Source organism: Electrona antarctica (assembly GCF_951216825.1).
Source record: "Electrona antarctica genome assembly, chromosome: 5".
Lineage (NCBI taxonomy): Eukaryota > Metazoa > Chordata > Actinopteri > Myctophiformes > Myctophidae > Electrona > Electrona antarctica.
In genome coordinates this window covers 58,301,677-58,432,473 of record NC_136810.1, presented here as the reverse complement: position 1 = coordinate 58,432,473, position 130,797 = coordinate 58,301,677, and the positions used below count along the sequence as shown (strand labels likewise).

The 130,797-nt window shown below is 44.1% G+C and overlaps 5 protein-coding genes across 6 annotated transcripts in view; all 5 read left to right on the top strand.

The window, feature by feature from the left end:
- Positions 1-12,908: 12,908 nt before the first annotated feature.
- LOC306924066 (protein NLRC3-like) lies at positions 12,909-37,528 on the top strand (the record flags this gene model as incomplete). The annotated part of the gene is made up of 7 exons (XM_079502407.1): positions 12,909-14,486; positions 14,615-14,785; positions 17,090-17,239; positions 17,726-17,769; positions 20,845-21,023; positions 36,299-37,190; positions 37,518-37,528. The coding sequence occupies exons 1-7, from the start codon at positions 12,973-12,975 to the stop codon at positions 37,526-37,528; spliced, it is 2,961 nt and encodes a 986-aa protein (XP_079358533.1). The 5' UTR covers positions 12,909-12,972.
- Positions 37,529-37,588: 60 nt separating this feature from the next.
- LOC306923155 (small ribosomal subunit protein uS13-like) lies at positions 37,589-38,047 on the top strand (the record flags this gene model as incomplete). Its single annotated transcript, XM_079501183.1, has 1 exon — positions 37,589-38,047. The coding sequence occupies one exon, from the start codon at positions 37,589-37,591 to the stop codon at positions 38,045-38,047; it is 459 nt and encodes a 152-aa protein (XP_079357309.1).
- Positions 38,048-46,560: 8,513 nt separating this feature from the next.
- On the top strand, positions 46,561-50,680 carry LOC306923157 (uncharacterized protein). Its single transcript, XM_079501185.1, has 2 exons — positions 46,561-46,582; positions 49,538-50,680. Exon 2 carries the CDS (start codon positions 49,631-49,633, stop codon positions 50,642-50,644), a length of 1,014 nt encoding a protein of 337 aa, XP_079357311.1. The 5' UTR covers positions 46,561-46,582; positions 49,538-49,630; the 3' UTR covers positions 50,645-50,680.
- A 3,537-nt stretch (positions 50,681-54,217) lies between these two features.
- On the top strand, positions 54,218-116,888 carry ankrd27 (ankyrin repeat domain 27 (VPS9 domain)). The gene is made up of 28 exons (XM_079501708.1): positions 54,218-54,325; positions 61,701-61,825; positions 65,195-65,305; positions 70,140-70,469; positions 71,402-71,461; positions 71,596-71,649; positions 73,584-73,649; positions 74,663-74,739; positions 75,667-75,788; positions 80,654-80,732; positions 81,981-82,122; positions 83,705-83,800; positions 86,374-86,495; positions 88,751-88,833; positions 90,356-90,471; positions 91,377-91,469; positions 94,835-95,032; positions 98,856-98,915; positions 99,950-100,066; positions 100,882-100,926; positions 101,275-101,400; positions 102,234-102,428; positions 104,450-104,569; positions 106,415-106,588; positions 108,896-108,989; positions 111,036-111,111; positions 112,142-112,205; positions 113,526-116,888. Exons 2-28 carry the CDS (start codon positions 61,724-61,726, stop codon positions 114,813-114,815), a joined length of 4,212 nt encoding a protein of 1,403 aa, XP_079357834.1. The 5' UTR covers positions 54,218-54,325; positions 61,701-61,723; the 3' UTR covers positions 114,816-116,888.
- Positions 116,889-126,531: 9,643 nt separating this feature from the next.
- Positions 126,532-130,797, top strand: part of LOC306923549 (palmitoyltransferase ZDHHC7-like) — a gene marked incomplete at its 5' end in the record, with an annotated part of 7,355 nt that continues 3,089 nt past the window's right edge. For both annotated transcript variants that reach the window (XM_079501723.1, XM_079501722.1), the window contains 4 exons: positions 126,532-126,870; positions 127,606-127,730; positions 129,222-129,318; positions 130,093-130,174. In XM_079501723.1, coding sequence (XP_079357849.1) covers positions 126,532-126,870; positions 127,606-127,730; positions 129,222-129,318; positions 130,093-130,174 — 643 coding nt within the window. The remainder of the gene's footprint in view (positions 126,871-127,605; positions 127,731-129,221; positions 129,319-130,092; positions 130,175-130,797) is intronic.

The following is a 130,797-nucleotide window of genomic DNA, read 5'->3' as shown; positions in this document are numbered from 1 at the left end:
ACCATTGATGTGAATGAGAAGTACATTGTAAAGTGCTTCGGAGGAAGGTGCTATATAAATGCAGTCCCATTTAGATACATAGTATAGAGGTTGGGGCCTCTAAATCTAGTAAGACCTATGCCTGATATATCTTAGTGGAGCACCAAAAATAGTCGATTTACAAGCTTGTAGATCTGCTATATTCGGCATCAGTTTAAGGGTTTGAAATGACAAAATAATGTGATTGTTGGCATTTTGTCTTGCACTGATTGGTCAGCTACCTGGTCAGTTGTTAGGTATCATTCTAAAGGCTCAGCAGATCTCACCCTGTGATAAGCTTGTTCTGTATTGGTCGGTCTCTCTTTCACGCACACTCACACGCACGCTCACACCAGGGTTGGGATTCGGAACCGGGTCCGTTTCAGACCCGGTTCCGACAATCTGAATTAATTAATCTGAACATTAAAGACACAACATTTGTCACCACGACAATATCATTATTGCAATCTGTACTGTATATTTAATATACAGTACAAATTTCAATATACAGTACAAATTGCAACAATATTGTTGTGGTGGCTAGCTGCTGGTGGTGAAGTTTAAATAATAGTGCCACCTCATAATTTGTAAAGTGCAATTACAATAACTGAATTTGTGTTTATTATGTACTTGGTTAGGTTATTAGTTATAATATAAGCATAATGTATGTCAGAGAAATAGGGGGAAAAATATATTAGGAACCGTTAAGGGAACCGTTAGGAACCGGAACCGTTAAGAGGGATCCGGTAAGGAAGCGTTAACATCGAACAAATCCCAGCCCTAGCTCACACGCACGCACGCACGCACGCACGCACGCACGCACTCACGCACGCACGCACGCACACACACACACACACACACACACACACACACACACACACACACACACACACACACACACACACACACACACACACACACACACACACACACACACACACACACACACACACAGTTTCCTCAGTAATGACATGGACACCTCTTTCCACAGCAGTGTGAAGAGATGGAGTCCAGAGTGGATGAAGTTAATCCTGGAGAAACTGCAGGTTCCTCAGAGCAGGTAAAAATCTTCAATGTTTGTCCTCAGACAGCTTTCAGATGACCACACACATCATGACTGTAGCTTTACTGTCTGTGTTTTACACATACAGGTTTGGATATTATATTGGATATTCATAAATATTTCTGCATTAAAAATAGAAAAGCATAGTACAGCATATTGCAATGGGTCTGGTCCACAAGATTCGATACACCACCAAGATACACCTGTCTAAATACTTCTTTAATGTCAACATAGTCGACACCCACATCACCAGAGGGAGTTCAACAAACCATGTGCAACCCAGATTCTGCACAAACAAGGGACTAATTTCGCTCCTATGCCACCAACATGTGGAACGCCCTACCAACAGTCATTAAGACATGCAAATCCCTTGACTCCATCAAAACCGCTCTCAAAAGGCACCTATGGGTGGCTGCAATTAGAAACTGGACCCCGTAAAATCTGATTCCTCCACCCACCCCCGTTTCCCCTCACTGTATATGTTTTTTCCCCCTTTTTTCCCCTTTTTACCATTTTGAAAATGTTGGGCCCTAATACCCTAAGTGTAGTGCTTTATGGTGTCGTCCGCTCAGAGTTAACAGTATTGTGTTGTGCTTGAAATGTACTGTAATTCTGCAAACTGTTAATACATATTTCAATCAATCAATCAATCAATCAATCAATCAAAAACAACAAATGGGATATTACTAGTCTACAGGTATATAAAATATAGCACCAAAAATGCAGGTGGTTGGTTGTAGGTGTAAAACCACTAATGTAGTGAATACCATACAAGACATGATATTGTTTAATAGTGCTTCAGGGATGATATGATTGAAATAACATGACTTTGTACAACAGGATGCTGTTGTCAGCTTGACTTCAGACAAAAATAATGCAGAAAAAGGTGAGCTTTATACATAAAGATATACCAAATACACAGTTGTTACACTATGCATGTGAGGATGTAGAAATGCAGATAGCTTTATGTTTCTAAATACATATTGCCTGTGATACATTTAACTCTCTCTTTCTCTTGCAAACAGCCCATTTTGTGATCCAGCACAGGGCAGCGTTTATTCAAAAGGTTTCCATGGTCATGCCTATAGTAGACAGTCTAGGAAAAATGGTCCATCCTGAGCACTATGCCAGGATTAAAGCTGAGAAGACAACCATGGACCAAATGAGGGAACTGTACACAGGCGGGATAGATAAAGGTGGACCTCGTATCAGAGCAGCGTTTTACAGTGCCCTTGAACAACATGTGCCCCACCTGCTGGTGAGCCTTGGTAAGAACACATGTACAACTAAATTATTATTATTTTTTACAACCTCAATATTATTCATAGTAGCAGTCCCATAGAGTGGACACGTTTGGGCCAGAATGGCTTTCCTCAGCTACTATCAGGACCACCTGCTATCAACAAGGAGCAATTGGTTATGCATTATCATATTCAACAATATTGCATCAATATGTCTTAAAGATGGAGTGCCACAATTTTTGTATTTTTCCAGTTTTTCATGTGTCTATGAGGTGACAGTAGGGGAGAGCCGCCAAATGCATAAAATGTTACACCTGGAGTATATGTGGGCTACAATTATTTTCTTTGATGTTGGTGAATACAAATCCACATGGATGTCTTCATGCTTATGTTCTTCATTAGTTTGCATCGTGTTTATACGGAATGCACGTTCATTCTGGTCTGTAAGCAACGCCAAAGAACAACTTGCAAAAGTGGGTCAATTGTAACACACGCCATACCATTATATGTAATATTTACATATTTGACATATTGGCCACAATATTATGTTCAGTCAGCTGTCTTTCATTACAGAGTGTATTCTAAATTAGTTTAGGGTTGTACAACTCAATCAATCAAACGTTTTATCTTTGTTGTGTAATCAATGTATTTTCCCATTGAACTGACTCAAACGCCCAAACTGGTACACACGGTACTATTTAATAATTCCCTTATGTTTGATACATTTTCTTATCACATCCATGGTATGAAAACAATGTTAAGGAGTTGCTTCAATGAAATATAATTGCTTTAAGCTGAAAACGATATGTTTAATGATGTTTTTTTGGCGTTGTTACATTTATCGTGCATGCCGTTACAATTAATCTGCAAATGTAACACTGGAACAGTGTCCACGTTCGGTTTAATAACTCCCAACCTGTTTTATCAATTGAAAAACTTGAAGTGGTTTATGTTAGCAGACATGTGTAGGTCCGTTGCCTAAACATATTACATATGTAGATAAACGGATCTCTGAGTAAAAGAGTGAAATGTGCAAAGTGTTACAACCATGGCGGCTCTCCCCTACTTCATTAGACACCCTGGAGTCGTTTTTATGTGCAATGGTGTATTAACTTTGTATTTAGGGTTTCTTCTTGGAGGCTGAACCCTTGACAGTCAAACGGGCCAATGAAATAAACAGTAATATAGTGACATCACACTATCAGCTCCTCCCCTAACCCCTCCCCCTTTATCATACAACTACAGCTGTGGGTGCAGCTTCAGTTCAGGTGGATCACCACCCATCACCACCCACCAGGCAAACCAGGCATACTTAATGAACTAGTGTACAAATACTGTACACTTTTTGGGAAAAGTTCTTCCTCCTTATATTATAATAATACCTGATGATCATGTTTTGGGGTGGGAAAAATAATTGTGGCACTCCATCTTTAATGAAATCATACATATACATGGATGTTCATAATGAGAATAATGTAATGCAATGCATTGTCAAGAAAGGAAAACATTCAAAGAAACTTTACAGGCAACTTTACAGATTATTCACCCAGATCCTATTTTAATGAAGTCGAGGACATAATACACATGATGTTGGAGTGTGTTTTGTCACACACATCACAGTACAGAATGTCAGTTCTTCCTGGACTACAATGGACTACAGCCCTACAGACTATTATACTATAGAACTGGACTACAATGGACTACAGCCCTACAGACTATTATACTATAGAACTGGACTACAATGGACTACAGCCCTACAGACTATTATACTATAGAACTGGACTACAATGGACTACAGCCCTACAGACTATTATACTATAGAACTGGACTACATTGGACTACAGCCCTACAGACTATTATACTATAGAACTGGACTACAATGGACTACAGCCCTACAGACTATTATACTATAGAACTGGACTACATTGGACTACAGCCCTACAGACTATTATACTATAGAACTGGACTACAATGGACTACAGCCCTACAGACTATTATACTATAGAACTGGACTACAATGGACTACAGCCCTACAGACTATTATACTATAGAACTGGACTACAATGTACTACAGCCCTACAGACTATTATACTATAGAACTGGACTACAATGGACTACAGCCCTACAGACTATTATACTATAGAACTGGACTACAATGGACTACAGCCCTACAGACTATTATACTGGAACATTTGAAAACAATTCTAAGCAAATATATAGTTCAATAAACTACTTTGCAGCCAGATAACGGTTAGTCTTTATTAAATATTAAATAAATAAATAACTGCGATTTGATTTTAATATTGTGGCGATATATTGCGATATATCTTTTTTGCCCACCTCTACGTCACACCCCTCTCTCTTTCTTGACAACTTGGTACAGTCTGGCTAGGTATTTGACAGTCGAATGGTACGGTACGGCCACACAGTCACGACAGAATGCTGCATCTGATTGCAAGCCCATACATACGCCATCACACACGTGCACACATAGACATGAAAGGGGGCTTCAGCCCCTGCCCTTTTGGCCGTTGGTGAAAAGTGCCCTCTCCAAACCATGGATGCAGCATTTACTAAATTACTATGGTGACAAAAACCTAAATGCCCCCTTAACATGCCGTATGAGTTGCATTGGTGTGGTCTACCTTAAAAAACGTCTTTGTCCCATAGATTATGACAAGAATCCTATTACATGAATGTCATACTGTTATGTCAACTCCTCTTCTTATGCAGGAGCTGTACTTCCATCAGAAGACTCAGCTAACAGTGGTGAGTTATGAAACATTTGATTTAACTGCCAACATGCCAACATGCCAACATGATGGAGAAAGGAATCCGAGATAAAGTCATTTGAAAAAAGGCTAGAGTGCTATAGATTCTATAGCCTAATAACCCAGAGCTAATGTACAGTATATAGCACATGAGTGTGATCTATCATAAACCACTATTAAGACCAGACCAGGCAACATAGCTTTAGGTCATTGGTGCTTAACCGCTGGATTGGATGTGACGTACATTTACGCCAGTGGTGGTGAATGTGTTTTAATTTCAGTTAACATTTTCTATATCCCTGTGCCATTCAACATACATATTATGTTAGCGTATGAACCTATTGTGATTTGTTCATATGGGTTAATTATAGCATATTTGGAAATATATTTACTGGGGAAAAGGTTGACACATTCAATACTTATTTTTACCAGGAACATTAAGGTTCCACTGGCAATACATTCATGTCTTTGCCCCATAGATAATGACAAGAATCCTATTACATGAATGTTATGTCAACTCACTGAGCTCACTTCATTACTGCTCTTCTTATGCAGGAGCTGTACTTCCATCAGAAGACTCAGCTAACAGTGGTGAGTTATGAAACACCCTAGAGAGCAGTATGCCAGCTTTAACATGATGGAGAGGATGGATGATACACTTTATTTCACACACAACTAGTCCATATAAAACACAGATACAAAACAGACATTAACAACCCAGAGAGAGCCTGAGTACCAGCCTGTTTTCACTCTGGGTGAAGAGCAGATTTGTGGAAACTACAGAGGAATAAAGCTGATGAGCCATACAATGAAGTCATGGGAAAGAGTAGTGGAAGCTAGACTAAGGGAAGAGCATTTCTGAGCAGCAGTATGCTTTCATGCCAAGGAAGAGTACTGCAATATTTGCTTTGAGGATGTTGACAGAGAAGTTCAGAGACGGTCAGAGGGAGCTGCATTGTGTCTTTGTAGATCTGGAGAAAGCACATTATAGTGCAGACTGCAGAGAGAGGAACTGTGGTATTCTATGAGGAGGTCTGGAGTGACAGAGAAGTATGTTAGAATGGTGCAGGACATGTACAGTATGGAGTAAGACAGTGGTGACGTGTGCTATGGGTGTGACAGAGGAGCTCAAGGTGGAAGTGGGTCTGCATCACGGATCAGCACTGAGCCCCTTCTTGTTCGCCATGGGGATGGACAGGCTGACAGATGAGGTTAGACAGGAATCCCCATAGACCGTGATGTTTGCAGATGACATTGTGACCTGTAGTGAGAGCAGTGAGTAGGTAGAGTAAGGGAGTAGACGGGAAGAAGGTGGAGGACTTTTAGTACTTAGGGTCAACATTTCAGAGCAACTGAGAGTGCGGAAAAGAAACAAATGTAAGCAGGTTGGAATGGGTGGAGAAAAGTGTCAGGTGTGATGTGTGATAGGACTGTATCAGCAAAGAAAAGACAGGAAACAGAGCTGGAGGTAGCAGATACTAAAATGTTGAGGTTCTCTCTATGAGTAATAGTAGAGTCACAAACTAAGGTTCTGTGACCATCCTCTGGGAACAATGTTTTGATGATTGATTTGATCTCTGTGGACCCTTTATAAAAGATTTTGCCCCCAGGTCCCTCGCAAAAATCCTGGCATTTTTGCATTTTTTTGCTAGAGGGCCACATTCAAAATGTCGCCCGGCTTTTTCATACAAGTCAACCATGAGGATTCCACATCAGACACCATTTTAATCATAAGACCTTGTTTTGGACCCCGAAATTCAAGATGGCAGCCATCCAGCAGAGTGAAAACTGAATAGGAGAGTCATTTATTTGGGGTTTGTACATTTTACAGACACAAAACATGTGTCAGAGCATTCTGTGTCACTGGTTTCTGAATCATCAGATTTAGATGACTCCAGCCTCCTCCTCTGTGCATCATCCTCCTCATCCTCCTCGTCCTCTTCAACTGGCCCTGGTGCAGGTATCACAAAATGCATTCCATTTGCCTTTTTACTGGGAGATCATCTTGTGTACATCACTCTGCTCAAGGCAGAGGACGAAGACAAGTACCATGACATCGTGCCCTTTCTTGGTCCTTTCCATACACATGCAGTGTGTGATGATGAGTGCCATCAACAAGCGCTACAAGGGGAGTGAGCTAGGAGATATACTTGTCGCGGGAGGAGTCATTGCTGAGGGATGTGTTGATTGTGCGCTGAAAGACTGATCTTTGAGGCAATTATAAGTCAGCTGGCCAATGATATCCAACAGAGGAGACGAGAGAATCTTGATATTTCTCTCCCATAGTTGCTGTTCATGCAGCACTGGAGGATGATGCTGATCTCAAGAATCTCATCAGCAACCTTTTCTCCCAATTCAGTGGCAAGGCAGACTACTGGAGGGACTTCCTGTCCATGACAGATGCGCTAATGCAGAATGTGCATGCATCCCATATCTGCAACTGGGAAGAGTATATGTCTGCTCTCTGCGTGTTATATGCTGCCGTGGATGGTAGCATACGACAACAATAAGTATGGAAGGTGGCTGCCTGACTTCTGGGCGATGCTGACAGCTCTCCTTGCTGGTTGCAGGTTGCCTTCCTTCGTACTAACTTCACTCAGTCCATCACAGGTAACCACTATTCTAACATGGCCTGGACATGTGCATTGAATGTACATGAACAAGGGCAGCAAAATTAAGTCATGCTGGCTTCATCCTCCAAAATGAAAATCAGCTGCTGGTGCACTCCAGAAATGTTAACAATGTGGCCCGCATAAGAGCGGCTCACAACACTCTTGCCACCCGAAAAGTTGAACATCTTCTTGCAGGACCGGGTGTTTAGTGAGAATAAGTTTGAGCAAACATTTGACATTTTCCAAGCATGCATGCGTAGAGATGCCCGGCGAGGAACTGAAGGCAAGAGCTGCTGAAATGGAAAGAAGTACTCTCAAAGCAGTGATCAACCTGGTTAAGACCGTCAACTTGCCAAGCCCCCCCGAGTTGCTGGAACATGTTGTTGAGGAATGTGTGGCCTTATTCAACCCAAATGGCACATACAGGAAGACAAAGAAGAGCAAGCTCATCCAGAAGCTCTCTCTCCAAATTATATATATCAAAGAACCATATGTCACTCTCATCGACATGGGCATGATTTGGAGGATGGAAACTCCATCAGCGGAAGATCGGCAGACACAAGAAGGCAGCCCATGTCCACAAGCTGTCATCCATCATCCTTGCCTGCCTTTGTGATGCTCACCGTATCATCTTTGTGAATGACCCTATACGATGCAGCATACTCAAAGATGATGGGCGAGATGAAGGCACATGTACCCAACACGTATATGACATTGAATCACCCCTTCCCCTCTGCCAAGGCATTCAAAACACTACTGTGTAGTGTGGAGCAGTTGCTAAAAATAATAATAATATGCAGCTACTGTACCTCACAGACCTGGCACAGAATGTGAATCCAGAGATTGTCTACTCTGTTGGCCCACATTGCATCAACTTGTCAACACAACAACCGATGGAAGACTGCAGCATTGAGCAGTCTGAAGCTGACACCATCCTCTTCACTGTTTATGCAGGTCTGCGGCAGTCAGGCTATAGTGGCCCTATTGCTATTGATACAGCTAATACCAATGTCTATGTTGCAGCATTGGTCATCTCATGGCAGCTCCCTGGCATGCATCAAGAGAAACAAAGAGACAGTCCTCTGTTGTGGCCTGCTGACAAAAGAGATGGCAGACTGCATTGTGCAGCTACACTGTTTTACAGGCTGTGATGCCAACTCAGGTTTTACTGTAGCCTTGACCTTGAGAAGGAGGTAGAACAAGAGCTCTTTGCATTCATGATACAGGTCATCTAGACAAGAAGAGTAGCACCATGGCTGAAGCCTGTGCTGCCAAGTGGAAGACAATGAAGACAAAATAATGTATCCGTCTCCCTTCAGATGCAGATGCCTGTGCCAACTACTTGTCATATCTAGTGCTCCACCCCACACTGAAGCACCACCCCTCGCCCCTCGGACATGGTTGGGAGTTGGTGGGTGGTCGCTGTCGTCCTTCTCTCCCAACACACCTACCTGCACCAGGGCCAGTTGAAGAGGACGAATAAGTTGAGAGTGAGGAGGATGAGGAGGAGAATGATGATGCTGCATAGAGGAGGAGGGTGGAGTCATCTGAATCTGCTGATTCAGAAACCAGTGAATTACAAACCCCAAATAAATTACTTTCATATTCAAAAGTTTTCACTGTTGGATGGCGGCCATCTTGAAGTTCAGGGCCAAAACGAGGTTTTATGATTAAAATCTTAAAGATTTGGAATCCTCATGGTTGACTTGTATGAAAAAGTGTCTTCATACATGATTCTAGGTCATCTGGATCAAAAGTTCATGTTTGGCTATGGCGCTGGGCGCCATTTTGAATTTGGCCCTCTTTTTGCGAGGGACCTGGGGGTAAATCTTTTATAAAGGGTCCACAGAGGTCATCAATCATCACAACATTGTTCCCAGAGGATGGTCACAGAACATTAGTTTGTGACTCTACTATAATAAGGATGGATAGGATCAGAGGAGAGATAGTGAGTATATTGGTAGAAGGATATATGTTGAGGTTGGAACTGCCAGGCAGGAGTCCTAGAGGAAGACCAAAGAGACAATTTATGGATGTAGTGAAAGAGGGCATGAAGTTAGTTGGTGTGAGAGAAGAGGAGGCAGAGGACGGGGTGAGATGGAGGCAGATGATTCGCTGTGGCGACCCCCGAAGGGAAAAGCCCAAAGGAAAAGAAGAATGCCCAGATCAATTAGATTGTGTGTAGAGAGTTTCACACACATTGCTAAAAAATCCTTGGCAGAAAATCAGGTTTAAGCTTTTTTCCAAACCGACTGCACAGTTAATCCAGAACTACAATTTTTGGTGGAAGAAGAAGAAGAAGAAGAAGACAATGAGGGACCATAAGCCGTTCTGCCCCTTAACACAATCAGCCGGGATTTCTTTCAAAATAGCAGCTCGGGGTGCCGCGCAGATATGGGCCAACCCCCCACAAAAAATATATATATATCAGAATATTTTTCTCTCGTTTGATATCAATGAAAATGCGCTAGGACGTGTGTACACAACCTACGGTCTTAAACTCTAAATGGGTTAATACATGTAAACATAAAATGCCTCAATACAGCATGAAAGGTGTGTACATTACTTCACTTGCACTAGTCCTTATTTTAGAAATATTTGAAAAGCCACTTTTTCATTAACCACATGAACCAGCTAAAATTACTTTTACAAGCTCACAATACATTATGTCACAATGCCTTGTAACTTGCAAGCTTTTTCATTGGCTAGTTTCAGAAAAGAGATTTGTTGTAGAGGGAAAAGGGGAGGGGAACAGGTGTGACAGGTAGTGTTATGTGGCCCTATATTACACCTGACACAAATATGGTCAATAATGAATCTGTTCTCAAGTGAAAGAATGGTACAACATGTTACCACAGTTAAATGGCTACAACAGCAGACAAACAATTGCACTTTTAACTTCAGATTTAACGAGTCCTGTCATTGGAGGACACTTCATTATTTCTTTCCCATGTCCGTATATATACGGACCCCGACGCTAGGGGGCGTCATATCCCAGGTCTGTATATATATACGGACCCCAACGCTAGGGGACGTCATATCCCAGGTCTGTATATATATACGGACCCCGGCGCTAGGGGGCGTCATATCCCAGGTCCGTATATATATACGGACCCCGACGCTAGGGGACGTCATATCCCAGGTCTGTATATATATACGGACCCCGACGCTAGGGGACGTCATATCCCAGGTCCGTATATATATACGGACCCCGACGCTAGGGGACGTCATATCCCAGGTCTGTATATATATACGGACCCCGACGCTAGGGGACGTCATATCCCAGGTCTGTATATATATACGGACCCCGACGCTAGGGGACGTCATATCCCAGGTCTGTATATATATACGGACCCCGACGCTAGGGGACGTCATATCCCAGGTCTGTATATATATATACGGACCCCGTCGATAGGGGACATCATATCCCAGGTCTGTATATATATACGGACCCCAATGTCCCACGGCAGCTTTTAACATTGATCCGGTTGCTATGGCAACGCCCCACCGCTCCAGCTATGGGATTGAAAATATAATCAACCGTGTAAAGCAGTTGAAAGGATGATTTTCAAATGTCCATAAATCGGAATCCAGGAGAGCTGTACTTATTGAGTGAGAACAGTATCAAAAGTGTCACGGTAAATCTTACATATTTGTAACTCACAAGTTCAGATTTGCAACTCACGTGAGTGAACTCACAGGTTCACAGTTGTGTCATTGGAGGACACTTAATGCCCTGCAATCTAATGGACCAGCCATAGGGCGTTAGAGCTATGGACCAGCGTGCCCCCCGCCATAGGGCGTTAGGGCTATGGACCAGCGTGCCCCCCGCCATAGGGCGTTAGGGCTATGGACCAGCATGCCCCCCACCATAGGGCGTAGGGCTATGGACCAGCGTGCCCCCCGCCATAGGGCGTTAGGGCTATGGACCAGCGTGCCCCCCGCCATAGGGCGTTAGGGCTATGGACCAGCATGCCCCCCGGGCATTAGAGCTATGGAACAGCGTGCCCCCCACCATAGGGCATTAGAGCTATGGACCAGCGTGCCCCCAGGGCATTAGAGCCATAGGATTGGCTGAAGGCGGACCGATCTGATTGGCCGAGGAATCTGTCAATCAGAATGATTGACAGATTCCCTCAGCCAATGATGACGTTCGTTAACGCCCAATGTCAGAAGAGTCTCAATAGTAGAGCAGCAGAGTTTTAGCACAGTCTCAAAGGTCTCACAGATTTGTAACTCACAAGTTCAGATTTGCAACTCACAGGTTCACATTTGTGTTTTGTATCCACAAATTCAGATTTGTGTTTTGTGTTTTGTATCCGTGTTTCGCATCTGTGTTTTGTATTTGTGTTTTGTATTTGTGTTTTGTATCTGTAATTTGCATCTGTGTTTTGTATCTGTGTTTCACAACTGTGTTTTGTATTTGTGTTTCAAACACAGATGCGAAACACGGATACAAAACACAGATGCAAATTACAGATACAAAACACAAATACAAAACACAAATACAAAACACAGATGCGAAACACGGATACAAAACACAGATGCGAAATACAGATACAAAACACAAATCTGAACTTGTGGATACAAAACACAAATGTGAACCTGTGAGTTCACTCACGTGAGTTGCAAATCTGAACTTGTGAGTTACAAATATGTAAGATTTACCGTGACACTTTTGATACTGTTCTTACTCCATATATGTACTTGGTGGATCTTCTGCCATCCAAATTTCGGATTAAATTTTTGCCTTTTTACCGCGACGCTCCCGCCATGTAAAAGCTTCTAACGAAAGGTAAACAGTGAGTGCTTGTGCTAATGATATTCGAGTGTGTGTAGCGAGTGTGTGTGTGGGGGGTGGCGGGGTGGGCAAACTCCGACTTTTAAAGTGAACGCGTATGGTGGCACCTGGAACTGGGATTTATGCTAACAGCTAGCCGCAATAAATGAGTTAATGATGCTGTCTGTTTTATCTTTTATTTTTTTATTTTCTTTGTCATTTAGAAACTCAACAACTCAAGTCTTATCTTAAGGAGGAGTTGAAGTGTTTGGAAGAGTGGACAGACATCGGTCAAACTCCAAACAAGCCTCTTAATCAGGTCTTAAGAGAGGTCTACATCACAAAGGTAGACAGTGGAAAGGCCAGTAATGAACATGAGGTCAGTCAGATTGAAACAGCGTTTAGGGAAGCATTCAGACCAGAAGCACGAATCCCATTTGAAGACATTCTTGAAGCTTTACCGGGAGAAGATCCAATCAGAACAGTGATGATGAAGGGAGTGGCTGGCACTGGTAAAACAGTCTCAGCTCAGAAGTATGCTCTGGACTGGGCAGAAGATAAAACCAACCAGAATATCGACTTTGTGTTTCCATTCACTTTCCGATGCTTGAATTTGGTGAAGGACGAAAACTACAGTTTGATGGAACTTCTTCAACATTTTTTTGGTGAAATCAACACAGCAAGAATCTGCAACAAAGAGACCCAAACTGTGTTCATCTTTGATGGTCTAGATGAGTGTAGGTTTCCGTTACATTTCTTGAAGAATGCCATTTTGAAAAGTGTCACAAAGCGAACCTCATTGGATGTCCTACTGACAAACCTCATCAATGGGAACCTGCTTCCCTCTGCCCGCATCTGGATAACCACGCGACCTGCAGCCGCCAATCTGATCCCTAATAAGTATGTTCACAGGATGACAGAGCTGACAGGATTCACTGACCCCCAGAAGGAAGAGTACTTCCAAAAGAGATTTATTGATGATGAGCACAAGGCCAGAACAATCTCCTCACACATCAAACAATCACAAAGCCTCCACATCATGTGTTACCTTCCAGTCTTCTGTTGGATCGCTGCTACAGTTCTTGAACATATCTTGAGAATGGGCAAGACTTTTGCACTGCCGAAGACCATGACTGTGATGTACATCCACTTTGTAGTGGTTCAATTCATACATCAGAATGTCAAGATGGACGGAGATGAGAGAAATTCAGACTTGAATCCAGAGAATATTCAGGTTATTCTGTCTCTGGGGAAACTGGCTTTTGAACAGCTGAAAAAAGGCAAGTTCATCTTCTATGAATCCGACCTGAAAGAGTGTGGCATTAATATGAGAGACGCCTCAGTGTACTCAGGTCTGTTCACACAGATGTTTAAAGTGGAGTATGGGTTGCACAAAGTCAAGGTGTTCAGCTTTGTTCATCTGAGTGTTCAGGAGTTTCTGGCAGCTCTTTATGTCTTTCTCTCATTCAAGAATGATGGTCTCAACCTAATGTCACAACCAAAAACCTCCACATTTTCTAAGCTATTTGGAACCAAATCTAAGAAGAACCTCTACCAGAGTGCAGTAGATGAGGCCTTAAAGAGTCCAAATGGACATCTGGACTTGTTCCTACGTTTCCTGCTGGGCCTCTCATTGGAAACCAATCAAACCCTCTTAAACATTCTGTTCAAACAGCCAGAAAATAGTTCACATACCAGCCATGAAACAGTCAAGTACATAAAGACCAAGATCAGGAAGAATATCTCTCAAGAGAGAAAAATCAATCTGCTCCACTGTCTGAATGAGCTGAATGATCATTCTCTAGAGGAAGAAATCCAACAGTACCTGACCACGGGAAGTCTTTCTGCAAACAAACTATCTCCTGCTCAGTGGTCAGCTTTGGCCTTCATGTTGCTGTCATCAGGAAAGGAGCTGGACGTGTTTGACCTGAAGAAATACGGTGCTTCAGAAGAGGCTCTTCTAAGACTGCTGCCAGTGGTCAAAGCCTCCAAAAGAGTTCTGTAGGTGAACTAACAACAATATATATATATATATATATATATATATATATATATAATCTTTCTTAAATTATTTTATACGAAATTAAATAAAAATAAAATCTAATTTTAGCACTATTTGTTTTCTTTAGGCTGAGTGGCTGCAACCTCTCCGAGAGATGCTGTGAGGATTTATCGTCGGTTCTCACCTCCAGCTCTAGTCTTCTAGAATTGGACTTGAGTAATAACGATTTGCAGGATTTAGGAATAAAGAAGCTTTGTGTTGGACTGGCGAGTCCAAACTGTACACTGGAGACACTCAGGTTAGTATTCCTTAACCTTTTATGTAAATTACATGTATCCATAATTCCCTAATAGGCATATTTTGATTACTTCCTGTCAAATGCAAACGTACTTCCTTGTACTTGATATATATCATTCTTGAATTCATTCACCTGTGTGATTCTCATAGCTGCATGTTCCTCCAACCACACCTAATTTGAATTACAGGGCTACTCCTTTTAGTTAGAGAAAAGTAGTGAAATGTGTGGCAAATCTGCACAAAAATGCTTACCACTAGCTTTCTTCACAAATGTGTTCATAAAGGTGTCTACTATAAGGTTGACTATAACCTATACATTTATTCCAACGCAACTCCCTTGGGAAACTTTGTGACAGCTGCAGAAAGTTGGGGTACCATTAACAACCAATATAAGGCAAAATTCCCAAAATTTCATTATGCTTTAAGTAGCATGTGACAATGCTTGACAGCATGTTCAAACTAGGGGGTTTTCATGATGTTGAATCATTCCAACCATTAGTTTTGCACGAAAACACTCCTAAATTCGGCCATAGCCACTTGCCCAAATGTGCCGCTGACCTCATCACATTTGTGATGTTTTCTGTGCAAAACTAATGCTTGCAATGGATTCAGAATCATGAAAACCTGTCACATGCTACTTAAAGTATAATGAAATTAGGAAATGGTTGCCTTATATTGGTTGTTAATGGTACCCCAACTGTCAGCAGCCGTCACAAAGTTTCCAAAGGGAGTTGGATTGGAACAAATGTATATGTGATTGTAGACACCTTTATGAACACAAATGTGAAGAAAGCTAGTGGTAAGCAGATTTGCCACACATTTAGCTAATTTTCCCTTATTATTTGTATATGATAACATGTTAGGTTAGAAATAAGCAATGCAGTGACACAAACATGTTTCAAAAAGTCCCAAGGTCGAATTAACCCGGAAGCCAACTTTTTGGATGTGTAGAACAAAGAACATGAATTAATCTTAAAATCTATATGTTGTTGATGATGTGGGGGATATCATAGCCTACTATAGCAGCCTATAGGGCATAGCAGTGGGTGTTCTGGTTCCACATTCATTTTTCCCATAGAGATTTACAAAAACAATATTTATATCAATTATTTTAAGCCTATAATCAAGCCACCCAGAATCCTGGCGAGTCATGCCCATAAAACCATTGATTCTGTAAAAAAAAAAGAAGCTAAACAATGGGTATTAATTAAATGTAGTACAACATATAATTAAATATTCAATGTTTTTTTTTGTCTCATGCTTATTGCATGAGAGTTGACAGCTCTGTCTCAACATTTAAAAACATAACCATACTGTATCTTCACCTGCTGTGAATTAATGTATCCCCTAGCTAGATTCAGGGGTTATGCAGGGGTTTTCCTCCTGTCCCGTCCCGCCACAGGAGCCAGCCCGCACCAACCTGCCCCGCAAAAATATATTAATCAATGACCCGCCCGCCCCGCGGCCTGCAAAAACAAAAAGTAGCCTAACGACTGGCTTTTCAACACCCAGCAAGTTCAGTCCATTCAATTTCAATTGCTTTCGAGAGAGAGAGAGAGAGAGAGGGGAGGGGGCAAGGACGTGCAGAGGGAATTTGTAGTGCAGGATCTGGAATTTGAAAAGGCACCTTTATTTTTCATTTTCATTTCTACCCAGATTTAGAGGAATATCTAATTTGAAACACTAGGAAATGACCCAACCAGTCTGCCCTGCAGCCCAAATTACTGGTTATCAAAGTAAAATGAGCATTTGCATGCTTTACTGTTATTAATATTAGCCTAAGTATGGCATAATCACATTTGCTTGATTGCCTAGGGTAGAGAGAGAGAGAGAGAGAGAGAGAGAGAGAGAGGTCATGGTCCCTCGTTCCTGCGTGAGTCGTAACAAATTATTTGAATGAACATATAAAACTTATACACATACGTGACATGACATACTGTCTCGACATGCCCCGCCCACCACGCGATAATTGTGCTGAAAACCTGCGGGACAATCACTAATATATATATATATATATATATATATATATATATAAGCGGTCGTCAGTCTTGAGACGTGCACTTGCATTAGATCAGGTGGTGCTGAGGGAGCAGTGCTTTGTGTGGCTGTGCAGTCCAATTTGTGAGTGACAGTCTCTCTGGCAGCGAGTGCACTTGAATGCGTCGCCTGCTGACGCTGATTGAGGTGCTTTCCTCATTATGTTAAACTGACTGAAGATGAAATATCCCTTTAATCCTAGGCCCCTGTGTGTGTGCGTGCATGTGTGTGTGTGCGTGTGTGCGTGCGTGCACGTGCGTGCGTGTAGGTTGTCAGGCTGCATGCTCTCAAAGGAAGGTTGTTCTTCTCTGGTCTCAGCTCTGAGATCCAACTCCCACCTAAAGGTGTTGGACTTGAGCTACAATCACCCAGGAGACCAAGAGACGCTGCCCTCTGCTGGACAACTGCAGACTCTCAGGTATGGACAGACTTGATGCCAGTCAGTGTAAATGTGCCTAGTTGTTGTTTAACCCATTTAGACCTGACACTAGATTCTAGTTTTCATAGTATTCAGAAAACCCTGTTTCTATGTCAGTGGTTCTCAAACTATTGGACCCCAAAAATGATATGTATTTGGCCGCCGACCCCCATCTGAAAATAGGTTGTTCCAGGGGACCCCCCCAGAAGCAAATATTTGAACTTTCGTTCTGAAACAAAATATATTCCAAATTTGCACCACATTTTCACAATTTTCGAAAATAGCAGATCTACAAGCTTGTCTGCTATTTTTCAACAGCTAATGCTTAAAACACCAAAAGGGTGCTGTATAGTAGCATGTACTGTAATTCTGCAAACTGTTAATACATTCTTCAATCAATCAATCAATTTAATGTTTAATGACATAAATGCATTATCTATCATTATTGTTTCTATTATCTTATCTTTATCTCTCCTTCACCCACAGAGACCACAGTGGAGAGTGCAGGCTGAGACCAGGTGTGAGGAAGTGTAAGTGTTTATTCTGTTGTATTCATCCTACTATAAATGTGCCACGTCTCTAGGTGCTGCCACACTATCTCGGCTCACACGTTCTCGGCTGTGCGCAGCTTATTTTCCGAGTTTTTAGACAGCTGGTGGATGGAAATTAAGCTCCACCTCTGCGGAAGACTTGCGCGACGGCCAGATTCCCGGAGACGCTCTCCTCCGCGCAAGTCTTCCGCGGAGGTGGAGCTTAATTTCCATCCACCAGCTGTCTAAAAACTCGGAAAATAAGCTGCGCAGAGCTTAAGACGTGCACAGCTGTTTTGCGCTTAGGTGTGGAAACAGTGACAGTCTGTCTGCGCGTGTGTGTGTGTGTGTGTGTGTGTGTGTGTGTGTGTGTGTGTGTGTGTGTGTGTGTGTGTGTGTGTGTGTGTGTGTGTGTGTGTGTGTGTAATGCATGTAACTCGAGAACCGCTTGTCCCACCGACTTCACATTCGACACACGCGTTCCACACCCCCACAGGGAGTGCAGTGCCCGGTATCGAGTCGGTCAGACCCACGGTTCTCCAGAAGCACCACAAAAGGCTCTGTTCAGGCTCTGCCAATGGGCCTGATCAGCCTAAATCCCCTCACCTGTGCAATTTCCAGCCTCTGCATCAGCCAATTGATTGCACTCTTCAGACCACAGGCAGACAGACCAATACAGAGATCTCCATCCATGTGGGACACAGACAGACAGTTAAAACGGGTGCTATGACAAGTTGATAGCGGGTATTATTAGGTTCCCAAGTTGCATCGTTCCCAAGTAGGCCGGTAGCTGACGGGCATGTACAGGTCTAGTGAAATCAAAGCAGCACAACATCCTGCTATGTATGAACAGCTCATAATATGCACAGCAGCAATTTCACTTAACATAACTGTAATGTGTTTATATTAACCAAAACATGCATTATATTACTAAACACAATGTAGATTTGGGTGAACTCTGCCTACCTATGGTGTCCACATAGGATTCTATAAATATACACTAAGTACCTACTGTGCGTCTCAAAGCTTTCAGCACTTCCTCTCTGAATGTAAACTCTCTGGCCTGTAAGAGCACACCAAACAGAAGTGATTTAGTTAAAGACAGCCTCTTTCTAATTAAACAACTGTTGATGTGGGATTAAATAGTTAAAGGAACATTAACTATTAGTGAGACATTTATTTAAGAGTCTCAACCACTTAAGAGGACCATATAAAATTAGCTCAATTTACAAGCTCGCAACGTGTTGCATCATGACGTGTTGAGAGCTTGTATATCAGCTTTCACCGGACTTTTTATGAATACAGTTTATCAGTACAACCACTGGTTTGTTTACCTTAGGAGGTACAATACTCTTAAAGAGATCTAAACATAATATAAGAAATCAAATACTGAGTGAATTACTATAATTTCAATTATGGTACATCTATTGATTTAAAACAAACAGCCTCATCCTGAGTTCCACATGAACCCGTTTAGACCTGAGGATGATTCTACAAATGTCTTCTAAATCCTGACAGTTTTCTGAAAAACCCATGTTTCTGTCAGTCGTTCTCAAACATCTTCATGTCAAGGACCCCCAGAAATATATGTATTTGGCCACCAACCCCCAGCTGGAAATATGTTGTTCCAGGGACCCCCCAGAAGCAAAGATACATATGAGTTAAAAATGTTCTGAAAGAATATATAGTCAAAGATTTGCACCACATTTTCACGATATATAATTTCAAAAAGTATAACATAATGCATAAAACACCAAAAGGGGTTCCCGTCCTGAACGGGTTAAAACACAGACTATAGAGGCTTTTATTTTGACTATGTCCATCAATAGCTTCCTGTCGGGGCACTGATAGCCGAGTGGTAAAGACACGTACCACATGGGCTCTGATTCCTGACAGGTCTGGGGTTCAATTCCTAATCCTGGTGACGGCTTCACTGCATGTCACTCCCCAACTCACCCCCTGTTTCCTGTCTCTGTCAGTTGTACTATCGAATAAAGGCAGAAAAGTCCCCAGAAATATAGACAAACTATTACAAATTCACTATTATTAAATGTTTTTATAGATGTATCTGTGTGTGTGTGTGTGTGTGCGTGCGTGCTTGCGTGCGTGCGTGAGTGTGTGTGTTTGTTGAAATCTTTTGTTTCTAAGTCCACCTTCTGGGAATATTGTTTATAGCTATCTAGCTATTGTATCTCGATCGTGTTTGTTTATAGCAGACTGAGGAGTCTGCTATAAACACAACACTTGCACTTGCAGTTTGGGAAACTCCAAAGCAAACTCCACATGCCCCAACATTTTATTTACCTACCATAGTGTCAACCCTTACCCCTGTGTCGGATCTGTGGTGACACACTGTGTGTGTGTGTGTGTGTGTGTGTGTGTGTGTGTGTGTGTGTGTGTGTGTGTGTGTGTGTGTGTGTGTGGACGTGTGTTTGTGCGCACGCACGCACGCACAATGTGTGTGCGAGCGTCCTGCATGGTGATGTGTTGTGAACTTGTAGATCTTATTTATTATATGCAATATATTTATTATTAATATATTTCCATTCTGGACACGTCGTTATAGGTGAACATTTTACTGAAAATAGCAGATCTACAAGCTCACACTCCATAGATCTGATATTTTTTAAATAGTGGTTTCTGAACAATTTGAACCACAATGTGTTGCGATCTGAGCTTGTAGATCGAGTGCCTTCATTATTATTGATATGTTTGTACTGTGCGTGCGTGCGTGCGTGCGTGCGTGCGTGCGTGCGTGCGTGCGGTATTGTATGTGCGTACATAGTGAGTGTACATCCATCACCATGTGCTGTGAACGTGTAGATCTTATTATTATTGTTGTTGTTGTTGTTGTTATTAACCAGATTAACTATATTCAAGGTAATTATACAGCAGCTGAACATCATACAGAAAATGGTAGATCTACAAGCTCACAACGCACCGCGATGCATTGTGAGCTTGTAGATCTGCCATACTATTTGAAGCAGTGCTCATAGTGGTTATTAAGTTCCATTTTGTATATTATTATGAAGTTGTATGTGATTGTAAAGTGGTGTTGTGTTGTTCTCTCATCAGATGTGTGTGAACTCACACTGGATCCAAACACAGCAAACAGAAAGCTCTCTCTGTCTGAGAACTACAGGAAGGTGACATCTGTGGAAGAGGATCAGCACTATCCAGATCACCCAGACAGATTTACCGTCTTGGACCAGGTTCTGTGTAGAGAGACTCTGACTGGACAGTGTTACTCTGAGGTAGAGTGGATTGGAGTGGTTGGTATATCAGGGACAAACAGACAAATCAACAGGAGAGGATACGGTGCTGACTGTAGGTTAGGATACAATAATATGTCCTGGAGTCTGGAATGTGATGATGATGACAACAGTTACTATGTCGTTCACAATGGGGGGAGGACTAAACTCTCTGTCCGTCCCTCTGACTCTGTCCTCGGTCTCCGTCGCTCCAACAGAGTAGCAGTGTACGTGGACTGCTCTGCTGGCACTCTGTCCTTCTACAAAGTGTCCTCTAACACACTGACACACCTTCACACCTTCCAGACCACTTCCACTGAACCTCTCTGTGTTGGGTTCAGGTGCTGGTGGGGGCATGGTTCCTCAGTGTCTCTGTGTCAGATCTAGAAGGAACAGTAACACCATGTGACCTCGATGCACGCACGCACGCACGCACGCACGCACGCACGCACGCACGCACGCACGCAAGCACGCACGGGTGTGTGTGTGTTCTTGTGTGTGTGTGTGTGTGTGTGTGTGTGTGTGTGTGTGTGTGTGTGTGTGTGTGTGTGTGTGTGTGTGTCACATCACACAGCCCTGAATGACCATAACAGGTCTGTAACTCTGAGAGTGATCTGACCTCATCAAACCCTGTACACTCAAGACACACTCCATATGTGGCCAGTACAGAATTCACTCCATATGTTGATCTGACCCCCACCATGCCAAAGCGCCAGCTCTCGCCCAGCAGTCTGCTGTCACCCAGGAGGATGCATTATTATTAATATTATAACTCAACCTTAATTGAATTCACACTTCCAGCATGATCAGATGATCCTGATCAGAAGCAAGACCATCAGTTCAACACAGACAAATGGATGATAGTGATTCATCAAAGTCCTTTAGTTTATCAGACAGTGGATGGATTTGTTTTTACACCCTGATACCCCGACCAGGACAGGCTTCAGACGCCCCTCCATAGGAGACCAGTGTTGTTTTTGATTTTAGTTTTAGTCACCCGGAATGTTTTAGTGTTAGTCTCGTTTTAGTCGACTAAATATCATAAGATTTTAGTCGGCTAAATCTACAGTTGATTTAGTCAACTAAAATGTATTTTGGCGGGCCTTGATGCCGTCATTTTTACACTTTCTGAAAATAGACGATCTACAAGCTCACAACGCGTGAGCTTGTAGATCTGCTATTTTCAGCATGCAACCTAGTGTAAAATGACTTATACTGGATCTCTTGTCCACTAGTCCCTTCCTCACATTTTAGTCTAGTTTTTATTTGTCGACGAAATTGTCAGTACATTTAGTCTTAGTTTTAGTCATAGCTTCGTTTTCATTTAGTTTTCATCAGTGGAAAAAAGGTAGTCGACGAACATTTTTCGTCTTAAGTTTTAGTCGAGGAAATCAACAGTGGATCTGAAGTCATTTGATTTGGCGTTAGGAACCCGTTGCTGTCCACCACAGGGCAGTGTTTATGCATAACCTCCCGCATTAAAGGCATATATCTCTGCTGTCTGAAGGAAACCCCAGAACTCCATCTTTGAGGTTTTTGATTTTTTTCTCCATAAATCAGTGCTATTGAACACCCTTTACGTCTGTGTGTTGTTTCGAAAATATTGAACCAATGGAAAGTAGTAAAAAACGCATTGGACCCTCAAAATGTCTGCTAAAGCAACTAACTCCACCACCTCTCATGGAAGTAATTGACAATATATAAAGTTACAACACCAACTTTGATGACGCTTTATTGCTTTGTTTTAAAAAAAAATCACACCCGTGTGAACTGAGTGGTGTAAGGTATTATATAGCCTGATCAGCTCTGATCTGACGTAATGTCTGACGTAATGAAATCACACCCGGGTGAACTGGGTGACCGTAGCGACCATGCTCATTTTTTGGTACGAACAGACAGACAGACAGACAGACAGACAGACACGTAAACTAACAAAGTTTACACCACTCAAATATAAGGTTTTCTTAATTTCCTGAAAAATGTATATTTTTCATTTCCTGAAAAATAAACATTTTGGAGTTATGAGGTTTCCTCCCGACAGCAGAGATATGCTCTAACGCTAACCACTACACTAGGACGGCCCGACCGTAGGTCACATTTACTGTGAAAACCTGCATCTCTGTGTGTTAGTCACGCCTCCATACATGGTCACGCCTCGTGACATCACGCCTCCATACATGGTCACGCCTCGTGACATCACACCTCCATACATGGTCATGCCTCGTGACATCACACCTCCATACATGGTCACGCCTCGTGACATCACACCTCCATACATGGTCATGCCTCGTGACATCACACCTCCATACATGGTCACGCCTCGTGACATATCATGCCACCATATATGGCCATCTCTGAAGATCACAACCTCATCTAACCCTGGATAACCATACATGGAGAAGACTTCACCTAGATCTGCATATGGAGCCGGCCAGCAACTCTACATCTGACCTCAAACCTCAAACCCTTAGATCTCCATATATGGAGCTGACCTGTTCTGACATTCCATATGTTGATCTGACCTCATCAAACCCTGTACACTCAAGACACGCTCCATATATGGCCAGTACATAATTCATTCCATATCTTGATCCGACCCCCCCCCCCCCCCCCCCCCCCCCCCCCCATGCCAAAGCGCCTTTTTTAGGGCGAGGTCGCTTCTCGCCCTCAGTGTAATTGAGTATATTTACTATGCAAATATTCTCATCACATATCAATTGATATGTAATGTTGTATTTTTGAGTGGTGTAAACCACTCCTACAACTGGCTTTTGTGTGCAGAAAAAAATGAGCATGGTTGCTATGTTCAAAATAATTTCTGACGTAATTAAATCACACCCGGGTGAACTGGATGACCGTAGCAACCATGGTCATTTTTTCTGCACAAAAAGAGCCAGTTGTGAAATCACATCCGGGTGTGATTTAATTACGTCAGATCAGAGCTGATCAGGCTATATAATAGCCTTACACCACTCAGTTCACACGGGTGTGATTTTTTAATTATGATACAATGTAGTCGTGAAAAATATGTTGCGTTGAAGTGTCCAATCCGAACTGCTGTCTGCTGCAGATAATTGATTTTATTTATGTTACTCAATGGAAGAGATTTCTTTCTTTCTTCCTTCCAGACAGTACTGTATCATACTGTGTAACCTTTTCAATGAAAAGTTATTTTTGCTATAAATATTTCACTGCATGTTTCCAATAACCATTCTATGTGGGGGTTTTTTGTTTGTTTTTTGGAACTTCTCTAAACTCTATTTTGAACCAGACTGTCTGCCTGACACACCAGAATTATATTAAATTAAATTCAGATTGTTGACATCCCTATTTCCTTGTCTTTATTCTAAGCCATATTGGCGCACAGCTCCACTATTCCTAACGATAGTTGAAGCCCAGTGGCCATACATTTCACACAAGCGTCTTAAGTTTCTTCTTCTCAGATATTTGGGCTTGCAGCTGCGGTCACACTTGTTGACCGCACTTGTTGTGAACATTTTGTAGTGGCTCTCTGAAGTCTATAGGCTCTTGTGTACATTCACCAATATTGTGTATTATGCATACTTGGAAGTATTGTGATGCCTTGCTTCAGACCCTGCCCTTTTACCCGTCTGTAAAACAATCACCCTTTCCAGACCACGAATGCAGCATTTACTATGTGGCACTCCTTTCCATGCCATGCCGGAAGGCAGCATTCGGGAGAATTGCTTTTGAAATCCATGTCGTTACACCGCATCTCCACTAGCTAAAGAGTGCTGGGTTGCGCCCCGAAAATAGCTGATCTACAAGCTCTCAATAGCTCTCAATAGCTCTCGATAGCGAAAACATTTTCGCTATTGTTGTCCAAAAGTGCCCTCTTACGGGATTTTAGCCCCTGTCCCTCTAACACTCTGCACTCTGCTCAGACTCTAAATCTGATCTGGAGCAGCTAGACAGGGATTGGTGATTTCACACTGGTCAGCTCATCTCGTTTCAAAAGGCACATTTACTTCTTTGAGCGGGATCCGCACGTAATTCCGTGGACATTAGTCCATGTCAGACATGCGCTGCTCCTGTGCTTGCGGTTATGGTTAGTTTAGGGTTTGAGGTAGGTTGTCGTTTGTCGGACCATGAATGACTAGTCTGAACTCTGAACTAAGTACTGCACCCCTTTGAGCTGCTTGGAATCTGGCCTCAAATCCTAAGCCTTTGGCACCCTCTAGCTGTAGCAGCAAAACACATACAGTACTAGATAGAAAGATAGATAGATAGATAGATAGATAGATAGATAGATAGATAGATGCTTTGCCCTGGCTTGCAGACGTTCATTTTGTACTAAGAAGCCATCAGGAATTCAGGTTACAAAGAAATAGGAACACAATAAATACACAATACAGAGACAGATCACACAATACATTGACAATACTACACAGCTCCTCTTACAGAGAGCATGATGGAATAGGCTACCAGTCACAGTTCAAGAGGCATCACATTACACATGTTATGCACAGAACAGAGATGGGGTCTGCTTGTTCACAAGTCCTGTACTTGTGGGGACAAATCATGTTCAAATGCTTTTTCAGGATTTCTGACTGACAGTATAGTGACCAACCGTTATTGAAAGTGACATTCACATGAATCACTAGTCATTTCCACCCCCCTTCACAGCAAGACTATACTTTCAGGGATCATTTCTATGGTTTTCAACTTGAGAGATGAGTTTCTTTTATTTTTTAAGATGTTTTTGGGTATTTTTGTCTTTGATAGATGACAGTAGGGTCTGTAACTCTGAGTGTACAAATGCATTTGTACACTGAGTTACATTAACATGGATTTTACAATATAAATTGGGGGTCCCAGAGGTAGAAATGCCATTAAATGGGGTCCGTATAGACTAATGCATGTCAAACTTGAAGGGGTCCTTGAAATTAAATGAGTTGAGAATCACTGCTAGAGCCGTGAACATCTTCTCTTATGGGGGTCCGGATCCCTGGCATATATTTTAAATGGGGGTCCGTGGGCTAATGAGTGTCCATTTGGGGGTCCTTGACATGAACATGTTTGGGAACCACTGTTATAGCCTAGGCTACAAAATAAATCACACCCGTGTGAAGTGAGGGGCGCTAATATATTAAAGTCTAACTAATGGTGATATAAAACAAACATTAAACGCCATTAACAATAAAGAGACAATATGACGTAATGAGGCACATTATGACGTAAACAAAACAAACATTTAACTGAAGACAAACATTAAACCTGTATATAGGAGGGGCTGGCGCCCCTCAAAAAGTAATATAAAGTAATGTAAAGTATGCATGATGACGATGTGAACATGCACCGTACATCATTATCAGACACATTCTACTTGGGCTGGCCTGCTAAAGGTTAGAAGTGCCATTTTCAGCAGTAGGCTACCCCATAAGTTATTGCTGCACATGATCTAGAAATATTGTATCCTGGCCATTCATGCAAGAAGGAGGGGGAGAAGGAGAGAGGAGAAAAAGAGGAGAAAGAGAGAAAAAAGAGGAACAGAGAGAGAGAGAGAAGAAAAATGGTGCTTTACTGTAGCCATTTATGTTTGATGTGTGCCAGATTTGGTCACCTTTGATGTTTTGGACGTGTGATAGACGGTATTCGGCCCTATGTTCTTGAAGGCAGGAGATGAGCTTGTTTATAATAATAAACATAACATAATAATAATAATCGCTAAATCAATTAACTGTATACAGTGCTGTATACATCCTGGTTATTTGGCTCTACTGCCAATGTGCATGGGTTAGCCAAGAATGAAAACATTACTTTTTAACCCATAATTATGTTTATCAGTGGCATTGAATGGGTGCTGGTTAGCTATTTTGTTATTGCTAAATAACAATGAATGGTTAGCAGTGTAAATCACTTCTCATTAATCCAGATAAGGTCTACCCCTAAGTGTAAAGAAGGACACAACATCTATTGTTTTATTAAGTGCCAGGAATGGCCACAGCTATCAAAGTTATTCATTCTGAGTACCTAGAGCTACAGTATGCTTACTATTTTATCATCATCACCACTACCATTAGATTTGATATAAAGATAGCTAAATTAATCAATTTAAAGTATCTGACATGTTTAGGCTAGATAGTGCTGTATGTATGAAATGCAGCATAAGTAAGCAACATGACTTATTGAACACACATACACACACACACACACACACACACACACACACACACACACACACACACACACACACACACACACACACACACACACACACGCACGCGTAGGTTGTCCGTCCTAAAATAAACATTGTACGATATCACAGTGGTAATCACAACACAGCGTCTTTACACTCTAGTTTATTGAAATTGTGAATTTGACATTTGATGTAATTTGATGTTTCATGCATCAGGACAAAAGTGACACAGCAAGGTTAGCATTGCAGAGAGTTGCACTCTGTATATACAGCAGAAGCTGGCTATAGTCTACCACCAATGCTTTTCCTGGTTGCTTTGCGAGTGACACTTTGCCTTGCATGTGAATAGGTAGGACAGTTGTTACATGTACATTCAGAAATGTGCAAAAAACAAAAAATGGCCAATCTACAATCTGCACAGTATGACATAATTCGCACATAAAGAATTAACCCTGGCTATAACCTGTAACCCTAAAAGAATGTGTGCATGTCAACTCATTTTTATGAAGTGTGTCTACTCTTTTACACACATTTCACACACCATATTAATTTCAACATGAATCCATTGTGCTGACTAATTACACATGATATAAGAGTACCAAATGTTGCAGTTGCATTGATGTTACATTGCTGAAACGATTATGCTAAATAGCACCTTGAAGAGATGTAAACACCAAGGCAGAGCTAACAAACAGGCTAGCTATGTTTGACTAACATTAACAATATCTGTTTTGCCACATAGCTACCATTTCATTCATCAGATGAACAGATCTGTATCTGAATCTGTTTACTGATGTTATGTTGCATTATAATGAATTGCAGCCGTCCGTAGGTGCCCTTTGAGAGCGGTTTTGAAAGAGTCAAGGGATTTGCATGTCTTAATGACTGTTGGTAGGGCGTTCCACATTTTGGTGGCATAGGAGCGAAAATAATTTAGTCCCTTGTTTGTGCCGAATCTGGGTTGTACATGGTTCGTTGCACTCCCTCTGGTGTTGTGGGTGTGGACTTCGTTAACATTAAGGAAGTATCTAGACAGGTACAGTACATGGGTATCTTGGTGTATCGAATCTTGTGGACCAGACCCATTGCAAGATGCTGTACTCGTCGACTCTAAGCCATTCCAGCCTGTCAAAGTGGGCAGGGGTGAGGTGGGTTCGGGGGGTGAGGCCAAGTAGGAGCCTGACCAGTTTGTTTTGGGAAGTCTGGAGCCTAGTTTTAAGGGCCTTTGAGGTGCTGTGGTACCAGGAGGTGCATGCATAGTCAAAGAAACCTTGTACGAGGGCTCCTGTTTAGGTCTTCAAGGTGTTTTTGTTGACCAGTGAGGAGATCCTGTAAAGGATGTTCTTTGGTTGACTTTTTGGATTACGTTGGTGGCCATTTTATCACCGGATGGCCATTTTATCACCGGTGTTTACATCTCTTCAAGGTGCTATTTAGCATAATCGATTCAGCAATGTAACATCAATGCAACTGCAACATTTTGTACTCTTATATCATGTGTAATTAGTCAGCACAATTCTTTTTTTTTTTAAATTATATTAGTTTTTAATGTTTGGGCCACCTGGAGAGATTGACTCAGTCCAGAGTGGAGGTGAACAGAGAGACAGACAGGCTACTGGAGAAGCAAGAGGAATATTTCCCAAGTCTTGCCATATTTCCTTTCTGGAGTACTTTCCTGAATATTGGATTCTACCATTGGATTTAGAGACCTTCTTTCCATTTTGGATTAGTTCCCTGGATATTGGATATTCGATTAAGGACGGACTTTGCGGAACAGTGTACAGGGTGGTAAGAGGAGACTTACCACTACACACAGCATTGACTGGGTTCCATTTTGATTTTCTTTTTTGGACATTTAAGTTTAGTTTTGGACAGTGCCAGGACACTTGGACTTTACACCCATACCCTTTGAGGCAGTTTTATTTTATTTTGATTTGATTAAGTGAACATTTTGTTATTAAACTTTATTTTGTTTTGATTTAATAAATTACAGTTAAACTTATTTACTGATTTCTTTAGTTATTCTTATTCTGAACTGACCCACCACCTCCCTCATTTTGCTATAATTGGTTCCTTAATTGTTGTTGCTGCAACCGTTATAGAATTGGAGCCTGAACAGGGACCTGAACCCTGGACCCTCAGATTGTTGCAACCGTTATATCACATTTTAGTCTAGTTTTTATTTGTTGACGAAATTGTCAGTATATTTAGTCTTAGTTTTAGTCATCATAGCTTAGTTTTCATTAGTTTTCATCAGTGGAAAAAAGCTAGTCGATGAACATTTTTCGTCTTAAGTTTTAGTCGAGGATATCAACAGTGGATCTGAAGACATTTGATTTGGCGTTAGGAACCCGTTGCTGTCCACCACAGGGCAGTGTTTATGCATAACCTTCCGCATGAAAGGCATATATCTCTGCTGTCTAACTCCATTTTTCAGGTTTTAGATTTTTTTTCTCCATAAATCAGTGCTATTGAACACCCTTTACGTCTGTGTGTTGTTTCGAAAATATTGAACCAATGGAAAGTATAAAAACGCATTGGACAAAACCTCTTAACTCCATTGGACCCTCAAAATGTCTGCTAAAGCAACTAACTCCACCACCTCTCATGGAAGTAATTGACAATATATAAAGTTACAACACCAACCTTGATGACGCTGTATTGCTTTGTTTTAAAAAATATAAGGTTTTCTTAATTTCCTGAAAAATGTATATTTTTCATTTCTGGAGAAATGAAAATTTTGGAGTTATGAGGTTTCCTCCCGACAGCAGAGATATGCTCTAACGCTAACCACTACACTAGGACGGCCCGACCGTAGGTCACATTTACTGTGAACCTGCACCTATGTTCTAGTCACGCCTCCATACATGGTCACGCCTCCTGACATCACACCTCCATACATGGTCACGCCTCGTGACATCACACCTCCATACATGGTCACACCTCGTGACACGTCATGCCACCATATATGGTCACGCCTCGTGACATCACACCTCCATATATGGTCACGCCTCGTGACATCACACCTCCATATATGGTCACGCCTCGTGAACACGTCATGCCACCATATATGGCCATCTCTGAAGATCACAACCTCATCTAACCCTGGATAACCATACATGGAGAAGACTTCACCTAGATCTGCATATATGGAGCCGGCCAGCAACTCTACATCTGACCTCAAACCTCAAACCCTTAGATCTCCATATATGGAGCTGACCTGTTCTGACATACAGTACAGTACCATATGTTGATCCTTCCCTACCCACCCTTCCTGTTCTGACATTCCATATGTTGATCTGACCTCATCAAACCCTGTACACTCAAGACACGCTCCATATATGGCCAGTACATCATTCATTCCATATCTTGTTTGTTTTTTGGAACTTCTCTAAACTCTATTTTGAGCCTGACACACCAGAATTATATTATATTAAATTAAATTCAAATTGTTGACGTCCCTATTTCCTTGTCTTTATTCTAAGCCATTGGCGCACAGCTCCACTATTCCTAACGATAGTTGAAGCCCAGTGGCCATACATTTCACACAAGCGTCTTAAGTTTCTTCTTCTCAGATATTTGCGCTTGCAGCTGCGGTCACACTTCCACTTTCTAGAGGTGATAAAGCATCGTCTTATACTCTGTCTTGTTGTGAACATTTTGTAGTGGCTCTCTGAAGTCTATAGGCTCTTGTGTACATTCACCAATATTGTGTATTCTGCATACTTGGAAGTATTATGATGACTTGTGTTTTGATGATTGCTTGCCATTGACACCATTCAGCTTGTGGGTCATATTAGTCTTGTGCAGGGAGGTGCAAACATAGACATCTTTTACCCGTCTGTAAAACAAGCGCCCTTTCCAGGCCACGAATGCAGCATTTACTATGTGGCACTCCTTTCCATGCCATGCCGGAAGGCAGCATTCAGGAGAATTGCTTTTGAAATCCATGTCGTTACACCGCATCTCCACTAGCTAAAGAGTGCTGGGTTGCGCCCCAAAAATAGCTGATCTACAAGCTCTCAATAGCTCTCGATAGCGAAAATATTTTCGCTATTGTTGTCCAAAAGTGCCCTCTTACGGGATTTTAGCCCCTGTCCCTCTAACACTCTGCACTCTGCTCAGACTCTAAATCTGATCTGGAGCAGCTAGACAGGGATTGGTGATTTCACACTGGTCAGCTCATCTCGTTTCAAAAGGCACATGACCCATTCAATATCAACATTTACTTCTTTGAGCGGGGTCCGCACGTAATTCCGACTGAGCATTAGTCTGTGTCATATCCTCTCCAGTTGACATGATTTCATTACAAATATGTCAATACATCAATAATTAAGACTTGCATTATTTTGTAGTAAAAACATTATATTTGTTTAATTGTATTCAAGTGGGACGGTTCGTGACACTTAGAGTACATTTATATTATTATAAGTTTATTATTATTATTAGGTCATAAGAGTTAGCTGACCTAACACAGAAAAGGAGACTCTAAATCTTATCTGGAGCAGCTAGACAGAATTGGTGATTTCACACTGGTCAGCTCATCTCGTTTCAAAAGGCACATTTACTTCTTTGAGCAGGATCCGCACGTAATTCCGTGGACATTAGTCCATGTCAGACATGCGCTGCTCCTGTGCTTGCGGTTATGGTTAGTTTAGGGTTTGAGGTAGGTTGTCGTTTGTCGGACCATGAATGACTAGTCTGAACTCTGAACTAAGTACTGCACCCCTTTGAGCTGCTTGGAATCTGGCCTCAAATCCTAAGCCTTTGGCACCCTCTAGCTGTAGCAGCAAAACACATACAGTACTAGATAGAAAGATAGATGGATAGATAGATGGATGCTTTGCCCTGGCTTGCAGACGTTCATTTTGTACTAAGAAGCCATCAGGAATTCAGGTTACAAAGAAAACACAATAAATACACAATACATAGACAGATCACACAATACATTGACAATACTACACAGCTCCTCTTACAGAGAGCATGATGGAATAGGCTACCAGTCACAGTTCAAGAGGCATCACATTACACATGTTATGCACAGAACAGAGATGGGGTCTGCTTGTTCACAAGTCCTGTACTTGTGGGGACAAATCATGTTCAAATGCTTTTTCAGGATTTCTGACTGACAGTATAGTGACCAACCATTATTGAAAGTGACATTCACATGAATCACTAGTCGTTTCCACCCCCCTTCACAGCAAGACTATACTTTCAGGGATCATTTCTATGGTTTTCAACTTGAGAGATGAGTTTCTTTTTTTTTTTATGATGTTTTTGGGTATTTTTGTCTTTGATAGATGACAGTAGGGTCTGTAACTCTGAGTGTACAAATGTACAAATGCATTTGTACACTCTGAGTAACATTAACATGGATTTTACAATATAAATTGGGGGTCTCAGAGGTAGAAATGCCATTAAATGGGGTCCGTATAGACTAATGCATGTCAAACTTGAAGGGATCCTTGAAATTAAACGAGTTGAGAATCACTGCTAGAGCCGTGAACATCTTCTCTTATGGGGGTCCGGATCCCTGGCATATATTTTCAAATGGGGGTCCGTGGGCTAATGAGTGTCCATTTGGGGGTCCTTGACATGAACATGTTTGGGAACCACTGTTATAGCCTAGGCTACAAAATAAATCACACCCGTGTGAAGTGAGGGGCGCTAATATATTAAAGTCTAACTAATGGTGATATAAAACAAACATTAAACGCCATTAACAATAAAGAGACAATATGACGTAATGAGGCACATTATGACGTAAACAAAACAAACATTTAACTGAAGACAAACATTAAACCTGTATATAGGAGGGGCTGGCGCCCCTCAAAAAGTATTATAAAGTAATGTAAAGTATGCATGATGACGATGTGAACATGCACCGTACATCATTATCAGACACATTCTACTTGGGCTGGCCTGCTAAAGGTTAGAAGTGCCATTTTCAGCAGTAGGCTACCCCATATGTTATTGCTGCACATGATCTAGAAATATTGTATCCTGGCCATTCATGCAAGAAGGAGGAGGAGAAGGAGAGAGGAGAAAAAGAGGAGAAAGAGAGAAAAAAGAGGAACAGAGAGAGAGAGAGAAGAAAAATGGTGCTTTACTGTAGCCATTTATGTTTGATGTGTGCCAGATTTGGTCACCTTTGATGTTTTGGACGTGTGATAGACGGTATTCGAACCAGCGGCCCTATGTTCTTGAAGGTCTCCCATTCAGGGAGTGTCATAGTGACATAGATGCCCTTATATGGACACAGCCAGTGTGGGGAAACCCCATGCAGCTTTCAAAACACAACGTGCATTAACTGCATTTGTCACTAATATTGTTCGTTCAACAAGTTATTAATTATTATACTCATTCAAGCAAGTGATGTTATTAGCCCACAGTTCTGTATGGTACAGGTTTAAGTTGAATATGCTTTATAATTTGACTTGTCATACTGTCATGATGCTATTCACTGTTTCCTGTCAGTGCAGGAGATGAGCTTGTTTATAATAATAAATATAACATAATAATAATAATCGCTAAATCAATTAACTGTATACAGTGCTGTATACATCCTGGTTATTTGGCTCTACTGCCAATGTGCATGGGTTAGCCAAGAATGAAAACATTACTTTTTAACCCATAATTATGTTTATCAGTGGCATTGAATGGGTGCTGGTTAGCTATTTTGTTATTGCTAAATAACAATGAATGGTTAGCAGTGTAAATCACTTCTCATTAATCCAGATAAGGTCTACCCCTAAGTGTACAGAAGGACACAACATCTATTGTTTTATTAAGTGCCAGGAATGGCCACAGCTATCAAAGTTATTCATTCTGAGTACCTAGAGCTACAGTATGCTTACTATTTTATCATCATCACCACTACCATTAGATTTGATATAAAGATAGCTAAATTAATCAATTTAAAGTATCTGACATGTTTAGGCTAGATAGTGCTGTATGTATGAAATGCAGCATAAGTAAGCAACATGACTTATTGAACACACACACACACACACACACACACACACTAACACACGTAGGTTGTCCGTCCTAAAATAAACATTGTACGATATCACAGTTGTAATCACAACACAGCGTCTTTACACTCTAGTTTATTGAAATTGTGAATTTGACATTTGATGTAATTTGATGTTTCATGCATCAGGACAAAAGTGACACAGCAAGGTTAGCATTGCAGAGAGTTGCACTCTGTATATACAGCAGAAGCTGGCTATAGTCTACCACCAATGCTTTTCCTGGTTGCTTTGTGAGTGACACTTTGCCTTGCATGTGAATATAGGTAGGACAGTTGTTACATGTACATTCAGAAATGTGTGTAACCCAGGTGGAAAACCCAGCTTACAAGCTAAAAAGTTAACAAGGTTAACCAAGACATTATTTTATTTGTATTGAATGTCATTATAAGGTATTGTTTTATTTAAAAAACATGTACAAAAGAACCTACCTCAAACTAATAATACAAAATGGTTTAGTTGTTCATGAGGTATACTTGGAAGCAACACTAGAGGGCAGCACTGCTTTTTACAAGCACACACTTGAAAGCATCCCAACAGCGTAGCTGAAAGTGACGTCACCACGTCTACACTTCCTCTTTCACGTTGGCGCGAGTCTTCAGCAGCAGCAGTGAAAAAGCTGAGAGAGACTAAGTTCATAAAAAAGTATATAACTAACAGAACAGATACACCAGCTGTGGCTACAGTGTGGTGCTGTATGTTAGGCGCGATTCATACTCCTATTTTAGAGCCGAATAAAAGTCGGTTCGGCTCTGTAGAGCCTACAATGTGACGTCATTTGAGGTTCGGGGGGGCGGGTACCGTCCTAAAGTCGGCTCTTCGGTGCTATTGAAAATTTCTGACGAGCCGAAATCATTTCGGCACTACAGCGGTAAAATAGGAGTATGAATCGGCCCTAAGGCTTAAAAGACCACTTCACCACTTTTCAACCTATCTTCATATAATGTTCATGATAAAATACCACAAGGTTTTTTTCTAAGTTCGGCCTGTGTCTCATAGAAGGGCTGTGGGCAGTTCAGAAACCCGCCCACCAGTGACATCGTCGTTAGGCAGATTTTCTTTTTATAATATTTATAATATATTTATAATAATGTTTATTTTTTTGAAAAAATATTTATATTTTTATAATCGTGAGAACGATGGCTTCCATTTTCGCCTTGCAACTTTTCAGGAATAGAAAGCCTGCCGTTTCTATTCGCATGGTTTCCCCATCGATGATGTCACTGGTGGACGGGTTTCTGAACTGCCCACAGCCCTCCTATATGAGACACAGACTGAGTAGAAAAAAATGATGCTGTTTTATCATGAACACTATCTATATGAAGATAGGTTCAAAAGTGGTGAAGTGGTCCTTTAAGCAACACTAGACCGGTGCCTGGCTGTAGAGCACCGATGGAAGTTGGAGATCCATGCACCATGCACCGGCTATATGCAATGTCCCTTTTATTCCCATATATGGAGATTTCTGTATCTGTCTCTCGGTGTCCCTTTAAATAGAGTTCTGTGTCAGGCATGCCTAAATATGGAGTGTTGTGATGTCAGAACAGGCCAGCTCCATATATGGACACTGGAGCAAGGGGGCCTTTTGTGGCGGTTCCGGACAACCGTGGGTCCGACCGACTCGACACGGGGCACTGCACTCCCTGTGGGGGTGTGGAACGCGTGTGTCGAATGTGAAGTCGGTGCGGCGAACGGTTCTAGAGTTACGTGCATTACAGACGTACACACAGACAGACAGACAGACATACAGAGACATATGTGGTGCATGCATTTATAGATAAAGATAGCTATCAGTGCACTCACTGCATTGTGTGGCTTGAGTTGAAGCTGATATAGAGCACTGAAGTCTGACGTCAATATCAGTAGAGGGCACAAATCCACAAATCAACTGACTGAGAGAAAACGCTATTGTTACTGCTACTGAATTAGTTACTGAATTTTCACTAGAAACAGACTGTATCATATATGACTGACTGACTGTCGCAAACGATACAGACACCTCCCTGACAAGAACACAGAGACAGCTTGTTTATTGTTGGACCACAACGCTTATATGAAACGATTTTAAGATGACCCCATCTCCATAGAGAAAAACTTCCGTGAACCAAGGGAATCGAGGGGACGAGCGAGTGTCAGGACTTCGGCGCTCTATGACGGCTCTGCTGAGAGGACTGTGGGTTGGAAGGGCACTTGGCAGCGTGGTGGCTGCACCCTGCACCACCACAGTGACAACCCCTCGGTGTAACACCCTGAGACGAGGCCTCTACTCGTCAGCACTGAGACCTCAGGGTGATTCCAAAGCCGACAAGACCTCATCCTCTGCTGCTGCTCCCTCACCCACAAACCTCCATGAGCGCTACCGAGCTCACGCAGCCGGTGGACAAGACACGACAACAGCAGCAGGTTCCCTGCAGGGGGAGGCCTCAGCAGAGCCAGCGACCGAGCCCGAGGAGGCTTCCAGCAGCTCAGACACCAGTTATCAAGACCAGAGTGGAGAGCAGGAGGAGGAATATGAGACAGAGGAACAACTGCGAGGACGTATCTTAACGGCTGCCCTGGGGTTTGTCCCGCTGCACGGATGGACCATGGAAGCCTTCGCTGCTGGGGCTGAGACCCTAGGCATGTCCTCTGCATCCACTGGTATGTTCGATAACGGTGCTGGGGACATGGTCTCGCATTTCATTGCCCACTGCAATTCACAGCTGACCGAGACGTTGGCTGAACGACACGAGCAGGTCCGACTGGGCCATGCCGAACCAAAGGAGACGGCTGACTTTTTGAGGGACGCCGTGGAGACCAGACTGAGGATGCATATCCCGTACATTGAAAAGTGGCCCCAGGTTATGAGCACCCTCCTGCTCCCTCACAACCTCCCCGACGGCCTGAAGCACCTGTCCCGGGCTTCAGGGGTTCGGGCTGCTATGCGGGACTCACATCTAGTGTTCGAGCCGCTATACGGTCCGCAAACCCAAGCCCCCAGTAAGGCTATCCAACGTTGAAGCTGCCACTACCTACTGGTGAAATGTGGAACTGCAGCACTTTCATGGAGGTGGACGGACGTTCATGACGTCATGTGCATCAACCCCGGACCTCAAATTTGAGGTCCGGGCTAGGCTAGGCTAAACTTCCGCTCGCTCGAGCCATTGTGTGATGTAAGCGTCCTTATTTGGGCTTTCGATTGCCAATGGCACCCCGACCCGAAAGCCCAAATAAGGCCGCTTTGCCCCGCTTACATCACAAGGTGCATCATCACACACAAACCACCCATGGAGGTTATAAGGAACCGATGTCGTTTTCGCATTACAGAAGTTCTTTAAAACGGCCCACTATCACTCGAGAACCTCCGACTTGGCACCGACGCAGTCTGCATTCCAAGCATGTCTCTGGTCGCCCCTGACAACTTCCAGCACATTCTCCGCGTGCTGAACACGAACATCGACGGCAGGGAGAAGGTCGCCCTCGCCATCACTGCCATCAAGGGCGTCGGAAAGGGTTACGCCCACGAGGTCCTGGCGAGGGCCAACGTGGACCCGGGCAGGCGGGCCGGGGAGCTCACCGAGGAGGAGGTGGAGAGGGTGGTGGGCGTGATGCAGAACCCGCGCCAGTACAGGATCCCGGACTGGTCCCTCAACCGGCAGAAGGACCTGAAGGACGGCACCCACAGCCAGGCCGTGTCCAGCGGAGTGGACAACAAGCTGAGAGAGGACGTGGAGACCCTGAAGAGGACCAGAGCCCACCGCGGCCTGCGGCACCACTGGGGGCTGCGTGTCCGCGGCCAGCACACCAAGACCACCGGGCGCCGCGGGCGCACGGTGGGCGTGTCCAAGAAGAAGTGAAGAGTGCACCACACCTTTTCCCTCAAACCGATTTTTCTCAATAAAAGCTACAGGCTACGAGAGCTTTTATTGTTATTCTTCCGGTTTGGAGGAAAAGGAAGTTCTGTTTGATTGTTCCTGCCTGATGACTACAAAACAATACTACAACATGACGTAACGATATCATCCGTTCCAGACCGGTTCACACAGCACTTTTGGAACAGAGACCAGGCTTTCCTCCGAGGTGGAAAGCCTGGTGAGGCGAGGTTACGGTCGGCGTGTCCAAGAAGAAGTGAAGACCACGCGGGCGAGTCGGGGCGACGGTGTTGCCAGATTGCATGCGGGCCCAAATGAAGCAACTGTCAATTTAACCACTTTGAACATTATGCATTGCCTATTTGAAAATAGCAGATCAACAAGATCTCCATGCAACGTGAAGTGATCCTTGTGTAGATTGTAGAACTGCTATTCTAATCTGATTTTGAATTATTATGATTTATTTATATTTACATTTTAACTATATACAAATCCTGTACACAACCATCTTATGCGCAATCACTGTTTTACAAGTTACGCTGAAAGCAAACACTTAGAAATAACATGCATTTTAAAACTGTTTTTAATATTTAATATCATATTGTCTATTATGTCCCTCAAACTTATATACCTGATATCTGATATAACCAGTCCTTGTCATTTCGTTCTGGACTTTGAAAGAAGTTTTAGCTGCAATACCACAATGTCCTGAGGTGGTGAATGGCAGACATTGTAAACAAAGTGGAAATGCAAATTTGGAACTGAAGACTGAAGAAGAGGAGGAAGTAGGGTGACATTGATGACATCACGATGAGGACAAAATCAGTTGAGCTGATCCTGAGAGCAATTTCCATTAAAGCACCCATATGATATGAAAGCCTGATTGTTCAACATTGGTTATTTGTGGGGATAGAAAACACATATGGGAGCCCCAAAAAACACAAAAGGAATTTTATGTTATAGGTCCTTTAAGGCTTAGGACTTGCTAACATATTTAACCTCTGTGCGTATGTTAATATGCAGCAAGACTCACTAATAGCACTAAGATGTGGTCAGGACCAAAATGTATCTTTGGTTCAACAGGACACGGAGGTACATGATGGGAACGAGATGCATTTAGGAAAAATGTAAATCAACATGACCAAAAAGTAAAAAAGTGGAAAAAAAAAGAAAGAAAGTTCACCCACTTAAAAAACTAATTCACCAACTTATTTTTCAGGGGCCTGTATACAGGTTTAATGTTTCTTTTGAGTTAAACAAACTGTCAAAAAACAAAATGCCATCGACAATGAAGGGAAATTTACGTAATCTTGTCCCTAACACAAACATTAAATAACATTGTTTTGTCCGTGTTTGTTTTACATCACCAGTACATCACCTAATCATAGATAGAGATGGACTTTAATATATTAGTGCCCCTCACTTCACACGGCTGTGATTTTCTTTTCTTTTCTTTCCCTTAAAAAAATACCTATTCCACATCCTAGCTGAACAAAATAACCAACACACGTCCCTTATAGGACTCAAGGCCCCCTGGAGGTCCGCGGACCCTGCTTTGAGAAACACTGTCCTGTATGTGTGACTGACATTGATTTGATTGATTGATTGATTGAAATATTTATTAACAGTTTGCAGAATTACAGTACATTTCAAGCACAAACTCAATACAAAGGCTGTTAACTGTGAGTGGACGACCCAATTAAGCATTACACTTGTTTACAATAGGGTCCACCATGTTCAATTCATCAAAACATTTAGAGACGTACAAATATTCACTTCTATATAGATTAATGATGCAGAGTGAAGTGTGTGACTAGGACTGTACTGTACAGTATAGACCAGGGGTGCCCATACTTTTTGACTTGAGAGCTACTTTCAAAATGACCAGCTCAACAAGATCTACCCAATGAAAACATTATAATACCATTGCTGAAAATGGCTTTGGAATAGCGGTGCTGGCATTATATTTAAGACAAATGCACTTGGAATGGGAAAGGGGATAAATGGAATAGGTAGGCCTAGAGTTGTTTTGTATTTCATTTGTAATCTACCGACATTTGTGCACAGCAACACTCTTGAAAACAAAGTATTGCATTATGGGTTTGAGCTGACAGGCCCTTTTTATGTCAGTCAATCAATCAATCAAGTCAATTTAATTCAAGTGGCAGATTTCAAAATTGTTTTTATATTTAAATTAAATATTCTTTAGGGGCATTCTTAAGGCACCAGCAAATTCACACTGGAGAGAAGCCCTATGGATGTGATCAGTGTGGACAAAACTTTTCTCAAATGGCACACCTCAAAAGCCACCAGAGAATTCACAATGGAGAGAAACCCTATGGATGTGATCAGTGTGGACAACACTTCTCCATGATGTCAAACCTTAAAAGCCACCAGGGAATTCACACTGGAGAGAAACCCTATGGATGTGATACATGTGGGCAACACTTCTCTGGAATGTCTAACCTGAAAAAACACCAGAGAATTCACACCGGAGAAAAACCCTATGGATGTGATCAGTGTGGGCAACACTTCTCCATTATGTCAAGCCTTAAAAGGCACCAGAGAATTCACACTGGAGAGAAACCATATGGATGTGATACATGTGGGCAACACTTCTCTGGAATGTCTAACCTGAAAAAACACCAGAGAATTCACACCGGAGAAAAACCCTATGGATGTGACGAGTGTGGACAATACTTCTCTAAAATGTCCAACCTTAAAAGCCACCAGATAATTCACACTGGAGAGAAACCCTATGGATGTGATACATGTGGGCAACACTTCCCTGGAATGTCTAACCTGAAAAAACACCAGAGAATTCACACCGGAGAAAAACCCTATGGATGTGATCAGTGTGGACAACACTTCTCCGTGATGTCAAGCCTTAAAAGCCACCAGAGAATTCACACCGGAGAAAAACCCTATGGATGTGATCAGTGTGGACAACACTTCTCCGTGATGTCAAGCCTTAAAAGCCACCAGAGAATTCACACTGGAGAGAAACCATATGGATGTGATCAGTGTGGAAAGAGTTTCACTACATCAAGCGCCCGGACATGCCATGAGCGCACACATATGAATGATACATCTGTTTAGTGTTAACAGTATGACAAGAGCTTCATGTTAGAAACACCAAGTTGATTAATTGCAAGCTTAACATACTGTTGACCTGTTCTTTTTTTAGTGGTATTTCTTATTCACCGTGTCAAGAGTTTTCAGAGACAATATTAGAACAGAAAAGTATGGTGGTGACTTGTGTTGGAGTCTGTTAGAGCCTATGTTTCTTCTGCCATTTTGCCCCCCCCCCCCCCTGCATCAATCCATCTACATAATTGCTTCATTGCATCTGATTTGTATTATTATTATGATACTGTTTAAAACTGTTATATTGTTTGCTGAATGTTACTTATTACTGTATTGTCTCTGAGGAACATGCCCCCCAACTGCAGCAGATTGAAATAAACACGTCTTGATATGCAATTTAATTTCCAATCTTATTATTTGTTTCATTGAAATTTGACCTGCAGATTTGCTGTAGGCCTAAATTAGATTTAGATGAGCTTTATCTCAGAGACTGTTCACAAGTTATACATTTTATTCAAAGAACTTTTTCCTTTCGGAAACTTCTAACAATAATAAACCTTGGACCACTAGAGAACAGAACATTTGTGCCCAAAACTAGTCTGGTGGAATTTTAAATGTGTGTGAGGAGTATCAAACCAAATTTGAGTTCTGGTCTGTGTTTTAATCCCTGGTGATGGTGGGCTATTTGAGAATGTAATATGATTGCTGAAATTACCATTAACACAGTAGGCCTACATGGATAATTCACCTCAAACTGCCCTAAACTACTGTCCATTGTCCATGTCCTGCTGACATTTACATGCATATGGTAACTATTCCTGTCCTTGAGTGTGAATGGGACTGTCTCTACTGTCTCTTGTTATTCATTGTGGATCCATTGAGCATATCTGGGGGGAGTAGGGAGGGTGGAGGACAGTATGTTAGACTGTGATTGGTGTGAGATGGTCCCAAACAAGTGCTCTGATTTGCCTGTGGATTGTGAGGTAAGACTCCACAAATCCCATATGACATGGGTTTTGTGACACTGTTTTGCCTGTTTTCACTGCATCTTAAAATGCAACACAATGTTCAAAGTTCTGGTTGGGTGGGTGAAAATGTATGTCATGAAGTCCATAGACTTGGCTGGCAAAAGAAAGAAAGAAAGAAAGAAAGAAAGAAAGAAAGAAAGAAAGAGCCTACATATAGGGACATTCTTTGTCATCATGCCAGTCATGAAGCAGTACAGCCACCCTGTCCCAACAACTCACAACGAACCTCAGCAACCACAAGCACACATAAACTACTACTATTACTGATCTGCCTCAGCCTGCTTATTGTGGTGAGTGATGATGAATGATGGATCATTGATATGATATGATATGATATGATATGATATGATATGATACTTTATTGTCAGTTCACACTGAATTTTGTCTTGCGACCCAGCAGTGGTTGGTTAAGTCTCCGTGTACAGTGTATGGTGTCTACCAGATACCACATACTGTAGATGTGAAGGCTGCTGGTGTTAGTGTACGATTTATGAAGACTGTGTTCTCAGTGTTGAGTCTTAGTCTAGTAGCCAGAATGTGAACCCGGACATGTTAGAAATGTTTAGTATGGGTCCCCACTCCCCAGCATGTAGAAACTGCCGGATGCTAACTTGCATATGTTGAGCAATTTTCATAATTGGCATAATATCTGACCATACCATTAACAACTTATAAGGAAAACAAGTCTAAATGTCATCATGCTTTATGTAGCATGTGACATGTCATGTGATCTACCTGCACAGCCTTTGTGATCTACTAGTAGATCGCAATCTACCTTTTGGGCACCCCTGGTATAGACTCATGGTCTCATGGTCGCAGGCAACGCATTTCCTAGGCGGAGACAGCGGGTGCGTTGGGAAATGCGCCCTGAACGCACTGGTGTGCTCTCTTGCCGTTCGTTTATTCAGTGCACTCGGTGCGTTGTCGTTCGAACATCCAGTGCACTGCACATCGGGTGTGCCGAGTGCCCGCACTGAGCGACCCTACCCCGAAGCTGGGGTCGTCCGGTGTGAATGCGTCACAGCTGTGGTCGTTCGTAAATAAGGCACACTGAACGCACTCTGTGACGTCACCGTCCACCACATTCCCGGTGCGCATTTCCGAACGCACCCAACATATCTGCGGTGTAAACCAGGGGTTCTCAACGTTTTTGGCCGGGGACCCCCGAAAATGCTTTGGCAACGTCTCGGGACCCCCGCCCCGCCCCCTCCCGACCCCCAATATAAATTGACTGCTACAATAATCTTAAACCATTTTGGGCGGGAACCCCTTTTGGTGTTTTAAGCATTGTTATAATTTAGCTATTTAAAAATAGCAGATCTACAAGCTCATAGCGCGCCACCGAGTGGCGCGCTACGAGCTTGTAGGTCTGCTATTTTTGAAAAATCGTGAAATTATTTTTTAAAAAAGATTTTTTTTTTCTTTTTTTTGTGGCCTCCTGGTGGCGCTATAATAGGCCAATGTGAAAAGGGTGCCATTTCTTCTTACGCCTTGGATGGCAATTGGATGTTTTGAGGCATTTTTTTCCCAAAAATGGGTTTTGCAAAAATCCACCAATCCTGCAAAATTTGAAAGCCAATGTTAGCCAATTAGGATGGAATATGGACAGATCCGTCTTGAACACATGAGTCATGACTATAGAGATACTGTGTAACAATTTGCGGGATTTTTTCATTCATAGAATCTGGAGGAGTAATATAAAAAAAATGTGTTTTATAAAAAGTCGGCCTCCTGGTAGCGCTACAGGCAGTTCTGGAAAATTTGTGGAAGAGGTTCATCGTTTGCATCCAGGGAGTGTGTGTGCAAAATTTGGCATCGACCGGGTTTTTTTAAGGATGCTATTATACAGATTGGCTACAAATGTAAACTACTTCTGCAATAATTGACAATCGCCATATATGGAGAAGGCGGTGCTTTCTGTACCCGTGATCTGTATCCTGAAGCACTTGTAGAGTTTTCCGAGTTCCAAGCACATCCACTATTGTTTGTGTTCAAGAATGTGTGTGTGTGTGTGTGTGTGTGTGTGTGTGTGTGTGTGTGTGTGTGTGTGTACATGTGTGTGTGTACATGTGTGTGTGTGTGTGTGTGTGTGTGCGTGCGTGCGTGCGTGCGTGCGTGTGTGTGTGTGTGTGTGTGTGTGTGTGTGTGTGTGTGTGTGTGTGGACTTCCTTTACAAAGGATCAGGCAATTTCAAGAAACGCCCACACGTGTGTGTGTGTGTGTGTGTGTGTGTGTGTGTGTGTGTGCGTGCGTGCGTGCGTGCGTGCGTGCGTGCGTGCGTGCGTGCGTGCGTGCGTGCGTGCGTGCGTGCGTGCGTGCGTGAACTATTGAAAAATGGATATCCTACTCAAGTAAAACAATAAGGTACACTTAAGTACAGTTATTGAGTGTAGATGTACTTAGTTTGAAACACTGTAGCACTTTGAGATTTGCAAGAATGTCAAGTTAGCGTTATAAATCAAATGTATTATTATTAGTTCCCCCGTATACATAATCAGTTGTATGTGACTGTGTGTGTGCGTGGGGAGGGGAGGGGAGGAGAGGGGGGCCCCCTCCCCTCCCCACGCACACACACACACACAGGGGGGCATTTCTTGTAAATGGCCTGATCTGCTGTAAAGCGCATTCATGCAGCCAGGGGCGCGCACACAAGAACTCTGGCACACGCCACAGGCAGGCAAGCAGCCAGGGCAGGGCAGGCACAAACACAGCTGCTCACTATTAGCCGGGGAGCCAGTCACCCAAAATTGGACAGGACCTGTGATGTCATGCCGTACTTTTTATGTGTGTTTGCCCCTCCTATATACAGGTTTAATGTTTGTCTTTAGCAGTGGTGGAAAAAGTACTCAATTGTTTTACTTAAGTAAAAGCACCAATACTGCAATTTAGAGTTTAATTTAAAGTACAAAAGTATCGGCATCAAAATGTACTGAAAGTACTAAAAGTAAAAGTGTTCATATTGCAGAATGTCCCATTTCACAAGTTCAAAATGTGTAAAAAAAATCTATTGAAAATAGCCGATCTACAAGCTCACAATGCGTCGAGTTGCGACACATTGTGAGCTTGTAGATTGTAGATTTTCAAATGGCCGAAATGTATAGGGTTGAAGTGATTAAAGGGGCATTCCACTCATTTTCAACATTAATGTACCTTAGAGCTGTTGTGTGGAAATAATAAAAAAAGTTCCCCCATTCTGTGTTTCCTAGAACTAGAGGTCTGAAAAAAATCATTAACATGGTGAAACACATCTTGATGACATCATCAAGATGTGTTTCACCATGTTAATGATTTTTTTCATAATTACAGTTCTAGGAAACACAAAATGGGGGGACGTTTTTATTATTTCCACACAACAGCTCTAAGGTATATTAATGACATAGTAAAATGTTGAAAATGGGTGGTTTTCCTCTTGTTTTCTAATCAAAATTTAAATCGCCAAAGTAACTAGTAACTAACGTTTTCAAGGAGTGAATGGCCATTTCCGCGATGTTTCCGGCAGAGCAGGCCTCTCATTCTGTGGACCCTAATGACCAAGTGAATAGAAAAAATCACACCCGTGTGAACTGAGTGGTGCACGGTCTTATATAGCCTGATCAGCTGTGGTCTGACGTAATGTCAGTGACCATAGTAACCATGCTAATTTTTTTGGGTACACGGGTACAGACAAAGCTGGTTGTTGGAGTGGTTTGCACCACTCAAAAAACACAAAAAAAAAGTATGGCATGACATATCACTGGTTAAACCCTATAGAGGGTATGCGCGTGACATCATCGTACCTGGAAGTTATGCGAGAACGCCCACTGAGTGGCAAAAAACTACTTTCTGGCCTTGCCAGCCCATTCATCCAAACAGAAAAGTCCTGTCTGATTGCATTAAACTATGTGAAACTCACTAGCATTGCAGCTGTACGAAAAGCTTGAATTATCCTTTCTATCTGCAAAGTTTTTGTTTCATAAAAGTCCACCATAGAAACGTTATGAGCTACTTTCTGTCAAGAAACGCCCTGCATTTGATTATGTCAGAGTTTGGAAGTGTTTGTTTTCAATAACACAACATTTTGCTGCCTCCTGCATTATGTGACATTTAGAAACAGGTGTTACGCAGGACGGTTGAGTGATTTCCAACGAGTGCTTCCAAACTCCAACACTCCATGCTGCTCAATGTTTTGCCACTCAGTCTAGATGAGGGGGGCGTGTCCTGATGGGAAAAGCATGCATGTGCGTACTCTCTATTCCTTGAGCTTTTGGGCCTGTGGCTCCCCGGCTATATGAGCTGAGAGAAGGGAGGAGTGGCTATATGAGCTGAGAGAAGGGAGGAGTGGCTATATGAGCTTGCCAGACTTTAAGAGGAGCGCTGTCAACTCTGTGCTGGTTCAGACAGTCTGGAACACCGACATAATAACACAGTAAGTCACTTTACCTCTCTCTCATCATAATACAGTCTGTTGTTCTCTATAGCAATAGTTCTCAAAGTGGGACTGATAAGTAAAATATGATAAGAAAAATACTTTTTTAAATATTACTCGATAACCATGAGGAATCCAATGAATCAATGAATATTACCTTTAAACTATAGTAAGAATCAGGAAGATATGAGTACACTGTCCCTTTAGTTACCAAGGCAGATAATACTTTTTTTTTTTTAAAGAACCCCAAATATGGTAATTTAGAGAACTAATCCAAAGGTTAGATAATTTAGTGAAGGTTCTTCAATTAGAGAATACAAGTATTGTGACTGAGATTCAGAAATGACATCGCATATAAGTTTGGTTACAAAAAATAGTTCTGAAGCATTGTCCATGGCTTTACCCATTTTGGGTGGGAACCCCTTTTGGTTTTAGCATTATGTTATGCTTTAGCTATTGAAAAATAGCAGATCTACAAGCTCATAGCGCGCCACCGAGTGGCGCGCTATGAGCTTGTAGGTCTGCAATCATTAACATGGTGAAACACATCTTGATGACATCATCGAGATGTGTTTCACCATGTTAATGATTTTTTTCAGACCTCTAGTTATAGGAAACACAGAATGGGGGAACTTTTTATTATTTCCACACAACAGCTCTAAGGTACATTAATGACATAGTAACGATTGACATAGCTTTTTCAGAAAACTGTCATGATGTAGAAGACATTTATAGAATCTGATCTCAGGTCAAAATGGGTTAAAGGTAAGCTATGGCCATCAGGTCACGCCATGCTGGAGTGACCGAGTGTGAGTGAGCGAGTGGCCGAGATCTTTGGGTATTGGAATTTGGCTTATGAGAGCGATATGAGCCTTGCTTCCCTTCACCCAGTTCTATGACCTCTTCTCACAGTCAGAGATGTTTTTCAGGCGATATACTGTAGGCCTTTTACTTTTTTACTTTATTTTGTTTATTTGGACAGGACAATGCATATTAATGGACGTCACACATGGACGTAAATACACCGGATATAGCACAGTTGCTAATTTTCATCCGCAGTCCTCGCAGGAAACACAAAACGGAAAAAACAGACAGTCAAACAGTGGAATACATTTACATAACATTACATAGGGAACACAGCATTAAAAAAAAATACACCTAAAATAATCACGAATGGTTGCAGCTTTGGTTTTCAAGCAACCATTTTTTCAGATTGCATTTAAAAGAGGGAAATGTAGCACAATCCCTTTATACGCAGAGGAAGGCCATTCCATGCTACACAACCCTGTACTGAGAGGACATTTTGGCCGAATGTTGTTTCCCGGTGCGGCACTTAATTCGCAGTCTCCTCGAGTGGTGGCTCTGGTACTGATTCCCCTATCGGGCTTTCGTTTAATGAATTCACATGAATTCACAAAGATAATTTAATTTATTAAGTTTGTTTTGACACTGTTTGTTTTACTGTCATCATCAGTACATCACCTTACCTAATCTATACCGAATTCCCTCCTCGATGTTGTATGATGATGATACAGAATCACACGGGTGTGATTCTTGTTGTTTGCATAGTATTAAATGATTCGTGGCTCCCCTTTTTTGTAACAACAACACGGCTATCATGGCAACACATGGCCACGCTATCTTAAATGGCAGCTGTGAGAGGACTAGAAAGGGAGAATGCAAGGTCACTGCTGTAGAGAACTCAGATTAAAGGACAACTTTAGTTTTTTTCAGGTTCATGTTTTCAAGGTTCATGTTTTAGGTTGTTATTAGAGAAAGTAAAAGATGAGTGTTATTTTTCTTTCATTTGCTGCTTTCTTTCGTTTTAGGGATTTTCGCTGTTTTTGACAGGGGGGCGGGGGCATTCGAGCATGGGGCTAAATAGTAAATATGTATTTCTTTACAACATTTTATAGCGAGTTTTTTTTTAAATTATTTACTATAGTCCTACTATAGTCCAATAAATTACATCTGGCCACAAAAGATCACAGGATCTACTGAATGTGAAGGTAGCCTACTGGGGGGAAGCCACACTGTGTGTCAAAGGCTCAATATGTCAGTTTGACACATTCAGTAGATCCCGTGATCTTTTGTGGCCAGATGTAATTTCTTGGACTATAGTAGGACTATAGTAAATAATAAAAAAATAAATTGCTATAACATTTGGTAAAGAAATACATATTTAGCCCCATGCTCGAATGCCCCCGCCCCCTGTCAAAAACTGCTAAAATCCCTAAAATTAAAAAAGAAATACACTCCTCTTTTACTTTCTCAACCTAAAACATGAACCTTGGTTGAAAAAAACTAAAGTTGTCCTTTAAGGTCTAGTATTGTGTTGAGCTATGGCCATCAAGAACATGAAATCAACGTGACATGATGACATCAAATAGGGGTGGAATGGAAACAACATACTGTAGTCACAAACTATCACAAAATAGGCTACTGGAGTAAAATGATTAGGGATGAAACCAGACATATTTGATATGACATGGAGAAACATGGGACTGTTTAAACAAAACATCCATTAGGGACTACTGTAGTTGCTCCATTACATGCTGTTTTTTTTTCTTCCTGAGCCTTTGGACTTTGGAAACAGTCTAAACTCTAAAGGCAGAAGCTCTCAAAGTATAACAACAACGCAGTCAGTGCACTTAGGTGTGTGTGCGTGTGTGTGTGTGTGTGTGTGTGTGTGTGTGTGTGTGTGTGTGTGTGTGTGTGCTTTTTTTCAAGAGGCCATTTACAAGAAATTCACAAGAAACAAGAAAGAACTGGAAAATCAGCCTATTCGTGAGTTTTCGGGTGCATTTACATTAAGTTGTGCGAAATGAGACACAAGTTCTATGGGCGTCTGGTTAGCGTTGCAGTGTCAGACACATTACTGTATGTGTACACTGAATTAAAAGTGCATGCACTCAGTCTTTTTGGACCCTAATTGTTTCAACTTCTTCCATCAAGGTTGCTCCTCATAGTCTTCATCTTCATTTGGACCGGGGCTTGTTGAGGAGAGACTGACAGGAGCAGGCCAGAGGATCCAGAGGAGCCTCAAAGATGTCATTTCTTAGCTTTCTCTCCGACGTCTGCGATAGCATCCCCGTCGTCGGTCACGTCAAAGGAGTCATCCACGACATCGCCGGAGACGACGACGCGGCCAGGAGATCCTACGTGTCCGCCACCAGAAGCACCATGGTGCTGGGAGGCGGGGCGGTGGGGAGCCTGCTCGGCCCCGCGGGAGCCGCCGTGGCGGCCATGTACGCCGGGGCCCTGACGGACACGGTGGCGTCTGCCGTGACCAAGGAACCGGTGGGAATCTACAGGAACATCCAGAGACTCGGAGACGCAGAGGACGTGGGAGACGTGATCGTGGGCGTGGGGAGAATGGGCCTGGGCCTCGGCTTGGACGCCATGGGCGGGGTTTCGATCGGGGCGGCGACCGCGTCCATCGCACAGGGGTCGACAAAACAGCTGCTGACATCGGCATCGAAAACGGCATTGAAGCTCGGTGCGGGAGGACAAGCGGTCAAGCATGGTGCAGTCGGGGTGGGCACGCAAATGCTGAATCGGGATCATCGTAGTAGTAGTAGTAGTAGTGGTGCCCCAGATAATGATCCTAGCGATGACCTCAGTGACGTCAGTGACCTCAGTGATGACGAAGAGGAGAAAAGAAAGAAAAAACTTTTGAACGATGCAGAACTAAAAGGATATATCTATGTGTTCGTAGGCGAGGACGGATCGATCAAAATCGGCATGACCAACAGAGACATATTGAAAAGACTTGATGAACACAAGAGAAAGGATAAGATACAACAAAACTCTTATATTATGGTGTATAGGCTAGGTGGGTATGTGAGATGGGCAGAGACAACGATCCTCAATGACGTGAGCATAAAGCGTGCGAGTCTTGAATCGGCGGCAGGGCGCAGAACCGAAAATCTGGACAGCCGGATGATCGGATGGGAGGAGGTTAATGTCATCATTGAACGAGTCTGTGGGCAAACCTACAGGTATGAGGAAAAGAGACGGTATTATCACAAGACAAAAAAAGATATGATAGTGCGCCGGTAGCACTTTACCACCGAGTGGCGCGCTGCGAGCTTGTAGGTCTGCTATTTTTGAAAAATCGTGAAAATACGGCACAAATCTTTGATTATATATATTCTTTCAGAAGACTTTTTTTTTGAATTTCGACATCAGGCCTAAATGGGTTAACGTAATTGTAATTAATATTAATTAAGCTCTAATAAGACACTTCCCATTACTTGAATGACGTCACACACAAAGCCACACAGAAATTATGGCCCTGAGAAGTGTACTTTCTGTCGCAGTACATTTGCACATATACGATACATGCAATTTGGCCTCTGTATTTACCAGGGGTGGAAATAGTACTCAAAAGTAAAAGTATAAATATTGCATTGTAGATGTACTCAGAAGTAAGAGTGCCGTATTCAAAATGTACTAGAAGTACAAAAGTATCTGCATCAAAATGTACTTAAAGTACTAAAAGTAATGGTACTCATATTGCAGCTATTTTCAAATGGCCTCTCTCTACAACAGACTCCAGTGAACAGTGGTGGAAAAAGTACTCAATTGTTTTACTTAAGTAAAAGTACCAATACTGCAATTTAGAACTACTTCGTTACAAGTAAAAGTACGGAATTGAAAATGTACAAAAGTATCGGCATCAAAATATACTTAAAGCACTAAAAGTAAAAGTACTCATTGTGCAGAATGTGCCATTTCACAAGTTCAAAATGTGTACAAAATATATTGAAAATAGCAGATCTACAAGCTCACAATGTGGAGCAGGTCCCCCCCCCCCCCCCCCCCGCCCTGCACGATTAAAACTGTAACTGACCCTGTCACAATTACATGGTCTTCCTTTGTCTTCCATGCTTCCATGGCTTATTTGTGCATATTGTTCTTATTGCTTATTGTCTTATAACTTGGTCCCGCCTTGTCGCTGCCTGCAGCTATATGAATAATGTATTCATTGTTATTGTATATTATGCTGTTTAGTTAGTATTTCCTCTGCTGTGTTTATATTTTGAGATTGGATTCTATTCTATCTATACTGTAATCTGATATTGCCATGCCTTTTAACACAAGACGATGTGTGAAGCATTACACATTTGTAATGTACAGTAGGCCTACTGTTCTTAAATTCAGTAATCACATTACAAATACCAATCAACAATTATGTCATTACTGTCTCTGCATAAGTTATTCTGTATGTGTTAGGAAGCCTTAAAGAGGGAGTGCCACAATATTTCTATTTTTCCAGTTTTTCATGTGTCTATGACGTGACAGTACTTCATTAGACACCCTGGAGTCGTTTTTATGTGCAATGGTGTATTAACTTTGTATTTAGGGTTTCTTCCTGGAAGCTGAACCCTTGACAGTCAAACGGGGCAATGAAATAAACAGTAATGGCCTGGGCCATGGCTCAGTGGTCCAGGCACCTTGGCTGGTAATCCAGTCTGGCAGTGTGCCGCGGGTTCGACTCCCGATCCCAACGGCATGTCTTCCCCCCATCTCTCTCCCCATTTCCTGTCAGCCTACTGTCTGTCCCTCCATAAAATATATAAAATAAAGGCAAAAGCCACAAAAAAAAACATTAAAAAAAAGAAAACAGTAATATAGTGACATCACACTATCAGCCCCTCCCCTAACCCCTCCCCCTTTATCATACAACTACAGCTGTGGGTGCGGCTTCAGTTCAGGTGGATCACCACCCAGTGCACCCACCAGGCAAACCAGGCATACTTAATGAACTGGTGGGCGTGCCCACAAAAAAAACACATATTAACAAATACTGTACACTTTTTTGAAAAAATTATACCTCCTTATATAACAATAATTAAGACCTGATCATGTTTTAGGGTGGAAAAAAATCACGGCACTCCATCTTTAAGTATAAAAACTCTTATATTTCATATTGATGTATTGTGGCTTAAATTTGAGGCCTACTACCAGTATTGCCTGTATGTTCTTGCCACTATAGTCTTCTGACTAGCATTTTGCTCTGGGCTGTATGGTTAATATAGACCGACTTTGCTGTGAGCTTTGTGGAGGGAATAAAAGCATAAAAGAAAGAACAATGTGTTTCCAATGTGCTTATTAGGATAAGGATTTGTGCTGATGATTTGTGTGAGCACTGGGAAATGAGCTTGTGGGAGGATAAGAGGATAGAGGAAGTGGATGGTAAATGGTGCATTTATATAGCGCCTTTATCCAAGGCGCTTTACATATAGATTGTGCATTACATTCACCCATTCACACACATTCATACACCGATGGCGGCGGAAACCATGCAAGGCACACCATTACCTGCACATCGGGAGCAATTAGGGGTTTAGTACTGTCTTGCTCAAGGACACTTCGACACTAACTCTGGGGGAGCCCGGGTTCGAACTGGCAACACACACGCACACACGCACTCACACACACACACACTCACACACTAATATAGAAGTGTATATTTGTACGTCTCTAAATATTCGGATGAATTGAAAATGGTGGACCCTGTAGTAAACAAGTGTAATGCTTTATCAGTGTGTCGTCCACAGTCTTTGTATTGAGTCGTGCCTTCATGTGAAATGTATCCATATTCTGCAAACTGTTAATACATTTTCAATCAATCAATCAATCAATCAATCAATCAATCAATCAATCAATCAATCAATCAATCAATCAATAAAACTCACTCATCCCCAGTACAGAGAATGTCGATGCTCCATACTCACCAGCAGGTGGAGTCATGCACCAACATGGAATTAAGCAGAATGGGAAGCTTATGAAAGTGTCTATTAACTGAAATCAGGGTTGTTTTTGGCAGCAAATTTAGATTTTAGTTTTAGTCATAGTCTCTTCAATGGTTTTCATTTAGTTTCAGTCACATTTTTGTCACCTGGAATGTTTTAGTGTTTAGTCTAAGTTTTAGTCGACTAAATGTCAGAAGATTTTTGTCGACTGAATCTACAGGTGATTTAGTCGACTACAATGTATTTTGGTGGGCCTTGATGCCGTCGTAATGACTGTTTTTACACTTGCTGAAAATAGCAGATCTACAAGCTCACAACGCGTCGCAGCGCGACACGTTGTGAGCTCTGACACTGGTCTGACACATTGTATAATAGTCGTTCAGATTTAATCAATTGGTGAGTTTGTGGTGTTTGCATGGAGATACATTATTAATTGAATAATTCAAGTAATTACTATATTATTAAATTAATCAGCCACTCATCATATTGTCACTTACTTACTCAGTTTGATTCCCTTTTTTTTTTGCCATGCAGAGGTCTTAAGATTTATTTAATTTGAGCTGAACACATTCTCCTGAAACCTCTGGTATCTGGCAACCCTGTGAGACCTCCTGTGCTCACACTGTACTGTACTGTACTGTACTGTACTGTACTGTACTGTACTGTACTGTACTGTACTGTACTGTACTGTACTGTACTGTACTGTACTGTACTGTACTGATTCTGCTGACTGTAACCTCTGGTATCTGGCAACCCGACCATTGTGCTGACTAGACTGGGGACTTCTTTTTTTCTGGTATCTGGCAACCCCTGTACACACAAGAGGAAAACCCTGAGCTGATGATCGATGTGATCAATGGAGCCGACAGACAGACAGACAGACAGTCACAGACAGACAGACAGAGAGACATCTACAACAATGCTGCTGCTTAACCTGGATGATCTGACTCACTTTGGGACTATAACTTGTTGTTAAAAGCAGGTAAATACATTTTTAAGATTGATATTAAAATGCCACACAGCTTGTTGACTCACTGCATGTTGTGGTTTTGTAAAGTCACATTATATTAGAGTGCACTGACAGACACAGATCTGACGAGAAGATTATAGGAACCCAAGCAGGTTGCTGCTGCTAGCTGGTCATGCTAACTTGTAGCTACACTGACATATGGGTGTGTGGTGGTGGTGGTGGTGGTGTGTGTGTGTGTGTGTGTGTGTGTGTGTAATGTTGTTACAGTTACATTGTTTCACTTTGATCAAAAACACATCAAACACAGCATCGCCATTATTAATTATTAGCTGAGCTGTCATTTGTTTTTGTTGTGGTCTGAATGGTAAAGTACAGTTAGCCTGGCTAAATGAAGGGGGGTTGTAGAACGGTGTTGCACGGGGAAATACATAAATAAATAAAGAACAGATCTACAAGCTGTCAACGCGTCTCGGACAGGACGCGTTGACAGCTTGTAGATCTGTTCTTTTTTTTTTAGCCGGGGTGACGCTCGCGAGAAATGTAACTGTACTGTATGAAATAAATGTCACAAAAACCAGGCGTTGATGCTGGATAGATGTTTGTGTATAGGGATGTGATCTATCTATCTATCTATCTATCTATCTGTCTGTCTGTCTGTCTGTCTGTCTGTCTGTCTGTCTGTCTGTCTGTCTGTCTGTCTGTGTCTGTCTGTCTGTCTGTCTGTCTGTCTATCTCTCTAGTATCTATCTATCTATCTATCTATCTATCTATCTATCTATCTATCTATCTATCTATCTATCTTCTCTCTCTCTCTCTCTCTCTCTATCTACTCTCTCTCTCTCTCTCTCTCTCTATCTATCTATCTATCTATCTATCTATCTATCTATCTATCTATCTATCTATCTATCTATCTATCTATCTATCTATCTATCTATCTATCTGTGAATCACTGAATCAATGAAGCTATGTGTCTGTCTGTCTGTCTGTCTGTCTGTTGCTAGTAGATGAAGTGATATATAAAGTACACACACACACACACACATGGGTAAAGTATTGTTTATTTTAAGCCTTGTACTGAGCACCAAATATCTGACAGCACGTGTTAACACCAGTAACCATTCCTATAGGAATGACTACCTTAGGTATGTTCTTTTTTATTTTTACATGATTTTGTCATATTGTTGGCAATGCGTGAGTAGTTGTGGGCTACCTGCCCAGTCCATGATGTGCATCACAAGAATAATTCTAGTGATAATTCAAAGTGACAGTATGACACAATGCTTCCCTGTTACAGCAAGTGAATTATGTCATTATGGGCATTTGGTCCGCTGTGACATCGTGCTACAGCCTGCCAGAGATGTGTCATTGCTGATCATGGGTTTATTTTTCAGACATGCATGTATTATGTCTAGTGATGCACCGAATATTTGGCCGCAGAAAATATTCGGCAGAAAATATTCGGCAGAAAATGTCTAAAAATGCGTTTTCTGCCCTATTCGGTTTCGGCCCGAATAGGCAGAAAATATATCACCGAATAGTGTATGCAATGAATGCATTCAAAAGAGCTGATTAAATGTTTTATGGACCCATAATAGTGATTATTATTTAAGGTACGTTTTGCCATAACCATTTATTTTGCCATAATCAGGTAGTAAAAATTCGGATATTCGGTATTCGGTTCTCGGCCAACTGTTTCCTATATTCGGTATTCGGTTTCGGCCAAGAATTTCCCTTTCGGTGCATCCCTAGTATTGTCCACAGCATTGGTTTTCAAAGTGGGGTCCGGGAGTCGGGGACCCCCCCCCCCCAGCTGAGGGGGTTCCCAAGAAGGACGGGTGGTTTTGATCAATCTATGTTTAACGACATTACAGTGGATTTCTATTGAGGAACTATAAGGCGCGATAAAATAAAAAAAAAGAAAACATATCAAATATCATTCTACATGTTGAATAGAGCAACTTAAAGACTGTCTGTCTGATGTGCATGCACAGAAGCCTGAGTAGACGTTACAAGACTTGTGTTAGGGAAGTGAAATACCCCTAAAATAAACCATGGTGGTTTTGCTATAGTCAAGTATGGTGTTGACTTGAGGGCCTTTCTGTGTGGAGTACGTTTGCATGTTGTCCTCCCCGTGTCCCCTATAGGTAGTGGTACCCTCACAAAACACATGCAGTAGTCCTGGTCTCTAATACAGCCTCCCCCTGGTCAGCCGGGGCGCCTGATGGAGGGGAAAAGAAATGGTTGGATTGGAAATTATTAACGCGTTCCTTCCACATGCTATGGCCAACCGGGGAAACTTCCCCCTGTCAGGTGAAAAGAAGCGGCCGCCTGCTCACTCCTCATGCATTGAAGGAAGCTCAGTTCGGGGCTCTGGGCTCTCCCAGGTTGGCAGAGGGAGGGTAGCGCCCAGCATTACAGTTTAGGCAACTGGCACCGGGTGAAAATGGGTTACAAAAATTGTGGGATAAAGAAATAAAAAGTCTGGTGTTGAGGAATTTTAACTTAGCCCATTTTTTGGCAGGAACCCCTTTTGGTGTTTTACTTTTAAGCATTATGCTATACTTTAGCTATTGAAAAATAGCACCGAGTGCCGCGCTATATGAGCTTGTAGGTCTGCTATTTTTGAAAAATCGTGAAAATGTGGTGCAAATCTTTGAATATATATTCTTTCAGAGCCAACTCATATCATATCATAACTCATATCTTTGCTTCTGGGTGGGGGTCACTGGAACGACATTTTCAGATGGGGGTCGGCGGCCAATTACATTATAATCTTGGGGGTCCTTGACATGAAAATGTTTGAGAACGACTGACATGGGGTTTTTCAGCAAACAGTTAAAGACATGCCAGTGGCTGGTGCATTGTGTACACACACACACACACACACACACACACACACACACACACACACACACACACACACACACACACACACACACACACACACACACGTGACATCCCCTGTAAAGTGTGGATTTCTGCTGCTGTTGTTTTGGACTGTCATTTCTGACTGAGTGCAGCATGCTCCTTTTTAGTTAGAGACTTGACGCGTCGCAAATAAATACTTGCCGTCATGTCTCCCCGACTGTTCAAGAAGCCGTCTCTCATTTTTCCACGGCCGCCATGACATAGCACTCAGTTTTCAGCTTAAAAATGAGTGGGGGGGTGGAATGGAAATTCCATTGGCTCCAGAAAATGTGCCGTGAGCCTGAGGATCACGAGTGAGAGGAGAGGTTCTCTCTCTCCGGTTGGGTTTCTCAAGGCCCAGTAGACCAGGCCAGTCACATGGCACATTCTTAAAGCGTTTTCTGATGCTGAGCAGACTGCAGAGATGAACTGTCGTGTGGTCGGTGTGTGTGTGTGTGTGTGTGTGTGTGTGTGACGTTCTTCTCACCACGCTTAGCTTTACCATAATATACTGCAGCTCAGTCAGTGTGAGGAGAAGGTATTTTTCTGCTGTCTGCTGCCACAGAGCTCTGGAAACTCTTTGGCAGTGCTGCTGCGAGGCATGACTGACATGACGATACACCTTTGACCGCGCGCAGGTCAAACAAGTATAGTACGTAAGTATAAATGGTCACAGATGATAGAGACTTGTTGATGTGGCCTCTTCTTGAACGCTTGGATGGAAGCCACAGGTTTGATACAGGACAGCAATGGCATACCTTTTATTTAAGGGGGTGTAACTGAAATGTTTTTTTTTTTAACCCATTTTGACCTGAGATCAGATTCTAAAAATGTCTTCTACATCCTGACAGTTTTCCGAAAAAGCTATGTTTCTATGTCTGTCGTTCTTCGATTTTTCAAAAATAGCAGACCTACAAGCTCGTAGCGCCAGTGGCGCGCTATGAGCTCGTAGCGCGCCACTCGGTGGTGCGCTATGAGCTTGTAGATCTGCTATTTTTCAATAGCTAAAGCATACCATAATAGTAACACCAAAAGGGGTTAAACAGAAAATACATTTTCAGGTCTGGATACCAACTTCACCAAATCAGGAGAGAGGGGATTGATTGAGTGAAATTGGAATTCCACCTGCATTAATTTTTAGTATAGTAAAGAGCTGACGAGATGTAACGGGGAGATGGTGTTACTGAACACTTTAGCAATGATTTACTGTCGCACAAAAAAAAGTTTTAATGAACTAAAGATACGTTGAGAGTTACTACAAGACGGATTACAAACTATATTTATGATCAATGTCCAGTAAATAGTTTTATGTGATTCAACGTTTTAAGTAATGTTGGCCACATATTTGTATGACCGGGCCAAATCAAATGCCTTTATTATGTGTTACATCTTTTCTCAAACCAGTTAATTAACACATTTTGTGCCCAAGACGTCTGTGGGTATTACCGCACGTGCATAGCCCAAGACGTCTGTGGACGTCTTTGAAAAAAAAAATATATATATATATATATATATATATTCTCGCCATTGAGAATGCATTTGGCGTTTAAATTAAATAACTCAGAAACTATAAAACATTTCAAAGTAAAAAGTTCCAGCATGTGTCTCCACAGTCGGCTGAATTATAAAAAATGTGAATGTTTTTTCTAGGTGAAAGTGATTTTTGGCAGTTTTGCGTGGGCTCTCAATGTGTTAGGAATTAGCATCTTGTCATGCAACAATGGATAGCCTTTCTTCTACAAGCTTCATATTGTGTGTTGTTTAATGTTTAGGTTATATTCTTTCCATTCGTCTTTGTACCATTTTCACAGAAACATCCTGTGTCACAACAGTGGCAACACCAGTAGTTTTATGACTGTCACAGTCACCCCTTCCTCTCGTCGCCCTGACGATTCTTTCGTTTTGAATCCGTTTTAGCTAATTTCATTTCCTGTGGAACTTAAAAGGGAAACTAAGGCAATTTTAAACTTGAATCCCCTTTATTTCTTGGATATGAGGATACATACATAATGAAAAAATACCCTATGTCTTCTGTGTGTTTCTCTGCACGATGTTGACATTGTGATATGATGACGGGGCACATATCTCTCTCTCTGTTGTGCTGCACAGCTGTCTCTGTGAGATAGTTAATCGGACGCAAACGGCTGTCTTCCTTCCTACTGCATGTTGCTCCAGCGCTACTCTGAGATGCTCTACGATATTGACATTTTGTCTTCTGCGCAAGACAAGATGATGTTGTTCTTGCCTAAATATAAGTCGCTCTGGATTAAGAGCGTATGCCTAAATTGTAAATTGTTGTCTGCACCTTCATTTACCCATATTGGGGCGGGAACCCCTTTTGGTGTTTATATATAGCATTATGTTATACTTTAGCTATTGAAAAATAGCAGATCTACAAGCTCATAGCGCGGCACCGAGTGCCGCGCTACGAGCTTGTAGGTCTACTATTTTAGAAAAATCGTGAAAATGTAGCACAAATCTTTGAATATATTCTTTCAGACTTCAGAGCGAACGTTTTTAACTAAAATCTTTGCTTCTGGGGAGGTCCCTGGAACAACATATTTTCAGATGGGGGGGCGGAGGCATATTACATATACTGTTTGGGGTCCTTGACGTGAAATATTGAGCACCACTGATACAGAAACATGAGGTTTTTCAGAAAACTGTCGGGATTTTGAAGACATTTTTTAAGGCCAAAATGGGTTAAAACCTGAGCTAACCATCACCTAGCTACAGTAGCTATGATTGAATCAACACAACACACTCACTTAACCACTTTTTTCCCTCCTTTTTGTAATGTTTATTTACCCAGGGTAGGTACTGTATGCTTAGCACAAGTTCCCTTTTTTTTTAGCAACGCCCTGCTTCACACACACACACACACACACACACACACACACACACACACACACACAAAAACCTGGGAATTGACCAGTTGTTGAAGCCATTTGGACATTTACGTTATGATTTATGATTATTTTTTTTGCTATGAATTATGCCTGATGAAATATGAAATGGTATTATGAAATCTTTCATCCATCCATCTTCAACCGCTTATCTGTAGTCAGGTCGCGGGGGCAACAGCTCCACCAGAGTGCTCCAGACTTCCCTCTCCAGAGCAACATTAGTGACTTCTTCCTGGGGGGATCACGAGGCGTTCCAAGGCCAGTGAGTCGATGTTTTTCCTCCAACTGCGCCTTGGTCTGCCCCCCCGGGGTCTCCTCCCAGTGGGACGTGATCCTTGGTCTGCCCCGGGGCCTCCTCCCAGTGGGACGTGATCCTTGGTCTGCCCCGGGGCCTCCTCCCAGTGGGACGTGCCTCGAGGACCTCCCTAGGGAGACACCCGAGAGATATCCTAAGTTCCTAACCAGATGCCCGAACCACCTAAGCTGGCTCCTGTCCAGGCGAAGGAGCAGCGGTTCTACTCCGAGTCTCTCTGGCTCCTGTCCAGGCGAAGGAGCAGCGGTTCTACTCCGAGTCTCTCTCGCGTGACTGAAATATTTTATGCTTATTTTGTTTGTTATTGCCGCTATTGGTAATATGATGATCATTTGATTATGGTGATGTGATGTGACGTTTGCTTGTGTGTGTGTTGTCACACTGTGACGAGACGGGGGACTGCAGGTGATCCCAAAAGGAAACCAGAGCGGCAGGGCAAACTTATTTTTTTTTATCCCACGATTTTTCAACCGATTTTTTTCCCCCAGTGTCAATTATCTAATGTAATCCTGGGCGCTGCACTTCCTCTGCCAAACTGAGGGGGGCAGCGGACTGACCTCATGCTTCCTTCTATGCATGAGGAGTCCAAGCTGCTTCTTTTCACCTGACAGAGGGGGGAGTTTCCCCGGGCCGGACGTAGCACGTGGAAGGAACACGTTATTCCGATTTTACGGGGGCCAGTTTCGAATCGCAGCTGTCCGTATAGGTGCCCTTTGAGAGCGGTTTTGAAGGAGTCAAGGGATTTGCATGTCTTAATGACTGTTGGTAGGGCGTTCCACATTTTAGTGGTGTGTGTGTGTGTGTGTGTGTGTGTGTGTGTGTGTGTGTGTGTGTGTGTGTGTGTGTGTGTGTGTGTGTGTGTGTGTGTGTGTGTGTGTGTGTGTGTGTGTGTGTGTGTGTGTGTGTGTGTGTGTGTGTGTGTGTGTGTGTGTGTGTGTGTGTGTGTGTCCTCCCTCATCCCTCCTCCTCGTTTTGTCTCTGCATGTCTCTCGTCCTCAGGGAGTTCCTCCAGACTCCTCAGTTCCCTATGGCCGTGTATGATACGTTGTCTCTGTCTCTCCTCCTCCTACAGAGGGAGTTCCTCCAGACTTCCCTATGGCCGTGTATGATGACTTGTCTCTGTCTCTCCTCCTCCTCCAGAGGGAGTTCCTCCAGACTTCCCTATGGCCGTGTATGATGACTTGTCTCTGTCTCTCCTCTTCCTCCAGACTTCCCTATGGCCGTGTATGATGACTTGTCTCTGTCTCTCCTCCTCCTCTAGAGGGAGTTCCTCCAGACTTCCCTATGGCCGTGTATGACGAGGACATCCTGAGGAACCCGTTCTACGTGGCGCTGCAGAAGCAGAGGCCAGACCTGTGCAGCCGAGTGGCCGAGCTCCATGGCATCGTGAGTAAACCAACCAACCAACGGGTTCAAGCTTCACTTGAGCAGTTGTGGGTTTTTTTTTTGAGTGGTGCAACCACTCCCTATGGAGCTATGTGTGTGTGTCTGGCTGCCTGCCTGGGTGCCTGGGTGCCTGGGTCTGAGCACGGAAATAGCATGGTTGTTTTTCACCACCTGTGCGCAACCTAACACGCACATATTAACCCATTTAGACCTGAAATCAGATTCTAAAAATGTCTTCTACATCCTGACAGTTTTCTGAAAAAGCTATGTTTCTATGTCAGTCGTTCTTCGATTCTTCAAAAATAGCAGACCTACAAGCTCGTAGCGCGCCACGAGCTTGTAGATCTGCTATTTTTCAATGGCTAAAGCATAACATAATGCTAACACCAAAAGGGGTTCCTGCCCAAAATGGTTTAACTGTATATATGATGATTTCGGGTGTGCCAGTACAGTACAGTACAGTACAGTACAGTACAGTAGAGGGACCCACACATGGTAACTCTAATTTCTCTACCGTTTCGGACGTGGGGCGGCTCGCCCGGAATCAGGCCGGCACCCTCCTGGCCATGGTCCTGTGGGTCTGGAACTTCCGGGGACCGCCCGGGGACCCCCCCCACACGGAGTTGCACCACTCACACACTCACTTATCGTGTGTGTGTGTGTGTGTGTGCGTGTGCGTGTGCGTGTGCGCGTGCGCGGTGTGTGTGCGGAAACATTGCTCTAAATGGCACAGCTGTTTAGTGGTGCACGGAGTTGCACCACTCACACACTCACTTATCGTGCGCGTGTGCGTGTGCGTGTGCGCGCGCGCATTGCTCTAAATGGCACAGCTGTTTAGTCATGAGAGAGACGAATGGCTCCGGGCAGCAGAGTATTGTAAAAGGAATAACATGAGAGTGGAATCAGTAGCCTGGTCAGATGTTTAACCCCTTGAACCCTGAGGTAGGAATCAGTAGCCTGGTCAGATGTTTAACCCCTTGAACCCTGAGGTAGGGCTTTAAGCAGAATAACATGAGGGTGGAATCAGTAGCCTGGTCAGATGTTTAACCCCTTGAACCCTGAGGTAGGAATCAGTAGCCTGGTCAGATGTTTAACCCCTTGAACCCTGAGGTAGGGCTTTAAGCAGAATAACATGAGGGTGGAATCAGTAGCCTGGTCAGATGTTTAACCACTTGAACACTGAGGTAGGGCTTTAAGCAACTAGTCGACTATTCAACTAGTCCACTAGTAAATCCACTAGTTGACCTCGTTGGTACTAGTTGATAAGAAAAAATGAAGCATTTGTTTGTTTGTTGTAGGCCTCACGATCAGCTAGATTAGTTAGTCACCAATGTACACAGTTTTTAAATGTTAAATTAGTATTATTTTATTTTACATAATAGGTAGTTAAACAACTCTACTAGTAAACTAGTCAACTAGTAAAAATCACTAGAAGTGAAAGCCCTACCTGCCCTGAGGAAGAATTATTGCGACCGCAGTTTACTATGAAATCCTGCGTGTCGCATCCGTCACGCCTCGTGACACGCTCCATGGCCAATCCAGAATTCGTGGCCACATGAAACCCCCTAGATCTCCATATATGGAGGTGGCCGGCCTGTTCTGAGTGACATCACAATGACGACTCGACCACCTCAACATAATGATAGATCTCCAGGATGATAGATCTCCAACTCTACCTTCACAACTCTTTCCAGCAACAGGCCACTGGAGACCGGACAGCAGGCTTTACCTCTTCAGGAAGCTCAGTTGTTTCAGAGCGACCTCGTCATTTAACCCATTTTGACCTGAGATCAGATCCTAGTTGGACTTTTAAGCTGCCCCGTGTGCTTCTTTTAACCTCTCAGCTGCTTACAGTTGGGTGCCACCGATATTGTCCCTTATCATTTGTCCCATTTAGGCCTGACCTCAAAATTTTAAAAATCCTTCTAAATCCTCCAGTTTTCTGAAATAAATATTTTCACGATTTTTCAAAAATAGCAGACCTACAAGCTCGTAGCGCACCACTCGGTGGCACGCTATGAGCTTGTAGATCTGCTATTTTTCAATAGCTAAATTATAACATAATGTTTAAAACACCAAAAGGGGTTCCCGCCCAAAATGGGTTAACTGTCCTTTTGCGCAGATCACGCAAACCTCAGCAAAAAGAAAAGGACAATATCGATGGCCTCCACAGAATGTTTTAACTGTTTTTATTCTTATTTTTCTTTTTAAATATTTCTAAATATTGCTTGTAGCACTTTGAGATTTGCTTCAAATTTAAAGTGCGTTATAAATAAAATGTATTATTATTATTATTATTATTATTATTATTAAAATGTATTATAAATTATTGTACTTCTCCCCATCATATCATATACAGTACATTAAAGCATAAACATCTCCACCTAGAATATTTATTGTCTCCCTACTCCTATTGCCTTATCAATTTCCAATTGATCCAGAATACCATGACAACCCCCCCTATAGCGTCCCTTTTCTGGGGGCGATCTGGTGAAAACAGCCAATCTACCAGCTCCCAACGCGCCGCATCGGCGAAGAGATAATAGGGACTTTAAGCAACGACTGTTTTCTGGACGGCTCCGCTAGGCGGAAGTACGGCAGCTGTGACGCAATCGCCGTAGCTGTCAAAATCGTTAAGCAAACAGCCGCCGGCGACGGCGGCATTGGTTCCCATGTTGATGCGTCTATGCAGCATGTGTCAAACTTTCTTTTTTAAACACCCCGTCGCGCGTCAGCTAACTTGCCGATATTGCTTAATTCTTACATGGGCTGGACATGATCAGCAGTGGAAAGAGGAAAGTGCTGCATGGAGCAATCTGTGTTATTGTAAAACCGTTTTAATAAACATGGTTAATATGACATTAGTGTTATTTCTTCATTCAGAGCATGCCAACACATTACACAGCATAAGAGAGGTGATGGGAGCAAAAATGTATGACAGCTATAATTTCAATAAACATGGTTATGACATGGCGTTGTAGACACTACGTGTAAGTGTAGGTTCTGCCGTATAGTAGAAAGGGCTGCGACGGCAAGCAGGTTTATGTATCGAGCACTGATTCATTTTCGGTTGCCGGAGCCGACTGCCGTAGCCGACGTTGCTTAACCCATTTTGGTTAGCATTATGTTATGCTTTAGCTATTGAAAAATAGCAGATCTACAAGCTATTTAGTTTCAGAGCGAGAAACAAGAGGGGACCTAGTAGTATAAAGTCCAGAGGGACTCTGGTCACTAAGTATGCGGTTTAAGACTTGCGGTTATCACTCCCAGCAATGGGAGCCTTTCTTTGAACCACGGGACGCACCAGTGAACTTAATTTGCGTCTTAACTTTCCTTCAATTATTGACGTGCTTTGTTTGTTTTGGGCAGGTTCTGGTGCCTTGCAGCGGAAGCCTGAGCCCAGGCACGTACACATCGGTCCAGTTTGACAGCTACGTTCTGAAGCCCGTGGAGGACGGCTATCGGACTCTGGATGGAAAGGTATAACGTCATCTTTATGGTCTTAAGACAAGTCATACGTGGGCAACTGGCGGCTCCGGGGGCCACATGCGGACCCCACATCACTAATGCCATCCCTTAATTTATGGACTTCTCCGCTGCTTTTTAAACGGTCCAACCCCATCTTCTCCTAAAACACCTGTGTGACCTGAACGTCAGTAGTAAATCTCATTTTGTGGATTAGGGAGTTTCTGAGAGAGTAGACTCGGAAACCCAGACGTTTTTTTTTTCCAGGGAGAAAAAAAAAGTCTGGGTCCGAGTCCACTTCAATTCGGCATAGAGTAGCGCAAACATCTCTCACTCTCTGCTGATTTCTGATCGTCTGCACCTTTGTTAAATTGACGCACACACGCACACATGTACACACACACACCCCTCTTTCTCTCTGTCGCTCTAAGTAATTAGTCTCATGTCCAGCAGCTGCGCATAGTTTCTCCCGGCGGATCCTGCCGGGAGCTGCCTTTGCCATAAAAAGCATAGGTGAGTTCCAGGCTACTGAGAGAGAGACCCCAACAAGTCTGTATTAATAAGACCAAAGAGCTGTGTTTGGGAGGGGGGTCAAGAGCAGAGGGCTCAGGGTCCATCTTTAGGCCTGTTACTATGAGTATGGGGAGGAAGTGGAGCAGGTCAGTGACTTTAAACCATAGACTATAAACTCACCTTTCAGACCAATGCAGATAACATCTACAAAAAGGCAGGAAACTGAGACGTTTTAATGCCAGTAAACACACCCTGACCATGGTCTAGAGGTCACTCACTGAGAGTGTTCTCACTTTTAACCCATTTAGGCCTGAGCAAAGATTTAAACGTTCGCTCTGGAAGAATATATATTCAAAGATTTGCGCGACATTTTCATGATTTTTCAAAAATAGCAGACCTACAAGCTCGTAGTGCGCCACTCGGTGGCGAGCTATGAGCTTGTAGATCTGCTATTTTTCAATAGCTAAAGCATAACATAATGCTAACACCAAAAGGTTCCCGCCCAAAATGTAACATTGTGTACTGGTTTGGGAATCTCTCAAACTCACCCAGGTAGTCAACCAGGCAAGTAAGATCATTGGAGACAAACAATTCCAACTTCAGGACATAATTATACAACCGCTCCATAACCAAAAAAAGCAATTCAGATTTACAATGATTCTACCCACCCTCTTCACTCTGAATTTGACTTGTTGCCATCGGGCAGGAGGCTTAGGGCAAAACTAGCTAAAAAGAAGGGTTACAAAACTTTGTTTGTGCCAATAGTGCTGTGGACATTTTAAATAAGAACATGTTTAAATAGTTCACCTAACCCCCACTGTTCATGATCACTGCTGCTGTGTTTATGTGAATGCATTTTATATAGTACTTTAATGCGTCTGTGTATTTCATGTAATGTTTTATTGTTGTAACTGACTGCCGGTGTGCCAAAGACACATTTCCATTTTATGTAAATTTAATGGACAATAAAGTTTTCTTTATCTTTATCTTTACTATGCACGGAGTGCACACATGTGTGCATCCACACACACATGTGTGCATCCACACACACATGTGTGCATCCACACGCACATGCCAGTAACTGATTAGCAACTGATTTCAGCACCAAAAGGACCGCAGTGCCTCTTAAAAAGACATTAACACATTTTGGGACGGGAACCCCTTTTGGTGTTTTAAGCATTCTGTTCTACTTTAGATATTGAAAAATAGCAGATCTACAAGCTCATAGCGCTACGAGCTTATAGGTCTGCTATTTTTGAAAAATCGTTCAAATGTGGCGCAAATCATTGAATATATATTTCAGAGCGAACATTTATAACTAAAATATTTGCTTCTGGGGGGGGGGCTGGAAGTACTACATATTTTGAGATGGGGGTCAGTGGCACAATAGAGATAATTCTGGGGGTCCTTGACATGAAAAAGGTTGAGCACCACTGACATAGAAACATGGGTTTTTCAGAAAAATGTTAGGATTTAGAAGCCTTTTTTTTAATCGACCTGTCTGTAATAAGGCAGTAGGGAGTCTGTAATAAGGCAGTATAGGGAGTCTGTAATAAGGCAGTAGGGAGTCTGTAATAAGGCAGTATAGGGAGTCTGTAATAAGGCAGTAGGGAGTCTGTAATAAGGCAGTAGGGAGTCTGTAATAAGGCAGTATAGGGAGTCTGTAATAAGGCAGTAGGGAGTCTGTAATAAGGCAGTAGGGAGTCTGTAATAAGGCAGTAGGGAGTCTGTAATAAGGCAGTATAGGGAGTCTGTAATAAGGCAGTATAGGGAGTCTGTAATAAGGCAGTAGGGAGTCTGTAATAAGGCAGTAGGGAGTCTGTAATAAGGCAGTATAGGGAGTCTGTAATAAGGCAGTAGGGAGTCTGTAATAAGGCAGTAGGGAGTCTGTAATAAGGCAGTAGGGAGTCTGTAATAAGGCAGTAGGGAGTCTGTAATAAGGCAGTATAGGGAGTCTGTAATAAGGCAGTATAGGGAGTCTGTAATAAGGCAGTAGGGAGTCTGTAATAAGGCAGTAGGGAGTCTGTAATAAGGCAGTAGGGAGTCTGTAATAAGGCAGTATAGGGAGTCTGTAATAAGGCAGTATAGGGAGTCTGTAATAAGGCAGTAGGGAGTCTGTAATAAGGCAGTAGGGAGTCTGTAATAAGGCAGTATAGGGAGTCTGTAATAAGGCAGTAGGGAGTCTGTAATAAGGCAGTAGGGAGTCTGTAATAAGGCAGTATAGGGAGTCTGTAATAAGGCAGTATAGGGAGTCTGTAATAAGGCAGTAGGGAGTCTGTAATAAGGCAGTAGGGAGTCTGTAATAAGGCAGTAGGGAGGCCCTATGGGCCTCATGGCTACAGAAACAGGAGATAGGCTCCTGCCCCTATGGGCCTCATGGCTACAGAAACAGGAGATAGGCTCCTGCCCTATGGGCCTCATGGCTACAGAAACAGGAGATAGGCTCCTGCCCCTATGGGCCTCATGGCTACAGAAACAGGAGATAGGCTCCTGCCCTATGGGCCTCATGGCTACAGAAACAGGAGATAGGCTCCTGCCCATATGGGCCTCATGGCTACAGAAACAGGAGATAGGCTCCTGCCCTATGGGCCTCATGGCTACAGAAACAGGAGATAGGCTCCTGCCCTATGGGCCTCATGGCTACAGAAACAGGAGATAGGCTCCTGCCCCTATGGGCCTCATGGCTACAGAAACAGGAGATAGGCTCCTGCCCTATGGGCCTCATGGCTACAGAAACAGGAGATAGGCTCCTGCCCTATGGGCCTCATGGCTACAGAAACAGGAGATAGGCTCCTGCCCTATGGGCCTCATGGCTACAGAAACAGGAGATAGGCTCCTGCCCCTATGGGCCTCATGGCTACAGAAACAGGAGATAGGCTCCTGCCCTATGGGCCTCATGGCTACAGAAACAGGAGATAGGCTCCTGCCCTATGGGCCTCATGGCTACAGAAACAGGAGATAGGCTCCTGCCCTATGGGCCTCATGGCTACAGAAACAGGAGATAGGCTCCTGCCCTATGGGCCTCATGGCTACAGAAACAGGAGATAGGCTCCTGCCCTATGGGCCTCATGGCTACAGAAACAGGAGATAGGCTCCTGCCCCTATGGGCCTCATGGCTACAGAAACAGGAGATAGGCTCCTGCCCTATGGGCCTCATGGCTACAGAAACAGGAGATAGGCTCCTGCCCTATGCGCCTCATGGCTACAGAAACAGGAGACAGGCTCCTGCCCCTATGGGCCTCATGGCTACAGAAACAGGAGACAGGCTCCTGCCCCTATGGGCCTCATGGCTACAGAAACAGGAGATAGGCTCCTGCCCTATGGGCCTCATGGCTACAGAAACAGGAGATAGGCTCCTGCCCTATGCGCCTCATGGCTCGGCAAGGCTACTTACTTACCTTTGCAAATGCCCTCCTTTCTCACTGAAAATGTCCTTACAATTTACTGACGACCAACCTACTGTCTTGCCAATGGCATGACGTACGTGTGAACTTCTTTTTTTTCCCAGTTCTAGTTGTTGTCATTTCATAAGATGTAGTTAAAAGACAACCTTTCAACGAAGGTTCATGTTTTAGGTTGTTTTTTAGAGAAAGTAATAGTGAGTGTTAATCTTTTTTCATTTGTTGCTTTCTTTCGATTTTAGCTATTTTTGACAGGGTGGGGCGGGGGCATTCGAACAGGTGGCTAAATATTTGTATTCTTTTTTTATTTTACGGAGATTTCTTTATTATTGTTTACTATAGTCCTACTAGACCCCAGGAAATGACATCAAAAGATCCACTGGGTCTATTGAATGTGAAGGGGGATTTTTGGGGGGTCCTTGACATGAAATATAGTTTGTGAACCACTGACATTAGAAACATAAGGTTTTTCAGAAAACTGCTAGGATTTAGAAGGCATTTGTAGAATCTGTTCTCAGGTCTGAATGGGTTAAGCTACAGTATAATAACAACACTGCGACTGTCTCTCTCTCTCTCTCTCTGTCTCTCTCTCTCTCTCTCTCTGTCTCTCTCTCTCTCTCTCTGTCTCTCTCTCTCTCTCTCTCTGTCTCTCTCTCTCTCTCTCTCTCTCTCTCTCTCTCTCTGTCTCTCTCTCTGTCTCTCTCTCTCTCTCTCTCTCTCTCTCTCTCTCTCTCTCTCTCTGTCTCTCTCTCTCTCTCTCTCTGTCTCTCTCTCTCTCTCTCTGTCTCTCTCTCTCTCTCTCTCTCTCTCTCTCTCTCTCTCTCTCTCTCTCTCTCTCTCTCTCTCCTCTCTCTCTCTCTCTCTCTCTGTCTCTCTCTCTCTCTCTCTCTCTGTCTCTCTCTCTCTCTCTCTCTCTCTCTCTCTCGCCCACGCAGGAAATCAGCATCCAGGACCGCCAGGTGCTCCTGCGGGCGGGCTTCCCGGCGCCGGCCTCCGTCTGCGTCCTCTTCGAGGAGACCTTCTACAACGACAAGGAGCAGAGCTACAGCATCCTGTGCATCGGCGCGCCTCTGCACGCCGGCGGCGGCGGCGGCGAGCACAGCCCCGACGAGCCGCAGGAGCCCCCCACCGCCCCCTACTGTCTGAAGAACATGGAGGACGTCAGGGAGTTCCTGGGCCGCCACGTGGACAAACTGGACAAGATGGTCGCCGCCTTCCGCCAGTCCTTCAGGGAGCACGAGAGGAAGGGACTCCGTCATCACATTGTACGTTGTTCAAATCAAATCAAACTTTATTTATATAGCACGTTTCCAACAGCCAAAGGCCGACCAAAGTGCTGAACAAGGAAAAATACATGACATTGAAGGCAAGAAAATAGAAACAATAACATACGTTGACAAAGAGCAACAATACAAATAGACAAGGGAACTCAAGTGCAATTAAAAGCAAGGGAGAACAGATGGGGTTTGAGTAGGGATTTGTTGTTGCACGCACGCACGCACGCACGCACGCACGCACGCACGCACGCACGCACGCACGCACGCACGCAGGGGTGCATACTTAGTTTAGACTAGTCATTGGTTAGACATGGGTTAAGGTTAGGTTTAGGTGTGCTGCCCCGTGGGAGGTTAGGTTTAGGGTGAGGGTTTGAGATAGGTTGTATATGTAGGACTAATGACTGGTCTAACCAATGACTAGTCTAAACCAACCAAGCACGCACGCACGCACACTTTCATTCCTACCATCCCAAGGCCCGCGGTATCCCATCTTAGCACAGCTTCTACCATGAACCCATTGAGACCTGATATGAGGCCAGATTCTACAAAATGTCTTCTAAATCCTGACAGTTTTATGAAAAACCTCACGTTTCTATGTCAGTGGTTCTCAAACTATTTCACGTCAAGGATCCCCAAAATGATATGTAATTGGCCGCCGGAAATATGTTGTTCCAGGGACCCCCCCTCCCCCCCAGAAGCAAAGACATGAGTTAAAAACATTTTGCTGTGAAAGAATATATTCAAAGATTTGCGCCACATTTTCACGATTTTTCAAAAATATCATTTATCGTGGAAAGAAAATGTCAGTGGAGGTTAATCACAGTGTAAAAACACTTGAACACTATTCTTCACATTGCTTGCTGGAAACGCACTGTAAATAGTTTATCGATTAATTGACATGTTCTCCTCCTTGCCTTCAGGACTCGGTGAATGCCCTTTATACTAAATGTCTTCAGTGCCTGTTGAGAGAACCTCGCCTGGTAAATATGAACATTAACGGCAATACAAAAAAGAAATATATATCTTATTAATAAACTATATACCAACGTAATAACTTAACTGTGATACTTTGTCCCCCCCCCCCCCCCCCCCCCCCCCCCCCCCCCCCTGCCAGAGACTTCTGGCCAAACAGGAGCTTCAGATGGCTCTCCTCAAACAAGCAGTGGAGGTACAATAATGGGGAATTGATTACCAACAGTGTTGCCAGATGGCAAATGTGAATTTATCGTACCGGGCGCTAAAAACTATCGTTTTTTTTTTTTTTTTAAAACACTATCGTACACAGCCAAGAGAAATCACACTTCTTGTGTGAAGTGCAAGTGAGCGGTGCCTTTCATCGCAATGATGCTGTCTGCTGATGTCAACAACATGACGTCACGGACATTTCGTGCTCAAACAGACAGACAGACAGACAGACAGACAGACAGACAGACAGACAGACAGACAGACAGACTGTACACACAAAGCTGTGCATTGGAGCGGATGCACCGCTCAAAAAGAGAAGGCACACGTGCATATATGTCATTTCACAAAAAAGTGCGTATTTGGTGTAAACCTTGTTTGAGACTCCTACGTCAGTGGTTCCCAAACCTTTTAGTTGGGGTCCATTTGGTTCCATTTGTACACTCCGAGTTACAGACCCATATTATGGGTCCATTTGGTTCCAAACTATCATTTAGCTGGGGACTCCCTCAAGGACCTCTGGGGGTCCCCGGGACCCCACTTTGGGAACCACTGTCCTACGTGACAAACATGGATCACATATGCTGTGTGGAAGCAGGCGACTTCCTGGACTGGAAAGACCATTAAGTACAGATCTAGGGTCAGATTTACTGATCTCCGCCGGACTTATTTTTGAAAAGCCAAACTGGATCCCGATTCAGCAGCCAGGAAATTTAGTAAATTCACGCACGTTTTTGTGATTTTTTTTTTTTAATTATTGATCGTAGGGTAAAATTCTCGTACAAATCCGATAATTATCGTACATATGGCAACACTGGTTACCAGCGTTAATTTTGTCAGCTAAAACTTTGACGAAAAATGTACCAAACTTTACTCGACTTAAATCAACGGTATAGATTTCGTTTAGCCTGGCACGGCCAGACTAATATCACAGAATGCCTGTGGTGATAAACCTGCCCCATTCTTGCATACTCAGTGGGCCCTGATTGGTCCCCTCACTACTTCGGAGGGAGAGAAATCCAATCACATGTGAGCGGTGCCTGACCAAACCCGCAGAGGGATTTGTTTTTGCAATGGCATGGTTTCCAGGCTAAATTTAGTTGACTAAAATCTTAGTCAACTAGACCAGGGCTGGGCAACTTTGACGATGACAAGGGCCAATATATTTCCACACTCACTCCTGAGGGCCACAGTGCATATTACTGTCGTAGCAAAAATAGCTGATCTACAAGCTCAAAAATAGAAAAAAAAATATTCAGGTTTTCAATTCAAATATAGCAAAAATAGCTGATCTACAAGCTCAAAACGCGTCGCATTGCGACGCGTTTTGAGCTTGTAGATCAGCTATTTTTGCTATATTTGAATTGAAAACCTGAATATTTTTTTTTCTATTTTTGAATTGGAAGCCTGAAAGGTAACCTTTTTTAATGAATTTCAAATGGATTTAGTTATAGTTATGTTACCTTTTATAAAGTGTTAAATTGGACACAAAAAGACAAGAACATTTTAATACTATAGTCATTAAGTACTAGTCATTTAATACTAGTCATGAAGTAATTAAAGCGGATTTGGAATTGTAACAGCTGAAATCAATACTATATCAGTATTCTGACAGTAACATGCGGGCCGCATTAAGTGAAGGTGGGGGCCGCATGTGGCCCCCGGGCCGCCAGTTGCCCACCCCTGAACTAGACTAAAAGTAAAACATTACAGATGACTAAAACTAAATGGAATTGTATTGAATTCAACACACTCATGCCTGAAGCGAAATCAAAATGTGCTGTCAAATTAACACTGTTGGTTTTTTACATTTTACATGAATGAGCTCTACTCTTCTGTGTCATATTCTGCATGAAAATGTACTGCATTTATCTGCGTTGTTGAAAATAAATATCTCTTTTCCTCCCCCCCCCCCTATAGATGTATATTCATCATGGTATCCATGATTTAATCTTTAACTTTGTGGGAACGCTTGAAGCTAGCCAGGTATGTATTTTTTTATTTTATTCTTCATTTAACCCATTTTGGGGCGGGAACCCCTTTTAGTGTTTTAAACATTATGTTATAATTTAGCTATTGAAAAATAGCAGATCTACAAGCTCATAGCTCATAGTCTATTTTTTGAAAAATCATGAAAATATTTATTTAAAAAAACTGGATTTTTTTTTGAATATTTCTTTAAAATGTTGAGGTCAGGCCTAAATGGGTTAACTCAGTGGTTTTCAACCAGTGGTCCGGGGACCACCAGTGGTCATTGAGGGGGTTCCAGGTGGTCCCCAGCTAAATGATGGAGAGTTGTTGACCAATTGGACCCTTGTAGATTTGTAACTCTTGAGAGCGTAAAATGAAACCAAATGGACCATTTGGCTTCATTTTATGCTCCCAAGTAGTTAAATTATTGTTAAACATCTGTATTACTTAAATTTACATAGTCTATACACAATTAGAGCATGTAAATAGAATTGTTATTTTGATCAACGTTTGCATGTCATCTCTCCTAATGGTGCCAACATCAATACAGCATGGAATTGTGGACAATCTTATAAATAACGATAACGAAAATATTCTCTTAGGTCTTGGGTCTGAATAACCAAATGTCATCAAATGGGGGCCCGTGGCTTTAACCCATTCTGGGCGGGAACCCCTTTTGGTGTTTTAACTAAGCATTATGTTATGCTTTAGCTATTGAAAAATAGCAGATCTACAAGCTCATAGCGCGCCACCGAGTGGCGCGCTACGAGCTTGTAGGTCTGCCATTTTTTTTAAATCGTGAAAATGCGGCACAAATCTTTGAATATATATTCTTTCAGAGCAAACGTTTTGTTTTTATTTCGACGTCAGGCCTAAATGGGTTAATACCGAATATATAATGGAGCTTGACGTGAAAAAAAGGGTTGAAAACCACTGATATAAAGTATAAAGTGTATAGTGTTTGTATGTGTGTGTGTGAACTGCTGGTCCCAGATCTGTCCTTATCCTCATGTCACCCATCATGGCAGGACGCTGCCTTCAACAAGACCGCACGAGGTCTGCAGGACCTCCAGCAGAAAGACCTGGGGGTGAAATCTGAATTCAGGTCTGTTTGCTCTACTGTGTCCTAAACTGTGTGTTCAATGCAATGGTTCTCAATTTTCTTTTTCACGCCAATGATATACATACCTATTAGGCTGCAGACCCCCCCCCGTCTCAAAACTATTATGTCACTAAATTTGACTGAGGGACTGCCATTGGATTTTTTTTTAATTTTCGTTTTTTTCATGTCATATGAAAGCAGGGAATCATAGCTTCAAATTGACATATTGGTTGTTCAGTTTGGTTGTTCTCTTAGCTCACAACGTGTAGCTATGCAATGTGTCGTGAGCTTGTGTAGAGCGGCTATTTTCACTACTTTGGGAATGTCTTTGATTTTATTGTCATTTTCACCTGGTGTTTTTTTTCTTCTTTTTTTCTTCAGCATGGGGGACAATGTTTTATAGCACTTAGCACACCTTAGTGACCGCACCTTTCAATAGAACAGAACATGTTAAGTGAGAAGTAATGTAAGACTCGGAGTCTGCACAACCATCTTGAAAACCGGGTCTGTGGTCGCTACTCGCTACCTAGCGTCTACATACTGCTAACCACCATGCTACCTAGCGTCTACAATCTACATACTGCTAACCACCATGCTACCTAGTGTCTACATACTGCTAACCACCATGCTACCTAGCGTCTACATACTGCTAACCACCATGCTACCTAGCGATACTGCTAACCACCATGCTACCTAGCGTCTACATACTGCTAACCACCATGCTACCTAGCGTCTACATAGTGCTAACCGGGGACCGCATGTAAATCCGACGGAGCATTAGTTCGACATGCGTCCGCCTGCTCCCATGCTTGCGGTTATGGTTAGGTTAGGGTTTGAGGTGGGTTGTCGTTTGTCGGACCAATGACTAGTCTAACTAAAGTACTGCACCCGTGCTAACCACCATGCCGTCTCCTTCCCTCCTCCATGCAGCATCAACATTCCCCGGGCCAAGAGAGAGCTGAGCCAGCTGAACGGCTGCACCTCTCCCCTCCACAAGCTGCTCTGCCTCAGGAAGGTCGTTCTCACCATCATGCAGTCACCCAGCCGCACAGGTACGAACTAAGATCTCTGTTCTGACCGTCATGCAGTCACCCAGCCGCACAGGTACGAACTAAGATCTCTGTTCTGACCGTCATGCAGTCACCCAGCCGCACAGGTACAAACTAAGATCTCTGTTCTGACCATCATGCAGTCACCCAGCCGCACAGGTACGAACTAAGATCTCTGTTCTCACCATCATGCAGTCACCCAGCCGCACAGGTACGAACTAAGATCTCTGTTCTCACCATCATGCAGTCACCCAGCCGCACAGGTACAAACTAAGATCTCTGTTCTGACCATCATGCAGTCACCCAGCCGCACAGGTACGAACTAAGATCTCTGTTCTGACCATCATGCAGTCACCCAGCCGCACAGGTACAAACTAAGATCTCTGTTCTGACCATCATGCAGTCACCCAGCCGCACAGGTACGAACTAAGATCTCTGTTCTGACCGTCATGCAGTCACCCAGCCGCACAGGTACGAACTAAGATCTCTGTTCTGACCGTCATGCAGTCACCCAGCCGCACAGGTACAAACTAAGATCTCTGTTCTGACCATCATGCAGTCACCCAGCCGCACAGGTACGAACTAAGATCTCTGTTCTCACCATCATGCAGTCACCCAGCCGCACAGGTACGAACTAAGATCTCTGTTCTCACCATCATGCAGTCACCCAGCCGCACAGGTACAAACTAAGATCTCTGTTCTGACCATCATGCAGTCACCCAGCCGCACAGGTACGAACTAAGATCTCTGTTCTGACCATCATGCAGTCACCCAGCCGCACAGGTACAAACTAAGATCTCTGTTCTGACCATCATGCAGTCACCCAGCCGCACAGGTACAAACTAAGATCTCTGTTCTGACCATCATGCAGTCACCCAGCCGCACAGGTACAAACTAAGATCTCTGTTCTGACCGTCATGCAGTCACCCAGCCGCACAGGTACAAACTAAGATCTCTGTTCTGACCGTCATGCAGTCACCCAGCCGCACAGGTACAAACTAAGATCTCTGTTCTCACCATCATGCAGTCACCCAGCCGCACAGGTACGAACTAAGATCTCTGTTCTGACCATCATGCAGTCACCCAGCCGCACAGGTACGAACTAAGATCTCTGTTCTGACCGTCATGCAGTCACCCAGCCGCACAGGTACGAACTAAGATCTCTGTTCTGACCATCATGCAGTCACCCAGCCGCACAGGTACGAACTAAGATCTCTGTTCTGACCATCATGCAGTCACCCAGCCGCACAGGTACGAACTAAGATCTCTGTTCTGACCATCATGCAGTCACCCAGCCGCACAGGTACGAACTAAGATCTCTGTTCTGACCGTCATGCAGTCACCCAGCCGCACAGGTACAAACTAAGATCTCTGTTCTGACCATCATGCAGTCACCCAGCCGCACAGGTACGAACTAAGATCTCTGTTCTGACCATCATGCAGTCACCCAGCCGCACAGGTACGAACTAAGATCTCTGTTCTCACCATCATGCAGTCACCCAGCCGCACAGGTACAAACTAAGATCTCTGTTCTGACCATCATGCAGTCACCCAGCCGCACAGGTACGAACTAAGATCTCTGTTCTGACCGTCATGCAGTCACCCAGCCGCACAGGTACAAACTAAGATCTCTGTTCTGACCATCATGCAGTCACCCAGCCGCACAGGTACAAACTAAGATGTCTAACAAAGAAGGCACTGGAGCAGCAAATGACCTGACGAAAATGTAATTGACACATCGAAACGTTGTCACTTTTTTTGCATATAATAAAATAAGGGCCTAAATCGTCTGAGCTGCTCCAGTGCCTTCTTGTTTGCATTATATATGTCCTGCTCCTGAGATGCACCAGACTGGCCTGCTATAGGCTAGAGGCGCGGCTGGAACTTCTATACTGAACTAAGATGTCTGTTCTGACCGTCATGCAGTCACCCAGCCGCACGGGTACAAAGAAATCTAGCGCCTCCATCCAAAGCGCTTTACAAGCCCAAAGCGCATCGCTCTTACACGATACAGTGGCTATTTGAAAAGCACAGATCTACAAGCTCACAGCATGTCGGCGCGGCGTGCGCACGTGCCTGCCTGTGTGTTACTTTGGCTATTTTCTTAACCCCTACCGGGTATGGACTAGTACGGTATCTCTTTAGACAGCCTCATATCCGCGCTGCTGACTGCCATGTTCAGTAATGCTGTGTGACGGTGTGAGCCCACACAGGCACAGTAGGCCCACTGTCTGGCCACATCCTTATTGTTTTGTCCAGTTTGTTTTTGAAATCCAACAAGCTCCGCCGGGCCCTCACAACAAACTCGCCTAGAAGTGGAACCATCCTCTTCCAATTACCCGTGGCCAAGCAGCCAATCAACCAATTAGGGCCTTGCCAAGGAAAAGGACAAAGGGCCGAGTGTGTGTATGTTTAGCAGAGAATGCAGATGAGACAAGACAGAGTGCCAAGCCCGCGGGTTCCAATGTTATTATAGTTAACTAAAACTAACAAAATCATGAAATGGAGATGTGAAGAAAATATATTTTATTTAACTGAAGGGCAAGGCAGGGCAATTGTACATTGCACGACGACAACAATTATGAGTCTTCCTGAAAATAACTAAATAACTACGAAATGAACCGAAACAAACTAAATGTATAGACAAAATGTCCTTTTAGTCAATTCATCATGTGGTGTTTTGAGTGGATATGAAATCTACCCTCAGGTTTTTTTTAACCAATTCAGGCCCGACGTCGAAATTTAAAACAAATGTTTTCTAAATCATGACAATTTTCTGAAAGATTTGAGGCACATTTTAACGATTTTTCAAAAAATAGCAGACCTACAAGTTCATAGCGCGGCACTCGGTGAGCTTGTAGATCTGCTATTTTTCAATAGCTAAATTATAACATAATGTATGTAACCACCAAAAGGGGTTCCCGCTCAAAATGGGTTAAGCTGTCCTCCATTTTCAACTGTGAATGCATTTCTTATGGTTATGACGTTTTGTTTCTGTTTTGTTTCTGACCTTTTAACACACAATACCCCATTTATATCGTGTCTGTCGGGTGAAAATACTTTTCACAAGGAAACACGTTGCTCTACGTCACGTTTCAAGCTTGTGGATATACTATTTTTTTTCCCGACTTTTGTTTTTCGATGCTGTAGTATGATCAAGCGGGCCGTTAATTTACAGGGGGAAAAAAACACACAAAAAGTTAGAATAATATGGAGATGAGAGTTTTCTGCCCGACAGCAACAATATGGTTTATATGTATACAGGGCCGGATCTACCATATGGGCACTTTGGGCACGTGCCCAGGGGCCCTTGGGCAAAAAAAAGGGGTTTTTCTTTTTGGTTTTTTTGCTCCACAGAAAATTTCCCTGCTAATCCGAATGAAATAAATGGTGTCTAAAAAGATTAGTGTTTTATTGTTGGTGAGAAGGGCAACTGAAAATTGTGTGTAAAGCAGCAACAATGCGCTAGATTGGCTGTCACTCTGGGTGGGGGTAGGCGACCGGAAATAGGCCAATATAACGGCATAAAACTGCCCCAAAACGGCTCCGAAACAGCAAAAATGTTGCGCGCGCGTGAAGGGGGGCCCTTCGAGCTTCAGTGCCCAGGGGCCCTCAGAGGTGTTAATCCGGCCCTGTATGTATATAAACCAAACCAAAAAGCAAGCATTTACATACAAATGGGTATTATACACTAAACTAGCAAACCTGCTTTTAAAAAAAAACGATTTACATTGCACTGAAAATGGAAGCTAAATGCAAAACCATTAAAAACCTTGTTGGTAGTACCTTGAGGGTAGGTATACCCTCACAAAAAACATGCAGTAATCCTGGTCTCTAAACTGCCTCCCCCTGGCCAGCCGGGGCGCCTGATGGAGGGGAAAGGAACAGGTTGGAATAACGTGTTCCTTCCACGCGCTACGTCCAACCAGGGAAACTCCCCCCTGTCAGGTGTAAAGGAGCAATTTGGACACTCAGGCATGAAGGAAGCATGAGTTCAAGTCCGTTGCTCTCCCCATGTCCCCCATATATGGGGACTAGGTTGGTGGAGGGTGTGTAGAGCCCAGGATCACATTTAGTACAGGAAATCTATGGAAAATACAGGATCAACCTCTAACTAATTGCAAAAAAAACAAACTCAACTGATTTTGCATCTTCAATATATCCTGAATAACAGAAAAAAAGTTGCCTGGAATTGTCTGAGGGGAAAGTGTTGAAAATGGCCTGTACAGTATGGCCACCATTGACATCCTATTATAAGGCAATATTTTCTAAATTTCCTATGCTTTAAGTAGCATGTGACATATCAAACTATGGGGGTTTCATGATGCTGAATCCATTCCAAGCATTAGTTTTGCATAAAAACACTAATTGGGCTAAATTTGGCCATAGCAACTTGCCAAACTGTGATTATGTCAGCACATTTGGGCAAGTTGCTATGGAATGAAATTTAGAAAATATTGCCTTATAATAGGATGTCAATGGTGGCCATACTGTACAGGCCATTTTCAACACTTTCCCCTCAGACAATTCCAGGCAACTTTTTTTCTGTTATTCAGGATATATTGAAGATGCAAAATCTGTTTTTTTGCAATTAGTTAAAGTTTCAAATTACATTATTACTGGACTAATTAGATAATTGACACAGGGGTGAAAAATGGGTTACAAAATCGTGGGATAAAAATTATAATAAAAAAAAAAACCCTTGTTGGTTTCCTGAGTGAAAGAGACACTTGCTTGTCTGCAGGACGTTACGTGCCGTTGCCTTTTCACTGGGTTTTGAACTGCTAATGTTGCATCACTGCTGCAAGTTGAGCACATTGTGCAACGCGAACACGAAGCTGATTGAAGACTTCCCTTTCCTTTCTCAGTCAACATAGAGGCCATGTGTGCGGATGACCTCCTCTCAGTCATCTTATATTTACTGGCCAAGACGGAAATCCCCAACTGGTGAGTGACACTTACGTTTAAACCACATCAAAGCCAACGTGTGTGTGTGTGTGTGTGTGTGTGTGTGTGTGTGTGTGTGTGTGTGTGTGTGTGTGTGTGTGTGTGTGTGTGTGTGTGTGTGTGTGTGTGTGTGTGTGTGTGTGTGTGTGTGTGTGTGTGTGTGTGTGTGTGTGTGTGTGTGTGTGTGTGTGTGTGTGTGTGTGTGTGTGTGTGTGTGTGTGTGTGTGTGTGAGTGACTTGACGTTTGCTGTGAACGAATATATATTCAAAGATTTGCGCCACATAGCAGATCTACAAGCTCGGCACTTGTAGATCTGCTACGAGCTTGTAGATCTGCTATTTTTCAACAGCTAAAGTTTAAAGGTGTAGTGAAATGAAAAATACGTTTTTCACACTTTTAGACCATCTCCGTGGTCATCATATGAGCATACCTAACAATGGATGCCAAAAAAATGGGAAAATTCTCATTTTTGTGTGTTTTTATATCAAAAGTCCATAAAAATATTTTTTTTATTACTTCCTGAAAACGAAAACGTGCTGCGTGATGACGTGTCGAGGCCCACATCGATAAAAGCCAATAAAAATGAAGCTCACCCGTATCCTCTCCATATGTGCGCATCCGTGCAGCACAGCTGCTATTGATTACAGAAATCCTCCGTTTTTATTCCCATTCCAGATAACATCCAGACAGTGTATTACTCGGTTTCAACTTAATCATCACGCTAAAATATGTATCTGAAAACCTTATAGGGTAGAAATAAGCCACATAACAGTAAACTGGTAGAGTTGGCCGTCTATTTGATTTGTAAACAAACACACACCACGCTGCTGCGTATAGCATAGCAACATTCCCTAGCTACCGTCCCATCGCCTGAAGGGATGCGACGCTCTGATTGGTTCAGAAACTTCAGACCGGTGTTTCAACTTGAAACCGTTTGAAACTTCATAATAAAATGTCCACCATTTCCGTTTCATTACACCTTTAAAATAAATGGGTTAACCCATTCTGGACGGGAACCCCTTTTGGTGTTTTAACTAAGCATTATGTTATACTTTAGCTATTGAAAAATAGCAGATCTACAAGCTCATAGCGCGCCACCGAGTGGCGCGCTACGAGCTTGTAGGTCTGCTATTTTTCAACAGCTAAAGTTTAAAATAAATGGGTTAAAGTGGTTAAACGCCAAAGCGACACGGATGCGTTCCCATCCTGAATGGGGTTAATAAGAAGTAAGCGTTTCTTTCTCCAAGGATGGCCAACCTGAGCTACGTCAAGAACTTCCGCTTCAGCCACTCCAGCGGCTCCGGGAAGGACGAGCTCAGCTACTGTCTGACCAGCTTCGAGGCCGCCGTGGAGTACATCAGCCAGGGCAACCTGAGCCAGGAGGACACGGTAGGACACTGTGGAGTACATCAGCCAGGGAAACCTGAGCCAGGAGGACACGGTAGGACACTGTGGAGTACATCAGCCACCAGGGCAACCTGAGCCAGGAGGACACGGTAGGACACTGTGGAGTACATCAGCCAGGGCAACCTGAGCCAGGAGGACACGGTAGGACACTGTGGAGTACATCAGCCACCAGGGCAACCTGAGCCAGGAGGACACGGTAGGACACTGTGGAGTACATCAGCCAGGGAAACCTGAGCCAGGAGGACACGGTAGGACACTGTGGAGTACATCAGCCAGGGAAACCTGAGCCAGGAGGACACGGTAGGACACTGTGGAGTACATCAGCCAGGGCAACCTGAGCCAGGAGGACACGGTAGGACACTGTGGAGTACATCAGCCAGGGAAACCTGAGCCAGGAGGACACGGTAGGACACTGTGGAGTACATCAGCCAGGGAAACCTGAGCCAGGAGGACACGGTAGGACACTGTGGAGTACATCAGCCAGGGCAACCTGAGCCAGGAGGACACGGTAGGACACTGTGGAGTACATCAGCCAGGGAAACCTGAGCCAGGAGGACACGGTAGGACACTGTGGAGTACATCAGCCAGGGCAACCTGAGCCAGGAGGACACGGTAGGACACTGTGGAGTACATCAGCCACCAGGGCAACCTGAGCCAGGAGGACACGGTAGGACACTGTGGAGTACATCAGCCACCAGGGCAACCTGAGCCAGGAGGACACGGTAGGACACTGTGGAGTACATCAGCCACCAGGGCAACCTGAGCCAGGAGGACACGGTAGGACACTGTGGAGTACATCAGCCACCAGGGCAACCTGAGCCAGGAGGACACGGTAGGACACTGTGGAGTACATCAGCCACCAGGGAAACCTGAGCCAGGAGGACACGGTAGGACACTGTGGAGTACATCAGCCACCAGGGCAACCTGAGCCAGGAGGACACGGTAGGACACTGTGGAGTACATCAGCCACCAGGGCAACCTGAGCCAGGAGGACACGGTAGGACACTGTGGAGTACATCAGCCACCAGGGCAACCTGAGCCAGGAGGACACGGTAGGACACTGTGGAGTACATCAGCCAGGGCAACCTGAGCCAGGAGGACACGGTAGGACCATAGAGTAATAAAATAATAGAGACTGAACCGGAGCGTTACCCCCTTTTTGAAACTAGCTCCTTGCCACTCGTCCTACACACTTCCACTTGGTTTGAGCATAGATATATAAATCATAGAGACGGCACTGGATGGGAGGGGCATCCCAGGGCCATCTCTATTATTTATATATCTATGCTCAAACCGAGTGGAAGTGTGTAGGGCGAGTGGTGAGGAGCTAGTTTCAAAAAGGGCCTTAGGCCTCCTTTATTGGGAGGAAGTGAGATGGAGGCAGTGGGACACCTCCTGAGTCATTGTGGAGCCTCCTTGTGGAGCGGAGGGGGAATTAACCTTGCAGTTTGTGGCACTACTAGTCAATGCTCTGGACCTGTTCTCCTTGCAGGGCTGCCTGGGGGACCTGAAAGACACTAATACTATACTACTAGTCAATGCTCTGGACCTGTTCTCCTTGCAGGGCTGCCTGGGGGACCTGAAAGACAAGGCCTTGTTCAGACAGAAGATGAGCCTCCTCTCTCAGAACGCTGCAACCCCCATAGACTGTTTGTTTGAGGTGAGTCAAGTTAAGGACGTGTATCGTTTGGATTTAATTTAATAAGGGGAGTGGGGGGGGGGGGGGTGTTTGTAGCCATGGCCACGGTATGAATGACATGAAGTCATCAAAATGCAGCATACACTTGCTACTAGTCCAGTGATCTCTCCAAATCAAATTTTACATGGATCAGCTGCTCAGAATGCACCCCACATGCCGCCGAATGTGACCCGACACGGCCACACCGAAGTGTTAATAATAATAATAATAATAATAATAGCTCAAATTGATATGGCGTTTTTCTAAATACCCAAAGCGCTTTACATAGGAACACTAGGAACAGACTTTAATAAGAAAAAACAAAGCAAAACATAACAGATACAACAACAGTACAGGGTTAAAAAGATAAAAGGATAAACGAGGGAAGGGGGGGACATCCTATCCAGACCTCAGCTGTGTTGGCCTCGGCTATAGGTCTACTTTGTTGCGTGCCGGTGTTGCGCGCAGTAAAATAGCAGATCTGCAAGCTCACAGCGTGTCACGAATGCTACGCGCTGTGAGCTTGCGTATCTGCCATTTACTGCACGCAACACCAGTGCGCAACTAAAGTCTGTTGTGCTCGATTGGATTTCATTTACCACTGTGACGTTATGGTAGTTTTTCTCCGTATGGATCATGGCAGCGTCTAAAAGATGAAATCACAGGAATAATGGAAGTTACTGGAGTTCTAAATCGAAAGTTGATTACACCACGTAACTGGTTATTTGTTGACAGGGAAGGCAGCCGTAATTGACACTAAAAGTGCTTATGTTCGGTTCTCTTGCATTAAATTAGACAGCGGAACACTTGCTATGTTTGTCAATCAGAGATTTGAGAGGATTGATTTGTTACTCTCACAAAAGTTACCCATAAAGGCGTGCCAATGCAAACACTTCGGGTGGTGTTTCATCTCATCTTTTCTTGACTGTGCTATCAAAGGACGTCGCGTCCGTGGGACGCCTCGTTTCAAAGGCGCCCCACTTTCCGGTGGGACGTCATCGAAACTGTCCCCCCCCCCCCCCATTTTAGCCGACGAGATCGGAAATCTTAAAACGTTAATAACTCTTGATCTAAATCATTCCGTCCAATTCTAAGAAAAGATTATGTGTTAGACGGCCCACCGCGGTCCCGTCGCGTTAGAATTAATCATACCTCCCGTTGTTGTCGATCGCATCGAGAGTGTTTTGGCGACATCAAGCTACTTCGGCCACATCCAGGATAACATCCGGTCCGTCGCTAAATGTGCTCCGCTGCTATAAATCGCTGGCCGCTCTGATTTGGATGGATTAAATAACCCTGGGCGTTCGGGGTGTTAACAAAAAGCTTTATGTAATGAATAGAGTAACATCCTCTCCCTTATTTAACAGTTGACAATAATACAGTCTTTGCGTGTCCCACGATTCCATTCGATTCCGATTCTTGGGGTCACGATTCGATTCAAAATCAATACATAGGATTTCACAATCTACTCCAGTCTTGAACTGAAGTGACTACAGTAACTTGAAAATGACTGAAGACATGATGTTTACTGTGATTAGGGTAAGCTTACATTTCATATCACAGACACCATGTAGTGAAAACTCCTGGAACTGTAACCAGATTATTATTTTTTTTTTTTATAAAAACAATTAAAAATTGATTTTTGGAAATTATGAATCGAACAGAATCGCGATTCTAATTCGAATCGATTTTTTTGACACCCCTACTGACAATAGCAAATATAAAATGCCTGTCTGAGACTCTGAGGAGCCGCACGCATGCACGCACACACGCACACACGCACGCACACACGCACGCACGCACGCACGCACACGCACGCGCGGACGGACGGACGGACGGACGGACGCGTCCTTCAATCTTCCTAGTGTGAGGTCTTCCCAGTTGTCGGGAGACGAAGGGGTCCATCTCACAGACCCTCACGAGGCTTCACACTTGACTGAGTGAAATTTAACCACTTCACTTCCAACCTGAGCTCTCTCGCTATTTCACACATGTCCTTATTAGGAGGTTTTCGTGCAGCAGCAGCCGTTCAAAGTGTTAGGGCTTGAAAAAGCCCAGCAGGCGATCAATGACCTTTGAACTCTGAACCCGTGGATGTTCCTTTATGGTTTGTGCTCTTCGTGCCTCACTGAACTTAAAGGACCACTTCACCACTTTTCAACCTATCTTCATATAATAGGTCCTCACTAATAATCATGATAAAATGGCACTATTTTTTTCTACTCGGTCTGTGTCTCATATGAGGGCTGTGGGCAGTTCAGAAACCTGTCCACCAGTGACATCATCGTTAGGCAGATTCTTATTATCGTTTAAAAAATGGCTTCCATTTTCGCATTGCAACTTTTCAGGACTAGTGAGGACCTATATGAAGATAGGTTGAAAAGTGGTGAAGTGGTCCTTTAAAACAAAGTCCAGTGAGTGACCACGTGCAATATGACTTGACCTGAAGTCATTACAGTCATTGTAAAAGTAATTATAACTGTAATTATACTGTGTGTGTGTGCGTGTGTGTGTGTGTGTGTGTGTGTGTGTGTGTGCGCGCGCGTGTGGCGCAGCACATAGCCAATGGCAACGAGGCGGAGGTGCAGCGTCTGCTGAGTGAGAGCGAGGGAGACGAGGACGTGAAGCTGTGTCATCCTCTGTGCTCATGTGACCACTGTGAGCTCCACCTCTCTGGGTGCGCACGCACAAACACACACACATGGCACGCACACACACACACATGATGCACACGCACAAGCACACACACAGACATGGCACGCACACACACACACACGCACAAGCACACACACACATGCACATTTTATTGCTATTCTATACACACAACAAAGCACGACTCAAAAACTAACCCAGCTAAAGCTAATCGGTCTTCCTCTGTAAACACTTTTTAAGTACAAGAACGCACACACACACACACACACACACACACACACACACACACCGTGTGTAACCACCCTTTTCATCAGGAAATTCTCTGGTACTTCCCTTCTTTGTTTCTGTTCTTTATTTTGCTAGTAGTTTTTTCATTCATCTTCTCTTCTGCGGGGGTCCCTGGGGGTCCCTGGGGGGTCCCATTTTCAAATCAACAATCAAATCATGAGCCAAACACATAGTGATTTGAGGGACCTTGACACGAAAACGTTTGAGACAGACAGACAAGACAGACCAGACAGACAGACAGACAGACAGACAGACAGACAGACAGACAGACAGACAGACAGACAGACAATGCTTTTTCGCAAGAAGCAGTTGCCGTTTATTTTCTGTTTGTGCTACATCATCCTTCTCGTGGTATCACTGATGTAAATACAAGCAGTATTTACAGTGAAATCCACCAGCCTGTGTCCTTTCCCCTTCTCTGTTCCCTAAGCTGCTTATGTCACTCACACATCTTGAATGTTGAATGTACTGTTTGTGCACAATATATGTTTATGTTTATGTTTATTTGATATGGACATAACAATTGCATTGCTCATTGCACAGTTGTACAAATTGTAGATGCATCATTTACAGTGTGTTAGCACATGTGCTAATTTTCACCACTTGTCCACAGGAGACTTTTCTAAAAAATACAATTTAGTTTAAAAAAAAAAAACACCCAATCAAATACAAAACATTATACATTCTAATAATATTTACAGCAAAATTACAGTACCCATTACATAATCTCAAATACACAAGTAAACATAATCACTCTAGTAACTCAAGCTATACATGTGAACACAGTTGATTTGATTTCAACCATAGTTTGAGTCCTCTGTAGAACACGTTACCATCCGTCTCTAGTTTTAGAACCGTAGGCAAAGAGTTCCGTAGGTTTTGCTCCCTTTACTGAGAAGGCAGACTGTCCGAATGAGTTGTTACACCTGGGAACAGTACAGTTACCACTTGTTGAGGCTCGTGTGGTTGCTCTACCAGAGCTCGGAAGTCTAACAACCAGTATATTAGTCATATAGTCAAACTGTATACAGTAGCACCTTTCATGATTTCAAATGCAGCCCAATGTGCTCTACACAAAAGAGCAAAAAAGAAAAACGACAGCAAAAAAAGAAAGTAACACAACATAAAACAACGTGAAAAGAAAGATATATTAACCCATTTAGACCTGAGGCCGATTCTAAAAGATGTCTGAAAAAGAAAATGTTTCTACAGTTTATCAGTGGTGCTCAATATTTCATGTCAAGGACCCCCAGAATTATCTGTATTTGGCCACGGACCTCCATCTGAAAATATGTTGTTCCCCGGAAGCAACGATTTGAGTTAAAACGTTCGCTCTGAAAGAATATATTTTCAAAGATTTGCGGGCACATTTTCACGATTTTTCAAAAATAGCAGATCTACAAGCTCGTAGCGCGGCACCGAGTGCCGTGCTATGAGCTTGTAGATGAAGAAGTATAACAAAATGCTTGAAACACCAAAAGGGGTTCCCGCCCCGAAATGGGTTAAGGGCCATCGGCGATATGGACAAAATCAAATATCCCAATTCTGGTTTTAACCAACGATGATACAAATTGTCTTAACCCATTTTAAGTGGGAACCCCTTTTGGTGTTTTAAACATTCAAACGTTATAATTTAGCTATTGAAAAATAGCAGATCTACAAGCTCATAGCGCGCCACCGAGTGGCGCGCTACGAGCTTGTAGGTCTGCTATTTTTGAAAAATCGTGAAAATATTTATTTCAGAAATGTAGAAGATTTTTTCATTAAAACCAGGAAAATACAACACTTTTTGCCATTATCACAATATTACGACGTGAGAATCCCCAGGCTATGTGGTCTCCTATCGCGAGTTCAAACATCCATGTAACATCCATATACAGCCCAGCCTCTATAGGTTCACCACAGGCATGTAATGTACCTGTACTCGGTTTATATACCTTTTCTCATCTAAGTGATTTTTGATTTCCCGATTTCCGTGTGGATGAATTCCAGGCGACTGAACGACCCGTCCATCGTGACGCCCTTCTCCAGAGACGACCGAGGTTACACCCCGCTCCACGTCGCTGCTGTCTGTGGTGAGTGGCAGCTGTAGCATGGCTTGATTGATTGGTTGGCTGGCTGGCTGGTTGGCTGGCTGGCTGGCTGGCTGGCTGGCTGGCTGGCTGGCTGGCTGGCAATCTGGCTGGCTGACTGCCTGCCTGCCTGCCTGCCTGCCTGCCCGCCCGCACAGAGTACAAAACAGTGATGCTGCCCTGCAAAGCAACCAAAGGTATCATGGCACCCCCATATCTTCAATCAAAGCTGTTTTTTAAAAAAAAACACTTGCGTTGTCGCGCCCCTCATGAGCAGACCTGTCGTTGATCCAGGCGTCTGCGTCACACGCTGCCCATCTGAAAGGACCTTTTAGACAAAGGCTAGAATGTACTTTAGACAGCATGTTAACCCATTTTGGGGCGGGAACCCCTTTTGGTGTTAGCATTATGTTATGCTTTAGCTATTGAAAAATAGCAGATCTACAAGCTCATAGCGCGCCACCGAGTGGCGCGCTACGAGCTTGTAGGTCTGCTATTTTTTTTTTTTAAATCGAAGAACCACTGACATAGAAACACAGCTTTTTCAGAAAACTGTCAGGATGTAGAAGACATTTTTAGAATCTGATCTCAGGTCAAAATGGGTTCATTAGACAGACACCCTGCTGACCATAATGAAAAGTATCTTGGTACCTCAAGGTGGTGCCCTACACACCTGGCATCCTGTAAATGGTAAATGGTAAATGGTGCATTTATATAGCGCCTTTATCCAAGGCGCTTTACAGAGATTGTGCATTACATTCACCCATTCACACACACATTCATACACCGATAGCAGCGGAAACCATGCAAGGCACCAACTAGCACATCGGGAGCAATTAGGGGTTCAGTGTCTTGCTCAAGGACACTTCGACAGTAACTCTGGGGGAGCCCGGGTTTGAACTGGCAACCTTACGGTTACCATCCAGGCACTCTACCCCTGAGCCACCGCCGCCTCCTGTAGTTTGTATACGTTCAATGTACATATTATTCACGAGTATTGATTTTATAATGTTTAGAGTACCAATGCTACAGTAGGTTCTTGGTTTACCACATGTGATCCTAGATGACTGAAGGCACCGCACTGTCTATGCATTGATGTAGTACTTTGTGTTTACCTTGCTTACTGGAAGTCGCTCTGGATTAAAACCCATTCTGACCTGAGATCAGATTCAAAAAATGTCTTCTACATCCTGACAGTTTTCTGAAAAAGCTATGTTTCTATGTCAGTCGTTCTTCGATTTTTTTCAAAAATAGCAGACCTACAAGCTCGTAGCGCGCCACTCGGTGACGCGCTATGAGCTTGTAGATCTGCTATTTTTCAATGGCTAAAGCATAACATAATGCTAACACCAAAAGGGGTTCCCGCACAAAATGGCTAAATTGTAAATAGATTTATTGAACACTTTGTGTGTGTGTGTGTGTGTGTGTGTGTGTGTGTGTGTGTGTGTGTGTGTGTGTGTGTGTGTGTGTGTGTGTGTGTGTGTGTGTGTGTGTGTGTGTGTGTGTGTGTGTGTGCGTGTTGAAGGTCAGGCGCTGCTCATCGACCGGCTGGTGTCAAAGGGAGCCACGGTCAGCGCCACAGATTACCACGCCCTCACCCCCCTCCACCTGTCCTGTCAGAAGGGGTACCAGGGCGTCACGGTATGAAGATCCATTCCACGTGTTGACCACGTCGATTGCTCTATTCGTTATTAGCCTTTAATTAATGAGGTGGGACACGTCGATATTACCTCCAGAAAGTCTGATCTAATATGGCTCTTGTACTATTTATTTTCGCTATACAAGCGGCCCCCGAAATGAGCGACGGTTGGCTGATCTCAGTCACCTGCGAGAGACTCGAAGTAGAACCGCTGCTCCTTCACTTGGAAAGGAGACAGCTTTTTTTAGGTGGTTCGGACATCTAGTACGGATGCCTCCCGAAGGTCTTCCTTGGGAGGTCCTCGCTGCACGTTCCCACTGGGAGGAGACCCCCTGGCAGACCAAGGACCAGATGGATTATATCTTCACTGGGAGGAGACCCCGGGGCAGACCAAGGACCAGATGGATTATATCTTCACTGGGAGGAGACCCCGGGGCAGACCAAGGACCAGATGGATTATATCTTCACTGGGAGGAGACCCCGGGGCAGACCAAGGACCAGATGGATTGTATCTCCACTGGGAGGAGACCCCCTGGAAGACCAAGGACCAGATTGAGGGATTATATCTCCACACTGGCACCAGGATCCCCAGCCCAGGAGGTGGCAAACGTTGCTCGGGAAAGGGAAGACTGGAGCTCTCTGCTGGAACTGTTGCCCCCGCGACCCCGTTCCCGATTGAAAATGGATGGGTGGTGGAGCTCAAAACCACATAAATATAAAAAACGAATGAAAAAAAAAAGAAAACCCTATAATAACCAATAACCATGCAGTATAGGTATATCTGTGCAGACAGAGAAACCCACAGAGAACAGCGAGGCTTGTTGTGTGTTTTGCTGTTTGTGGGCCATTGTCATTGTCACGGTTTGTTTTTGGTTGAATCCGTTTTTTTTTTCTTGATTCCCTGCAGCTGCTGCTGTTGCACTACAAGGCCAACACGGACGCTCAGGATAACAGCGGCAACACCCCTCTGCACCTGGCCTGCATGTACGGACACGAGGACGTAAGTCACATGATGCATGATCTCTCCCTTCACAACACTTCCCCCGTTCGTCAGTCACATACACTGCGTGAAAAGAGGAGTTAACGGGCAATTATGGGCACTGTATTTTGCCCGTAAACCTGAAGTTTAGCAGCATTTACAGTTAATATACGGTAATATACAGGTGTGATGGTACATTACGGGAGTTTACCGGAGTTTGTTGGGAAGTTTAACGGGGGTTTCCTGTAATATACACATCCGTATTCCATGCTTTTTGCGCAGTGATATAAGAGGGCGATCACGCCTGAGACTGCATCGCTACAGGTCTGGATGCTTTAGGAATGTCTTGCCATGAGGGGCTGTATCCACAAAGCGTTTTCTAAAGCTATACCGCTATACTTGTTACGACCCGAGGGGTCGAGAACCCCTGCTATAGGTGACAGGTGTGTGTTGCGTTGTGTTTCAGTGTGTGAAGGCGTTGGTGTACTACGACCTGTGTTGCATTGTTGTGTTTCAGTGTGTGAAGGCGTTGGTGTACTACGACCTGTGTTGTGTTGTTGTGTTTCAGTGTGTGAAGGCGTTGGTGTACTACGACCTGTGTTGCGTTGTTGTGTTTCAGTGTGTGAAGGCGTTGGTGTACTACGACCTGTGTTGTGTTGTTGTGTTTCAGTGCGTGAAGGCGTTGGTGTTCTACGACCTGTGTTGCGTTGTTGTGTTTCAGTGCGTGAAGGCGTTGGTGTACTACGACCTGTGTTGTGTTGTTGTGTTTCAGTGTGTGAAGGCGTTGGTGTACTACGACCTGTGTTGCGTTGTTGTGTTTCAGTGTGTGAAGGCGTTGGTGTACTACGACCTGTGTTGCGTTGTTGTGTTTCAGTGTGTGAAGGCGTTGGTGTACTACGACCTGTGTTGCGTTGTTGTGTTTCAGTGTGTGAAGGCGTTGGTGTACTACGACCTGTGTTGTGTTGTTGTGTTTCAGTGTGTGAAGGCGTTGGTGTACTACGACCTGTGTTGCGTTGTTGTGTTTCAGTGTGTGAAGGCGTTGGTGTTCTACGACCTGTGTTGTGTTGTTGTGTTTCAGTGTGTGAAGGCGTTGGTGTACTACGACCTGTGTTGTGTTGTTGTGTGTTTCAGTGCGTGAAGGCGTTGGTGTACTACGACCTGTGTTGCGTTGTTGTGTTTCAGTGTGTGAAGGCGTTGGTGTACTACGACCTGTGTTGTGTTGTTGTGTTTCAGTGCGTGAAGGCGTTGGTGTACTACGACCTGTGTTGCGTTGTTGTGTTTCAGTGTGTGAAGGCGTTGGTGTACTACGACCTGTGTTGCGTTGTTGTGTTTCAGTGCGTGAAGGCGTTGGTGTTCTACGACCTGTGTTGTGTTGTTGTGTGTTTCAGTGTGTGAAGGCGTTGGTGTACTACGACCTGTGTTGTGTTGTTGTGTTTCAGTGTGTGAAGGCGTTGGTGTTCTACGACCTGTGTTGTGTTGTTGTGTGTTTCAGTGTGTGAAGGCGTTGGTGTACTACGACCTGTGTTGTGTTGTTGTGTTTCAGTGTGTGAAGGCGTTGGTGTACTACGACCTGTGTTGTGTTGTTGTGTTTCAGTGTGTGAAGGCGTTGGTGTACTACGACCTGTGTTGCGTTGTTGTGTTTCAGTGTGTGAAGGCGTTGGTGTTCTACGACCTGTGTTGTGTTGTTGTGTTTCAGTGCGTGAAGGCGTTGGTGTTCTACGACCTGTGTTGCGTTGTTGTGTTTCAGTGCGTGAAGGCGTTGGTGTACTACGACCTGTGTTGCGTTGTTGTGTTTCAGTGTGTGAAGGCGTTGGTGTACTACGACCTGTGTTGCGTTGTTGTGTTTCAGTGTGTGAAGGCGTTGGTGTACTACGACCTGTGTTGTGTTGTTGTGTTTCAGTGCGTGAAGGCGTTGGTGTACTACGACCTGTGTTGCGTTGTTGTGTTTCAGTGCGTGAAGGCGTTGGTGTACTACGACCTGTGTTGCGTTGTTGTGTTTCAGTGTGTGAAGGCGTTGGTGTACTACGACCTGTGTTGCGTTGTTGTGTTTCAGTGTGTGAAGGCGTTGGTGTACTACGACCTGTGTTGTGTTGTTGTGTTTCAGTGCGTGAAGGCGTTGGTGTTCTACGACCTGTGTTGTGTTGTTGTGTTTCAGTGCGTGAAGGCGTTGGTGTACTACGACCTGTGTTGCGTTGTTGTGTTTCAGTGTGTGAAGGCGTTGGTGTACTACGACCTGTGTTGTGTTGTTGTGTTTCAGTGTGTGAAGGCGTTGGTGTACTACGACCTGTGTTGTGTTGTTGTGTTTCAGTGCGTGAAGGCGTTGGTGTTCTACGACCTGTGTTGCGTTGTTGTGTTTCAGTGTGTGAAGGCGTTGGTGTACTACGACCTGTGTTGCGTTGTTGTGTTTCAGTGTGTGAAGGCGTTGGTGTACTACGACCTGTGTTGCGTTGTTGTGTTTCAGTGTGTGAAGGCGTTGGTGTACTACGACCTGTGTTGCGTTGTTGTGTTTCAGTGTGTGAAGGCGTTGGTGTACTACGACCTGTGTTGTGTTGTTGTGTTTCAGTGCGTGAAGGCGTTGGTGTTCTACGACCTGTGTTGCGTTGTTGTGTTTCAGTGTGTGAAGGCGTTGGTGTACTACGACCTGTGTTGCGTTGTTGTGTTTCAGTGTGTGAAGGCGTTGGTGTACTACGACCTGTGTTGCGTTGTTGTGTTTCAGTGTGTGAAGGCGTTGGTGTACTACGACCTGTGTTGCGTTGTTGTGTTTCAGTGTGTGAAGGCGTTGGTGTACTACGACCTGTGTTGCGTTGTTGTGTTTCAGTGCGTGAAGGCGTTGGTGTACTACGACCTGTGTTGTGTTGTTGTGTTTCAGTGCGTGAAGGCGTTGGTGTTCTACGACCTGTGTTGCGTTGTTGTGCGTTTCAGTGTGTGAAGGCATTGGTGTTCTACGACCTGTGTTGTGTTGTTGTGTTTCAGTGTGTGAAGGCGTTGGTGTACTACGACCTGTGTTGTGTTGTTGTGTTTCAGTGTGTGAAGGCGTTGGTGTTCTACGACCTGTGTTGTGTTGTTGTGTTTCAGTGTGTGAAGGCGTTGGTGTTCTACGACCTGTGTTGTGTTGTTGTTGTGTTTCAGTGTGTGAAGGCGTTGGTGTTCTACGACCTGTGTTGCGTTGTTGTGTTTCAGTGCGTGAAGGCGTTGGTGTACTACGACCTGTGTTGCGTTGTTGTGTTTCAGTGTGTGAAGGCGTTGGTGTACTACGACCTGTGTTGCGTTGTTGTGTTTCAGTGCGTGAAGGCGTTGGTGTACTACGACCTGTGTTGTGTTGTTGTGTTTCAGTGTGTGAAGGCGTTGGTGTACTACGACCTGTGTTGCGTTGTTGTGTGTTTCAGTGTGTGAAGGCGTTGGTGTACTACGACCTGCACACCTGTCGCCTCAACGTGCAGAACGACAAGGGAGACTGTGCGCTGCACATCGCGGCCCGCTGGGGCTACGAGGGCATCATCACGGTGCTGCTGGAGAACGGAGCCAGCACCTCCATCCACAACAAGCACAAGGACACCCCGCTGCAGTGTGCCCTCAACTCCAAGGTAGGGACACCACACCCTGCACCCGCTGCAGTTCTGCCCTCAACTCCAAGGTAGGGACACCACACCCTGCACCCGCTGCAGTTCTGCCCTCAACTCCAAGGTACAGACACACCACACCCCACCCGCTGCACTGTGCCCTCAACTCCAAGGTAGGGACACCACACACCCCACCCGCTGCAGTGTGGTCTCAACTCCAAGGTAGGGACACCACACCCCACCCGCTGTAGTGTGGTCTCAACTCCAAGGTAGGGACACCACACCCCACCCGCTGTAGTGTGGTCTCAACTCCAAGGTAGGGACACCACACCACACCCCACCCGCTGCAGTGTGGTCTCAACTCCAAGGTAGGGACACCACACCACACCCCACCCGCTGCAGTGTGGTCTCAACTCCAAGGTAGGGACACCACACCACACCCCACCCGCTGCAGTGTGGTCTCAACTCCAAGGTAGGGACACCACACCACACCCCACCCGCTGCAGTGTGGTCTCAACTCCAAGGTAGGGACACACACACCCCACCCGCTGCAGTGTGCCTTCAACTCCAAGGTACAGACACACCACACCCCACCCGCTGCAGTGTGCACTCAACTCCAAGGTACAGACACACCACACCCCACCCGCTGCAGTGTGGTCTCAACTCCAAGGTAGGGACACCACACCACACCCCACCCGCTGCAGTGTGGTCTCAACTCCAAGGTAGGGACACCACACCACACCCCACCCGCTGCAGTGTGCACTCAACTCCAAGGTTGGAGTGTAAGACGTATACAATCACACACAATTAACACATTCCCTCCCGTTAGTTACACTATATAGGCGGGATCGTGAGGCCAGTGCCAGTCAAAGTAGAACCCCCCCTACAGTGTGGCTTCACACTGTAGGCAGCGGAGGACCCGCGATGGAATTGTTTTGGTCCGCGTGATGTAAGAACAGGGAATAATAACCTTCTAAAATAATGTTTTGCACTCCGTCCGTCCGCCCGTCTGTGAACAGCCAATCTCCGGCACCGTTAACCCGGTTGATGCCAAGTTTTGCACGCACCCTCCCTGGATGCCAACGATGGACCTCTGCCCCAAAATTTCCAGAACGGCCTGTTATAGCGCCACCAGGAGGCTGACTTTTTGAAAAACAAATCCCGCAAATCGTTACACACTATCTCTATAGTCATGTGTTCAAGATGGAGCTGTCCGATATTTCATATTCCATCCTAATTGGCTAACATTGGCTTTCAAAGTTTGCAGGATTGGCCCTTTTTGAAACAAAAAGCCTCAAATCATGAACGCAGTGTGCAATTTACGTGAAATCTTTCACAGACTTTCCTACTAGGCTGAGGAATATATCCCACCCTTTTCACATTGGCCTGTTATAGCGCCACCAACAGGTGGATTTTTGCAAAACACATTTTTCGAACAAAATGCCTCAAATCATCCAATTGCCACCAATGGTGTAAGAACAAATGGCACCCTTTTCACATTGGCACCCTCCTTGATCATGCTACGGCTAGCGTCACTCAAAAGCAGCAGCTTGTACATCTGATACTTTTGTCTTTTGATGCTTTTGAATTTGAATCCTTTTGAATTTGAATCCTGAAATGTAATAGTTTTGGACACATGAGGTTTCTACCCGACAGAGAGATGTGGTCGATGGTGTGCACAGATAGACACTAGGGGGTGCTAGAGCAGCACTTGCCCTCTGGACAGCAATGTGCCCTTTTGAACCCCCCCCTCCCTTTTCTTTTGTACCGTGTACAGTATGTGGACCATTGATCAATTCTTCATAAAAATAAGCTTCTAATATATTATTTATGCCCCAAAATCTATATATCTCACACTATTAAGGCAACCGGCCTGTTCCACGCACTGCACAAAGTGCCCTTTTTTCACTTGAGCACCTGCCCCTCTAAATGTCTGTGCACGCCACTGGATGTGGTCAATGAAGCAACTCGACAAATTCACGCAAGTTCACAGATAAATAACTGTGACGTAAACGGGAGCAACTATATCCCGGTGTATGGGAATGGTAAACATTTAATGATTTGTGTTTGTTGTTGTCCGTAGAAAGTGTCAGTCCGCCATGTTCTCAAAGCCATTCCTCACTACTTGGTAGAAAGTGTCAGTCGGCCATGTTCTCAAAGTCATTCCTCACTACGTCGTAGAAAGTGTCAGTCCGCCATGTTCTCAAAGTCATTCCTCACTACTTGGTAGAAAGTGTCAGTCGGCCATGTTCTCAAAGTCATTCCTCACTACTCTGTAGAAAGTGTCAGTCCGCCATGTTCTCAAAGTCATTCCTCACTACTTGGTAGAAAGTGTCAGTCCGCCATGTTTTCAAAGTCATTCCTCACTACTCTGTAGAAAGTGTCAGTCCGCCATGTTCTCAAAGCCATTCCTCACTACTTGGTAGAAAGTGTCAGTCCGCCATGTTTTCAAAGTCATTCCTCACTACTCTGTAGAAAGTGTCAGTCCGCCATGTTCTCAAAGCCATTCCTCACTACTCTGTAGAAAGTGTCAGTCCGCCATGTTCTCAAAGTCATTCCTCACTACTTGGTAGAAAGTGTCAGTCCGCCATGTTCTCAAAGTCATTCCTCACTACTTGGTAGAAAGTGTCAGTCCGCCATGTTTTCAAAGTCATTCCTCACTACTCTGTAGAAAGTGTCAGTCGGCCATGTTCTCAAAGCCATTCCTCACTAAGTCGTAGAAAGTGTCAGTCCGCCATGTTCTCAAAGCCATTCCTCACTACTCTGTAGAAAGTGTCAGTCCGCCATGTTCTCAAAGCCATTCCTCACTACTCTGTAGAAAGTGTCAGTCCGCCATGTTCTCAAAGTCATTCCTCACTACTTGGTAGAAAGTGTCAGTCGGCCATGTTCTCAAAGCCATTCCTCACTACTCTGTAGAAAGTGTCAGTCCGCCATGTTCTCAAAGTCATTCCTCACTACTTGGTAGAAAGTGTCAGTCGGCCATGTTCTCAAAGCCATTCCTCACTGCTCTGTAGAAAGTGTCAGTCGGCCATGTTCTCAAAGCCATTCCTCACTGCTCTGTAGAAAGTGTCAGTCGGCCATGTTCTCAAAGTCATTCCTCACTACTTTGTAGAAAGTGTCAGTCGGCCATGTTCTCAAAGTCATTCCTCACTACTCTGTAGAAAGTGTCAGTCGGCCATGTTCTCAAAGTCATTCCTCACTACTCTGTAGAAAGTGTCAGTCGGCCATGTTCTCAAAGTCATTCCTCACTACTCTGTAGAAAGTGTCAGTCCGCCATGTTCTCAAAGTCATTCCTCACTACTTTGTAGAAAGTGTCAGTCGGCCATGTTCTCAAAGTCATTCCTCACTACTCTGTAGAAAGTGTCAGTCGGCCATGTTCTCAAAGTCATTCCTCACTACTCTGTAGAAAGTGTCAGTCGGCCATGTTCTCAAAGTCATTCCTCACTACTCTGTAGAAAGTGTCAGTCCGCCATGTTCTCAAAGTCATTCCTCACTACTCTGTAGAAAGTGTCAGTCGGCCATGTTCTCAAAGCCATTCCTCACTACTCTGTAGAAAGTGTCAGTCGGCCATGTTCTCAAAGCCATTCCTCACTACTTGGTAGAAAGTGTCAGTCGGCCATGTTCTCAAAGTCATTCCTCACTACTCTGTAGAAAGTGTCAGTCCGCCATGTTCTCAAAGTCATTCCTCACTACTCTGTAGAAAGTGTCAGTCCGCCATGTTCTCAAAGTCATTCCTCACTACTCTGTAGAAAGTGTCAGTCCGCCATGTTCTCAAAGCCATTCCTCACTACTCTGTAGAAAGTGTCAGTCCGCCATGTTCTCAAAGTCATTCCTCACTACTTTGTAGATTCTGATGTTGTTGGAGGCGACGCAGGACGGCTCTCACCGGAGGAAAGGCAGCGTCGACGTGAGTATTCACTCAAAACAAAGAGTAGATTTCCAAATATACCGTTGCAATTCTTTTCTCCCCTCCCTTTAACCCCTACCCCCCCTATAGTGTATTATATTTCATTAGGGGAAAAGCCAAAAGTGTTTTTTTTTACTTTCTGACTGTGCCAATTTTTTGTACTAACATTCCTTTTAATTCTTGGCTATTTAACAAATGAGTTTGTATGTTGACCTGTTCTATGTTGTATTGAGTACTAGTGTCTGTGGCGTTTTGTGATGGTTTGTTTTGTGGTCTGTCTCTCACGTGTGGGACGTCCCTCTGCGTTCAGTCTTCAAACCCCTCCCCCCAGGCGTCTGACTGTCTTTAAACCCCTCCCCCCAGTATTTAAACCCCTCCCCCCAGGCGCCTGACTGTGTCTTTAAACCCCTCCCCCCAGGTGTCTGACTGTGTCTTTAAACCCCTCCCCCCAGTCTTCAAACCCCTCCCCCCAGGCTTCTGACTGTGTCTTTAAACCCCTCCCCCCAGGCGTCTGACTGTGTCTTTAAACCCCTCCCCCCAGTCTTCCAACCCCTCCCCCCAGGCGTCTGACTGTGTCTTCCAACCCCTCCCCCCAGGCGTCTGACTGTGTCTTTAAACCCCTCCCCCCAGGCGTCTGACTGTGTCTTTAAACCCCTCCCCCCAGGCGTCTGACTGTGTCTTTAAACCCCTCCCCCCAGGCGTCTGACTGTGTCTTTAAACCCCTCCCCCCAGGCGTCTGACTGTGTCTTTAAACCCCTCCCCCCAGGCGTCTGACTGTGTCTTTAAACCCCTCCCCAGTCTTCAAACACCTCCCCCCAGGCGTCTGACTGTGTCTTTAAACCCCTCCCCCAGTCTTTAAACCCCTCCCCCAGGCGTCTGACTGTGTCTTTAAACCCCTCCCCCCAGTCTTCAAACACCTCCCCCCAGGCGTCTGACTGTGTCTTTAAACCCCTCCCCCAGTCTTCAAACCCCTCCCCCAGTCTTTAAACCCCTCCCCCAGGCGTCTGACTGTGTCTTTAAACCCCTCCCCCCAGTCTTCAAACACCTCCCCCCAGGCGTCTGACTGCAGCAGCCGCCGCTCGTCTGTCTCCAGCACCTCCTCCCTGAACTCTGAGGCCAAGCCGGAGGGAGACCGAGTCCGGCACAGAGAGGTATACACTGACCAGTGTTGTTTTTGACAGCAACATTTGATTATAGTTTTAGTCATAGTCTCTTGAATAGTTTTCATTTAGTTTTATAGTCACATTTTAGTCACCTGGAATGTTTTAGTGTTGGTCTCTATGGAAAATACAGGATCAACCTCTAACTAATTGCAAAAAAAAACGAACTCAGCTGATTTTGCATCTTCAATATATCCTGAATAACAGAAAAAAAAGTTGCCTTGAATTGTCTGAGGGGAAAGTGTTGAAAATGGCCTGTACAGTATGGCCACCATAGACATCCAATATAAGGCAAACATTTTCTAAATTTCCTTTTGCTTTAAGTAGCATGTGACATATCAAACTATGCTGTTTTCATGATGCTGAATCCATTCCAAGCATTAGTTTTGCATAAAAACACTCATTGGGCTAAATTTGGCCATAGCAACTTGCCAAAATGTGATGATGTCAGTTATCTGTTATTCGGGATATATTGAAGATGCAAAGTTGAGTTTGTTTTTTTTGCAATTAGTTAGAGGTCAAATTACATTATTACTGGACTACTTGTAGATCAGCTATTTTCAGCATGCAACTAATTGTAAAGTGACCTATACTGGATCTCTTGTCCACTAGTCCCTTCCTAACATTTTAGTCTAGTTTTTATCTGTTGACGAAATTGTTTGTATATTTTGTCTTAGTTTTAGTCACCATAGCTTAGTTTTCATTTAGTTTTTGTCAGTGAAAAAAGGAAGTCGACGAACATTTTTCGTCAAATTAAATCGACACTATGGAGTACCAAAACAAGGTGTCTTTCTCTGTGCTGACAGGTGGAGAAGCTGCTCCGTGCTGTCGCTGATGGAGATGTGGAGATGGTGAGTGAGCGTTTCCTACTGTAGCTCCTTCATGGACTCTGAGAACTTCACTTTGTGTTGTTCGCAGGAACTCGCTTTTCCTGACGTGCACGCACGCACACACACTAACCTCACATTTGTGCAAACTGCAAACATACCTACAAAATAACAACAGTTCTCATTATAGAATCCTTACTTATTTTCCTTTTACTTAGCTGCCGATTACATCCCTGATAAGGATGTGTCTTGCATTAAAACTAACCTCTGCTTGCATGTGTGCGTGCCTGTGTCTGTGCTCTCTCTCTCTCTCTCTCTCTCTCTCTCCCCATGCGTGCGTGCCTGTGTCTGTGTCTCTCTCTCTCTCTCCAGGTGCGCTACCTGTTGGAGTGGCTGGACGAGGAACCCGAGGAGGACCTGGACGGAGCGGAGCTGTCGTCCCACATCCAGCTGTGCCATCCTCTGTGCCAGTGCAGCCACTGTGCTCCCACACAGAAGGTCCATAACATAGTTTACTGTATACACATACTCTGAAGCAGTGGTTCCCAAAGTGGGGTCCAGGGGACCTCCAGGGGTCCTTGAGGGAGTTCCAGGGGGGACCCAGCTAAATGATCATTTTGAACCAAATGGACCCTTATGGGTCTGTAACTCAGAGAGTGTACAAATGGAACCAAATGGACCCTAACGGGTCCATTTGGTTCCATTTGTACACTCTCAGAGTTAAATTAGCATTGATTTTACAATATGAATTGGGGGTCCCAGAGATAGAAATGCTATTCAATGGGGGGTCCGTAGACTAATGCATGTCAAACTGGGGGTCCTTGAAATTAAACAGGTTGAAAATCACTGCTAGAGCCGTACAGATCTTCTCTTATGGGGGTCCCTGGCATATCTTTTCAAATGGGGGGTCCGCGGTCTATTTAGTGTAAATTTAAGGGTCCTTGACATGAAAAGGTTTGGGAACCACTGCTCTGAAGGTTCTTAATCCATTTAGGCCGGACGTCGAAATTTAGAAAAAGTATCATCTAAATTCTGACAGTTTTCTGAAATACCTCATGTTTCTGTATCAGTGGTGCTCAATATTTCATGTCAAGGACCCCAAAAATGATGTGTAATTGGCCACCGACCCCCATCTGAAAATTTGTTGTTCCAGGAACCCCCCTCGGAAGCAAAGATTTGAGTTAAAAGCGTTGGCTCTGAAAGGATATATATTCAAAGATTTTTCAAAAAATAGCAGATCTACAAGCTCGTGGCGCGGCACTCGGTCTGGGTGTGAACATTAAGGTTCTGGGTGTGAACAGTTTGTTGTGTGTGTGTCCTCCTCAACCCAGCTGGCCAGTCTGCAGGCCAGCGGTCTGGGTGTGAACAGCAGCAGTGCTGACGGCTTCTCCCCGCTCCACGTGGCCGCGCTGCACGGCCACACGTCTCTGGTCGGCCTGCTGACGCGACACGGCGCCAACGTCAACGCCCGGAACGGCCAGAGCGCCACGCCTCTGCACCTGGCCAGCCAGAGCTGCCACGTACAGGTGAGCGCGGTGCCCCTCTACACTGCCAGCGATGCAAGCGAACGATGAAATACATTCGAATGCATGTTTTTCGAACACATTTTTCACCCCTGTGTCAATTATCTGGGCTCTACACACCCTCTGCCAACCTGGGGAGAGCAACGGACTTGAACTCATGCTTCCTTCATGCATGAGTGTCCAAGTTGCTCCTTTACACCTGACAGGGGGGAGTTTCCCTGGTTGGACGTAGCGCGTGGAAGGAACACGTTATTCCAACCAGTTCCTTTCCCCTCCATCAGGCGCCCCGGCTGGCCAGGGGGAGGTAGTTTTAGAGACCAGGATTACTGCATGTTTTTGTGAGGGTACCTACCCTAGGGGACATGGGGAGAACATGCAAACTCCACACAGAAAGGCCCTTTCGCCAATCCTGCCTCGGGTATGGGCACTGAGGAGAGAACACGCCACCAGCGCCCACAGCGGGAATGGAACCCAGGACCTTCTAGCTGTGAGGCGACAGCACTACCGACTGTGCCACCGTGCCCCCGAATGTATGTTTTTCAATGAGACTGTCCGGACGTACCGCGAGCGTGCAGAGACGTCGTCCACCCCTCCTATATTCGCTCGCAGAGTCTCCATTTGAGCGAGGTTTCGCTCCCTCCCCGGTAGAAAACAGCACAGAACACTGTCGTCTCCATATTTGGAGTGACGCTCCTCTGCACTGTTATTGATTAGCGAAATTCAAGTCGACTCCCACTTCCTATGCCAGATTTTCCAATGGGTTCCCCCCCCCCCCCCCCCCCCCCCCCCCAGGCTTTTCTTTTTGAGCAGAATGCGAAGGAAAATAAAAGCCTGAGGCACCGAGCAGTGTTGTTTTTGGCAGCAAATTTCTATTTTTGCTTTAGTCATTAGTCTCTTGAATAGTTTTCATTTAGTTTTAGTCACATTTTAGTCACCTGGGATGTTTTAGTGTTAGTCTAGTTTTGGTCGACTAAATCGACAAAATGTATTTCCATTGATTCCATTCCACCAAGTGTAAAATGACTTGTACTGGATCTCTCGTCCACTAGTCCCTTCCTAACATTTTAGTCTAGTTTTTATTTGTTGACGAAATTGTCAGTATATTTAGTCTTAGTTTCAGTCATCATAGCTTAGTTTTCATTTGGTTTCCATTTAGTTTTCGTCAGTGAAAAGGTAGTTGACGAACAATTTTCGTCTTGGTTTTAGTCGACAAAAACGACACTGGGTAGCGAGGCTAGCGTGTCATGGGGTGCGTTTGGTTCAGGTGGTGCGCTCGCTGCTGGAGTGCAACGTGTCATGGTGGGGTGCGTTTGGTTCAGGTGGTGCGCTCGCTGCTGGAGTGCAACATGTCATGGGGTGCGTTTGCTTTCAGGTGGTGCGCTCGCTGCTGGAGTGCAACGTGTCATGGTGGGTGCGTTTGGTTTCAGGTGGTGCGCTTCCTGCTGGAGTGCAACGTGTCATGGGGTGCGTTTGGTTTCAGGTGGTGCGCTCGCTGCTGGAGTGCAACGTGTCATGGGGTGCGTTTGGTTTCAGGTGGAGCGCTCGCTGCTGGAGTGCAACGTGTCATGGGGTGCGTTTGGTTTCAGGTGGTGCGCTCGCTGCTGGAGTGCAACGTGTCATGGGGTGCGTTTGGTTTCAGGTGGTGCGCTCGCTGCTGGAGTGCAACGTGTCATGGTGGGTGCGTTTGGTTTCAGGTGGTGCGCTCGCTGCTGGAGTGCAACGTGTCATGGGGTGCGTTTGGTTTCAGGTGGTGCGCTCTAGGGCTGGAGTGCAACGTGTCATGGTGGGTGCGTTTGGTTTCAGGTGGTGCGCTCGCTGCTGGAGTGCAACGTGTCATGGTGGGTGCGTTTGGTTTCAGGTGGTGCGCTCGCTGCTGGAGTGCAACGTGTCATGGTGGGTGCGTTTGGTTTCAGGTGGTGCGCTCGCTGCTGGAGTGCAACGTGTCATGGTGGGGTGCGTTTGGTTTCAGGTGGTGCGCTCCCTGCTGGAGTGCAACGTGTCATGGTGGGTGCGTTTGGTTTCAGGTCGTGCGCTCGCTGCTGGAGTGCAACGCGAAGCTGAACAAAAAGGACCATTATGGGAACACCCCTCTGATCCACGCCTGCCTCAAGGGACACCTGGACATAGCTTCCACTCTCATCCAGGTACACACACACACACACTCACTCACTCACTCACTCACTCACTCACTCACTCACTCACTCACTCTCACACACACACACACACAGATCTGTGGCAGATCTACAAGCCCACAATCTGTCACTTTGTGATGAATTGTGTGCTTGTAGATCGCTATTTTCAAATGTTTGCCGAAATGTTTATACTAGCTAGGGTTGAGGTGGTTAATGTACTGCATGTATTGCAACAGTAATCAAAATCAACAAAGTAATTGGTAACTAAAGTTTTTTTCAAGTAATGGCAGTGGAGTGAAAGTAATCTGTGATTAGATTCGGGGATTAGATTCAGAGACAAAAGGGTGGTAAGATTTCGGTAACCGTCTGAAAATGGTAGCTTTCAAAAGCACTTTACATAGATGTGCATTACATTCATTACATTCACCCATTCATTCACACACACACACACACACCAACGGCGGAGGAGACCATGCAAGGCGACCAACCTGCACATCGGAAGCAATTAGGGGGTTCAGAGAGGACACCTGGACACTAACTCTGACTCTGGGGGAGCCCGGGATCGAACTGGGAACCGGTGGTTCTACCCATAGATATTATAAGAAATAGATGCCTCATTTGCCGCTGTAGTTCATTGGAGCGACGTGTATCCCAATGAAGGCGGAAGTGCAGTGCTGAAGGCTTTTTTATTTTTTTTAACAAATCTTTATAACAGTCATGACAATATACATTACAAAACAAGACAAACAAACAAACACAAACAACAAGTTATTAACAATACAACATCAGAGCCAGGGGGGATTAGATTACTAACAGAAAACATTAAAGAGTGAACACAAAGCAACAGTTCTCCGCAGCTTTCTTATTTAGAAGTGCTGAAGGCATTTGCTGAAGGCGACTGCGTCGCTGCCCGAGTGACGTCACTCATGTGACTCCTCCATGTCTCTCGCTGTCACTCAAGTGACTACTGGCCAATCACAGCGCGTCTTTTCCGGGACTTATGTTACGCACGTGGAAGCTTGTAAGCTTCCGCTTTGCTTCCGCTAATGCTTTGCAAGGAATGTCGGGAAAATTGTGCCTTCAATGGTGACACGCGCCTCAGATCCAAAAAGGGCGTCTACGTATATATGTCTGTGGTTCTATCGGCCACTCTACCCCTGAGCCACTGCCGATTCCCATCTAATTGGAGTCAATGAGGGGGGCAATCATTATGCTGACGGACCATTGACTTCCGGTTTGTTGTTGCTACGCTCATACGACACTACGACTACGAGTGGTATAGAGCGCCGCAGTCCCGCCCCCTCGAGAGACCCGGAAAATAATTCCCCGTTCATTTTCCTCCATAGACTTTTCAAAAACTTGTTTTTTAAAGACGTTTTACGCCGCGGACAAAGCCAACTCTTGTCGTGGCAAATCATGACAATAAACACAATGTTTTGGGCCGAACAAATAATTAGAAAGAAGGAAAAAGAAACGGCAGGTTACAACACTTTTTTTTGTTGTTGTTCTTCTTTGTAATTATTTGTTTGGTCCAAAATATTGTGTTTGTTGTCATGATTTGTCACGACTCAAGTTGGCTTCGTACGACGCTTAAAATGTCTTTAAACAAATACTTTTTGAAATGTCTATGGGAAAAATGCATTGGGTATTATTTCCTGGGCCTGGCGTCGTCATGAAAGGGGGCGGGACTGTGACGCTCTATAGCGCGCTCTCTAATTGAGTCAATATAAAACGATAAAAGACCGTTAAGAACCGGAATCCATAAGCAGAACCGGAATCGGTACCGGACCGGACTCACAAAAATCCTAACGATACCCATCCCTATGTGTGTGTGTGTGTGTGTGCGCGTGTGTCCAGAGCAATGCCCTGGTGAACGTGGCTAACAACCAGGGTAACACGGCCCTCCACGAGGCGGTGCGAGGGGGCCACCTGGCCCTGGTGGAGGGGCTGCTGAGCGGGGGGGCCGCGGCCCACCTCCGCAACAAGAGGCAGAGGACCCCGCTGGACTGTGCCCACGAGATGGGGGGAAAGGTACTAGCTACACTCCTCCCATTTGCAAAGGCTAAACGTATGTGATGTAGATAGCATTTTGTGTAGACATAGAACTATAGAGCGTCGCAGTCCCGCCCCCTGCCAGGGCCCAGGAAATGATTCCCCGTTCATTTTCCTCATAGACTTTTCAAAAAGTATTTATTTAAAGACCTTTTAAACCTCATACAAAGCCAACTCGAGTTGTGAGAAATCGTGACAACAAACAAAAAAATTCGGGCCGAACAAAAAACGGGACTTTTTGTTGTTGTTTTTCTTCTTTGTAATTATTTGTTTGGTCCAAAATATTGTGTTTGTTGTCATGATTTGTCACGACTCGAGTTGGCTTCGTACGACGCTTAAAAAGTATTTAAATAAATACTTTTTGAAATGTCTATGAGGAAAAATGCATTGGGAATTATTTCCTGGGCCTGGCGTCGTCATGAACCCCCACCCAAGAACATTCTGTGCCTGCACGATACAATATAATTGTAATGTGATGTGATGTATGCACCCTCCCCCCCTCCCTCTCTGTCAACACCCCCACCCCAACTCTGTTGTCACCATCCCCTGTAACTGCAATGAGTGCCTGCACAACAAAGTGAATGAATGAATAGTTTATTTCGGTGCTTTACATTTACATGTTAAGTTTCATCATTTGCATTTAAGTTTTTTTACAAAGGGGTAGCACCGAAAAGGTCTAGGCCGAAGCTTATTTTGCCTAGCCTTTAAGAAAAGAAACAAAATACAAAATGTATACAAAGAAAAGAAACAAATACAAAGGAAACAGAAATAAATAAAGCATTTTTTAGAACTTAGTCATTTTTAGAACTTATGATAATAATCTTATGTTAATGTTTAATAGTGTTAATAATAATGATCTTATGATAATCATAATAATAATAATGATTATTTCACCCACCTTACTTGTAATGTGTTGTGACAAATAAACCTGATTCTGATTCTGAAAGGGGGCGGGACTGCGACGCTCTATAGTGTATATACTCATAGTTTCATTGTACAGATATTCTACTGTTAGTTGCAGGCGCGCAGATAGAGGGGGGGATGGGGGGGATCGACCCCCTCAGTTTCATGAGGAGGGGGGATTATCCCCTCCAAAAGAAAAAGCCATGTACCGTGGCTGCATGTGTTTTGCTGTGTTGGCAGTGTTTTGCCGTGAAATCCGCTAAAAAACGCGGAAAATCTGCGTAATTATGCGTAAAAGTGGGGGGGATATCCCCCCCTCCTCATGAAAATGTTCCCCCCAAATATGTCCCCCCCCCCCCAGTTATAAAATGCTATCTGCGCCCCTGGTTAGATGGATGTAAGGTTCTTAGCTTGCTTATGATCCTGGACTATTTCTATGTATTTGATGTATTGCCCATGTGTTGTTCTTAAATCGCTCTGGATTAAGAGCGTCTGCTAAAATGCCTAAGTTGTAAATTGTAAATTTTACACTACGACCATATGCACACATTTATTTAACTACTGTGTGATATTTTTTTGTATAACCCATTTCTGGTGTTTTAAGCATAATGTTATGTTTTGGCTATTTACAAATAGCAGATCTACAAGCTCGTAGCGCGTCACCGAGTGCCGCGCTACGAGCTTGTAGGTCTGCTATTTTTGAAAAATCGCCTCCCCTCCCCACGTTGTAAGCTTTTGTATCTGCTATTTTCAACATGCAAAGTGTAAAATGACTTGTCTTTTACTTATACTGGATCTCTTGTCCACTAGTCCCTTCCTAACATTTTACTCTAGTTTTTATCTGTTGACGAAATTGTCAACATATTTAGTCTTAGTTTTAGTCACCATGGCTTAGTTTTCATTTCGTTTCATTTAGTTTTAGTCACATTTTAGTCACCTGGGATATTTTGGTGTTAGTCTAGTTTTAGTCGACTAAATCGACAGTTGATTTAGTCGAACAAAATGTATTGTGGCGGGTCATGATGCCGTCGCAATGACGGAAATAGCAGATCTACAAGCCCACGTGTCGCAGCGCGACGCATTGTGATCTTGTAGATCTGCTATTTTCAGCATGCAACCAAGTGTAAAATGACTGGATCTCTTGTCCACTAGTCCCTTCCTAACATTTTAGTCTAGTTTTTATTTGTTGACGAAATTGTCAATATATTCTTAGTTTTCGTCATCATCTTAGTTTTCATTTTAGTTTCCATTTAGTTTTCGCCAGTGAAAAAGGGTAGTCGACGAACATTTTTCGTCTTGGTTTTAGTCGACGAAAACAACACTGGAACCGTTGCTACTAACAATTGATACTAACGATGTTTCATTGTCTGCCCGTCCGTCCAGAACACCGAGATCCTCAGAGCTCTACAGAAGGCCTCTGGACTGTCCCCTGACGCCGAACCAATCAAACTCCTCTCGGTGCCCAAAGGTGCTCTGGGTAAGGAAAGATGCACTTTCACAACACATGGTGTAACTCCGGTGGTCCCTGGAGCAAAATACTTTGAGATGGTGATGTGTCCCCGGGCCAAATACATACAGTTGGGTGCCACCGATATTGTCCCTTATCATTTGACCCATTTAGGCCTGACCTCAAAATTTAAAAAAATCCTTCTAAATCCTCCAGTTTTCTGAAATAAATATTCTCACGATTTTTCAAAAATAGCAGACCTACAAGCTCGTAGCGCGCCACTCGGTGGCGCGCTATGAGCTTGTAGATCTGCTATTTTTCAATAGCTAAATTATAACATAATGCTTAAAACACCAAAAGGGGTTCCCGCCCAAAATGGGTTAACTGTGCTTTTGCGCAGATCACGCAAACCTCAGCAAAAAGAAAAGGACAATATCGATGGCCTCCAACTGTACATTGTATACATTTGGGTGTCCTTGACATGGGGAAGTGTTTGAGAACCACTGATATAGATTAGAAACAGTTTCTTTCTTTCTTAGGAATTAGAAGACATTTGTAGAATCTTAACGGGTTAAAGAAGCTCAGTCTAATACGAGCTACTGAGGGGTTTGAAGCAGTGCTGCCAACGAATATTCCATATTCGAATGAATATTCGAATGTAAAAAATATCGAATATTTTAAATTAAGATTTTAATTGAAAAAAATAACAATAAAATTGCTGTGTGAGTTCTGGCGAGACTCTGTGCCACGTAAACTAAAACATTATAAAAATTAGGCTATTAAGATAATTATGAATCATTCATTTGATCTCGCAAGAGAGAGAGTGCATTTCTCAGCACCAACCGTGGCCCATACAGGACCGGACCATATAGATAAAGAAAGAGAAAGTTTTATAGCATATTATTCTGCAATATTCATATCATATTCATATTAAAATCATATACATTCGACATTCGAAAATCATTCGAAAATTGTTCGAATACATGTGGTGTTTTAAAAGGAATATTCGAATATCATTTTTGGCCAATTCTGGCCGCACTAGTTTGAAGCCAAGCTGGACCAGACATGATTACCATACCGTTCGTTCGCTGTGTGTGAGTAAGTGTTCAGATTATAAGATGCATGCAGTTCTTCACGCTGACAGATCTAGTCTTTTTTTTATTAGCTCCACCGTGCATAAAGCAATATTCAAACTAATCTTTGGGTTCCAAACAGAGACAGCGGTCGAAAACAGGTCAAACCAAGTGAACTCCACGCGTCAATATCTGTGCTCAACAGTGCCACCCCATGGTCACATAATAACCTATTAAAACCAGGAACACATCTGTCATTTTAGATTGTAACCATTTTAACCATGTTATACTTTAGATATAAAAAATAGCAGGTATAGACTCTATATGCACATGCGTAAAGTGAGTGGCAAAGTGAGTTGATTAATGTCGTTTAATGCAATCAGATATGACTTTTCCGTTTGGATGTATGGGCTGTCGAGGCCCTCTATACAAGCAAATAGCACGTCACTTTGTGTGTTACGATTTGCTATTTAACTTTTTTTTTTTATCTAAATCTTTGTTTCTGGGGGTTGGTGGCCAAAATACAAAAAAATTAATTATATTTTTTAACATGAAAAAGTTTGAGCACCACTGATGAAGCAACACGGGAACCCCTTTTGGTGTTTTAAGCATCACGTTGTACTTTAGCTATTGAAAAATAGCAGATCTACAAGCTCGTAGCTAAGAGCTCGTAGCTCTATGAGCTTGTAGATCTGCTATTTTTGAAAAATATGGGGCGCAAATCTTTGAATATATATTCTTTCCGAGCGAACATTTTTAACTCGAATCTTTGCTTCTGGGGCATCCCTGGAACAACATATTTTCAGATGGGGGGGGGGGTCTGTGGCCAAATTCATATAATGTTTGGGGGTCCTTGACATGAAAAAGGTTGAGCACCACTGACATAGAAAACATAGGGTTTTTCAGAAAACTGTCATGATTTAGAAGACATATTTGTAGAATCGTCCTCAGGTCTAAACGACTGCTTGTTGTCCTCTGTCCTGTCGTGTTGTCCACCTCTCAGCCCATTCGATCGTCCAGCATCTCAAGTCCCAGGACAACGAAGGGAGAAGACACAAACTGGCCCAGTCCATCACCCGGTACGTAGACACAAACTGGCCCAGTCCATCACCCGGTACGTAGACACAAACTGGCCCAGTCCATCACCCGGTACGTAGACACAAACTGGCCCAGTCCATCACCCGGTACGTAGACACAAACTGGCCCAGTCCATCACCCGGTACGTAGACACAAACTGGCCCAGTCCATCACCCGGTACGTAGACACAAACTGGCCCAGTCCATCACCCGGTACGTACACTTTTCATCTTTCATTTTGTCTCATGGTTACAATTTACAATTTACAATTTAGGCATTTAGCAGACGCTCTTAATCCAGAGCGATTTACATTAGGCAAGAACAAAAGTATGGGAATACATCACATATATAAAATGCATTTATCAAGAAACATGCGTAAGCTAAGAACGTAACTAGAACATATCTATATATAATGACACTATACATATAAGCTATACATATATATTATACTATGCTGAACAAATGGTTGGATGCATGAGCACCAGTGTTGCTTTTGGCTTTTATTCATATAGTCTCTTGAATAGTTTTAATTTAGTTTGAGTCACATTTTAGTCACCTGGAATGTTTTAGTGTTAGTCTAGTTTTAGTCGACTAAATATCATGAGATTTTAGTCGACTAAATCTACAGTTGATTTTTAGTCGACTAAAATGTGTTTTGGCGGGCCTTGATGCCGTCGCAATGGCTGATTTTACACTTGCTGAAAATAGCTATTTTCAGCATGCAACCAAGTGTAAAATGACTTATACTGCATCTCTTGTCCACTAGTCCCTTCCTAACATTTTAGTTTAGTTTTTATTTGTTGACAAAATCGACAGTATATTTAGTCATAGTTTTAGTCATCATGGCTTAGTTTTTATGTGTTTTTTTGTCAGTGAAAAAAGGTAGTCGACGAACATAGTATACTTAGTTTTAGTCGACGAAATCAACACTGATGAGCACTGAGTCAGCTACAATGTATCTGTGTGTGGTTTATTACGTTATTTTTGTAGAAATGACAGAAACATTATTATTGTTTTGCTTGTAATGTTTCAGGTTTCAGCAGATGAGGAAAGGTTCCTCCAGTCCACCCACCAGGCGCTCGCCAAATCTTGGCCAGGTAACTTCAGTGCTCATCTTCTGTTTTTTTTTGATGTTTCAAGCATTATGTTATGCTTTAGCTGTTGAAAAATAGCAGATCTACAAGCTCATCAGGCACAGAGTGCCGCGCTATGAACTTGTAGGTCTGCTATTTTTCAAAAATCGTGAAAATGCGGCGCAAATCTTTGAATATATATTCTTTCAGAGCGAACGTTTTTAACTCAAATCTTTGCTTCTGGGAAGGTCCCTGGAACAACATATTTTCAGATGGGGGTCGGCGGCCAATAACATATAATCTTGGGGGTCCTTGACATGAAAATGTTTGAGAACGACAAGACATAGAAGGTTTTTCAGAAAAGTGTCAGGATTTAGAAGACATTTTGTAGTTGTATATCGTTGCTGTCGGTCAGAAACCTCTTATCTCCACATTCAAACTTTTTGAAACGTTTTTTTTTTTTAGTCGACTAACTCTACAGCTGATTTAGTCGACTAAAATGTATTTTGCCGGGCCTTGATGCTGTCGTTTTTTTTTCACTTGCTGAAAATAGCCGATCTACAAGCCCACAGCGCGTCGCAGCGCGACGCGCTGTGGGCTTGTAGATCGGCTAATTTCAGAATGCAACTAATTGTGAAATGACTTATACTGGATCTCTTGTCCACTAGTCCCTTCCTATAACATTTTAGTCTAGTTTTTATTTGTTGACGAAATTGTCAGTATATTTAGTCTTGGTTTTAGTCGTCATAGCTTAGTTTTCATTTAGTTTTCGTCAGTGAAAAAAGGTAGTCGACGAACATTTTTCGCCTTAGTTTTAGTCGACGAAAACAACACTGCTGCGTTCACACGGCCAGGCACAAAGATGCAAAGCTACACGGTGCATGTGTAGCTGTTGTAGCTTCTGCAGCAGCTACAAGCGTCGGATTTGCTTCGTAGCTTCACGTCGCTGATTTCCGTCGACAATGAATGGTCGACTGCGTCGTTGCGTCTGCCCATGTGAACTCAACGTTAAGAATCGCTGGGACATTTTGTAAAGGAGGATATTGTTTTTATTCAATTTGTTTCAGGATTCTCCTGAATTAACCAATTTAGTTTAGTCATATTTTTTGCCATAATTATGAAATGTTCATGTTTTAGTCTAGTTTCAGTTGGAGAATATTTTAGTCGACAAACTGCAGTTGATTCAGCTTTAGCTTATCGTGTGTGTGTATACTGCAAGTACACACACACACACACACACACGTAGTCGACGGGACATTTTTCATCATAGTTTCAGTTGACAACATTGACACTGGAGCCACGATGCCGATCTTTCACTCGTCTCTTATGTCGTTTGTCTTCTAGTCGAGGGCAGACCGGAGGAGGCTGAGGCGAGGGGAGACGGTGGAGAGCAGCGGCCCGTTCAGCCGCTCCCAGAGCCCCGACACCAAGCCTGCGGACCACCGGGAGAGGACCTTGAGCCGCTGTCACACCGTGGACGTCGAGCAGCCCCCGTACGGCCGCTCCCAGAGCCCCGACACAATGCACGCTGACCGGGAGAAGACCCTGAGCCGCTGTCACACCGTGGACACCGAGCAGCCCCCGTACGGCCGCTCCCAGAGCCCCGACACAACGCACGCCGACCGGGAGAAGACCCTGAGCCGCTGTCACACCGTGGACGTCGAGCAGCCCCTGTACGGCCGCTCCCAGAGCCCCGACACAATGCACGCTGACCGGGAGAAGACCCTGAGCCGCTGTCACACCGTGGACACCGAGCAGCCCCCGTACGGCCGCTCCCAGAGCCCCGACACAACGCACGCCGACCGGGAGAAGACCCTGAGCCGCTGTCACACCGTGGACACCGAGCAGCCCCCGTACGGCCGCTCCCAGAGCCCCGACACCAAGCCTGCGGACCACCGGGAGAGGACCCTGAGCCGCTGTCACACCGTGGACGTCGAGCAGCCCCCGTACGGCCGCTCCCAGAGCCCCGACACAACGCACGCCGACCGGGAGAACACTCGGGCGGAACTGCCGTCCTCTCTGGCACGCGTAGACGCAGCCGGCAGCGGTGCCGCCGCTCTCACTCGAGGCTCAAATGGCGATTTATCGCCGACAGACGACGTGCCGGAGCGGCCGGCTGCCGTGCAGACGTCTACGGAAGGCTGTCGAGACGAGGCGGCGGCGGAGAGCGAGCCCTCTGTTTCGCGACTGGAAAACGGCAGCTCATGCGTACAACACCACGACTCCTGTGCAGCCTGTCCCGGCGACGCCGAGTGCGAGCGGCCTGCGTCGCGGCGGCCCCGGAGCGAGGAGGACTCGCGCCCGGACGACTGCGGCGAGTCGACTCGGACACGCGGCCGCATCGCGGAGCCCTCTCCGGCAGACGGCGTGCCCGGCGTCGAGTCCGGTCCAGCGCCTACGTCGAACAGCGACTCCGGTCCTGGTGAACCTTGCATCAACACACACATCCAGGTAGCCGATAAAGTTAGGCTCACGTCTGGGGAGCAGGACCGGTCCTCCCAAACGCAGACATGTCCGTCGGAAATACAGGACGACTCTGGTCTCCCGCACCCGCTCTGCAGGTCATTTCAAGCCCTCTCTCCTGACGACGCCGGCGGAGATGACGAGAAAGTCACTCACCCGTCCGCAGAGTGACAAAAAGGAACAGTAGTGAGGACTCGGTCTCCGTTTCTGCCACAGGCGGAGCTCTCTCTCACACACTCGCACGAACACACATACTGTACTTAAGCTTTAGTTTATACTCCCGTCACACGTTGGTGTCGCTTGCCTAAAGGCTTCAGCGGACCGAGCTGTCTAACTGAGATGCTCCCTGCTGCCTAGAAGTGTGCTCCGTCCCCAACTACTACAGCAGACGATGAGCTGTGCCAGAGGAAATAACTCTGTACCATACTGGCTGAATAGTGATAATTATAATATAGCATCATTCATAGCCCTTTTTTCCACCAAAATTATAGCATACTGTATATCGTCTCTTATCGGGTGGAATCCTCATGTTAATTAACCCATTTTGACCTGAGATCAGATTCTAAAAATGTCTTCTACATCCTGACAGTTTTCTGAAAAAGCTATACGTTTCTATGTCAGTCGTTCTTTGATTTTTCAAAAATAGCAGACCTACAAGCTTGTAGCGCACCACTCGGTGGCGCGCTATGAGCTTGTAGATCTGCTATTTTTCAATAGCTAAAGCATAACATAATCCTAACACCAAAAAGGGTTCCCGCCCCCAAAATGGGTTAATTACGAAAAATCACCCACAAAAAAGTGCAAGTAAATGCTCTCCCTCTAATAAGTAAGCCTTTGCTGAGCTGAGCTCTGCATCTCCTGTTTCTGTACACCCCCCTGGACGCGACACAGTCTTCTGCACCACGAAGGGAGGGACTTTTGCCGTGTAGTTTTAGACCGCGACGGGAGGCCTGCTGTCTCAAGCGAACTTGAGCCACGAGAGAAGCACTGGGCCCTAGTGGTAAGAGGAGGGACTGCAGGCGGACCCGTGGAAGTATGATTGGGAAACCCCGTGCAGCTGGGCTTTAACGTTGAGCGCGTTTGCACTTCCGCATTTTGGGCACCAAATGTTGGTGCCCAAATCGAAAAAAAGGCGGAAGTAGAAGGCTCTTCCGGGTGCTTCAAAACGCCACTGAGCAACTTCCACTGACATGAATAGCGGAGGGGGCGGAGCTTCGCGCCAGATCAGTCTCTATCCTTTTAATACTCTATGGCTAAAGCGCACAAGTAGCCGTGTCGTGTTGAACGTTGCAACGTTCGATTGAGCCGACTCACAGCGGAGCGAGCGCTCCCTACACCAGGGGTTCTCAACCTTTTTGGCCGGGGACCCCCGAAAATGCTTTAGCAACGTCTCGGGACCCCCGCCCCGCCACCCCTCCCGACCCCCAATATAAATTGACTGCTACAATAACCTTAATAATAGAGACAATACACCATAAATAAATACTGAAACCAGATATAATCATTAGGGAAGGTGTATGCATGTACTATGTGTACTATATGTAAACTCTTCATTTCCACTTTACAGCCATTCAGTTGCAAAAAAAATAAATATATATATATTTTTGAAAATAATTTGGGGACCACCCAAAATAATTTGGCGACCCCTCGAGGGGTCGCGACCCACGGGTTGAGAACCCCTGCCCTACACCACTGATGGCCCGTCTCACCCAATCACAAGCCGCGGCGCTCCTTCCAGCCCCTCCCCTTCGTGGGGAAGACCCTCCCTTTGTGGTGCAGAAAACACTGTTGCCCCCTGGACGTGATGCTAGTACAGTGTCGCAGGGATTTGCCCCCCAAAACAACCCTTGGTGCTGAGTGTCAAGCAGGGAGGCATTGATTGGGTCCCATTTCTAGCCCAGCCCGGGGGATCGAAACCCCCGACCTCCCAGTCTCACGGCGGACACTCTTAACCACAAGGCCACTGAGCTGGTGCCTGGGTTACAGAGGTACTGGTCAGTGGTCACGCCACGCAAACCACGAGCAAACAACTTGATGCGCAGAGGTCTTAAAATAACTGAATGCAAGCGACACCTTTGTTCTACAGAGTATAAATTGGGCTTTACAGTCTGACGGTGCCAGCAGCAAGCCGGTCTGGTGCTGTACAGTCTGACGGTGCCGGCAGCAAGTCGGTCTGGTGCTGTACAGTCTGACGGTGCCAGCAGCAAGCCGGTCTGGTGCTGTACAGTCTGACGGTGCCGGCAGCAAGCCGGTCTGGTGCTGTACAGTCTGACGGTGCCGGCAGCAAGCCGGTCTGGTGCTGTACAGTCTGACGGTGCCAGCAGCAAGCCGGTCTGGTGCTGTACAGTCTGACGGTGCCAGCAGCAAGCCGGTCTGGTGCTGTACAGTCTGACGGTGCCAGCAGCAAGCCGGTCTGGTGCTGTACAGTCTGACGGTGCCGGCAGCAAGCCGGTCTGGTGCTGTACAGTTTGACGGTGCCGGCAGCAAGCCGGTCTGGTGCTGTACAGTCTGACGGTGCCAGCAGCAAGCCGGTCTGGTGCTGTACAGTCTGACGGTGCCGGCAGCAAGCCGGTCTGGTGCTGTACAGTCTGACGGTGCCGGCAGCAAGCCGGTCTGGTGCTGTGGTAGCTTTGTTTTGGTCGATTTCCTCGATCCATTTTCTCACGAATTCTTTGTCTTGTTTTCTTTTTAAAGCACTTTTTTTCCTCTAGCTTTCATTTAAAAAGGGATGCAAACCATGAGAGAATCACATATTTTATTGTGTTACTGTAACCCCACTATACACAAAATGCATTTCATTAGAGGAATACTTTTTATTTTTGTACTTGAATACTGGCCATAGTTTTGATTGAATTATAGAATAGGATTTAGGTTGTTGTTGCCAATTGCCATTTTTATGTTGTATACTGTACTACTGCTACTACCACTTGTTCCCTTTTGTCACTTATTTTTATTTTGTCTTATTTATGAACTATTACCATTCTTGGTAACAATACACGAAGAGTTATTTTCCAAATTCAATGTTTCACTATATGCAAATTCAAATGATAGATTTTACCGACTCAAATGCAAATGTTTTTTTTTTATTTTGTTGCCATCCATTCATATAGGCCAATGTATACGTTGTCATATGACACTTTTCAAGTGTTGCTTGACAGAAAAGTCATATTTATTTTCAACTGAAAGAAGTGACGCTTTTCAGTTGTAAAAGTATAAATTGTATTCAGCCCCCACCCACGCCCCACAATTACTCAACCCACGAAGCCTTGGGTTCATGGAGATTATTTTGTTTTCGTCGCATTCCTGAGCCAATAATTCAATATTTGACGACCCGGCTGTGGTAGGAGACCAAAATAAAAGGATAATATATAAACTCCAAAACAACTCTTAGTATCCACTGATGAGCCTAATTATGTTTTAACCCATTTGGGCGGGAACCCCTTTTGTTTTTTCAAGCATTATGCTATACTTTAGCTATTGTAAAATAGCAGATCTACAAGCTCATAGCGCGGCACCGAGTGCCGCTTGTAGGTCTGCTATTTTTGAAAAATCGTGAAAATGTGGCGCAAATTTGGAATATATATTCTTTCAGAGCGAACATTTTAACTCAAATCTTTACTTCTGGGGGGTCCCTGGAACTACATATTTTGAGATGGGGGTCCGTGGCCCAATAGAGATAATTCTGGGGGTCCTTGACATGAAAAAGGTTGAGCACCACTGACACAGAAACATAGGTTTTTCAGAAGAATGTTAGGATTTAGAAGCCTTGTTTTTTTTTTTTTAATCGGCCTCAGTCCAAAATGGGTTAAATATGGTTTTGCTCTTAACCCATTTAGGCCTGAGGACGATTCTACCAATGCTTAATAAATCCTTTTTTCGGAAAAACCCCATGTTTCTCTATCAGTGGTTCTCAAACTATTGCATGTCAAGGACCCCAAAAATTATATGTAATTAATTGGCCGCCGACCCTCATCTGAAAATGTGTTGTTTTTCAGGGACCTCCGGGGAAGCAAAGACTTTAGTTAGAAACTTTCTCTGTGAAAGCATATATTCAAAGATGTGTGCCACATTGTCAAAAATAGCAGATCTACAAGCTCGTAGCGTGGCACTCGGTGTCGCGCTATGAGCTTGTAGATCTGCTATTTTTCAATAGCTACAGTTTAAATCACCAAAACATGGGTTCCTGCCCAGAATGGGTTAAGATGGGTCTCCTATTAACGTCGGTTAGTCACAATATTAGGTTGTTGGTTCAGGAACGTGACAAAAACTAAAGAATCTCTGTGAATTCAAAGGGGGGGGGGGGGGGGGGGAAGTATTCCTTGAAGAGTACAATATGGCACTTTTGTGGCTCTCATTTGAAATGCATGTTATCTGGAGATAATTAACCTCCCATTTCCTTAAGGTTGAGTTACCTTTTCAGTAGAGGCCCCTTTAACACAGATTAACAAATAATTGCTCCACCTGCAAACTATACTTACTGTAGCTAGTTATACGAAAATAGAATAGAATAGCTAAATGTAGTGTATCGTCAACGTTCCACTGCATTCTACAAATATTTAACAGAAGATGGTGTTGCGCGCGTTTGTATAGGATTGGATTGATTATAGAATGTTTGCATCTTGTGGATGGATCTCAGTCACTATACTGTAGTTTAGTGGATGAATCTCACTATACTGTACAGTTCAATGGTTCCCAAACTAAGAGTCGAGTCCCAAAATGATTTTGGGGTGCCCTCCACATGATTATAGCTTAATGTGCTACATTGTTTTCTGCACCCAACAGTAAACAAATCGGTGTATGTAATGTATACACTATACAGGGTATATCTGCACATTAATCTAAAGTAACCATTTAAGAACTTGTAAGTATACCTTTTTCTAATACCTCTAAAATACAATAAAATAAAAAATACCACTACGTCAAAAGTAATCAACAAACTATAGGCAAACATTGTGGAAAATCGCTGTGAGCTTGGAGAACGGCTATTCTCACAATATCTTATCTGTGGAAGCGAGTCAAACTAAATGTAATGCTTAATGTAAGTAAAACTCCTACAATTCCAAATGCTTGTCAGGGGGGGGGGGTGCCCAGTTCAAATATGATTATGACACGTTTGGGAACCCTTGCTGTAGTTCACGTTCGTTCAAGTGTAGTAGTCTACACTAGTCCACACTGTATGTATACTTCCATTTGGTTCCATTTAACCCACTGAGGCCACTAGAGGGCAATGTTGTCTTGGTCAGTTGTGCCAGTCAAGATGGCCATTTGAATTACTGTACATTTGTGTGTGGACTCAAACAATTCCTCTCACAGATCTCCCTTTTCTAAAAAAAGAAAATAAAAAAGGGAAAGTTCCCACATCTCCATAACTCATTGGCCACATCACTCAAATTCATTAATTAAATCAACAGCTCAAAATGGTTTTTTTTTATGAAGGTTTAATGCCAAGTGTTAGTCAATGCCAATCAGAATACTTTGGTGTATCTTATTCTTAATTATTTAATATCAAAGATGCAGTGAATGTGCCTTATTTAATTCATGTCTGACTCTATACACAATAATAAATAAATATTACATTGATAAACCCATGATTATTTGAGGTTTTCACGTTTGTTTTCCAGGTTTGGAGAGTGCCGCTGGCTGCTGCATGGATCACCTGCATTAATAGATAATGCTAAAGTATAAGTCTAGAGAGAACATTAGTTTGAAAAAGCATAAATAATTTATCCAGGAGGGGTAGGCCTCTCCACACACACACACATCCATCCATCCATCTTCAACCGCTTATCCGTAGTCTGGTTGCGGGGGCAACAGCTCCACCATAGTGCTCCAGACTTCCCTCTACTCTCCAGAGCAACATTAGTGACTTCCTCCTGGGGGATTCCGAGACGTTCCAAGGCCAGTGAGTCGATGTGTTTCCTCCAACTGCGCCTCGGTCTGCCCCGGGGTCTCCTCCCAGTGGGACGTGCGTCGAGGACCTCCCTAGGGAGACGCCCGAGAGGCATCCTAACCAGATGCCCGAACCACCTAAGTTGGCTCTCACACACACATACACGAAATGTTGCACCGGAATTACTAAACTGTCGTGTTTTGAGACTCCACTGCGGCTGCAAGCTGGTGTCAGTCTGTAGTAGGGGGGTGACCATATAGTAACTGCATCGAAAAATCGATTTTAATTTCAACAATCAAAGTATATCGAAATGTAAACCCATAGACATTTCTTAAAGTATTTATTTAAAGACTGTTACGCCGCGGACAAAGCCAACTCGAGTCGTGACAACTCATGACAACACAAACAATATTTTGGACCAAACAAATAATTACAAAGAAGAAAAACAACAAAAAAAGTGTTGTAACCTGCCGTTTTTTTCTTCTTTCTAATTATTTGTTCGGCCCAAAAAATTGTGTTTGTTGTCATGATTTGTCACGACTCGAGTTGGCTTTGTCCGCGGCGTAAACGTCTTTCAATAAATACTTTCTGAAATGTCTATGAGGAAAATGAACGGAGAATCATTTCCTGGTCCAGGGTAGGAGGCGGGACTGCGACGCACTATAGCGTTGACTCCCATTGTAACAATGGAATGCATTTTCAGGTTGGGATACCAATTTTATCCAATCAGAATAGGCTAAAGATTAAAGTGGAATTGTAAGTGATGACACAACAAAATTAGAAAACAAAATTGGAACTGGAACGCTATCAAAAGTAAGCTGATATATTTGTTTTAACCAATAAAACTTACCCCAGTGGTTCCCAAAGTGGGGTCCGGAGACCCCTAGGGGTCCTTGAGGGAGTTCCAGGGGGTCCCCAGCTAAATGATAACTCTGTAACTCTTGAGTGTACAAATGGCCTGGCAGCGGTGGCCGAACGGTTTGCGGAGCGGTCTTGATACCGGAAGGTCGCCAGTTCGTATCCCCGGACCGGCACGTTAAAATTACCACCGCTGAAGTGCCCTTGAGCAAGGCATTGAACCACTACCATGAAATGTTCTATGAGCAGGGCCTGGGCCGGCTGTAAACAAGTATCTGATGCTTAGTCCAGTTACCCTGGGTAAATATAGTAACTTTGCTTTGCTTTGCTTTGGAACCCATTGGGTTCCATTTGTACAAACAAAACAAATTAACATTGATTTTACAATATAAATTGGGGGTCCCAGAGATAGAAATTCCATCAAATGGGAGGTCCGTAGACTAATGCATGTCAAACTGGGTGGTCCTTGACAATTAAACATTTTTTGTTTTACGGCTGAGCTCTAGCAGTGATTCTCCAATCACTGCTAGAGCCGTAAAACTAAAAATCTTCTCTTACGGGGGTCCCTGGAATATATTTTCAAATGGGGGTCCGCAGTCTAATTAGTGTCCATTTGGGGGTCCTTGACATGAAAAGGTTTGTTTGGGAACCCCTGACTTGCCCTACCTTTAATTGTGCTATTGATTGGTTGATCGATTGCAATATGTATTAACAGTTTGCAGAATTACAGTACATTTGAAGCACAACTCAATACAAAGACTGTTAACTGTGAGTGGACGACCCTAAAGCATTACACTTGTTTACAAGAAGGTCCACCTTGTTCAATTCATCAAATATTATCTATTAGAGGACCCCCTGGGGTCACTGAATTCAACAAGTCACCAATTTCGATGAAACACCGGAAACGCACTGACCAAGACAAAATACAAACATTTGCCTTACCGGCGATTGGATGGATTGGGCGTTCCGTTCAGTCATGTAAAAAAAAAAACTATTTAATTAGGAATTTACAAAACACGAATAACGTGATCTCTTCTATGCCCCCCCCCCAAAAAAAGAAAGCCATAACACTGGATTTTTCTCGTGGTAAGGAATTAATTATAATTTAAAAAAAAAGTAACGTCCATAAAAAGCATGCATGATGATGATGACAGCTCGAGCTCAACCTCTCTTCCACCTTGTGTCTCCAACAGCTGACCAGATGTTAGCCTTTAGCTGCTAACACTTAGCATGTTAGCATTACCTCCAGTTTATTACAGTGCTGTATGTATGTTGTTAGCATTAGCTACAGCTATGTTACGTATGTTAGCATTATTAGCTGTATGTCATCTATCGAGCTACAATTAGATGCTTTATTATTATCATTAAGGCCTGTTAATGCTGCTGTAATACCTCGTTTAGAGCACTTTATTAAACGGTATTAAAATAGGTCGCTTTAGTTTATTGTGCATTAACCAGCTATCATTAGCTGTCATGTTTAGTACATGTCGATGCTAAAACTATAGTAGCCTTCCTTTCTTGTCTGTGACGAAAAGGAACAACTGCAAGGTTAGGTTACTGAGTGAGCACCTCTTTATCTTTTGGCACCTGTAATAATGTAGGTGTGTGTGTGTGTGTGTGTGTGTGTGTGCGCGCGCGTGCGTGTTATATGCAATAACATATACAGTACACACACACACACACACAGCTATTTGAATACTTTAAAGCTGGTGTTAGTGATACAACTAATAATAATAAACATGTTTTAATCAGGACATATTGCTGATTAAAACATGTTTATTATTATTATAATTATTATTTTCTTCTTCTTATTCTTTATTTGTGAAGTGAAACACTCTTATCTATATTGTGAATAATCTCTGTTTGTGTGCGTTCAGTACCAGGGGTCTCCATGATTCTCCAGCAACTCTAAACGGAAAACATTTTTTCCAGGTGGGTCACCAATCTCAGAATTCAGAAGAGTGAGAGAATCCGTTTATCAGACACAGTTTTATAGAATTTCAGATCCCTGCTGTTGTCTAGTTTGTGTCTGTTCCATAACTTCAAATTGCACGCGTTTATTGTGTATTCTGCATTGAACGTCATTTTGAAAATGTATTTTCTGTTTACCAAAGAGCCTGTTAGAGACATGACGCTACTGAACAAACACTCCTTTCCAACCTCTTTCATATCAAGGAACATTCTTTAGTTTTTCCCACAGACCACCATTTGATGAGATTTAGCCTCTCACACCCAAAACCTGTGGTATTTGGTTATTGTTGGATAAGATTATCTCCACAATTCCACCAATGCTGTATCGATGTGGTAGAGACATAACAGGTCAACATTAATCAAAGTTACAACTTATTAATTAAGTAATGCAGATGTTTAACGGTAATTTAACACTTTACCACTTACACAATGTAAAAAGAACCACCACTTAAGTGAGGTGCTAAGCAAAGCAAAGCAAAGTTATTTGTTTACCCAGGGTAGGTGGACTAAGCTTGAGATGCTTGTTTACAGCCATGCCCTGCTCATAGAACATTTCATGGTAGTGGTTCAATGCCTTGCTCAAGGGCACTTCAGCGGTGGTAATTTTAACGTGCCGGTCCGGGGATTCGAACTGGCGACCTTCCGATAACAAGACCGCTCTGCAAACCGCTCGGCCACCGCTGCCCTATTTAAGTGGAGTCACAAATGGATAATGAAAAAAATAAAGGGAAGCTCCGCACAATCAAAGTATTTATTTTGCAAGCTTTCGGTCTACTGACGACCCTCTAGGCACGCTCTCTCATCAGTTACAGATATTATAAGAGTCCATTTGGGTTCCCTAACTATCCATCTTTTAGCTGGGGTCCTGTCGTTTTCCGGGTTTTCGTTTTATCAATCGGGGCAGAGCATGCCCATACTCGTCGAAAACAATCGTACTGATCGTAAGTGATCACTGCGGTCTTGTCGATTGATAACGGTCGAAACGGGTGCTCAATGACCACTGGTGGTCCCCAGACCACTGGTTAACCCATTCTGGGCGGGAACCCCTTTTGGTGTTTTAAACATTATGTTGTAATTTAGCTATTGGAAAAATAGCAGATCTACAAGCTCATAGCGCGCCACCGAGTGGCGCGCTACGAGCTTGTAGGTCTGCTATTTTTGAAAAATCGTGAAAATATTTATTTCAGAAAACTGGAGGATTTAGAAGCCTAAATGGGTTGAAAACCACTGCTCTCTATATAGCAATGAGTATTGTAATCAGACGTAACGTTACATGGTTGTTTCAAACCCCTGCTCTTTTTTGTTTGTTTTCATGGTCTCACAGCTTAGGAGCTCTATGGACGCCGTAACTGAAACTAGAGATGACAACGCAATGAAGTAGAGAGGCTGACTTCAAGTAAGTGCATGATTATTACTCTCTGTTTTGTTTTTGTCTTGTTTTTGTTTTGTTATGCTTGTTTTGTTTTTGTCTTGTTTTTGTTTTTTGTTGGTATTTTTCATCCGTTATAGCTATGTTGAATATTAAAAGGGCTGGCATTATAAGCTGAGGCTTCTGCCAAACACTCCCTTTTGGTCAACAACAAAATATATACCCTGAATACATTGTATAAGGTGTGTTTATTTTAAATGACCAATAAACTTGAACTTGAAAAAAAAAAAAAAAGGTCCCTTGCACACAGAGCACGTTTTTCTGATTTTTAGCGATTTCTTTTGCCATCGTTTTTTCCCGAAAAACGTGTCCAGTGTGCAACCACCTTTAACGGGCAATTATGGAGTGTATTCTCTGTCCTGTATTGTAGTCCGGCAGCCTGGGTTGTGGGGTGGGAAATGTGGTATATATATTTTTTTGTATTGGCCTAAAATATGGTCTATATCAGTATACAATACATTTATGAATCCACTTGCTGACCAGTGACCAGCTGTCGGTATTGAGTATTTTTTTACGTACAGTATGTATATACGTAGACAGCATTTTAGGCCAATAAAAAAGACTATACCAAATGTCCCACTTTAAACAAAAGAAGCCTGTCGGCTGCCGGACTATTGGGGCTGGGCAATTAACCGGAAAAAATAATTGGATGATGCAGCCGTGTGTGGACAGATTAGCTGCTAAAGCTGTCAAACAAACTGCCCTCTTCAGCAATCCATCTCCCAGGGGTCTAGTAGTAAGTAGTGCATTGAAAGGGGGATGGACACCGGACAACGTGGCCGTCTGGGCACCTAGGCTGGAGTGGCTGTTCTGGGCACCTAAGCTGGAGTGGCCGTCTGGGCACCTAGGCTGGAGTGGCTGTCTGGGCACCTAGGCTGGAGTGGATGTCTGTCTGGGCACCTAGGCTGGAGTGGATGTCTGTCTGGGCACCTAAGCTGGAGTGGCTGTCTGTCTGGGCACCTAGGCTGGAGTGGCTGTCTGTCTGGGCACCTAGGCTGGAGTGGCTGTCTGGGCACCTAGGCTGGAGTGGCCGTCTGTCTGGGCACCTAGGCTGGAGTGGCTGTCTGGGCACCTAGGCTGGAGTGGCCGTCTGTCTGGGCACCTAGGCTGGAGTGGCTGTCTGGGCACCTAGGCTGGAGTGGCTGTCTGTCTGGGCACCTAGGCTGGAGTGGCCGTCCGTCTGGGCACCTAGGCTGGAGTGGCTGTCTGTCTGGGCACCTAGGCTGGAGTGGCTGTCTGTCTGGGCACCTAGGCTGGAGTGGCCGTCTGTCTGGGCGCCTAGGCTGGAGTGGATGTCTGTCCGGGCACCTAGGCTGGAGTGGATGTCTGTCTGGGCACCTAGCTAGGCTGCTAATGCGTTGCAGGTTCGACACCCCGATCCTGACGACCTTTACTGCTCTCTCTCCCCATTTCCTGTCAGCCTACTGTACCTATCGATAAAGGCAGAAAAATATGGGGAAATGAACTAGGAACACGAAAGAGTTCCTAGTTGAGCTAGTACGTTGTACGTTATATAGCCTACGTATATACCTTTTTTCCCTTTTTGTACATATTTTTGAGGGCCGCTACACCCTCCTATGCCCAGTTTTCCCGGGTTTGTGTGAACCCAAACACTGGCCAAGTACATATTTTGAAGACATTTGTAGAATCGTCCTCAGGTCAATAAGCAGTGATATTATTATGGGTTAATAATATCACTGCTCTCTCCTTCTCTCTCCCCGCAGCACAGGGCAGGCAGAATGTCCTCAGGTCACCGTCTGCGAGATGTGGAGCAACACCACCCCCTGCTGGGGGACAGGGGGAGCTGCGGGGACGAGGACGACGAGGAGGGTGTTTTGGGGGGCGCGGGGGCGTCCGAGCCGCCCCACCGCGGGGGGCTGTGGTTCATCCAGGACGGCTGCGGCATGGTGTGCGCCGTGGTCACATGGTTCCTGGTGCTCTACGCCGACTTCGTGGTCACCTTCGTGATGCTGCTGCCGTCGCGGAGCTTCTGGTACGCCGTGCTCAACGGCGTGGCGTTCAACGCGCTGGCGGTGCTGGCGCTGGCCTCGCACCTCCGCACCATGCTGACCGACCCCGTGAGTGACATCATTGTTATTGTTATGACATCATTATGACATCACTGGCGGTGCTGGCGCTGGCCTCGCACCTCCGCACCATGCTGACCGACCCCGTGAGTGACACCGTCGTGACATCATTGTTATTGTTATGACATCATTATGACATCCCTGGCGGTGCTGGCGCTGGCCTCCCACCTCCGCACCATGCTGACCGACCCTGTGAGTCTGACAACGTCATCATGACATCATTATGACATCATTAATATTATTATGACATCACTGGCGGTGCTGGAGCTGGCCTCGCACCTCCGCACCATGCTGCCTGACCCCGCGAGTGACACCGTCGGGACATCATTGTTATTGTTATGACATCATTGGCGGTGTTGCTTTTTCTTGGTGATTAATTGTCACTCAAATAACCGATTTTGTTGCGTTTCTGCCGTTGAGCATTGATTGGAACATTATGAATAAAAATGACCAAAAAGATTGGTACATGTATTAAGTTACTATGTGCATAATATATATGTTATAGTGCTTTTTTTCTTTTTTGCATTTCTTGCTGCAAACCATGTATGTCCCATCTTGGACAATAGTGCTTTGAACTAAAAGAAAACACACACACACACACACACACACAAGTTTGAGAAATGGTGAAACTAATGGTCAGTCACGTGATAGTGTCCCTCTGTGTTGGTTATTCATTCTAACCATATCTCGTCTCTCTCTCTCTCTCTCTCTCCGTGTCCTGTCCAGGGAGCCGTGCCCAAAGGCAACGCCACCAAGAAGTACATGGAGAGCCTGCAGCTGAAACCCGGGGAGGTGATCTACAAGTGTCCCAAATGCTGCAGCATCAAGCCTGAGAGGGCCCACCACTGCAGGTAATGAATTGCATTTTTATAGCGCTTTTTCAAGTGCTCAAAGCGCTTTACAATGGTTCATTGATTTATACATTGGGAGGTGAAGCGGCGAACAGTCGACGACAGCGTCCTCACTTCCCACATTCACACACCAATGGTGGCGAGCTCACACCGACCGACTCATTGGAGGCAGTGTAGGGTTCAGTGTCTTGCCCAAGGACACTTTGACATGTGGACAGGAGGAGCCGGGATTCGAACCGCCGACCCAGGGATCATTGGACGACCTGCTCTACCTCATGAGCCACAGCCGCCCAAGGAAGCGCGCGTGAGATGGATCTTTAAATCCAGGGTAGAACAGGAAAGTTACTGTCCGGTAGAAACCCTGTATGTCCAAAACCGTTTTCTTTATGATTTAAAATATGTGTGTGTGTGTGTGTGTGAGTGTGAGTGTGAGTGTGCACGTGTGCATGCGTAAACGTTGGAATTATAGAGAGTGGAGACACAAGGTTTCTGCCCGACATCAATGGTATAATAATGTAATCTACATAAACCTCCTGTGACACAGAACCTGCGGTCCACAAACTTGGACCTCCTCTCTGTCCCCAAGGCAGTCAAACGAACCTTTGGGGACAGAGCGTTCAGTGTGGCAGCCCCCCCCCCCCCCCCCCCCCCACCCTGTGGAACTCTCTCCCAATAGAGATTCACCATGCTCCAACACTGGACTCTTTTAAGGCTGCCTTGAAAATACACTTATTCTCTCAGGCTTATGGCATATAGTTTTTGATTGTTGTTGGTACATTTTGTAAAGCGTCCTTGGGTTCATGAAAGGCGCTATATAAATCCAAGCTATTATTATTATTACATGATAGGAAATGGTGCATTTGTGAATGGTGCTGTTTGTTTGTCTCTGTCTGCAGTATATGTGTGTTAATGGTGCTGTTTGTTTGTCTCTGTCTGCAGTATATGTGTGTTAATGGTGCTGTTTGTTTGTTTGTCTCTGTCTGCAGTATATGTGTGTTAATGGTGCTGTTTGTTTGTCTCTGTCTGCAGTATATGTGTGTTAATGGTGCTGTTTGTTTGTTTGTCTCTGTCTGCAGTATATGTGTGTTAATGGTGCTGTTTGTTTGTTTGTCTCTGTCTGCAGTATATGTGTGTTAATGGTGCTGTTTGTTTGTTTGTCTCTGTCTGCAGTATATGTGTGTTAATGGTGCTGTTTGTTTGTTTGTCTCTGTCTGCAGTATATGTGTGTTAATGGTGCTGTTTGTTTGTCTCTGTCTGCAGTATATGTGTGTTAATGGTGCTGTTTGTTTGTTTGTCTCTGTCTGCAGTATATGTGTGTTAATGGTGCTGTTTGTTTGTCTCTGTCTGCAGTATATGTGTGTTAATGGTGCTGTTTGTTTGTTTGTCTCTGTCTGCAGTATATGTGTGTTAATGGTGCTGTTTGTTTGTTTGTCTCTGTCTGCAGTATATGTGTGTTAATGGTGCTGTTTGTTTGTTTGTCTCTGTCTGCAGTATATGTCGGCGCTGCATCCGTAAGATGGACCACCACTGTCCCTGGGTCAACAACTGCGTGGGCGAGAACAACCAGCGCTTCTTTGTGCTCTTCACTGTACGTACAGTCGAGGAACAGTTACAGGACACACCTTTTCTTTGACTAGAAACGGGTTTAAACCCATTTCGACCTGAGATCAGATTCTAAAAATGTCTTCTTTTCTGAAAAAGCTATGTTTCTATGTCAGTCGTTCTTCGATTTTTCAAAAAATAGCAGACCTACAAGCTCGTAGCGCGCCACTCGGTGGCGCGCTATGAGCTTGTAGATCTGCTATTTTTCAATAGCTGAAGCATAACATGATGCTAACACCAAAAGGGGTTCCCGGTTAAACCATTTCGACCGAGACCGATTCGACAAAATGTCTTCTAAATCCTGACAGTTTTCTGAAAAACCCCATGTTTCTATGTCTAGTGGTGCTCAACCTTTTTCATGTCGAGGACCCCCAGAATTATCTGTATTTGGCCGCCGACCCCCCATCTGAAAATATGTTGTTCCAGGGACCCCCCCCCCCCCCCCCCAGAAGCAAAGATTTGGAGTTACAAACATTCGCTCTGAAAGAATATATATTCAAAGATTTTCGCCACATTTTCACGATGTTTCAAAAATAGCAGACCCACAAGCTGCTATGACTATGAGCTTGTAGATCTGCTATTTTTCAATAGCTAAAAGTATAACATAATGCTTAACACACCAAAAGGGGTTCATGTCCCGAAATGGGTTAACCCACGATTTTTGTAACCCATTTTATTTTACCCAGTGTGTACCAGGATTACTGCATGTTTTTTCGGGAGGGTAGTACTGTTCCTAACTCACGTCTTTGTGCCCTCGTAGATGTACATCGCCCTCATCTCGACCCATGCTCTGGCCCTCTGTGGCTACCAGTTCATAACCTGTGTCAAAGTCCAGTGGAATGGTATGTATGCCTATATGCATGTTTTTTTTGTAGGTGGCTAATATTCTTTCTTAACCCATTTAGGAGGCCTGACATCGAAATTTAAAAAAATGTGACAGTTTTCTGAAATACCCCATTTTTCTATATCAGTGGTGCTCAATATTTCATGTCAAGGACCCCAAAAATGTATTTGGCTGCGGACCCCCCATCTGAAAATATGTTGTTCCAGGGAACTCACCAGAAGCAAAGTTTTGAGTTAAAAACGTTCGCTCTGAAAGAATATATATTCAAAGATTTGTGCCACATTTTCACGATTTTTCAAAAATTGCAGACCTACAAGCTCCACCGAGTGGCGTGCTATGAGCTTGTAGATCTGCTATTTGTCTATAGCTAAATTATAACATAATGTTTAAAACGCCAAAATGGGTTTTAATCAATCACATCATTGCTTTTGTTTTTCCAGTCACATTTCAAATTCACCTATAGCTAAGACCCGCCCTCTCCCACTTAGACACTCCCACTTGGACACTTTCCAGCCGGGCTCATTCATTCCAATGTAAATATCATGGATTCTACACTATTAAATACTGGTTAATTTTTGGAACCAGACCTTCAACATCTCTTCCAAATCCAACACCTCTGGC

What these genes read in the sequence shown, in the direction of transcription:
- ankrd27 (XM_079501708.1), top strand. Translation starts at nt 61,724, where the DNA reads ATGGCCGTGTATGACGAGGACATCCTGAGGAACCCGTTCTACGTGGCG. An exon ending in TCCTCAAACAAGCAGTGGAG is followed by an intron (nt 71,650 to 73,583) that starts GTACAATAATGG and finishes CCCCCCCTATAG; the next exon opens with ATGTATATTCATCATGGTAT. An exon ending in ACCGAGTCCGGCACAGAGAG is followed by an intron (nt 100,067 to 100,881) that starts GTATACACTGAC and finishes CTGTGCTGACAG; the next exon opens with GTGGAGAAGCTGCTCCGTGC.
- LOC306923157 (XM_079501185.1), top strand. Translation starts at nt 49,631, where the DNA reads ATGTCATTTCTTAGCTTTCTCTCCGACGTCTGCGATAGCATCCCCGTC.